Genomic DNA, 143,137 nt, shown 5'->3' on the forward strand with positions numbered 1-143,137 from the left:
AGAACCCATTACCTCTGACTCCCAGGCTCTATCCACTAGGCCACGTATCCTGCCGGAGTTGTTCTGCCGTGGAGAAAAATCTTCATTTCGAGGTGCTCGGGAAATAGCCAACCTTTTGGCTACCCTTGTGAAGGCAAAACTAATTCTGGATTAGTACCTAAGAAAGCAGGCCGAATGATAATTTTGACCTACCCAGATGATGTGGGGATTCTGAATTTTACTGTCTGTGAACTCACTGTGGCCAGGGAACATGTCCACCAACTCTAGAGAAGCAGCCTGGCTCAGTGGAAAGAGCCCGGGCTTGGGAGTCGGAGGTCATGGGTTCGAATTCCGGCTCTGCCACTAGTCAGCTGTGTGACTGTGGGCAAGTCACTTCACTTCTCTGTGCCTCAGTTACCTCATCTGTAAAATGGGGATGAAGACTGTGAGCCTCACGTGGGACAACCTGATTACCATGTATCTACCCCAGCGCGTAAAACAGTGCTGTGCACATAGTGAACGCTTAACAAATACCAACATTATTATTATTTCAGTTGGGTCATGTTTACGTTCTGGGCCTCTCACATCTGGCCGAGCAGTGTCTTAAGCGCTGGGGATCAATAATAATAATGATTATGATTTGCATTAAGTGCTTACTACGTGCCAGACACTGTTTGAAGCGCTGGGGTGATGATAACGATGGCATTTGTTAAGCGTTTACTCCGTGCTAAGCACTGTTCTAAGCGCTGGGGTAGATTCGAGGCAATCAGCCTGTCCCACGTGGGGCTCACAGTCTTAATCCCCATTTTACAGATGAAGTAACTTTCATTCATTGTCGTATTTATTGAGCACTGACCGTGGGCAGAGCACGGTACTCAGCGCTTGGAATGTATAATTCGGCAACAGGGAGACAATCCCTGCCCAACGACGGGCTCACAGTCTTAAAGGGGGAAACACAACAAAACAAAAGAAGTAGACAGGCATCAATACCATCAAAATAGATAAATAGAATCATAGATATACACATCATTAATAAAATAGAGTGATAAATATGTACAAAGGTACACAAGTACTGCGGGGAGGGAAAGGGGGTAGAGCAGAAGGCGGGAGAAGGGAATGGGGAGGGAAGGAGGAACAGAGGGAAAAGGGGGGCTCAGTCCGGGAAGGCCTCCTGGAGGAGGTGAACCCTCAGTAGCGCTTTGAAGAGGGGAAGAGAGTGAGTTTGGCGGATGTGAGGAGGGAGGGCATTTCAGGACAGCGGTAGGACGTGGGCCAGGGTTCGACGGCGGGACAGGCCCAGAAAAGTGAAGTGAATTGTCCAAGGTCACACAGCAGGTGAGAGGCAGAGCCGGAATTAGAACCCACATCTTCTGGCTGCCAAGCCCGGGCTCTAGGCCGGGGAAGAGGCCAGCTGAGATGTGCCACAGCCCCTGTCCCAGTGGCGCTCCGCGTCTCGGGTTCAGAGGGCAGGACCTTTTAGCTCCATTTGGCAGGTGAGCCAAGGAGGGCTGTGTGGCTCCCTTAATTCATCCTCCCCCGCCTCTCCCCAACCTCACTTACGCACATATCTGTAATTTTATATTATATTAATGTCTGTTCCCCCCCCAGACATTAAACTTGTCGTGAGTAGGGAATGTGTCTGTTTTGTTACATTTTACTCTCCCAAGCGCTTAGTACAGTGCTCTGCACACAGTAGGTGCTCCAAAAATACGACCGACAGATTTCCCCCGGTCTCGAGCAAGCTAGTGGTGGAGCTGGGTTTAAAGCCCGGGTCTCCTGGCTCCAGGTAATATTCATTCATTCAATAGTATTTATTGAGCGCTTACTATGTGCAGAGCACTGTACTAAGCGCTTCGAATGTACAATTCGGCAACAGATAGAGACAGTCCCTGCCCACTGACGGGCTCACAGTCTAAACGGGGAAGACAGACGGACAAAAGCAAGACAACTTAATCACGATAAATAGAATCAAGGGGATGTACACCTCATTAACAAAATAATTAGGGTAATAAAAATATATACAGTAATAATGATGATATTTGCTAAGCGCTCACTATGTGCCAAGTACTGTTCTAAGCGCTGGGGTAGATACAAGGTAATCAGGTGGGGCTCACAGGCTTAATCCCCGTTTTCCAGATGAGGTCACTGAGGCCCAGAGAAGTGAAGTGACTTGCTGAAAGTCACCCAGCTGACAAGCGGCGGAGGCGGGATTAGAACCCACGACCTCCGACTCCCAAGCCCGGGCTCTTGCCACCGAGCCAAGGTCCTCTGTGACGGTGAGATAAGGTTTATGACTCTGGGGCCTAGTGGAGGTTTAACTACTCCTGTTAGGCCCCCTAATTCCCCTTCTCACCACCACCACTGGACATTTCCAGGTATCCCACCGACACCCGATCATAAGCAGCGTGGCTCAGTGGAAAGATCCCGGGCTTGGAAATCAGAGGTCATGGATTCGAATCCCGGCTCTGCCACCTGTCAGCTGTGTGACTCCGGGCAAGTCACTTCACTTCTCTGTGCCCGTTACCTCATCTGTAAAATGGGGATTAAGACTGTGAGCCTCATGGGGGACAACCTGATTACCCTGGATCTAGCCCAGCGCTGAGAACAGTGCTCTGCACATAGTAAGCGCTTAACAGATACCAACATTATTGTTATTATCACCATCTCCAGCATCATAAATGGGGCATTTGTGGGCAAATGCGCCAGGCACTGGAGGAGAAGCTGTCCCACCTGAGAAGGGAGAACAGGTATTGAATTCCCATTTGACGGAGGCGGAAACGGAGGCCCAGAGAAGTGGAGTGACTTGCCCAAGGTTCATTCATTCATTCAATAGTATTTATTGAGCGCTTACTCTGTGCAGAGCACTGTACTAAGCACTTGGAATGTACAAATCGGCAACGGATACAGTCCCTGCCCTTTGATGGGCTTACGGTCTAATCGGGAGAGACGGGCAGGCGAGAACAATGGCAATAAGTGGAGTCGAGGGGAAGAACATCTCATTAAAACAATGGCAACTAAATAGAATCAGGGTGATGTACATCTCATTAAACAAACTAAATAGGGTGATGATGATATATACAGTGGAGCGGACGAGTACAGTGCTTAGGGGGTGGGAAGGGAGAGGGGGAGGAGCAGAGGGAGAGGGGGGAGAAGAGGGCTTAGCTGTGGAGAGGTGAAGGGGTGGGGTAGAGGGAAAGGTGTCATAGAGGGCAGGTGGCAGAGCTGAGATTAGAACCCAGGGCTTCAGACTCCCAGGCCCGGGCTCTTTCCACTTTCAGTCAATCAGTGGTATTTACTGAGCACTTACCGTGTGCAGAGCACCGTACTAAGCGCTTGAGGGAAGCGGCGTGGCTTAGTGGAAAGAGCACGGGCTTAGGAGTCAGAGGTCGTGGGTTCCAATCCCGCCTCTACCACTTGTCAGCTGTGAGACTTTGGGCAAGTCACTTAACTTCTCGGTGCCTCAGTTGCCTCATCGGGAAAATGGGGATCAAGACTGTGAGCCCCATGTGGGACAACCCGATTACCTTGTATCTACCCCAGTGCTTAGAACAGTGCTTGGCACGTAGTAAGGTTTAAGAAAAACCATCCCTATTATTATTATTATTATAAAATATAACAGAGTTGGTAGACACATTCCCTGCTCACAGTGCCGGCCACGCTGCTTCCCAAGCCCGTGTCTCTGTAAAAGTGACTTATGCAGTGCTTAGAACAGTGCCTGGCACATAGTAATCGCTTAACATATACCATCATCATTTTGCCTCCCAAACGCTCTCCTCCACCTGACTCTTCCATCACACTTGACGCCACCATCCTTCCTGTCTCTGAAGCCCGTCTCGTTCGGCCACCGTATTTAGTGTGTTGCTGAAAATGCCACTTCTTCCTCTTTAATCTGCCGAAACAAACACCACCCTGATCTTAGTAATATTGTGGTTTTTGTTAAGCGCTTACCCCTTGCCAAGCACTGTACTAAACCCAGGTCCCAGATGGGACTTGCCCTCTAAGTAGGGGGGAGAGCAGGCATTGAATCTCCATTTTACAGATAATAATAATAATGTTGGTATTTGTTAAGCGCTTACTATGTGCAGATCACTATTCTAAGCGCTGGGATAGACACAGGGGAATCAGGTTGTCCCACGTGGGGCTCACAGTCTTAATCCCCATTTTACAGATGAAGGAAGTGAGGCGCAGAGAAGCGAGATGACTGGCCCAAGGTCGCACAGCAGGCAAGTGGCAGAGCTGGGATTAGAACCCAGGTCCTCTGACTCCCGGGCCCGGGCTCTATCCACTGGGCCACGCTGCTTCCCTTGTCACCTCCCAGCTTGAATACTGCATTAGCCTCCCTGCCTCCATTCTCTCCCCTTTCCAGGCCACACCTCACTCTGCTGCCCGGTTTGTTTCCTAAAAATCATGTGGCTCCCACCTTCCCGCTATTCCAGAATCTTCAGCCATGTCCCATTCTCCCCAAATCAAGGAAAAATTCCTCCTGACCACTGGCTTCCAGGCGTCCATTCCATGCTCTCTCCCATCCACTCTCTTCCTCCACCTCCCACCGTCTGTTCCGCTGCGGCCGGCTTCTCCGCTCTCCCTCTCTCCCGCTACTGACGCTCCCGCCACCGTCCCCCTGTGTACTGAGCGCTTTACCCGGCCAGCGCACTGTGCTAAGCACTTGGGAGGTTCTTGTTGACGCCCTTCCTCCTGCCTGAAACTTCCTCATGAAACCTCCTAAAGCTCAGCTCTCACCATTCGCAATACACTTGTGATATCACTCGAAGCGGGGAACGTATCTGCTAGTTCTGTTGCATTTGTCGTCTCCGAAGTGCTTCGCACAGCGCTCCGTACACGGTAAATGCTCACTAAATGCGACCGATCACATTTCCTCCAGGAGGCCTGGTGTTTTTTCTCCTCTGCACCCACAGTCACCTGGAGCACTTTTGTACTTTTCCTTTTATTCAAGTGCTCCCTTGAAAATTTTTATAGTGTCTGACTTTCCCTTGTGGGTAAGAAGAGCGTCTGTCAACGCTGCTCCGTTGTAATAATAATGCTGGTATTTGTTAAGCGCTTACTATGTGCACAGCACTGTTCTAAGCGCTGAGGTAGATACAGGGTAATCAAGTCGTCCCACGTGAGGCTCACAGTTAATTCCCATCTTACAGATGAGGGAACTGAGGCCCAGAGAAGTTAAGTGACTTGCCCACAGTCACACAGCTGACAAGTGGCCCTTGCAAGCGCTTAGTGCAGTCCTCTGCACACGGTAAACGCTCAGTAAATACCATCGCTTCGATTGAGATTGGAAGCACGAAGATCCTGTCCGTTAATGCCTTTTTCCCTTCCCGGCATCGGCCCAGAGGAAGTACCCAGCGAATATTATGAATGGAGTGAGTTTGGGTCGGCATTTCACTGGATATTTGTTCATTTAGGGAAGCGGTGTGGCCTAGTGGGTAAAGCGAGGACTCGGGTCCTAGTCCCAGCCCTGCCTCTTGCCTGGCTTTGTGACCTTGGGCAAGTCATTTAACTTCTGTGCCTCAGTTTAGAGTGTGGGCCTGGGAGTCAGAAGGACATCGGTTCTAATCCCCCCTCTGCCCCTTGATGATGATGAGGGTATTTGTTAAGCTCTTACTAGGTGCCAAGCGCTGTTCTAAGCTCTGGGGTAGATACAGGGTCATCGGGTTGTCCCACATTGGGCTCACAATTGTCCCACATTGGGCTCACAGTCTTCATCCCCATTTTATAGATGAGGGAACTGAGGCCCGGAGAAGAAAAGTGAGTTACACGACTGATAAGTGGCAGAGTCGGGATTAGAACCCATGACCTCTGACTCCCAAGCCCGGGCTCTTGCCACTCAGCCGCGCTGCTCCACTTCTCTGCTGTGTGGCCTTGGGCAAGTCACTTGGATTCTCTGGGCCTCAGTTACTTCATCCGTAAATTGGGAATTAAGACTGCAAACCCTGTGTGGAACAGGGACTGTGTCCAACTTGTCCAACCTAATATGCCTGGCCCATGATAAGTGTTTAACAAATACCATTATATGAATAAAAAAACCCTGCAAAATGGGGATTCAATACCTTCCCTCCTAGTTAGACTGAGAGTCCCATATGGGACAGGGACTGTATCTGGATTGATTTAATTGATTTCTACCCAGCGCTTAGCATAGTGCTCGATGCATAGTAGGTACTTAAAGATTACCATGAGAAAGGTTGCAAGGTTGATTGGGGAGGTAGCGAGACCTCCGGCGGGGCGGCCCGTTCTGCTCCCAATTTTGCCACTGGCAGAGTTGAGAAGCAGCATGGCCTAGTGGCTAGAGCCCAGGCCCCGGAGTCAGAAGGATCTGGGTTCTAACCTGGCTCTGCCACCTGTCTGCTGCGTGACCTTGGCCAAGTCCCTTCTCTGAGCCTCAGTTCCCTCATCTAATAATAATAATGTTGGTATTTGTTAAGCGCTTCCTATGTGCAGAGCACTGTTCTAAGCTCTGGGGGAGACACGGGAATCAGGTTGTCCCACGTGGGGCTCACAGTCTTCATCCCCATTTTACAGATGAGGGAACTGAGGCACAGAGAAGTGCAGTGACTTGCCCACAGTCACCCAGCCGGCAAGTGGCAGAGCCGGGATTCGAACCGGGGACCTCTGACTCCAAAGCCGTGCTCTTTCCACTGAGCCACGCTGCTCATCTGTAAAATGGGGATGAAGACGGCGAGCCCCATATGGGTCAGCGAGTAGCTTGGGTCTGTCCCAGCGTTGAGAGCAGTGCTCGACACCTACTAAGCCATTAAGACACCTACTGAGCGCTTAAGAAATACCAATTTATTATCGTTATAGTTATATTTATTACTGGCCTGCTGGGTGACCTCGAGCCAAGTGAACTTCACCTCTCTGAGAGTCAGTCGTCTATAAAGCAAGGGTGAGCGATCTGTCCTTCCTGTCTCTTAGATTGTGAGCCCCTCGTGGGATAGAGAAGCAGCGTGGCTCAGTGGAAAGAGCCCGGGCTTGGGAGTCAGAGGTCATGGGTTCGAATCCCAGCTCTGCCACTTGTCAGCTGTGTGACTGTGGGCAAGGCACTTCACTTCTCTGGGCCTCAGTGACCCCCGTCTGTAAAACGGGGATTAAGACCGTGAGCCTCACAAGGGACAACCTGATGACCCTGTATCTACCCAAGCGCTTAGAACAGTGCTCTGCACATAGTAAGCGCTTAACAAATACCAACATTATTATTATTATCAGAAGTTAATCCCCTTTTTGCAGATGAAGTAACTGAGGTCCAGAGAAGGTGACTTGCTGAAGGCCACGCAGCGGACAAGTGGCAGTTGTATTGAGTGCTTACGGTGTGCAGAACACTGTGCTAGATCCTTAGAAGAGTTCAACGCAACAGAGCCATTCCCTGCCCAAAACGAGCTCACGGGGGGAGAACACAGTTTAGAACCCAGGTCTTTCGACTCCCAGGCCCGCGGTCTTTTCACTAGGCTGTGCCGCTTCCCGCAAAAGGGAAGTAAACCTTTTAGGGAGTGTTTGCAAATAGATATTAATCTGTACACGCAGTGCAAAAATGATTTAGCCTACTTCTTCAAACCCCATAGATAGCAGGCTTCTGCAGGCACGTGTTCTGTTGTGTCTCCGCTGCAGTCAGGTTCCAGGGGTCCTTGGTGGTGGTGGAAAGTTCTTGATGCCTTCAGAGAAGGAAGTGAAATATTTCAAGGCGACCTTCTTCGGAATAGTGGGGGACGGATGCAAAAGCAGCGTGGCTCAGTGGAAAGAGCATGGGCTTTAGAGTCAGAGGTCATGGGTTCGTATCCCGGCTAGGCCACTTGTCAGCTTTGTGACTTTGGGCAAGTCACTTAACTTCTCGGTGCCTCAGTTCCCTCATCTGTAAAATGGGGATTAAGACTGTGAGCCCCACGTGGGACGACCTGATTCCCCTGTGTCTACCCCAGTGCTTAGAACAGTGCTCGGCACATAGTAAGCGCTTAACAAATACCAACATTATAAGGAGATGCTTTTTGGAGCACCTTTTTTCAGTTCTTTCAGTGGGGTGGATCAGATTTCGTGTGTGTGTGTGTGTAAAATTCAATCTATTGTATTTGAGCACTTACTATGTGCAGAGCGCCGTACCAAGTGCTTGGGAGAGTCCAGTAGGGCAGAAATAGCAGACATATTCCGTACCCATAATGAGCTCACATTCTAGAGGTGGAGCTTACATCCTAGAGACGCAGCGTGGCTCAGTGGAAAGAGCCCGGGCTTGGGAGTCAGAGGTCGTGGTTTCGAATCCCGGCTCTGCCACCTGTCAGCTGGGTGACTGTGGGCGAGTCGCTTCACTTCTCTGGGCCTCAGTTCCCTCATCTGTAAAATGGGGATGAAGACCGTGAGCCTCACGTGGGACGACCTGACGACCCTGTATCTCCCCCAGCGCTTAGGACAGTGCTCTGCACATAGTAAGCGCTTAACAAATACCAACATTATTATTATTATGCCCAGACTGGCCACGGCCTCTGCTGGGATATTGGTGGACCTTCTCCTGGAGAAGTTCCGGCTCCACATCAAACAAAAAACTCCTCACCCTTGACTTTAAAGCCCTCAATCCCCTTGCCCCCTCCTACCTCACCACGCTACTCTCCCACTCCCACCCAGCCCGCACACTCCTTTCCTCTAATGCCAACCTTCCCACCGTACCTCCATCTCGTCTATCTCACCGCCGACCTCTCGCCCACATCCCACCTCTGGCCTGGAACGCCCTTCCTCTTCCTGTCGGTCAGATAATTGCTCTCCCCCACTTCAAAGCCTTATCGAACGCCCGTCTCCTCCAAGAAGCCTTCCCAGACTCAACCCTCCTCCCATTCCTTTCTGCGTCGCCCCCGTTTGCTCCCTTCATTCATCCTCCCTCCCAGCCCCACAGCACATATCCGTCATCACACGTGTATATTAACGCCTGTCTCCCCCTCTAGACTGTGAGCTCTTTGGAGGCGGATAACGTGTCTGTTGTTGTAATGTGCTCTCCCAAGTGCTTAGTACAGTGCTTTGCACACAGCAAGGGCTCAATAAATCCAATTGAATGAAAGGGGCTGGGCGGGTGGGTCTTGGGTGAGGGGAGAATCCTTCCCCTCTGCCCTCTTGCCCACCAAAGCACGTGGTTCTACTTCCTACTGCTCAGCCCGTGCGGACTGTAGAGAGCGATTCTCTTCACAGCTTGGGCCCTACTTCTCATACGGGTACAGCTTTTTCCGGTAGCATCTTAAATACACGGCAGCAGCCTAGGAACAGGATGGGCTTTTAGAAGTCCTCCCTGCCTGTATTCTCAGGGTAGGATATCAACAAAACCCCCTGAAACGTCTTAATTCATTTCGGCCCAACGTCCTTAAATCAGTATCGACCTTTAATTCTGTTATCGAGCAGATTTACTGAGCGCTCGCCGCGTGCAGAGCACCGCACGAAATGCTTGGGAGAGTATAATACAACAGAGTTGGCCGGCTCGTTCCCTACCCCCGACGGTATGCATATGTTCATTCAGTAGTATTTATTGAGTGCTTACTATGTGCGGAGCACTGTACTAAGCACTTGGAATGTACAAATCGGCAACAGATAGAGACAGTCCCTGCCCTTTGTATATTATACATAATGTAGTGAAGGGCTTGCTCTTGAATTTCTACGTTTTCGCTCTCGTCGTCTTGGCTTTCTGCAGGTAAAAGGAGGGAAATTAGGAGGGCAAGAGATGTAAATTCTCTTGTCACTGGGGTGGGTCAAGAGATGAGAGATGTTTTTACTTTTTACCCCCTTCTCCCTCCCTTTTATTTAAGCATCCCCGATTATAGCCTTGTACTAACTGGGGGAAATGCTCATGCTTCTAACATTGTTCTTAAATTTTTAATCGTTCCCATTCCCTTAAGACGTTCTCTCAAATTGTGGACAGCGAGGACCTCAGAAATGTTATCCCGTTATCCCCGGGCGTAGATTAAAGGGAACAGAGTTGCTGCCTAAGGGGCAGGTCCAAAACTTGTTGTAAAATTCGGTCTTGGACCTATTATTTGTTCCGCTCTGCAGTAGAACTCCCCAGCTTCGGGAAGCAAAGTCAAACCAGTGAGTTATGGATGATTTGGTCGATTCCAAATTCTTGCGGTTCTCTTTTCTGATGGGTTCTAATTCAGTTTGTGGTGCCTAAATAATAACGATAACGATGGTCTATTTGTGAAGTCCTTACTATGTGCCGAGCGCTGGGGTAGCCACAAGGTAATCGGGTTGCCCCACATGGGGCTCACAGTCTTAATCCCCATTTTACAGATGAGGTAACTGAGGCACAGCGATGTAAAGTGAGTTGCCCAAAGTCACACAGCTGGTTAGTGGCAGAGACGGGATTAGAACCCGTGACCTCTGACTCCCAAGCCCATGCTCTCTCCACTGAGCCACGCTGCCTCTTCCCCAGGATCATTCCATCACCATTTCCGAATTTCCTTAGATAGTGTAAGCTCATCGTGGGCAGGAAGCCTATCGAATTGCGTTGTATGGTGCTCTCCCAAGTGCTTAGGACAGCGCTCTGCACAAGCACCCAGTAAGTACCATTGCCGGATTGTACGTAGGAATCATTGTTCCCGCTTGGAAGACAGTCTGCGTGTAAAATGAACCAGTTGTGTAGTCAGTGCTGTTGTAACACGGGGGTTGTGTTCTCGTAGAACCTTTTTGTCACGGAAAGTAAACTTATTTCTCCTTCCGGGTCTTCCGTGCTGGATCCGGATAAGTGTGCGCCGTCAGAAGAGCGGTCCTTAGTTCCGCCAGTGCCTTCCCCCCGAAACACTTGGGGAGGACACTTGCTCTGCAAGAACCGACCGTCTTCACGTTTGTTAATGTTTCCTGTGGCTCCAGCAGAAAGCTGTTACAGCTTCTTTCCACGGTGTCCATTTTAAATAGGAAATAGACATCAAGGTTTTTGCCAGATGATTCATTATTTGGAAAGTCACAGCTCCTGGAACTGATAATAAATGACCGAAACGAAACCCCGAGGAGCTTGGAGCGATGATGATGCCAGTTTATTCATTATTGATTCAGTCCTGGAGAAGCAGCGTGGCTCAGTGGAAAGAGCACGGGCTTTGGAGTCAGGGCTCATGAGTTCGAATCCCAGCTCTGCCACTTGTCGGCTGTGTGACTGTAGGCAAGTCACTTAACTTCTCTGTGCCTCAGTTCCCTCATCTGTAAAATGGGGATTAAGACTGTGAGCCCCACGTGGGACAACCTGATTCCCCTATGTCTACCCCAGCGCTTAGAACAGTGCTCGGCACATAGTAAGCGCTTAACAAATACCAACATTATTATTATTGAGCGCTTACTATGTGCAGAGCACTGTACTAAGCGCTTGGAATACAGTTCGGCAACAGATAGAGACAATCCCTGCCCAACGACGGGCTCACGGTCTAAACGGGGGAGATAGCAAAACCAAGCGAGTAGTTTATGAGAAGCAGCGTGGCTTAGTGGAAAGAGCCCGGGCTTGGGAGTCAAAGGTCGTGGGTTCTAATCCCGACTCTGCCACTTGACAGCTGTGTGACTTTGGACAAGTCACTCGACTTCCCTGGGCCTCAGTTACCTCATCTGGAAAATGGGGATCAAGACGGTGAGCCCCAAGCGAGACAACCCGATGACCTTGTATCTATCCCAGCGCTTAGAATGGTGCTTGGCACATAGTAAGCGCTTAACAAATACCACCATTAATTTACTAGCCAGGTTTGCTATTTAATTATTTGGTGTAATAGAGGCGAACGTGTGATTTTGATTTTTTTTAATAGTGTTTTTTTTAGCGCTTACTATGTTTCAGGCCCTGTACTAAGCACTGGGGTGGATACAAGCTAATCAGGTTGGACACAGTCCTTGTCCCACCTGGGGCTCAGACTGTAAGGTGGTTGTGGGCAGAGAATGTCATTGTTGTATTGTACTTTCCCAAGCGCTTAGTACAGTGCTCTGCACACAGTATGTGCTTAGTAATTACGACTGAATGAATGAGTGAATGGAGTGCCCTCACCCAGAGGTACAAACTCACCGTCTACAGCGTCCCCTTCAAGCCGCTTTCAGGCTCTTGGGTGCATTGAAGCGGTAATGTAGTGGATGCCATTCTTGGCATTTCAGAATTAATACACATTTCTTAGATGGTTGACTTGATCCCAGGAATTTAGGCCCCGAAAGAGTCAGGGTTGATATTTAATTATTTGGGGTACTAGAAGGGAACACGTGAGTTCCATCCTCACCTTCTTTCTGGGGAGAGTTTTTCGCCAGCGTTGGACCTAATTCCAGTTGCGTGTCTTTTTAACTCTGTTGAAATGGCTCATTGTAGTCGCTTCCTGTGGGGGAGAAGATCATGAAATACATTATATGCTTCCCCTTAAAATCAGGAACTGCCATTTTCAAAATAGGAAGCTACTTTTATTGCTATTTTAATAGGGACTTAAAAGATCTAGAATTTAGTTCACGATATCAAATTGGCCACAGTCAACCTATCGGTGGTATTTATCGAACGCTAATTGGGTGCAGACCACTGTACTAGACAATACAAAAACGTTGGTGGACACGTTCCCTGACCACAGGGAGTAGCACGGTTTAGAGGAAAGAGCGCGTGTTCTTAGCTCAGCTCTGTCAGTTGCTTGCTGTGTGACTTTGGGCAAGTCACTTCACTTTTCTGTGCCTCAGTTCTCTCACCTGTAAAATGGGGATTAACTACCAGTTCTCCCCGCCCCGTTTAGAGTGCGAGCCTCATGCGGGATAGGGACTGTATTTGACCTAATTGACTGTTATTCATTCATTCAATAGTATTTATTGAGCGCTTACTATGTGCAGAGCACTGTACTAAGCGCTTGGAATGTACAATTCTACGCCAGCGCTTAATACGGCATTTGATATATAGTAAGAGCTTAACAATTGCCATTAAAAAAGGAGCTTAGAGTATAGAGGGGGAAACAGATATTAAACTATATTAAGGATATGGACATAAGTACTGTGGGGCTGAGGATGGGGTGAATAAAGGGTACAAATTCAAATGTATAGGAAATGCAGAAGGAAGAGGGAGTTGGGGAAATACCGGCTTAGTTGGGGAACTTCTTAGAGGAGTTGTGATTTTATTAGGGCTCTGGAGGTGGGGAGAGTTGGCCTGTCATATTTGAAGGGGGAGGGAGTCCCAGGGCAGTGGGAGGATGGGAACAAGGGCGAGAGGGACAGATGAGGGTGCCGCGAGTAAGCCGGCGTTGGAGGAGTGGAGCATCTGAACTGGGTTGTAGTAGGAGGTAATAATAATTGTGGCATTTGTAAGCGCGTACTCTGTGTCAAGCACTGTACTAAGTGCTGGGGCGGATAGAAGCAAATCAGGTGGGACGCGGTCCCTGTCCCACCTGGGGCTCATAGTCTCAATCCCCTTTTATTAATTTAAGGCTCCTAGGAGTGGGAGCCCTTAATGACATTAATAATGTTGGTATTTGTTAAGCACTTACTATGTGCGGAGCACTGTTCTGAGCGCTGGGGGAGATACAGGGTAATCGGGTTGTCCCACGTGAGGCTCACAGTTAATCCCCATTTTACAGATGAGGTAACTGTGGCACAGAGAAGTGAAGTGACTTGCCCACAGTCACACAGCTGACAAATGGCAGAGCTGGGATTCGAACCCATGACCTCTGACTCCCAAGCCCGGGCTCTTTCCACTGAGCCACGCTGCTTCTCTTAATTGGTTCCGGGCCTGACGGAGGCCTTTCCAGTGGCATCCCAGTGGGGAAGGGAGATGCCACTCCCTCCTCCTCCCAGTGAACTCACCACCGAGATGAAAGGGATTGTCTCTATCTGTTGCCGAATTGTCCATTCCAAGCGCTTAGTGCAGTGCCCTGCACATAGTAAGCGCTCAGTAAATACTATTGAATGAATCCCCAATTTACAGATGAAGTGACTGAGGCACAGAAAAGTGAAATGACTTGCCCAGGGTCACACAGCAGACGAGCGGCGGAGCTGGGATTAGAACCCATGATGGGCTGACTCCCAGGCCCGGGCTCTAGCCACTGTGCCATGACAGGGAAAGGGGGGACGCTTCTAAATTATTTACTTCAGCCACTGCAGACTTGGTGTAGAATAAGTAGAATGGGTAATAAGTATCTGAGAACAACTCATTACTTGGATCAGGTACTTATTTTCTGGAACTGTTTTTTTGGCATAGTTCCTCTTCACTGTGAGCTATACCCTTGTGTATTTGACATTACTCTCTTGCACTGTGTGTACTTTTCTTAGATGGCTACTATGAAAATTGTATAATCCAGAGCAGTTTTGTGGCTACTGTCATAAAATAATTCTTAAAGATAGCATTTACTACAACAGAAAATCAAACGTGGCCAAACCGACGTTGGGAGTCGTGGGGAAAAAAACCTCAGAAATTTTCTTTCTCCTAAGGAGGAGCCTGTCTTTTAGTGGCTCCAGTGAGCACAAAATAAATTCAGGAATTCCAAACTGTTTCTTTCCTTCTTGCAGTCTCTAATAGTGTGTGATCAGTTGGCTGACCGGCAAAGAGGCCACGTGCCAGTTTTCAAGATGCAGGATATTAAACATGGAAAATACTCCACTAACAGTGAAGACAGACTTTTATATATTTTTAAAAAAAGCATTCAGAGTGGGATTTGGAAATAATAAAAGCCCTTTCTGCTGACTTAATTGAATCTCAGTTAATGGGTCTTGCTTTGTTTCATATCAGCTTTTAGCGAGAAAATGCAAGTGATCCGGTGAGCAGGAACTAATTGTAATGAGGCCCATTTTAAGAAGTGGTTGCCTCCATTTCTGGGGGGCGGGGGGGTTGGGTGGGGGAGGAGCTGCAGCTGTGACGAAAGTCGAGTTGGGAATTTTTGCCCTAGTTGTTTTACACGGCGCTGGCTCGTCCTGAAGCTCGTGTTCTGGACGGGCTTTGCAGCTTTGTCGAAGTCTTTCCACAAGTCCGTTGGGGTTCTGCCGGCGTTTAATCCCATCTGTAAATTTTGTGACATCTGCTATTTGCAGATTTTTGCTGTCCAGTTCCCCTTCTGTCACACCTATGAATGGTAAATAAAACTGATCCTAAAATTGCAGACTTTCCTAGAAGAAAAGTTGTACACAGCATTGCAAATCAAAAACCAAAATACATTTTTTTTTTAGGAGGGAGAGGGAGACGCACCTTCATTCACTGTCGTATTTATTGAGCTCTTAGTGTGTGCAAAGCACTGTACCAAGTGCTTGGGAGAGTACAGTACAACAATTAACGGGCACACTCCCTGCCCACAGTGAGCTTATAGCCTGGAGGCGGGGAGACAGACATTAATATAAATAAATTATAGATAGGTACATAGGTGCTGCGGGGCTGGGAGGGGGGAGGAACAAAGGGAGCAAGTCAGGGCGATGCCAAAGGGAGTGGCAGAGGAGGAAAGGAGGGCTTAGAGAAGGCCCCTTGGAGGAGATGTACCTTCAATAAGGCTTTGAAGCCGGGGGAGTAATTGTCTGTCGGATTTGAGGAGGGGAGGGCGTTCCAGGCCAAAGGCCGGACGTGGGCGAGGAGTCGGTGGCCAAATAGACGAGATGGAAGCACAGTGAGAAGGTTAGCATTACAGGAGTGAAGTTTGCAGGCTGGTTGTAATAGAAGACTGGTGAGATAGGAGGGGGCAAGGTGATGGAGTGCTTTAAAGCCAAGGGTAAGGAGTTTTTGTTTGATATGGAGGTGGATAGGCAACCACTGGAGTTTTTTGAGCAGCGGGGAGACACGTCCTGAACGTTTTCAAAGAAAAATGATCCTCTCAGCAGAGTAAAGTATGGACTGGAGTGAGGAGGCTCTCTCATTCACCCCACACATCCAGTCTGTTACCAACACCTGCCAGTCTCACCTTCACAATATCGCCAAGATCTGCCTTTCCTCTCCATCTAAACTGCTATCGTGCTGGCACAAGCTCTCATAATATCCCAGCTGAATTATTGTGTCAGCCTCCTCTCGGATCTCCCTTCCTCCTGTCTCTCCCCACTCCAGTCTATTCTTCATTCCGCTGTCCGGATCATCTTCCTGCAGAAACGCTCTGGGCATGTCATTCCCCTCCTCAAAAACTTCCAGTGGTTGCCTATCAACCCTCGCACGAAACAAAAACTCCTCACCCTTGGCTACAAAGCTCTCCATCCCCTTGCCCCCTCCTACCTCACCTCCTTTCTCTCTTTCTACCGCCCACCCTGTACGCTCTGCTCCTCTGCCACTCACCTCCTCACGGTCTCCCGTTCGCACCTGTCCCGCCATCGACCCTTGGCCCACCTCCTCCCGCTGTCCTGGAATGCCCTCCCTCCTCACCTCTGCCAAACTAACTCTCTTCCCCTCTTCAAAGCCCTACTGAGAGCTCACCTCCTCCAAGAGGCCTTCCCAGACTGAGCCCCCCTTTCCCTCTGCTCCTCCTCCCCTCCCCGTTCCCCCCCTCCCACCCTCTGCTCTTCCCCCTTCCCCTCCCTTCAGCACTGTGTATATTTGTATATATTATTTATTATTCTATTTATTTTGTTAATGATGTGTATATCTCTATGATTCTATTTCTCTTGATGACATCTATGCCAGACTACTTGTTTTTTTTTTCTTTTCTGTTTTGCTTTGCTGTCTGTCTCCCCCGTTTAAACTGCACCCGTTATTGGGCGGGGATTGTCTCTATCTGTTGCTGAATTGTACATTCCAAGCGCTTAGTACAGTGCTCTGCACATAGTGCTCGGTAAATACTATTGAATGAATGAATGAGGCAGGTTAGAATCAGTGGTTGTATTAACATGTTAGCAGTTTGGATGGGGAGGAAAAGATGGATTTTAGCGATGTTGGGAAGGTGGGACCAACGGGATTCAGTGATGGATTGAATATGTGGGTTGAATGAGACAGAGGTGACAAGGATTAGCATCAAGATTGCAGGCTTGTGAGACAGGAAGGATGGTGGTGCTGTCTACAGTGATGGGAAAGTCATGGGGAGGACAGGCTTTGGGTGGGAAGATAAGGAGTTCTCTTTTTGACATGCTGAGCTTGATGTAACGGGAGGACATCCAGGCAGGGATGTCTTGAAGGCAAGAGGAAATGTAGAGAGGGAGAGTGATGAGGGTTGGAGATGTAGATTTGGATATCATCCACATAGACTTGGTAAATCATTTTTCACATGCCCTGTAAAACTGGGGAGAATGTCATTGCCCAAAATATATTTTGCCTATCTTTGTTTTTTCACCTAAATCTGTATTCTTCTCCTTTGTATTTTCTTTTCCTGTTTTCATATTTTTTACTTTGTTTACTTTGGTCGGCCTCCTGTTCAGCTTCAGTACTGTTCAGCTTTTGTTATATTGTTCTTTTGGACCAAATTCTGGGTGGTTTTTTTTTTTCCAGAGGTCTGATTGTGGGAGCTAGATATTGTATTTCTGCCTTGCTCCTGGTACAGTTCTCGCAACTGTAAGCACATTATGGACACGGAGCATATTTGCTAATTCTGTTGCATCGTACTCTCCCAAATGCTTAGTGCAGTGCTGTGCACATGGTAAGCACTCAGTGCCATTGATTAAGATCACTTGGCTTGGTAGTTCACTAATTAGGGGCGACTCTAAAGTGTCCCTTGACCCAGTGGTTGTGTCTTCATTAAAGAGTTGAAATCAGGTTGATGTACTTTTTTCATTTTATTTAGTGGGCCAGAGAGTTGGTTGTAAAGAGATGTGACTGCTTGTTCAACTTCTCGTCCTCTGTAACTCTTAGAGAGCCCTGGGAGGATGTAAGTGACAGCAGTAATCAACTGTTAGTAATTGGCAACAACATCCAGAGAAGCAGTGTGGCCTAGTGGATTCGGCCTGGGCGTCAGAGGATGTGGGTTCTAATCGCAGCTCTTCCACTTCTCTGCTGTGTGACCTTGGGCAAGTCGCTTCACTTCTGGGCCCGAGAGTTACCTCATCTGTAAAATGGGGATTAAGACTGTGAGCCCCATGTGGGACAAGGACTGCGTCTGCCGTGATTACCCCTGTGCTTACCCCTTAGCACAATGCCTGGGACATAATAAGTGCTTAACGAGTACCAGTGAAATAAAAGAAATACCCCCTCCCCATCCTTATATGATAGACCATTACTCCTCCCACCGTCAAAGCCTTATTAAATGATAGTTGTGGTATTTATTCAGCACTTACTAGGTGCCAGGCAACTGTGTGACTCTTTTTAAGGTCACATCTCATAAGAGTCGTTCTCTGACTAAGCTTTCATTTCCCCTATGCCCTCTCCTGTGTTCATCCCCTGCACTTGGATTCCCTAACCTTTAAACACGAGGTACATTCACCCCACTTCAAGCGCATCATCCCTAGCATGGCTCAGTGGAAAGAGCCTGGGCTTGGGAGTCAGAGACCATGGGTTCGAATCCCAGCTCTGCCACTTGTCAGCTGTGTGACTGGGCAAGTCACTTCACTTCTCTGTGCCTCAGTTACCTCATCTGTAAAATGGGGATTAACTGTGAGCCTTATGTGGGACAACCTGATGACCTTGTATCTACCCCAGCGCTTAGAATGGTGCTCTGCACATAGTAAGTGCTTAACAGATACCAACATTATTATCCCTTAGGTACACATCTGCAATATATTTTATTATATGTCTTCTCCTCTGGAGTCTAAGCTCCTTGTGGATAGGGAACCAGTCTGTCAAATCCTTTGCATTCTACTCCCAAGTGTTTAATACAGTAAGCGCTCTGTAAATGAGTTACCCAAGGTCACACAGGAGGCAAGTAGCAGAGTCGGAATTAGAATCCAGGTCCTCTGACTCCCGGGCCCGTGCTCCTTCCATGAGGCCACACTGCTTCCCGTTTTTCCCCCTCATCCTGCTCCCTTTTCGTCCTTCCCCTGCTCCAGGATTAAGGAAATTGGAAAAGAGGACCGGGATGGAAATCCGTGTGTGAGGAGGGCTGGATGTTAAAAGATTGAAAAGGTGCTTTAGAGCTGAACACAATGCATGAGGCCCCAATCCCACAATATTTTATGATTTTTTAAAAAACTTTTTAAAAAAGTATTTACGTGCAAATAGTCATTATCTGCAAATTTTTAGTGTTGAAGGTAACAATGATGGTATTTATTAAGTGCTTACTATGTGTCAAGCACTGTTCTAAGCACTGGGATGGATACAAGGTAATCAGTTGTCCCGCATGGGGCTCACAGTCTTTATCCCCATTTTACAGATGAGGGAACTGAGGCACAGAGAAGTTAAGTGACTTGCCCAAAGTCACACAGCTGACAAGTGGTGGAGCCACGATTAGAACCCATGACCCCCTTAGGCACTGTACTAAACACTGGGGTGGATACAAGCAAATCGGGTTGGATGCAGTCCCCTATGGGGCTCACAGTCTTGATCCCCATTTTACAGATGAGGGAATGAGGTATAGAAAAGTTAAGTGGCTTGCCCAGGGTCGCAGAGCAGACTGGTGCAGAGCTGGGATTAGAACCCACGTCTTCTGACTCCCAGGCCCGGGTTCTTGCCACTAGGCCATGCTGCTTCTCCAATCATTCCCCCCGTCCCCCACTCGAACCTCACCTCATTAATTTCTTACTCCAGCCCGGCCCACACCCTCCGCTCCTCTAGTGCCAGCTTACTCCCGGGGCCCCGATCTCGTCTGTCGCCGCCGACCCCTTTCCCATGGTCTCCCCATTCATTCATGCAGTCGTATTTATTGAGCACTTACTGTGTGTAGAGCGTATTAAGCGCTTGGAAAGTATAGTTCAGCAACAAAGAGAGGCAATCCCTGCCCACAGCGGGCTCACAGTCAGAAGGGGGGAGACAGACATCGAAACAAGTAACAGGCACCAATATAAATAAATAGAATTAGATATATATATATATATACCCACACATCAGAACAAGTAAATCAGGCATTAATATAAATAGAATTATAGATATGTGCATATATACACAACTGCTGTGGGAAGGGGGGGGAGTAGAACAAAGGGAGGGAGTAGGGGTGATGGGGAGGGGGAGCTGAGGAAAAGGGGGCTTAGTCTGGGAAGGCCTCCTGGAGGAGGTGGGCCTTCAGTAGGGCTTTGAAGGGGGGAGGTTTGATTGGCGAATTTGCGGAGGGAGGGCGTTCCCATATCCTGGAACTCCCTCCCCCTCCATAGATGCCAGACCGCCACTCTCAGTAAACCAGGATTTATTGAGCACTTACTATATGCAGAGCACCGTACTGAGCCCTTGGGAGAGTACACTACAACAGAATCAGCGGAGACGTTCCCTGCCCATAACAAACTTAGAGTCTAGAGGGAGAGACAGGGGTTCATTCGTATTTATTGAGCGCTTACTGTGTGCAGAACAGTGTACTAAGCACTTGGGATCATTCAGTATTAAGCAGACCCATTCCCTGCCCACAACAAGATTAGAGCCTAGAGGGGTAGATAGACATTAAATAAATAAATTACAGATATTGTCTTTAATTGTCCCCCCTCTGTGTCATCTGTGCACTCAGATCTGTGACCTTTGGACGCTTGATATTCACCCCACCCTCAGCCCCACAGCATTTGTGTACCTATCTATAAACCATATAAGTAATTAACGTATATTAATGTCTGTCTCCTCACTCGCGACTGTAAACTCGTTAGGGGCAGGGAACGTGTCTGCCGACTCTTGTATCGCACTCCTCTTGCGCTCAGTATAGTCCTCTGCACATAAGTGCCCAATAAATACCACCGTTGATTGATGATGGTGATTCGGGTGTGAAATGGGTTGACGTGAGGGGCTCGCTGCACCAAATGGAAATCCTTGTTAAAAATTGGAGCAGCGGCTGTGACCCGGAAGGTTTTTCCCGACGTCTTTTCTTTCCGTCTTTGCCGTCTAGCCCCTTACAATGTTCACGCCCTTTCCTGCCTTTGTAGACGAGGCCTGTTGAGGTTCTGAATTCTCCCCTTATTGCATTGGCTTAATTTTTTAAAATTCTTTTTAAGCATCTGAACTCCTAGTCCTTTTTCTTGCCCTCTCTTTCCCTTAGCTCCTTGTGGACAGCGAACCCATCTCCCAAGCCTGCTGTATTCTCCCAAGCTCTGCACATAGTAAGCCCTCAATAAATACAGTTGATTGATTTTGGGTGTCCTGATCCGGTAATCACTCCGAGCAGCCCTTAGAACCAGTCTTATCATCAACAGCAACAGCGGCGATGGGGGATGTACATTAATTGACTGAATTTAAATGGTACAAGAACGAATTCCTTGTCAACCTGTAAAAGTGGAAAATGCACGAGTAGTTGAGTTCTTCATTCACCTGGCCCAAAAGAGGCATTTTACATTTTATTACTTGAACGATCAGTCACTAGGAAGGTAAGTTTGGCTTCTTTAAAGAAGAGAATGAGCTCGTTATGGAATATAGTTTTGGAAAGGAAGTCGATGACTATCGAAAGGAAAAAAGCTTATTTTTCTTTCGGGGTTCTTTTCAACAGGAACAAAAATATCTGTTGAATAATAAATATCTAATGGCACGGTTCGAGCTTTTGTACGGTTTTAGTTCGAAATGATCCGGGAGGGGAAAAACCCAAACTGCTTGTGTTCTCTGCATATGTATCTGTGGATAGAGCTAGGTCGAGATACACTCATATCTATAGGAGTGTATATGGTGTTGTCCTTCGTATTTGAAGAAGACCTTAGTAATGGTGAAAGTCACTAAAGAATCCGGGTGTGACTAATGTGGAACCTACAGTTCTGGACACACAAAAATAGTCGTCATCGGTCAGTAATCACTGGTATTATGGTGCACTTACTGTGTGGGGAGCACTGTGCTACTCTCTTGGGGGTGTACAATGTAGTGGAATTGGTAAACAGGCTCCCTCCATATCTACCCACCCTCCTCAAATCTTCCAGGCAATGACTCTCCCCGCTTCAAAGCTTTACTGAAGGCCCGTGTCCTCCAAGAGGCCTTCCCAGACTAAGCCCCACTTTTCCTTATCTCCCACTCTCCCTTCTGCGTCTCCCTGACCTGCCCCCTTTGCTCTCCCCAGCCCCCACCACCCCACAGCACTTATATGTATGTCTGTAATTTTATTTATTTGTATTGTCTGTCTCCTCCCCTCTAGCCTGTGAGCTTGCTGTGGGCAAGGATTGTCACTTTTTATTGTTGTATTGTACTTTCCCAAACGCTCAGGACAGTGATCAAGCCCTTAATAAGTACGACTGAATGAATGAGAGGTCGATGCTTGCCGGGCCTGACGCTGAGCGTTTTTGCCTCTGTTTCTTGTTCTTTCTGAAACTTTTCCCCAAAAAGAGACACTCTTTTCCTGGTTGCAGTATGCCAGGCTGCTTTATATTGGGCAGTTGACTCCCAGAGTTCAGCTGGGAGGAAGCAGCTCGTTGTGGGCAGCCCACCGCTTAGTACAGTGCTCTGAACACAGCAACTACTCAATAAATACGGTTGATTGGCTTTTCTGCAGCTCTGTTTTTCAGTGTCTTGAGACCCCTTTCCCCGCCCTGCTTGACTTGAGTTTCATTTGTCCACACAGCAGCTGTTTGGGTATCCTGCCGTCTGCCGCTCCGATCTCCTGCCCAGAGTCTGCTGTGTTGAGGTGAGCACAGCCTCAATGCTAAGAGGCTGACTTTGTTCTAGAAGGTTCATTGTTTGTGGTCTGGTCTGGCCGGTCGATACGGAGCGTGGCCCTGTAAACTCTGATTAAAATGATCTCAAATAATTAACTTCTAAAAGTACAGGAACTGTACTGTTGTAATAAAATCCCCATTTCTGTTGTGCGTTCTTGGCTCCGGAAAGACTTTTACTGTGACCCATCTTAGTAGCTGAGAGGTAGAATGCTTTCCCCCTGAGTCACTGTGTACACAGTAACCATTTTTTCTTCCTCTAATTCCACGTTGTAGTTCCATTAGAACGCCGTGCTTTAATTCCATTAGTTCCGCGAAAATGAATGAAGAAAAGTATGAATCGTTTCTTTTGCTGAACTTCAAGGGACGCTTCTCCCCAGAGGAATAATTTGTTTAATGAGCAGAATCAGTGTGCTCAGAGGACCACATAGAATGTTGCCAAACCCCATTCACTGGTGCATTCTTTTATTTTTATTAGTCCTTTTAATGATTTTGTATTTGGTCAAGTGCTGCAAAATCAATCAACAACCTGGGGACAAGTTCTACCCTAGGGCAAGTCACGGTGTACAAGACTCATTTTTCTGTCCTTTAAAAGAATGAAGGGAAGGGCAGTCGCCTCCACCCACTATTGGTTTCTGTGTATTTGTTTTATGATATTTAAGTGCTTACTATGTGCCAAGCACTATACTAGTCACTGGGGTAGATACAAGGTAATCAGGTAGGACATAGTCCATGTCCCACATGGGGATCGCCGTCTGACTTGCCCAAGGTCATACGAATGACGGAGCCGGGATTAGAACCCAGGTCCTACTGACTCCCAGCCCTGTGCTCTTTCCACTAGGCCACACAGCTTCTCACCCTATATCTACCCCAGCGCTTAGAACAGTGCTCTGCATGGAGTAAGCGCTTAACAAATACCAACATTATTATTATTCTCACCGTCACTGTCTTCCTTTCCAGTAATAATGATAGCTGGTATTGCTCTGCCACTTTCACATCTATTCTGCTATTTCATTTCACATATCTTCACATATTTTCACATGCTGCTTCTTACATATGAGAAGCGGCGTGTCTTACTGGATAGAGCCCGGGTTTGGGAGTCAGAAGGTCGTGAGTTCTAATCCTGACTCTGCCTCTCGTCTGCAGTGTGAATCTGGGCAAGTCACTTCACTTCTCTGCGCCTCAGTTGCCTCATCTGTCAAATGGGGATTGAGACTGTGAGCCCCACGTGGGACAGGGACTGTGTCCAACTTGATTTGCTCGTATCCACCCCAGCGCTTAGTACAGTGCCTGGCACTTTGTAAGTACTTAACAAATACTGTAATTATTATTAATTATTATTATATCCCATTTTGTCTTCCCCACTCCTCTGGAAAGCAAGGAAAGGCAGGTCATATCCCCATTTTTTTTTTTTTGCAGAGGGGGAAATTGGGGCTTTACTCAAGACTCTCTTTCTACTGCCCACCCCGCACGCTTCGCTCCTCTGCCGCTCACCTCCTCACTGTCCCCTGTTCACCCCTATCCCGCCGTCGACCTCTGGCCCACGTCCTCCCGCTGTCGTGGAACGCCCTCCCTCCTCACCTCCGCCAAACTCATTCTCTTCCCCTCTTCAAGGCCCTACTGAGAGCTCACCTCCTCCAAGAGGCCTTCCCGGACTGAGCTTCCCCTTTTTCCTCTGCTCCCCCTCCGCCCTCTGCTCCCTCCCCCTCCACCCTTCACCTCCCTTCAGCTAAGCCCCCTTTCCCTCTGCTCCTCTCCCTTCCGGTTCCCTCAGCACTGTGCTCATTTGTCTATATTTTTGTTACCTTATTTATTTTGTTAATGAGGTGTCCATCTCCTTGAGTCTATTTATCATGATTGTGTTGTCTTGTTTTTTCCATCTGTCTCCCCCGATTTAGACCGTGAGCCCGTCATTGGGCAGGGATGGTCTCTATCTGTTGCCGAATTGTCCATTCCAAGTGCTCAGTGCTCTGCACCTAGTAAGCGCTCAATAAATACTATTGAATGAGTGAATGAATATTTAGCAAATTATCAGTAGAACCAGAACTAAAATGTGGATTCTTGCCCGTCAGTTTAGTAGTCCTTCGTAGTTGAAGGCGGCAATGTGTGCTCATGAGCCCGAAGAGGCGCCTGTTCGTTTCGTCAACACCCCTGCTCTCGACCCTTTGAGCCTCTGAGAGGAGAGTGTCTGGTGAAGGGGCGGGGGTTGGCTCAGCCACAGCTTTGGAGCCGCGGGTGACAATGGGGAGAGGAAGAAGAGGAGGAGGGAACGGAGGAGGGAGAGAGAAAGTAAAAGGGGAAGAAGGAGGAAGCAACTCCCTCTCCCCCGGCTCTCCTCTGGTCTCCAGTGGTTCGTCCTGCTTCACCCCCGGGCCCGATGCCCGTGGTCCAGAGCAGAGCCGACATCTCTGGGCTCGGGTCCCCGCACCCCCAGGCCAGGACCTGCCCGCCGGATGAAGCCGTGACGGCCGTTGCTGCGGCAGAAACGATTCCGTCCCAGCCCGGTCCGCGCATCCCGGTCTGGCAGCGTCCTGTACCTTCTGGCTGGGGCCCGTCCCTCCCGGACTCTGCTTTCACCCTGTGGGGACCGTTCCTCCCGCCCGGTATTCCACGGGCCCCGGCGGAAACAGAAATGTAGCCGCGATGTTCTCGCCGTCTCTCTCTTCCCATTGGCAAGAGACAAAGGTGAAGCCACCCTCCCCGCTCTGGTCCTCTCCGACCCCAAAGGGTGGGGCGGGCAGTAATCTGCGAAGCCGCCCCAACTCCCTCCCCGAGCCCCCCGACACATACCCAAAACTTCATAATAATAGTAGTGTTTGTTAAGCACTCACTATGTGCCAAGCACTGTTCTAAGCACTGAGGTAGATGGAAGGTAATGAGGTTGGCCCTCATGGGGCTCACAGTCTTAGTCCGCATTTTAAGGATGAGGTAACTGAGGCACAGATAAATCAAGCTGACAAGTGGCGGGGCCGGAATTAGAACCCACATCCTCTGACTCCCAGGCCCCTGCTCTTTCACTGAGCCACCCTGCTTCTCCGACAGAGCTCTTGTGGCCCAGGTGACCGTGAGGGCCTCAGAGCCTGGGAAGCAGCGTGGCTCAGTGGAAAGAGGCCGGGCTTGGGAGTCGGAGGTCATGGGTTCGAATCCCGGCTCTGCCTCTTGTCAGCTATGTGACTGTGGGCAAGTCACTTAACTTCTCTATGCCTCAGTTACCTCATCTGTAAAATGGGGATTAAGTCGGTGAGCCTCACATGGGACAATCTGATTACCCTGTGTCTCCCCCAGCGCTAAGAACAGTGCTCTGCACATAGTAAGTGCTAAACAAATGCCAACATTATTATTATTATTATGATTATTATTTCTGCACATTTGGAACGTGCAGAGATTTGCTAGTGCTGTCCTCCCTTGACAGACTTTCAGAGTCCAACTGAGAGGAGCAAAAGGTAGGGCGAGGCGTTGACCTGCCGCCCCAGGCCACTTAGAGTCCGCCAAGGTCATCCGTGGTGAACGTCTTCGATGAGTCAGTCCGGCGGACAGCCTGGGTGGGAGGCAGGAGAAAATAAAAGTGGCCCTTGGACATGTTTATCCTGGTCTTGGAGGAACTGCGTGACCTTATGAAAAAAGCACGGGCCTGGGAGTCCCAGGACCTGGGTGAGAATCCTGGCTCTCCCACTTCTCCACCTGTGTGACCCTGGGCAAGTCACTTCACTTCTGTGCCTCACTTATCTGTTCTCTGAAATGGGGATTAAGACCGGGAGCCCCATGTGGGGCGTGGACTGTGTCCAACCTCATTAGCTTGGATCTACCCCAGCGTTTAGTACAGTGCCTGGCGCATAGTAAACCCTTAACAGATAACATTAAAAAAAAAAAAAATGGGGTGACAGGACTAATACGAATTTCTCCCATTAAAAGGGACAGTCTTTGTCTTCATCATTCATTAAGTAATATTTATTGAGCGCTTACTCTGTGCAGACCACTGTACTAAGTGCTTGGAATGTACAATTTGGCAACAGGTAGAGACAATCCCTGCCCCATAACGGGTTCACCGTCTGAACGGGGGAGACAGCAATGCAAGACAGAACAAAACAAAACACCCTCCCCTAGCTGATAATAATTGTGGTATTTGTTAAGCGCTTACTATGTGCCAAGCACCGTTCTAAGCGCTGGAGTAGATACAAGGTTGCCCCTCGTGGGGCTCACAGTCTGTATCCCCATTTTACAGATGAGATAACTGAAGCACAGAGAAGTGAAGTGGCTTGCCCAGGGTCACACAGCAGACAAGTGGCGGAGCAGGGATTAGAACCCACGTCTCCTGATTGCCAAGCCCGGCCTCTTGCCACCGAGCCACGCTGCTTCTCGTTAATGATGAAAGCTTCTTGCCAGTTCCTTCGTCAAGTTTCTGAGCCACGGTGAAGGGTCGTGTCTGAAAGAGGCACCAGCTAGTCCTCCCGCCTAAAATAATCGGCACCATTTTTTACCTTGGAACTGTAATCACTGAAGTGACCCTATTTTGAAAGCGACCTGCGCAAGGTTCATAACGGTAGATGAAAAAAGCCATTCGTAGAAGGGGTTTGGCATCAGCAGTACCACCAGTGAAGGATTAGCAGTCGTTAAAGCAGCGCACCAGCAGTGAGTTACCGCTACCTCCTAGAGTGCCAAAATATTGCAGCCTCACGGAAAAAGCAGAGGCATCCTGGTTTGAATCCCGGCTCCGTCACCGGCCTGGCACGTGACCTCGGACAAACCTTCTAACCTTTCGGCTTTCTCATCTGAAGAATGAGGATAACAACCTGCTCTTCCTCCAACTTAGATTATCTTGTATTTACCCCGGTGTTCGGTCTCGGCAGATAGTAAGTGTTCAACAAATACCGCAGTTAGTCATTCGTTCAGTTGTGTTTCTCGAGCGCTCACTACGTGCAGAGCACGGCACTAAGTGCTTAGGAGAGTACAGTAGGACAATAAACAGGCACAATCCCTGCCCACAACGCATCTAGAGGGGGAGGCAGACATTATTATAAATAAATAAATGGCAGATGTGTACGTAAGTGCTGTGGGGCTGGAGGGGGGATGAATAAAGAGCAAGTCAGGGCGACGTAGAAGGGAATGGGAGAAGAGGAAAGGAGGACATAGGGAAGGCCTCTTGGAAGAGATCATTTTTATTATCACCCCAACACTTAAGCACAGTGCTTGGCACACATTAATGCCTAATAAATTCCAGCACCAACACGTCCTGCAAATTAATCTATCCCAACTCCATTTCTTTTGTGGAGGGAATTGCAAGTGCCCGCTTTGCTCCCTGCGTGCAGTTCCCCATGGAGGGTGAACTCTTTCAGACTCTTAAGAGGTGGTTCAGTACAGGTGATTTCAAACAGGTGCGTGAGAAGCCCGGGAAATTCTCCAGAGACTTTCGGAGTTAAGATTGTCATGAGCGGAGACGAGCTCCTATTTGCTTTTGAGCTGCTTTTGACTTTCTGCTTAGGTAAGAAGTCCAGAAAGTCCAGGAAAAAGCAGAGCAGCTCATCATCATCATCGATGGTTTTTGCTGAGCATTTACCGCAGGCGGAGCGCCGGACGAGGACAGTAGAAGAGAATTGTCAGGCACGGTCCCTGCCCACAGCGAGCCAACAGTTGAACTAGATCAGCCGAGGGGACAGACCCTGTGGTGTGGGAGGTTTTTGTGGGAGAGCTCTCCAATCGAACATTCTTGCCGGGAAGGTTAGGCCAAAGTAAACTCAACCGAGGAGATTTAATTTTAGGCTTTGGGAAGAAGCTGGAAAACATAATTTTAGAAAAAGGAACCTACTAGAAGCCTGGGGACTATTAAAAGACAACACGTTAGAAGCCCACAGGAAAAACAAGACAAAACAAAGAGGAAACACTTCATGCCAAAATGGTGGAGTAAGTCAGGCAATCTTCCCAAAGTTAGGTTAAGCAGGGAAAGCTCACCCAAGTGTCGAGAATCAAAAATGGCAGGGAGTGGCAGGGTCAGCTGCAGGCCAAATCAATCCCATATTGAGCGCTTACTGTGTGCAGTGCACTGTATTAAGCGCTCGGGAGAGTCCAACATAACATAACAGAGTTGGTAGACAAGTTCCCTCCCCAAATGAAAGTAAAGAGGGTCTTGCAACAGACACCGACGCTAATAATAAAAAATTCTTCCATTACATCGTAAGCAGGAAGCCGGCGAGCTAAGCAGTGGGACAAGTTGTTGATGCGATGGTATTTATTGAGCGCTCACTGTGCCTGGATCACTAAGTGCTTGGAAAAGTATAGTGCAGCAGAGTTGGTAGACATGAATCCCGCTACAAGGAACTTTCAGGAGGAGGCATTAAAATAAATTAGGGGAAATAGTCGTGTATAAGAATATTTACATATTGTGGGACTGGGGTGAGGATCAAAATGCTTAAGGGTACCAGGTTCATAATCGATGGGAGTAGGGATTGGTTGGGGAAATGAAGGGCTTAATGTGAGAAGGCCTCTTGGAGGAAATGTGATTTTTGGAGGGCTTTGAAGGTGGGGAGAGGGTTGGGCTGTCAGATATTCATTCATTCAGTAGTATTTATTGAGCGTTTACTATGTGCAGAGCAGTGTACTAAGCACTTGGAATGTAGAATTAGGCAACTGATAGAGACAATCTCTGCCCAACGATGGGCTCACACTCTAATCAGGGGAGACAGGTGGACAAGAACAGGACAACATAATCACGATAAATAGAATCAAGGGGATGTACACTTCATTAACTAAATAGGGTAATAAAAGTATATACAAATGAGGATAGTGCTGAGAGGAGGGGGAGGAACAGAGGGAAAGGGGGCTTAGCTGAGGGGAGGTAAAGGGGGGAAGGGGGAGGAGCGGAGGGAGAACAGAGGGAGCAGAGGGAAAAGGGGTAGCTCAGTCTGGGAAGGCCTCCTGGAGGAGGGGAGCTCTCAGTAGGGCCTTGAAGAGGGGAAGAGAGTTAGTTTGGCGGAGGTGAGGAGGGAGGGCATTCCAGGACGGCGGGAGGATGTGGCCCAGGGGGATAAGCGAGAACGGGGGACGGTGAGGCGGTGGGCGGCAGAGGAGTGGAGCTTGCGGGGTGGGCAGGAGAAAGAGAGAAGGGAAGTGAGGTAGGAGGGGGCAAGGGGATGGAGATCCTTGGAAGCCCAGAGTGAGGAGTTTTTTTGTGCGGAGGTCGATAGGCAGCCACTGGAGGATTTTAAGGAGGGGAGTGACATGCCCGGAGCGTTTCTGCAGGAAGATGAGCCGGGCAGAGAAGGCAGCGGAATGAAGAATAGACGGGAGTGGGGAGAGACCGGAGGAAGAGAGATCAGAGAGAAGGCTGACACAATAAAGGAGAGAGAGTTCCAGGCCCAAGGGAGAATGGGGGGAAGGGGTCGGTGACGGAATACACAAGCTGGAAATAGGGAGAGTACGTTGGTGTGTTAGAGTGGAGTGCATGGGTTGGGTTGTAGTTGAAAATCAGTAAGGTTAGGTAAGAAAGGGGTTCTTGGAGGAAATGGTGGTAGCCAAGAGGCCAAATTAATCAATCACGTATGTAATCACGTATGTATGCATTGTGGGCCCTGAACTAAGCACCTAAGCACCTGGGAGAGTGAAATACAATGGAGTTGGAAGACATGATCCCTGCCCTCTAGGGCAGAGACACCCTAAAGTAAATTACAGGAAAGCAACAAGGTAAATGGGAATTCTTTAATTCAGCCTTTACTCAGGAAGATGTTAGGCATTCCCATATCCCAGTTTTTTTGTGTATGTTAGAGTCTGGCGATGTTGGCAAGAGTAAGCCCATTATTGTGTTTTAGTCTCCAAGGAAAGAATGTAAATGCTGTACACACAGTAAGCGGTCAGTAAATAGCACTGATTGACTGACAAGTCGCGAACCCAGAGGACTGGTGGGTGGATTAGCCGGTGTGATCTCCCTCCGGAAGAAAGTTCTAAAAGTGATCCCGGGAATTCTAGACGAGCGAGTCTCACTTTTGGGAAACTGGACAAATCTATATTCGAGTTTAGTAATAATGGTGGTATTTGTTAAGTGCTTCCTATGTGCAAAGCACTGTTGTAAGCGCTGGGGAAGGGGATACAAGGTGATCAGGTGGTCCCACGTAGGGCTCACAGTTTTCATCCCCATTTTACAGTTGAGGAAACTGAGGTCCAAAGAAGCGAGGTGACTTGCCCAAAGTCACACAGCTGGCAAGCGGCAGAGGTGGGATTAGAACCCATGACCTCTGACTCCCAAGCCTGGGCTCTTTCCACTGAGCCGCGCTGCTTCTCATTAGTTTAGCATTAGTGAGCACCTGGAAGCAGCATGGCATAGTGGATAGAGCAGGGGCCTGGGAGTCAGAAGGTCATGGGTTTTAATCTCCGCTCTGCCATTTGTCTGCTGGGTGACCTTGGGCAAGTCGCTTCATTTCTCTGTGCCTCAGTTACTGCATCTGTAAAATGGGGATCGAGACTTTGAGCCCCACTGGGGACAGGGACCGTGTCCAACCCGATTAACTTGTATCCACCCCAGTGCATAGTACAGTGTCTGACATACAGTAAACACTTAATAAATGCCATAATAATTAATATTATAAAAGAACCTGTTAGAGAGATACACTGTGGTTGCAGTAATCTGCTGAGAACTAGCATGGCCTAGTGGAAAGAGCACTGGCCTGTGTGTCAGAGGACCTGGGTTCTAGTTCTGGCTTCACCACTTGTCTGCTGGGTGGCCTTGGGCAAGTCACGTCACTTCTATGCCTCAGGTACCTCATCTGTAAAATGGGGATTAATCAATGGTATTTGTTGAGCGCTTTCTGTGTACAGAGAGTCTAATAAGCACTTGGGAGAGTACAAAGATTGTGAGACAGGGACTGTGTCCAACCCGATTGTCTTGTATCTACCCCAGCGCACAGTACAGTGCCTGGCACAGAGTAAGTACTTCTCAAAACGCCATAAAATAAGTTTCAGGTGAATCGTACGTTTATAGATAGAAGGGAACCAGTGGGCATAAGCTTTTTAGGTTTTCATAAGGACTTTGACAGGATTCCAAACTGGAGGCGTTCTCAAAAAACAGGAATGTTATGGGATTGAAGAAACAATTCGTAATGAGTAGAAAATGATGAGCAGTTTGTCACCAAAGCGTAGAGGGGCCAACAGCCGGTTTGGAAAACTAAACCCTGGCGGTCTCTAAGGATTGTCATCACCGGCACTTATTGAACACTGCAGGGCCAGGACCAACTTTTCTTTAACGTTTTTGGAAGCGCTTGGAAGGGAGCAAAGACCAGGACCTCCTCCGGAGGTCCACCTGGAAGAGCATGAGATTCATAGGCCGGAGGAGATCCTGGTCTTTGGTCCCTTCCAAGCACTTCCAGGTGACGAGTGAAGCAAGATCCCGTTAAAACTGGCCAGCGAAAGGGTGAAAAGTGGCAAGGAGAGGTGGGAGCAAGTGCCAGGTAATTGCACTGAGGACAAGTAATGAATAACTTCCTCGAGCAGTGTGGGGCTCTAAGGATTGGACCCGCGGAATCGCTCCACCCTTATTTTTCAGGGGAATCGAAAACATTTTTATACCCCATAATCAAAGTGTAGTAATTCTGTAAGGAGTTAATTTTTTCAGACTGACTGGGAAAGAGGGTTGAGAAGATATCAGAGCAGGTGTAGGTAGGTGGCTGAAGATTCATTCCTTAGGAGTGAGGCCGGGAGAAGAAAGAAAGGGAAGCAGCGTGGCTCAGTGGAAAGAGCCCGGGCTTGGGAGTCAGAGATCATGGGTTCTAATCCCGGCTCTGCCACTCGGCAGCTGTGTGTCTGTGGGCGAGTCACTTCACTTCTATGTGCCTCAGTTCCCCCATCTGTAAAATGGGGATTAACTGCGAGCCTCACGTGGGACAACCTGATGACCCTGGATCTCCCCCAGCGCTTAGAACAGTGCTCTGCACATAGTAAGCGCTTAACAAATACAAACATTATTAAAGAAGGTTAAAAACTTGGTAATGCAGCGAGGGAGGAGGGGATTTAACTCTGTAGGGCCTTCTGGGGCCTTCAGGAAATGCTTATTGTTGGCAGCGTTTGGGAAAGTAAAGTAGAAATAAAGGACTCAAGTGCCTCCTTACTGTATTGCTCTTCTATTTTTTATTTATATTCCACCTCCCCCCACCAATTCTTTTATGACCCGATCGGCAGTTATGTGAGTAAATATCGCATTTTTCTTCTCTTGCCCACGTGACGTGGCTAGTTGAGTCTATCGCGCGCTTGTTTTTAATCCGTCTCCCGCAGCCTAGATTGCGAGCCCAGTTCGGCGCAGTGTCTGATCGACCCCAGTGTACTTAATATAGCCACTAATTAAATAGGGATGTTAGGCCTTATTCATTCAGTAGTATTTATTGAGCGCTAACTATGTGCAGAGCACTGTACTAAACGCGTGGAATCTACAATTCGGCAACGGATGGAGACCAGTGACGGGCTCACAGTCTCACGGGGGAGACAGACGGCAGAGCAAAAGAGAACAAAACAAAAAGACAACATTATCAAGATGAATAGAATCAAGGGGATGTACACCTCATTAACAAAATAAATAGGGTAATTATATATATATATATATATATATATATAAGCCTTATTAGCTTTGGGTCCGTTTTATGGTTTTGTTAGGCCACATTAGCCAGTTGGCTCATTGCTGTGTTAAAGACCCTTCTACTTAATTGAGACTGCAACGGGGAAAGAACTAGACTGGTGATCTAATACTCTTCCCCTCTTCAAATCCCTACTTAAAGCTCACCTCCTCCAAGAGGCCTTCCCAGACTGAGCTCCCCCCTTTTTCCCTCTGCTCCCTCTACCCCCCCTTCATCTCTCCGCAGCTAAACCCTCTCCTCCCCCCTTTCCCTCTCCTCCTCCCCCTCTCCTGTCCCACCCCCTCAGCACTGTACTCGTCCGCTCGACTGTATAAATCTTCATCACCCTATTTATTTTGTTTAATGAGATGTACATCACCCTGATTCTATTTAGTTGCCATCGGTTTTTATGAGATGTTCTTCCTCGCGACTCTATTTATTGCCGTTTTTCTCGTCTGCCCGTCTCCCCCGATTAGACCGTAAGCCCGTCAAAGGGCAGGGACTGTCTCTATCTGTTGCCGACTTGTCCATTCCAAGCGCTTAGTACAGTGCTCTGCACATAGTAAGCGCTCAATAAATACTATTGAATGAATGAATAGTGACTGCTATTGAGGAGAGCAATAAACTTAAAAGAAATGATGCCCCCCGGAGTTAGTACAGACCTGGAGTTCGAACTTTGTTTTGGAACCAAACCGAGAGGGTTGAAATTTTGATTCAGTGGTAGCTTCCACTATGGGACCTGACTAGTTCCAGACACCATTACCTCTTTGTTTTCCGTTGTATATTTAGCTGTCCCAGCCTCATCCATCAGAGACAATCGGGGGCTTGTTAGTGTTTGCATCTCGTTAGGGGTGAACAATGGGCTTGTTGGAAGAGTACAGTGTGTATTTTGGGCGGGCTCTTTGTTTCACCCACTTGTTTTTCCGTGAAATGGAGCAAAAAGTGATTCTTTGAAATGGACGCTGTATTTTGCGATCATGTGTTTAACTGAGAAAAGGATCTAGGTGAAGTTGGCAGGTGAAGGAAAATGTAAGATGTCTATGTAATTTCCTTTAAGGCCTTTCCTTCGGTTTAGTCTTCATGCCTTAATAATAATAATAATAATGTTGGTATTTGTTAAGTGCTTACTATGTACAGAGCACCGTTCTAAGCGCTGGGGTAGATAAAGGGTAATCAGATTGTCCCACGTGAGGCTCACAGTTAATCCCCATTTTACAGATGAGGTCACTGAGGCACAGAGAAGTGAAGTGACCTGCCCACAGCCACACAGCTGACAAGGGGCAGAGCCGGGATTCGAGCTCATGACCTCTGACTCCGAAGCCCGGGCTCTTTCCACTGAGCCACGCTGCTTCCCATAATGTTGGTATTTGTTAAACGCTTACTATGTGCAGAGCACCGTTCTAAGCCCTGGGGGAGATACAGGGTCATCAGGTTGTCCCACGTGGGGCTCACAGTCTTCATCCCCATTTTACAGATGAAGTCACTGAGGCCCAGAGAAGTGAAGTGACTTGCCCACAGTCACACAGCTGACAAGTGGCAGAGCCGGGATTCGAACCCATGACCTCTGACTCCCAAGCCCGGGCTCTTTCCACTGAACCACACTGCTTCTCTATTGCTAATCTAGTGAGAACCACACTGCTTCTCTATTCTCTTCTCTCTATGCCTTGAGCCTAGGAGTTTTTTTTTTTTTGAGGAGTGACCTAATGGATTGCTAGTCCTTTTCTTGAAATGCATAAAGAGGCATATAAATATCTTGTAAAAAGGCAAGAAAGGGAGAAGGTAAAATGTAGCTTATTTCAGGAAACATTTCTAATTTTTGGTTCTCATTATTCAGTATCGAACGCCTCATCTTCCATCCGAAACTTCAGCTCTTCCTCACTTTCCCATCACTGTTGACGCATAAAAATTGCAACCATGCTGTCACTTTAATTTTTAATATTATTTAGGCACTTACTGTGTGCCAGGCACTCTATTAAGTGCTGGTGTAGATAGTTAATCAGGTTGGAAACAGTTCATGACCCTCGTGGGGCTCACACCCTTAAACCCCAATTTACAGCTGAGGTAACCGAAGCCCTGAGAAGTGAAGTGACTTGTCCAAAGTCACACAGCAGAAAAAAGGCAGAGCTGAGATTCTGACCTCCCAACCTCCTGCCTCTCCCCACTTCGGTCTGTACTTTACTCCGCTGCCCAGATTATCTTTCTACATAATCGTTCAGGGCATGGCACCCCTCTCCTCAAAAATCTCCAGTCGTTGCCCATCAACCTCTGTATCCAAAAAAAACTCCTCACTATTGGCTTTAAAGCTGTCCATCCCCTTGCCCCTTCTTACTTCACCTCCCTTCTGTCCTTCTCCAGCCCAGCCCGCACACTCTGCTCCTCTGCCGCCGCTCACCTTCTCCCAGGGCCTCAGAGGTCATGGGTTCGAATCCCGGCTCTGCCACTTGTCAGCTGTGTGACTGTGGGCAAGTCACTTCACTTCTCTGTGCCTCAGTTACCTCATCTATAAAATGGGGATTAACTGTGAGCCTCACGTGGGACGACCTGATTACCCTGTATCTACCCCAGCGCTTAGAACAGCGCTCTGCATATAGTAAGCGCTTAAAAAATACCAACGAGAAGCAGCGTGGCTCAGTGGAAAGAGCCCGGGCTTTGGAGTCAGAGGTCATGGGTTCGAATCCCGGCTCTGCTACTTGTCAGCTGTGTGACTGGGCAAGTCACTTCACTGTGCCTCAGTTACCTCATCTGTCAAATGGGGATTAAGATTGTGAGCCTCACGTGGGGCAACCTGATTACCCTGTATCTACCCCAGCGCTTAGAACAGTGCTCTGCACATAGTAAGCGCTTAACAAATACCAACATTATTATTATTCTTGCCTGTCCCACCATCGACCCCTGGCCCACGTCCTACCTCTGGCCTGGAACGCCCACCCTCCTCAAATCTGCTAGGCACTCACTCTTCCTCCCTTCAAAGCCCTACTGAAGGCTCACCTCCTCCAAGAGGCCTTCCCAGACTAAGCCCCCTTTTCCTCAGCTCCTTCTCCCTTCCGCGTCACCTCGACTCGCTCCCTTTGCTCTCCCCGCCATGCTACAGCACTTATGTATGTATATCTATGTCTATAATTCTATTTATTTATATTGACGCCTGTTTACTTGTTTTGATGTCCCTCACCCTCCTTCTGGACTGTAAACCCGGTGCGGGCAGGGATTGTCTCTACTGCTGAATTGTACTTTCCAAGTGCTTAGTTCAGTGCTCTGCACACAGTAAGCGTTCAATAAATACGACTGAATGAATAAATGAACGAACCCAAGTCCTCCTGACTTCCAGGTCCAAATTGTACCCACAGGTCCACGCTGCTTCTCGTCATTTTTGACTTTACCCATTTAAGGTCCACCTTCACTGTGCCTCTAAATGTATCAAGAGTGTTCACTGTGTGCAGAGCACTGTACTCAGCTCTCGGGAAAGTACAGTCCAACAGAGTTGGAAGACATGATTGCCGCCCCCGAGGAGCTTTTAGCGTGCAGAGGAGCCTGCAGTCAAAAGGTTGCCCGATTTTCCTCTGTTCAGTGAATGAATCAGTGGTATTTATTGAGTGCACCCTGTATGCAGAACACAGTACCGAAAGCACGGGAGAGCGTGGCTCAGTGGAAAGAGCCTGGGCTTGGGAGTCAGAGGTCATGGATTCGAATCCCGTTCTGCCACTTGTCAGCTGTGTGACTGTGGGCAAGTCACTTCACTACTCTGTGCCTCAGTTACCTCATCTGTAAAATGGGGATGAAGACTCTGTGCCTCATGTGGGACAGCCTGATTACCCTGTATACCCCAGCGCCTAGAACAGTGCTCTGCACATAGTAAGCGCTTAACAAATACCAGCATTATTATTATTATTACAATAGAAGCAGCATGGCTGAGTGGAAAGAGCTCAGGCTTTGGAGTCAGAGGTCATGGGTTTTGACTCCTGGCTCTGCCACTTGTCAGCTGTGTGACTGTGGGCAAGTCATTTCACTTCTCTGTGCCTCAGTTCCCTCATCTGTAAAATGGGGATTAACTGTGAGCCTCACGTGGGACAACCTGATTACCCTGTGTCTACCCCAGTGCTTAGAGCAGTGCTTGGTACATAGTAAGCACTTGAAATGCCACCATTATTATTATTAGAGGCGTGAAGCTGGCAGGCTGGTGTGGAAGTGGGAGAGGAGAGCTCTAGACTGTGAGCTCGTGGACAGGAAATGTGTCGTTATATTATACTCTCTCGAGCGCTTAGTACAGTCCTCTGCAGACAGTAAGCGCTCAATAAATACCACTGAATGAATGAATGAGAGGAGACAGGTCAGAGGGTGACAGCTGATTGAGAGCCTGAAAGGGATGAGCACCTAACACATTCCCTGCGTGCAGGTACCGTGTAGGCTAATAGAAAAGAGACATAAGAGAATCGATGAACTGAGTAATCCAAAAATCAAAGCAGAGAATTGAGTATACAGTGGAATAAACACATGCACATGCATTATATATAATAATTAATACATGTGTTCGTATATAAATATGCTTATTAGTTAATGCATTAATATATTAATGCACTTATAAGTGCTGAGGAGAATGGGTAAATGTAATTGGTTAAGTGCCGGGACTGGCTGTTGGGTTTTATGCCTTGGATTGCTAGGAATGAATTGTGGAAGGCCTGCTAGAGGACTGAGCTTTCAGCTTTGACGATGCAGAGGGCCGGGAGGCCCGTCCGATTGAGGGAAGGAGTTCTAAAAAATGAATAATGATGATATTCGTTAAAGGCTTACTATGTGCCAAGCACCGTACTAAGCGCTGGGGGAGATGCAAGCTAATCAGGTGGGACCAGTCCCTGTCCCCTGTGGAGCTCACAGCATTAATCCCCATTCTCCAGATGAGGTAACTGAGGACCCGAGAAGGGAAGCGACTTGCCCAAAGTCACACAGCCGACAAGCGGCAGAGCCGGGATTAGAGTCAAACCGGGGTGGGGATTGAAGGTGAGCCGTTGAAAGGGACACCAAAACTGATGATAAAATAATAGGAGGTTCTTTAAATATATCACACGAGGAAGAGGACACTATAATGGGGCCACTAAACAGTCGGAGTATTAATAATAATGATTGTGGTATTTGTGTTTACTTTGTGCCAAACACTGTGCTATGCACTGGGGTGGATACAAGCAAATGGGTTGAACACAGTCCCTGTCCCACAGTCTCAAAATGGCCAGTCCCTGCTCCTCCTTGGCATTCAGTAGTTATTGAGCGCTTACTGCGGGCAAAGCACTTTACTAAGCACACTGCTCTGATTTACCGCCCCCCTCCAGCTTTTTGAATCTTTTCCGTCGGTTCCCTCTCACTCTGCTTCTCTCTGTCTCCTACACCCATCCCTGGGCGTCTTCGACATCCACATGAATATTCCCAACGAGTTTTCCGCGACCCGCTTCCTCCAACTCCAGCTCCACCGACCTCACCCTCTCCCCAACTTGGACACGCCCCGATCTCGCCGTCTCTACTCACCGTCTAATCTCCAACTTGACCAACTCTGAAACCCCACTCTGCTCACAGCCTCCCGGTCTGATTTCTCTCCCGCCTACCCCCTTCCTGCAGATCCGTCCTGTGCCCCTAAAGAGAACTGCCATCCTCTGATTCCCTCCCATTTTCTAAATTTATCTTGCCCTGTTTGGCCTTTAAAATCCAAACGCTTAGAAAAATTTTAAATAATTCATCATCTGGGCAAGTCATCGTGTAATACCTGCTTTGTTAAAACATCTTAAAAATTTGAAAAGGATCGGCATAAAAGTAAAACGTGCAAAATCGAAAAACCGTGACAAGATTATCTGATTAACATTATGCAGGTAATTACGGCAGCCTCCCTCCTCTCGTTACACAAGTCCCCTGTTCTCCACATCACCCTCTCGACTGAACTAAATTCCCTCACTCCCCTGTTCCTCTCCCAGTCTCGTATCCACAACCCACAGCCCCGGATCACCTCCGCGCTATGCTTCCTCTCTTCTCGTGTCCGAGCCGTGGAGCACTGCTGGCAGAAATCCAGACACCGGGGTGACCGTGTCCGTCTCAAATTAGTCCCCACCTGCTTTAATTCTTCCCCCTCCTCTGCTTGGCGGCAATAAATACTTCTCCATCCCTATTGACTCCCAAGCCCATTGCCCACGACAGCTGTTTCTGACTTCCGACTCCCCTCCTCGAACCCCCTACCCCTCCACGTCCCCTCGTCCTGCCCTTAATGACGTAGCTACCTAAAATTAAAACCACTAGGCCTGGTCTCCCGAAAATCTTTCCTTCCGCCTCCTGCCCCCTATTTGACTCCCCCGTCCTTCCCAGCAGTATCTCAAGAGGTAAACTCCTGCCTCTTCTCAGATTTTCTCTCCTTCACCTGTTCCTCTGACCTCAACCCTCCTCATCTTCTCAAAGCAATCGCCCCTTCCCTTCTTCCCTCCCTGACTGCCGTCCTCAACCTCTCACTTAGCAGTCGTTCCTTCTTCACCACTTTCAAGCCTGTCTGTGTATCCCATACCTTAAAAAAAAGCCCTCCATCAAACCCACGGCACCTTCCATTTATCACCCCATCTCCCTCCTTCCGTTCCTCTTCAAACTCCTTGAGCAAGTTGTCTACACTTTCGACTTCCACTTCCCCTCCTCCAGCTCCCTCCTTGGTCTCCCCGGCTTCCTCTCCCTTCACTCCACGGAAACTGTCCTCTCTGAGATCTCCAGTGACCTCTTTCTTGCCAAGTCCAGTGTCCTCTACTTCATTCACTCGTATTTACTGAGCGTTTACTGTGTGCAGAGCACTGTACTAAGCGCTTGGAAAGTACAGTTCGGCAATAAATTCCATTCTAACCCTTGACCTTTCTGCTGCCTTTCTGCTCCTGGAGGAAATGTGGACTCTGGCTTCTCTAGCAGTCTTCTCCTGGTTCTTTTATGTCTCTAACCACTTGGGCTCAGTCTCTTTCTGTGCTCCTCCTCGCCCCGCACCCTCTCTCTAGCTGTGACACGTTTCAAGGCTCACTTCTGGGTCCCCGTCTATTCTTCATCTCCACCTTCTCCCTTGGACTGCTTCCTTGTCCCGCACGGCTTCCACTGCCATCTCTCCTCGGATGACCCCCAAATCTACCTCTCCAGCTCTGCCCTCTCTCCTCCTCTGCGGTCTCATATTTCCTTCTACCTTCAGGACAGCTCTACTTGGATGTCCTGCCGACCCCTCAGACTTAAACATGTCCAGAACAGAACTCATCTCTTCCCCCCGCTCCGTTTCACGATCCTCCCCGTGTCTTTCCTATCACCGGCGCGGACGACACTGACTCACAGACCTGTCAGCTTGGCATTGTCCTCAACTCGTCCCTCTCATTCAACTCCCACATTCACTCTTTCGGGAAATCTCTGCCTTCTCATCACCTCTAGAACCCACCCTTTCCCCTCCATCCAGATTGCGACCCGGTTGATCCGAGCGCTTTCCTTTTTCTGCTTTGACTGCAGCGTCAGCCTCCCCGCTGACCTCCCTGCCTCCTATCTCTCCCTTCTTCAGTCCCTACTTCACTCCTCTGCCCAGGCCATTTTTTTTTTCTGAAAAATCGTTCAGTCCGTATCTCCTCACTCCTCAAAAAAGTTTCCAATGGTCACCCCTCCACCTGTGCATCAAACAGAAACTCCTTACCACCGACAGTAAGCGCTCAATAAATACAATTGATTGATTCGAACAACTGTCTCCCTCCTAACCTGACCTCGCGGGTGTCCTACCACGACCCAGCTCACACACTCTGCCCCCTTCACCAGCTCACTCTCCCTCGATCTCGTCTGTCTCGCTGCCGATCCCCTGCCTGTGCCCTCCTGCTGGTCTGGATCATCCTCCCTCTTCAGCTCTGACCACCGGCCACCTCTCTTGCCCCCTAAAACCCTCCTAAAATCACCATCTCCTCCCAGAGGCCTTCCCTGGCTAAGCCCTCGTTTCCCCTATCCGCCCGCCCCGTGCCTTGGGAACATACCACTTAAACGCTTCAGTAGTCACCCCGTAACCACAGCGCTTATGTAAATATCCTCTTTTTTCCCTATTTGTAATTTATTTTAATGTCCGTAAACTCCTTGCGGGCGGGGATCGAATCAACAAACTCGGTTTTGTTGTACTCTCCCAAACGCCCGTAGTAAGCAATAAATACCAGCGATGGTAAGCGAACTGGGGCAGGGAACGTGTCCTCCAATCTAATCGCGTTGTACTCTCCCAGGTGCTTAGCGTAGCACTCTGCACAAAGCAAGCGCTCAGTAAGTACCGGTGATGACGATTGATGTGACGCTGACGGACTCTGGAGTCACGATGGGAATTTCTTTAGCGCGTCAAGTCCACCTTGCAGCAGACACCTAAAAGGCCAGCAGAATAACGAGCGTCATCGGAAGCGGATAGAAAACACCAGAAGGTGTTGTTTTGCGTTCCTCCGAGCCAAGATTAGAACCCAGGCCCGTGCTCTATCCACTGGGGCATGCTGAGGCAGAAACGACAGGGGGCTCTTAAATCTATGTGCAGAGCATTGTACTAAGCGCTTGGAAGAAGCACCGTGGTGTAGAGGTTAGAGCCCGGGACTGGGAGGGAGAAGAACATGTGCCATTTGCTGTGTGTCCTTGGTCAAGTCACTTCACTTCTCGGGGCCTCAGTTCCCTCATCTGTAAAATGGGGATTAAGACTGGGAGCCCCATGCGACCCCATCTCCCTCTGCCCCTCCCCCTCTCCCTTCCCATCCCCTCAGCACTGTACTCGTCCGCTCGACTGTATATATTTCCATTACCCTATTTATTTTGTTAATGAAATGTACATCGCCTCGATTCTATTTAGTCGCCATTGTTTTTACGAGACGTTCTTCCCCTCGACTCTATTTATCGCCATCGTTCTCGTCCGTCCGTCTCCCCCGATTAGACCGTAAGCCCGTCAAAGGGCAGGGACTGTCTCTATCTGTTGCCGACTTGTTCATCCCAAGCGCTTAGTACAGTGCTCTGCACATAGTAAGCGCTCAATAAATATGAATGAATGAATGACAGGGACTGCGTCCAACCCTCCGGCGCTTAGTACGGTGTCTGGCACGTGGTGAGTGGTTAATACCACGATTATTATTATTACAACGCAGCAGAATCAGCAGACGTGTTCCCGGCCCATAATGAGAAGTCTAGAGGGAGGTAAAGGTAAAGGCTGAGGGGACCGACGTCGGCCGCCTGTCGGATTCGTCGACGAGGTGGACCGGGTAAACCCGCAACTGTTGATCTTCCCCGAGTCCCAGAATAACAGGATGAGGGGAGTCACCCATTGAAACGCAGAGGTGGCGGGTTCAAAACAGCCAAAAGGAAACACTATTTCACTCAATGGATGTAAGCGAATGTAATTTGTTACCACAGGAAGTCGTGCAGGCAGAAGAGTACGGGTCGGAACAGTCCGGGCGGAAAGTGTGAGGGGTAGAGGGAAAAGTAGGGATGTACGTGTGATGATGATATTTTGTATATCGCCATGATTCTATTCATCTGGATGATGCTGTCTTGTTTTGTTGTGCTTTGCTTTGCTGTCTCCCCCGTTTAGACCGCGAGCCAGTTATTGGGCCGGGATTGTCTCTATCTGTTGCCGAATTGTACATTCCAAGAGTTTAGTACAGTGCTCTGCACATAGTAAGCGCTCAGTAAATACTATTGAAAGAATGAATGAATATTTGTTAAGCGCTTACTGTCTGCCGAGCACTGTTCTAAGCGCTGGGGGAGATAGAAGGTAAAGAGCCTGTCCCACGTGGGGCTCACAAACAAGCTCAGCTAAGCCAAATCTGGTCCCTTAAATTCAAGCGAGGCAGTCGGCAAAAAATATTTCCTGGGGAATGGAAAAAATAAAAAATAAAACGCTTTTCCCGAGGAGGGAAGGTCTCTACAAGTCGCCCCAGGCTGTGCCCCACAGTGACAACGGGAAGCCGCGTGACCTAATGGACCGAGCCCGGGCCCGGGAATCACCGGGTCCGGGTTCTGATCCTGGCTCTGCCACATGCCTGCTGGGTGACCTCGGGCGAGTCGCTTCACTTCTCCGGGCCTCCGTTGCCTCATCTGTAAAATGGGGATTGAGACCGTGAGACGTGTGGAGTGAGAACTGTCTCCAACCCGATTTCACGTCTATCTGCTCCGGTGTTTAGTACAGTGCCATCCTGGTGGCCAGGATCGTGTCTACTATCTCTGTCGGATTGCACTCTCCCTAGTGTTTAGTACGGTGCTCTGCAGATAGCGCTTAATGAATAAGCACTTAGTACAGTGCTCTGCACATAATCAGCGCTCAATAAATAATAATAATAACGTTGGTATTTGTTAAGCGCTTACTATGTGCAGAGCACTGTTCTAAACACTGGGGTAGATACAGGGTAATCCGGTTGTCCCACGTGAGGCTCACAGTTAACCCCCATTTTCCAGATGAGGTAACTGAGGCACAGAGAAGTGAAGTGACTTGCCTACAGTCACACAGCTGACAAGTGGCAGAGCCGGAATTCGAACCCATGACCCCTGACTCCCAAGCCCAGGCTCTTTCCACTGAGCCACGCTGCTTCTCTGTCGGATTGCACTCTCCCTAGTGTTTAGTACAGCGCTCTGCAGCTAGCGCTCAATAAATAAGCACTTAGTATAGTGCTCTGCACATAATCAGCGCTCAATAAATAATGATAATAATGTTGGTATTAAGCGCTTACGATGTGCAGAGCAGTGTTCTAAGCGCTGGGGTAGATACAAGATAATCAGTTGTCCCACGTGAGGCTCACAGTTAATCCCCATTTTACAGATGAGGGAACTGAGGCACAGAGAAGTTAAGTGACTTGCCCCAAATAAGCACTTAGTACAGGGCTCTGCACACAGAAATGCTCATAAATGCGATTGAATGAATAATTATCACGGATTACCACACCATTAAAAAAAATAAACCCCAAAAACAACCAGGATGGTGTCGAATGGATGGACGAATGATCATCAAGGGTTCACCAAACCTGTCTAGTCTGAATGGATCCTTGGATCCTCCTTCCTCAAGTTTTTCAGAATCAAATCTACCACCACACTCGAGTAATAATAATAAAGATAATAATAAAAATAGTGGATTCATTAAGCACTTTCTGTGAGCTTAGCATAGCCCTACTGAGGGCTCACCTCCTTCAATAGTATTTATGGAGCCCTTACTACGTGCAGAGCACTGTACTAAGCGCTTGGAATGTACAAATCGGTAACAGATAAAAGGTAACGGACCTCCTCCAGGAGGCCTTCCCAGATTAAGCCCCCCTCTGCTCCCCCTCCTCTCCCTATCACCCCGACTCGCTCCCTTTGCTCTACCCCCTCCTCCCCACCCCACAACACTTTTATATATATGTACATATAATTCTGTTTATATTTATGCTTTGTACATATCTTTAATTCTATTTATATTGACGCTCTTAATGCCTGTTTAGTTGTTTTGATATCCGTCTCCCCCCTTCTAGTCTTTGAGCCCGTTGTGGGTAGGGATTGTCTCTGTTTGTTGCTGAATTGTACTTTCAAAATGCTTAGTACCGTGCTGTGCACGCAGTAAGCGCTCAATAAATACGATCGAATCAAGGAACGAATGAACGTGCCAAACACTATTTTAAGTGCTGGGGTAGATGCAAGGTAATCAGGTTGGCCACAGTCCCTGTCCCATGTGGAGCTCACACTCCCGATCCCCGTTTTACAGATGAGGGAACTGAGGCACAGAGAAGTGAGGTACCTTTCCCAGGGCCACACAGCAGACAAGTGGCGGGGCCGGGATTAGAACCCACGACCTCCGGCTCCCAAGCCCGGGCTCTCGCCCCTGGGCCCTGCTGCTCCTCCAGTGCCAACGCATTTCTTACGTATCAGTGCACGTTTGCGAGTTTTCGTGTCTTTTTGTGTTCTTCCAGGCTTCGGCGCGACCTCGGTGAATCATGTCTGATAACGGAGAGCTGGAAGACAAACCCCCGGCACCCCCTGTCCGAATGAGCAGCACCATCTTTAGCGCTGGGGGCAAAGACCCCTTGTCAGCAAACCACAGCCTGAAGCCTCTGCCCTCCGTTCCAGAGGAGAGAAAACCTCGGCACAAAATCATCTCCATTTTCTCAGGCAATGAGAAGGGTAAGTAGCCCTGCGGTGTGGCCGCGGGGATGCGCTTTGCTCTTTCGTCTTGGACCCGAACCCTACTCTCACGCTCTGGTTTTTGTGGGGAGGGTTTGGTAGTCTTCCAAAAAAAATTAGACTTATTGCACTACGGGGCCTCGTGTGAAACGCTCTTTCTTTTCAGACCTCGGCTGAGAGGGCCGATTTTTGCGGGATCACACATCCCGACCTGCTTCGGTTTTTCTCGCCGTTCAGTGGCGGGGACTGAATTCCTAGGCTTAGCGTCTCTTCGCTGCTCCTGCACGCTACCTTATACTTTGAATTTCCGTGACGTTTAAGGGCTCACGACGCGTCCCTGTACTAAGCGCCGGGTTAGATACGAGTGAGGTTGGACGGATTCCCCACGTGCGATACAGTCTAAGTAGGAGGGAGAACGGGTATCGTGCCCCCGTTTTACAGTTGAGGAGACTGAGGCCCGGGGAAGTGAAGTTTCTTGCCCACGGTCGTGCAGCAGGCAAGTGGCAGAACCGTGCCTAGGCGGGTAAGGGGCAGACGGTTTGGAAAGTCGTGCCGTCGTCAGCGGTAATGGAAGGCATTAGCCCAAGAATCCGCAGAAGACACAAGCGCTAGATTAAGACTTTGGGTGTGTTTGTACCCTTGACTGGCAGCAGTCAGCTGTCAATCAGTCGTCTGCAAAAATGATATTTTTTTATTTCGGCATCCTGTAATAATAATGTTGGTATTTGTTGAGCGCTTAGTATGTGCCGAGCACTGTTCTGAGCACTGGGGTAGATACAGGGTCATCAGGTCGTCCCACGTGAGGCTCACAGTTAATCCCCATTTTACAGATGAGGGAACCGAGGCGCAGAGAAGTGAAGCGACTTGCCCACAGTCAGCTGACCAGTGGCGGATCTGGGATACGAACCCATGACCTCTGAGTCCCAAGCCCGGGCTCTTTCCACTGAGCCACGCTGCTTCTCTAAATGGAGATGATTCTGTACCCCATGGGGGTTTGAATATGATATTCAGAAAGTGGGGTTTTGTCCAAGGGCCCTGCGCTTTACCCCGGAAAAGTGCGAAGTCCCAGCAGGTCAGGGCTACTTGAGCAGCCCGGTGATTCAGAAGGCAGCAGAACTCAAGAGTGCACCGGTTCTGGAATCGGCAGTTCGTGGCTTAGTGGAAAGAGCCCGGGCTTGGGAGTCAGAGGTCGTGGGTTCTAATCCCGGCTCCGCCACTGGTCGGCTGCGTGACCTTGGGCAAGTCGCTTCACTCCTCTGTGCCTCAGTGACCTCATCTGTAAAAGGGGGATTAGGACTGTGAGCCCCACGTGGGACAACCTGATCACCTTGCATCTCCCCCAGCGCTTAGAACGGTGCTTGGCGCGTAGTAAGCGCTTAACAAATACCGACATTATTATTATGATTAGTGCAGAGTCAGAAGCAGGGGGCGGACTGTAGATTCCGTAGGCCCTCGTAGGCTTTTCATTGTTCCCTTATCTCATTTTTTCTGGCTTATTTTGCGGGCTTTTCGTTACGGATGGTCATTTAGAAAAAAAAATTTATGGCAGAAGCGTGTTTGGGAAGACTGATTTTACAAGAGGGGAGAGAGGGTGAATTTGTGGTGCCTCTGACGTAAGAGTCAGGATGCGAGCAGATCTTTAAACACAGTTATTTAAAGGCCAAGGGAAAACGACAGAAGCGGTGAGGTCGGAGGAGGGGGCCGGAAATGGGATGGAAAATAGAGACGGGTCAAGATTTGGGAGAGGACCTTCACTGAATTGTATTGATAGCTCGGATGAGGCATGTAATCTTAAAAATTTTGGTATTAAGCGCTTCCTATGCGCCAGGCGCCGAACTCAGCGCCGGGGTAGATACAAGCGAATGGGGTTGGACACAGTCCCCGTCCCCCATGAGGCTCACTCTCAGTCCCCATTTGACAGATGTGGGAACTGAGGCCCAGAGAAGTGAAGTGACTTGCCCAAGGCCCCACAGCAGGCAAGCGGTGGAGTCGGGATAAGAACCCAGGTCCTTCTGACTTTCAAGCCTGTGCTCCATCCACCGGGCCATGCTGCTTCGCCTTCCCAGGCACGTGAGAGCTTAGCCACCTGGCCGTGTCGTTTTCAGGACGTGGGTTTTTTTTGATCTCTGCCCGTCAGCGGGAAGAGAGTCGGTCGTATTTATCGAGCACTTACTGTGTGCAGAGTACTGTACTAAGCGCTTGGGAAAGTACAATATGACAGACATGTTCCCTACCCTCACATCCCCTCTGAGAAGCAGCGTGGCTTAGTGGCAAGAGCCCGGGCTTGGGTGTGAGAGGTCGTGGGTTCTAATCCCGGCCCCGCCACTTATCAGCCGTGTGACTTGGGGCAAGTCACTTCACTGCTCTGGGCCTCAGTTCCCTCATCTGTAAAATGGGGGTGAAGACCGTGAGCCCCAGGTGGGACAGTCTGATTGCCCGGCACTTAGAATAGCGCTTTGCACATTCATTCGTTCAAGAGTATTTATTGAGCGCTTACTCTGTGCAGAGCACTGTACCAAGCGCTTGGAATGGACAATTCGGATGGTAAGCACTTAACAAATACCATTCTTATTGCCCACAGTGAGTTTGCCGTCTAGATTGACATGCAGGTAATCACCACCTGCTCACCAAGCCAAACGGGACGCAGTTTTGGGTGCCGATCTTACCCCTCCATTGACTGCCCTGCGTTCCATCTTTACTCTGGGGCACTTGGGGGCTTCTTTTCCTCCTGCCCAACCCGAAGTTGGTCTGGTAATGGTCACCGCTGAAATTTATTGAGCACTTAGAGCGCGTAAAGAACTGTACGCTTGGAAAAACTGTCGTCTTATGCCGTCGAGTCCTCTCCGCCCCGTAGCGACGCCAACACTTGGGAAAATACTATAAAGTAGACGCCATCCCTTCCCTCGAGGAACTTAGAATTGCTATTACCAACTCTGTTGTATTCGCCCAAGAGCTTAGTACAGTGCTCACATGGAGGGAGCGCTCGGTAAATACCAGCCTAAGCTTGTGGTGAGTGGGGAACGTGTCTACCAACTCGATAATAATAATAATAATAATAATGTTGGTATCTGTTAAGCGCTTACTATGTGCAGAGCACTGTTCTAAGCGCTGGGGTAGACACAAGGGAATCAGGTTGTCCCACGTGGGGCTCACAGTCTTAATCCCCATTTTCCAGATGAGGTAACTGAGGCACAGAGAAGTGAAGTGACTTGCCCACAGTCACACAGCAGACAAGCGACAGAGCCGGGATTCAAACCCATGACCTCTGACTCCAAAGCCCGTGCACTTTCCACTGAGCCTCGCTACTTCTCTCGAGTATATTGTACTCACCCGTGCGCTTAGTACAGTGCTCAGCCCTTGGTAAGCATGCAGTACAGTTACATCACCATGATTCTGTTTAGTTGCCATTGTTTTTATGAGACGTTCTTCCCCTCGACTCTATTTATTGCCATCGTTCTCGTCTGCCCGTCTCCCCCGATTAGACCGTAAGCCCGTCAAAGGGCAGGGACCGTCTCCATCTGTTGCCGACTTGTCCCTTCCAAGCGCTTAGTGCAGTGCTCTGCACATAGTAAGCACTCAATAAATACTATTGAATGAATGAATACAGTTGGTGGATTGAGTGATTGATTAGAAGCGAGCAGGAGAAACAGACGTATGATGCGTGGGGGAACCAAGTCTTATGACGGTATGGACTCATTCATTTATTCATTCAATAGTATCTATTGAGCGCTTACTATGTGCAGAGCACTGTACTAAGCGCTTGGAATGTACAATTCGACGACAGATAGAGACCGTCCCTGCCCGATGACGGACTCTCAGTCTAATCGGGGGAGACAGATGGGAGAGCAAAACGGAACGAAACAAAATCAAGACAGTGTTATCACGATAAATAAACTCAAATGCAGAGGTGAGGCAGCCAGGAGGGAAAATACGGTGGGGAGATGAACGATGAGTCGGGGAGGGCTCCCTGGAGACGATATATGGTCGGTAGTTTCGAAGTAGCGTGGTCTTGTGGATGGAGCCCGGGGCCTGGGAGTCAGAAGGGTCCTGGGTTCTCATCCTGGTCCCGTCCTTGTCTGCTGGGTGACCTCGGCCAAGTCGCGTCACTTCTCCGTCCCTCAGTTATCCCATCTGTAGAATGGGGATTAAGACCGTGAGCCTTCTGTGGGACAGGGACTGAGTCTGACCTGCTTAACTCGTAGCTTCCCCAACGCTTAGTACGGTGCCAGGCACACAGTGAGCGCTTAACAGCTTGGCTCAGTGTGAAGAGCCCGGGCTTGGGGGTCAGAGGTCATGGGTTCGAATCCCCGCTCTGCCGCTTGCCAGCTGTGCGACTTGGGGCAAGTCACTTAACTTCTCTGTGCCTCAGTTACCTCATCTGTAAAATGGGGATTAAAACTGTGAGTCCCACGTGGGACAACCTGATTACCTTGTATCCCCCCTGTGCTTAAAACAGGGCTTTGCACATAGTAAGCGCTTAACAAATACCACCATTATTATTATTATTTTTAAAAAAGGGTTGGGGAGAGCGGTAGCCTGCCAGATATAATAGTATTGGTATTTGTTAAGCGCTATGTGCAGAGCACTATTCTAAGCGCTGGGATAGATACAGGGTAATCAGCTTGTCCCACATGAGGCTCACAGTTAATCCCCATTTTACAGATGAGGTCACTGAGGCACAGAGAAGTGAAGCGACTCGCCCACAGTCACACACCTGACGAGTGGCAGAGCCGGGATTCGAACTCATGACCTCTGACTCCCAGGCCCAGGCCCTTCCCGGCGGCGGGGAGGGCACGAGCGAGGGGTCGGTAGCGAGAGAGAGGAGCAAGAAAGAGGCACGGCGAGTCGGAGGGCAGCTGGGATGAGTAGCGGGGAGGGAACTGACTGAGGGCCTCGAATCCGACGGAGCGGAGTTTCGGCAGAGTCGGATGGGCAGCCGTCGGAGGTTTCGAATGTACGCGGGAAAGTCGCGGGGAGGAACGAGTTTGGGCGGCAAGACGAGTTCAGCTCAGGGCACTGCCTGAAATAACCGACGAATTGCCGAACGAGTTAATAATACTGATAATTACGGCACTTAGGTGCTTACTGTTTGCCGAGCACTTTACTAAGCGTGGAAGTAGATGCACGATTTTCAGGTTGGACGGAGTCCCCCCGCCCATCAATCCGTCTGTCTTACTGAGCGCTTACCGTAGGCAGAGAACCGCACTGAGCACGTGGGAGAGCCCAACGGAACCGAGTCGTTGGACATTCATTCATTCATTCATTCAATAGTATTTATTGAGCGCTTACTATGTGCAGAGCACCGGACTGAGCGCTTGGAGTGGACAAGTCGGCAACAGATAGAGACGGTCCCTGCCCTTCGACGGGTTTACGGTCTAATCGGGGGAGACGGGCGGACGAGAACGATGGCGATGAATAGAATCGAGGGGATGAACAGCTCGTGAAAACAATGGCAAATAAATAGAATCAAGGTGATGTACATCTCATTAACAAAATAAATAGGGTGATGAAAATAGATACGGTCGAGCGGACGGGTACGGTGCCGAGGGGACGGGAAGGGGGAGGGGGAGGAGCAGAGGGAGAAGGGGGGAAAAGAGGGTGTGGAGAGGTGAAGGGGGGGCGGTAGAGGGAGTAGAGGGAGAAGGGGAGCTCAGTCTGGGAAGGCCTCTCGGAGGAGGTGAGTTTGGACATGTTCCCCGCCACGGTCTAGAGGGATCGCTGTCCCCCATGGGCCTCTCGGTCCAAGCTGGAGGGAGTAGGATTTAATCCCCATTTGGCAGATGAGGAGACCGAGGGCCCCAGAAGTGACGGGACTGGCCCAAGGTGACACGGCAGACAAGCGGCGGAGCCGGGATTAGAGACCAGGTCCTCTGACTCCCCGGCTCGAGTGCGTTCCGCCAACGGGAAGCGCTCAAGAAATAGAGAAGCCGCGTGGCTCAGTGGAAAGAGCCCGGGCTTGGGAGTCGCAGGTCATGGGTTCGAATCCCAGCTCCGCCGCTTGTCAACTGTGTGACTGTGGACAAGTCACTTCACTTCTCTGGGCCTCAGTTCCCTCCTCTGTAAAATGGGGATGAAGACTGTGAGCCTCACGTGGGACGACCTGATTACCCCGTATCTACCCCAGCGCTTAGAACGGTGCTTCACAAATACCGACGTTATTATTATTTATTACCACTGAGTTAGTGAGTGGTTCTGGATTTTCTGGGGCCTGGAGGGTGAAGAGGAAGGACTATTCTTTGACTTTCCCCTCATCAGCCTTGTGGTTAACTTGCATTACCTCAGCATTCATCTTAATTGGGAGACCAGGGTTGGTCAATAACAGATTTTTAGTGCGTCACTGTATTGGTGCCTTGGCAGATGTTATAGTTACCCAGACTTTGAGCCCCATCTACCTCATCTGCTTTTTTCGTTTTTTTAATGTGGTATTTGTCGAAGTGCGTATTATGTGCTAGGCCCCGAACTAAGCGCTCTGGTAGATACAGGCTCATCCATGTCCCATGTGGGGCTCACAGTCTGGATCCCCATTTGAGAGATGAGGTAACTGAGTCTCCGAGAATAATAATAATACTAATGTTCGTATTTGTTAAGCGCTTACTATGTGCCGAGCACCGTTCTAAGCGCTGGGGTAGATACAGGGTAATCAGGTTGTCCCCTGTGGGGCTCACAGTTAATCCCCATTTTACAGATGAGGGAACCGAGGCCCAGAGAAGTGAAGTGACTCGCCCACAGTCACACAGCTGACAAGCGGCCCAGCCGGGATTAGAACCTGGGTCCTCTGGACTCCAGGCCCGGGCTCTTCCCATTAGGCCATCTGGTTGTTCTTCTCTTAGAGAAGCAGCGTGGCTCAGTGGAAGGAGCACGGGTTTAGGAGTCAGAGGTCATGGGTTCTAATCCCGGCTCCGCCACCTGTCAGCTGTGTGACTGTGGGCGAGTCACTTCACTTCTCGGTGCCTCGGTGACCTCGTCTGGAAAATGGGGATGAAGACTGTGAGCCTCACGTGGGACGACCTGATCACCCTGTGTCGGAGAAGCAGCGTGGCTCAGTGGAAAGAGCACGGGCTTTGGAGTCGGAGGCCATGGGTTCGAATCCCGGCTCTGCCACTTGTCAGCTGTGTGACTGTGGCCTAGTCACTTAACTTCTCTGTGCCTCAGTTCCCTGATCTGTTAAATGGGGATGAAGACCGTGAGCCCCGCGTGGGACAACCTGATTCCCCCGTGTCTACCCCAGCGCTTAGAACAGTGCTCTGCACATAGTAAGCGCTTAACAAATACCAACATTATTATTATCATTACCCCGGCGCATAGTAAGCGCTTACAAATACCAACATTATTATTATTATTATTGTTCTCCGGCCCTCCACGTCCCCGAGCTAGCTTAGCCCCGGACAGGGTGGGAAGGCTTCTCAGAGAAGCTCGGTTTCCTGATCCTGCGTCCGTTGGCCAAAATGGAGATGAAGCACGCTGTTGGCGGTCTTCCCTCTGGCTTTGTCCGAGGATTCCTTGGTCAGGAGTGGGGAAGTGTGGGTGGGTGGATTTGTAGAAGAAAGAGAAAGCCCTCTCTGGCCCCGGGCCTAGGGTTGTTAGGCATCCGAAGAGAAGCGAGCAGGGTGAGTCCCCTCTCTGTTATTTCCTGGGCACCCAGACCACGCATGCCCACACATGCCGTGCCAGTGCGGGGAGGGAACGCTTTAGGTGTAGCTCTCCGTTGCTTTAGGCAGCTGCAGAAACCACAGGCCTGGCACCGAGTAAGCCCCGAACAGATAAGAGCCCGGGCTTGGGAGTCAGGGGTCATGGGTTCGAATCCCAGCTCTGCCACTTGTCAGCTGGGTGACCGCGGGCGAGTCACTTCCCTTCTCTGGGCCTCAGTTCCCTCATCGGTCAAATGGGGATTAACTGTGAGCCCCACGTGGGACGGACCTGATAGCTCTGTATCTACCCCAGCGCTTAGAACAGTGCTCGGCACAAAGTAAGCACTTAACAAATACCAACGTTATTATATTGCTTTACTAGGATCGGTGGGGTATTTTCTGTTGGCACAGAAAAGTAGCTGAAATTTGGGGAAGAAAAAGCTGGCTCATTCACTGATTTATCTCTTGGTTAAGCCTCCTGAAAGGGGGAGATGATAATAATGTTGGTATTTGTTAAGCGCTGGGGTAGATACAGGGTCATCAGTTTGTCCCACGTGAAGCTCACAGTCTTCATCCCCATTTTACAGATGAGGTAACTGAGGCACAGAAAAGTGACTTACCCGCAGTCCCACAGCTGACAAGCTGCGGAGCTGGGATTCGAACCCATGACCTCTGACTCCCAAGCCCTTGCTCTTTCCACTGAAGCAGCGTGATTCAGTTTCCTCATCTATAAAATGGGGATTAAGACGGTGAGCCCCACATGGGACTGTAATAATAATGATGGCATTTGTTAAGCGCCTACTATGTGCCAAGCACTGGGAAGGGGCACAAGGTAATCAGGTTGTCCCGCACGGGGCTCACGGTCTTAATCCCCATTTTACAGATCAGGTAACTCAGGCACGGACACAGCTGACAGGTGGCCGAGCCAGAATTAGAACCCATGACCTCTGACTTCCAAGCCCGGGCTCTTTCCACTGAGCCACGCTGCCTCTCACTCCCGATGTGCTTGTATCCACCCCAGCGCTTAGTACAGTGCCTGGCACATAGTAAGTGCTTAACAGATGCCACAATGATGTGTATGTGTATATAGATGGTTTTTCATTTATTTATAATTTTTATAAAATATGTGTATAGTTTTTTATTATCTAGATATAGTTTTTTTATTTATTTCAGTTCGTAAATTCGGCTCCAGCCTGTCAAAAGCTAGGGGATGTAGGCTGAATCCTTACTGTTTGCCAAGTGTAAATCCTGTGGCCCTTTTATAGAAATAACTTGGAATACTAAGGCACGAGCAGCTATGCCCCCGCGACGGAGTTCCTGACTCGCCTCTACGAGGCAGACGTCGGAATTCCAGGCATAATTTGAAAATTATTTTTTCTCCCAAGTAAACAGTGTGCACATTCCTGGCAGGAGTCTCCTCGATTAAGGACTAGCAACTCGAGGTATTTGCGATTCCCCGGCTCTTCTGAAATATCCGAAAAGCTTTGGCTCCGTTTCGGTCAGCCCGGCTTATGGCGACATCGGGCCAGGAAAAGGCCCCGTGGGTGTCGCGGAGCCGTCCGGGGATCCCCCGAGACTCAGGATCCCTCCTGGCTCCGGGGAACGACGCGCCGGCCGACTTCGGCTTTGGGAGGAACCTTCCGAGAGCCCTAAGGAAGCTCGGTTTGATCCGAGAGGTCGTCGTCTCTTCCCCCAGCCGGTTGCCCCGCCCTGGGATTCCTGAGACTCCACTTAACTTCCCCGAGGTTGTTTTCAGTCACCGTTTCGATGAGATGGCGAGGTCACGGAGTCACGGTCCGAGGACCCTCGGGCCTGCCTTTCGACCTTCGCCACGCCCTCCCGGGTCCTCGGCCCGTCTGGCCCGTTCGCTGGGAATCGGAGAGCCGGCGCTAAGCCCCGGACCGCCGGTTACCCGGTTGGAATCCTGGGACGGGCCCCTTAAATCGTTGGGATTGTTTTTCCCATCTGGGTTGGCATCGGTCCCGAGGTTTCTTCCCGAGCTGCCTGCCTCGCCGTAGAGGATCGGACGGTTACTCTCCCCCGCCTTCAAAGCCGTACTGAGATCCCGTCTCCTCCGAGGGGCCTTCCCTGACTGAGCCCCCCTTCTCCCTCTCCCTTCTTCATCACCCTGACTCGCTCTCTCCGTTCCTCCCCCCTCCCAGCCCCACAACATTTACGTATTTATCTGTAATTTATTTACATCAATGTCTATCTCCCCCGCCTAGACCGTGAGCTAGTTGCGGGCGGGGAACGTGTCCGTTGATTGCCGTGTTGTACCCTCCCAAGCACTTAGCACAGTGCTCTGCACACAGTAAGTGCTCAGTAAATACAGCTGAGTGAATGACCAGTAGTTTTCGAATTTTAATGTACTCGGGTTTTCAGTTTCTGCCAAAGCAGAGCAGTTTGGAGCTATTGGCAGTATCCAGATGTGTGATGGAGTTTGGTGAGAACCTCCTTCTCGCCACATCTGATGGCCTCTGCTCCACCCGAATCCTCCCAGCCCTCTCGGCCGCCTTGGACACCGTAGACCATCCCACCCCCTCCTCCTTGAAACGTCATCCAACCTTCGCCTCACCCTCTCATCTCTTGGTTCTCCTCTTAGATCTCCGACTTCTCGTCTCAGTCTCTTCTGCTGGCTCCCCCTCCGCCTCCCACCCTCTGACAGTAGTGGGTCCCTCAAGATCGAGTTCTGGGTCCCCCTCTATCTTCCCTCCAAACACCACTGCCTTGGAGAACTCATTCGCTCCCGTGGCTTCAGTTCCCGTCTCTACTTGGACGATTCCCAAATCTACATCTCCAGCCGGGATTTCTCTCCTTCCCTGCCATTTCACACTTCCTTCTGCCTTCAAAACTTATCTCCTTGGATGTCCCACCGACAGCTCCAATACTTGTGAAACCGAGCACCTCATCTTCCCACCCAAACCCCGTCTTCCCTCTCTGTCCCACCGCTGTAGACAACACCACATCTCATAAGCCAGTAACCTTGGTGCTGTCCTTTAATATCGGTATTTGTTAAGCGCTTACTCTGTGCAGAGCACTGTTCTAAGCGCTGGGGGAGACACCGGGTAATCAGGGCGTCCCACGTGAGGCTCACAGTTAATCCCCGTTTTACAGATGAGACAACGGAGGCACAGAGAAGCGAAGTGACTCGCCCACAGCCACACAGCTGACAAGGGGCAGAGCCGGGAGTCGAACCCACGACCTCTGACTCCGGAGCCCGGGCTCTTTCCACTGAGCCATGCTGCTTCCCTTGACTCCTTGACTCCCCTCTCTCATTTCACCCACGTATTCAATCTGTCACCAAATCCTGTCAGTTCTGCCTTCACAACATTGCTAAAATCTACCCTTTCCTCTCCATCCAAACTGCTGCCGTGCTGATCCAAGCACTTACAATAATAATAATAATTTCACTACTCATTAAGTTCCTACTCTGTGCCAGACACCGTACTAAGTGCTGGGATGAACACAAGCAAACCCGGTTGGACACAGTCCCTATCCCATGGTCATTCATTCATTCAGTCGTATTTATTGAGCGCTGACTGCATGCAGAGCACTGTACTGAGTGCTGGGAAAGTACAATTCAGCAACAGATCGGGACAGTCCCTACCCAACAACGAGCTCACAGTCCAGAAAGGGGAAGACGACATCTAAAGAAGTAACCGGGCATCGGTAGCTTCAATATAAATAAATAGAATTATAGATATGGACACATCCTTAATAAGATAGTGATGAATATGTGCACATATGCACAAGTGCCGTGGGGCTTGGGGTAGAGCAGAGGGAGGGAGTCGGGGCGATGGGGTGGGGAGGAGGAGCGGAGGAAAAAGGAGGGCTCAGTCTGGGAAGGCCTCCTGGAGGAGGGGAGCTCTCGGGAGGGCTTGGAAGGGGGGAAACGTGCAAGTTCGGTGGATGTGAGGAGGGAGGGCATTGCGGGCCGGAGGTGGGATGCGGGCCGGGGGTCGACGGCGGGACAGGCGAGACCTAGGCAGAGCGAGAAGGTGTGTGAAGGTGTGTGAGACTGTGGGGCTCACAGTCTCCATCCCCATTTTCCAGATGAGGGAACCGAGTCCCAGAGAAGTGAAGTGACTTAAGGTCACACAGCAGACCAGCGGCGGGGCTGGGATTAGAACCCCTGACCTCCTGGCTCCCAGGACTCTATCCCCTAAGCCACGCTGCTTCCTATCCCCCCGTGACTTCTGCACCTGCCTCCTCACTGACCTCCCAGCCTCCTGCCTTTCCCCACTCGGATCCATTCTTCGCTCTGCCGCACGAATCGCTTATCGACAGAAGCATTCGGTTCATCTCTCCCTACTCCTCGGGAACCTCCAGTGGCTTGCCCGTCCCCCTCGGCAGCGAACGGAAAGTCCTTACTGTTAAGACATCTGATTTTTGCCCCTCCCCTAACTCCAGAGCACTTGTGTACACATCTTTAAATTAGATATTCTAAATTATGTATTCACATATTAATGTTGGTATTTGTTAAGCGCTTACTATGGGCAGAGCACCGTTCTAAGCGCTGGGGGAGATGCAGGGTCCTCAGGTTGACCCACGTGAGGCTCACAGTCTTCATCCCCATTTTACAGATGAGGGAACTGAGGCACGGAGAAGTGAAGTGACTGGCCCACAGTCACCCAGCTGACGAGTGGCAGAGCCGGGATTCGAACCCATGACCTCTGACTCCCAAGCCCGGGCTCTTTCCACTGAGCCACGCCGCTTCTCTATTAATGTCATGTTAACGTCTGCCTCCCGCGCCCCTACACCGTAAGCTCGATATGGGTAGGGAACTTGGCAGCTAATTCTGTTGTATCGTACTCTCCCAAGCGCTCAGTACAGTGCTCCGCACCTTGTAAGCGCTCAGATACGGTGGGTTCTGTCTTTTCTTCCACCTATTCACTCGTAGTATCTACTGAGCCCCTACCGTGGGTGCAGAGCACTGTTCCAAGCACTGTGAGAAGCAGGGTTCATGGGTTCGAATCCCGGCTCGGCCACTAGTCAGCTGTGACTTCGGGCGAGTCACTTCACTTCTCGGTGCCTCAGTTCCCTCATCTGTAAAATGAGAATTAAGATCGTGAGCCCCATGTGCAGAGCACTATGTGCGGAGCACCGTTCTAAGTGCTTGGGGGAGGTACGGGGTCACCAGGTCGTCCCACGTGAGGCTTACAGTCTTAATCGCCGTTTTATAGATGAGGTAACTGAGGCACGGAGAAGTGAAGTGACTTGCCCACGGTCACACAGCTGTGACGCGATTCGAATCCGTGACCTCTGACTCCCAAACCCGTGCTCTTTCCGCCGAGCCACGCTGCTTCCCTCCGAAGCGCTTAGTACAGTGCTGTGCACCCAGTAAGCGCTCAATAAATATGAGTGAATGAATAATTATGGTATTTGTTAAGCATTTACTTTGCGGCAAGCACTGTCCAAAGCGCTGGGGTAGATACAGGGTAATCAGGTTGTCCCACGTGGGGCTCACAGTTTTTACAGATGAGTTAAGTGAGGCCCAGAGACGTTAAGTGACTCGCCCAAGGTCACGCAGCAGACAGGTGGCGGAGGCGGGATTAGAACCCACGTCCTCTGACTCCCGAGCCCGGGCTCTTCCCATTAAGCCGAGCTGTTGCGTGCCGGGCAGCGTACTAAGAGCAGGGGTGGATGCAAGCTAACGAAGTTGGGCACGGTCCGTGTCCCACGAGGAGCTCGCGGTCTTAATCCCCGTTTTCCAGACGAGGTAAATGAGGCCGCGAGAAGCGAAGCGACTGGCCCACGGTCACAGAGCGGACGACGGCGGAGCCGGAACTGGAACCCGGGTCCTCCCGCCTCTCCCTGTACCCTTTGCAGTAGTAGGAGGTTGTAGTTAATGTATAATTAGAGAAGCAGCGTGGCTCAGTGGAAAGAGCACGGGTTTTGGAGTCAGCGGTCATGGGTTCGAATGCCGGCTCTGCCGCTTGTCAGCTGGGCAAGTCACTTCACTTCTCTGGGCCTCGGTTACCTCGTCTGTCAAATGGGGATGAAGACTGTGAGCCCCACGTGGGACGACCCGATTCCCCCGTGTCTACCCCAGCGCTTGGAACGGCGCTCGGCACCTAGTAGGCGCTTACCCGATACCGACGTTATTATTATTATAATTAAGGAAGACCCAGCAGCAATGGATTGAGCCATTAAGCCGCAGAGTCGGTTCGCCCGGGCAGACACCGCTCAAGATGAGTGGAAAGATGAATCGTGGAGGCGAGAGGCCTTAGTCTGGTCCTTCTTTACCGACCGTCTCAGCTCAGGGAGCTTGAACTTTGATCTCTTAGGTGGAGGGCAGGGGCCAGGAAGAGTCGGGGAAAACCCATTCATTCATTCAATAGTATTTATTGAGCGCTCACTATGTGCACAGCACTGTACCAAGCGCTCGGGGTGTACAAATCGGCAACAGATAGAGACGGTCCCTGCCCTTTGACGGGCTCACGGTCGAATCGGGGGAGACGGACGGACGAGAACGATGGCGATAAATAGAATCGAGGGGATGAACAGCTCATTAAAACAGTAACCCGGAGGGGTGGCCGCTAGCCTGCCTGTCTGCCTTTACTTACCTCCCCCGAGACAGGGCAGCCTGGCCCAGTGGTTAGAGCCCGGGCCTGGGAGTCAGAAGGCCCTGGGTTCTCATCCTCAATCCGGCGCCTGTCTGCGGCGTGACCTCGGGCAAGTCGTTTCACTTCCCTGGGCCTCAGTTCCCTCGCCTGTAAAATGGGGATTGAGACTGTCGGCCCCACGGGGGGCCGAGCCCGATCTGCCTCTCTCCACCCCATTGCTTAGGACAGCGCCGGTCACGTAGAAAGTGCTTAACACATAGAGAAGCGGCGTGGCTCAGCGGAAAGAGGCCGGGCTTGGGAGTCGGAGGTCGTGGGTTCTAATCCCGGCTCCGCCACCTGGCAGCTGTGTGACTTTGGGCAAGTCACGTCACTTCTCCGGGCCTCAGTTACCTCATCTGTAAAATGGGGATGAATGATGATAATAATGTTGGTATTTGTTAAGCGCTCACTATGTGCAGAGCACTGTTCTAAGCGCTGGGGGAGATACGGGGTCATCAGGTTGTCCCACATGAGGCCCACAGTCTTCATCCCCGTTTTACAGATGAGGTAACTGAGGCACGGAGAAGTGAAGTGACCTGCCCACAGTCACACTGCTGATAAGCGGCAGAGCCGGGAGTCGAACCCATGACCTCTGACTCCCCAGCCCGGGCTCTTTCCACTGAGCCGCGCTGCTTCTCTGTGAGCCCCATGAGGGACAGCCTGATCACCTTGTATCCCCCCCAGCGCTTAGAACAGCGCTTTGCACATAGTAAGCGCTTAACAAATACCAACGTTATCATTAAATACCACAATTATGATGATGATGATTAGCGGCCACCCTGGTAGCCTGCCCCAGAGGGGTCAGTTGGCCCACCGGTCCACCTCGGTGCCAGGAGCTGGAGGACCGGCCTCAGCGGCCCAGCCAAGAAGCCCGTCGAGCCAGAGCCTCCTCCACCTGCCCGTCGGTCGAGCAGTCGATCGATCGTATCTATCGGGCGCTCGGCGGGTGCAGAGCACTGTACTGAGCGCTTGGGAGCGTGTAGCAGAACAGCAGAACAGTATAACAGATCCGTTCCCCCCCACGACGGGGTTACCGTCTAGAGCTTTCTGTGTCCGGAGAGAACTGTATCAAGCGCCTGGGGGAGCGCCACAGAGTTGATATGTATCGATGTCTGAGTCCCCCCGCCCCAGACGGCGGGCTCGTTGTGGGCAGGGCCAGTCTGTTCTCGTCACCGGCACCGTTTATTCTCGCGTGGTACCTTCCCGAGCGCTTAGAACAGTGCTCTGCCCCCAGGAAGCGCTCAGTAAATAGGACTGAGTGAATGAAAGAACGACAGGCGAGACCCCCAGCCCACGGAGGACCTCCAGCGTCCACAGGGAGACGTTGGAGGCAGCGGTCGGCCCGGCTCCCTCGCGCCGGCTGTGGGGCTGACCCGGGTCTGGTTTCCTCTTCCCGTAGTCGGTTTTCCTTCCTCCCTGCCCCCCGCCGGCCGCTCCCATCCCCGTGCACCGCTGAAGGGGGCCCCTTCCTCCTCCGCCGCGGTGACCCGGTGGGCTCCGGGGGGGCGGCAGCCCGGGCCCGATCTCCAGCCCGCGCCGCCCGTTCCGGGGGCGCCCGCCGACTAATCCGGAAGCTCCCCGGGGGAGGGGATGCCATCCGCCGTCCCCGCCGTGCCGTCCCCCCCCTTCCGCCCGTGACACGCGGGACCGGTTTTTTCTCTTCCTCCCCCACCCGCTCGTCCACACCCCCCGCCGCGAACCGAGCCATCCCCTTACCAACGTACATGTCCTTCGTGTGTGGCATTAGTAGGTTCAGCTGGATTTCAGCCCTCCGCCAGTCCAGAATGCTCACTGCACACTTTTCCCCACCTAGAACCCCCTACTTCATTCATTCATTCAATAGTCTTTATTGAGCGCTTACTATGCGCGGAGCACTGGACTAAGCGCTTGGAACGGACAGATCGGTAACGGACGGAGACGGTCCCTGCCCTTTGACGGGCTCACGGTCTAATCGGGGGAGCCGGACAGACGAGAACAATGGCGATAAATAGAATCGAGGGGAAGAACATCTCATTAAAATAATAGCAGATAGATAGAATCGAGGTGATGTGCATCTCATTAACAAAATAAATAGAGTAATGAAGATATGTACGGTACTGAAGCCCCAGGGGGAGAGTACAGTCGTTGAAGACAGGATCCCCGCTCTCCAAATGACCATTTTGTAGGCACTGAGATCGACTGCAGGTCGGAGGGAGCGGGAGAGTGTCAAGATGAGTACTCGAATGCTTAGGTGAAATTCATCCCCTCAGCCGTATTTAGCATTTGATTGGATACCTGATATTCACCCCACCCTTCTGCAAATCTACAAATTATATATTATGAAGTATGTATATTGCTGTCTCCCCCCCCCCCACCCCCCCCCGTCTAAACTGTGAGTTCGTTGTGGGTAATAATAATAAAAATGATGCTGGTATTTGTTAAGCGCTCACTATGTGCAAAGCGCTGTTCTAAGCGCTGGGGAGGATACAAGGTGATCAGGTTGTCCCCTGTGGAGCTCACAGTCTTAATCCCCATTTTGCAGATGGGGTAACTGAGGCCCAGAGAAGTGAAGTGACTTGCCCAAAGTCACACAGCTGAGAAGTGGCGGAGGCGGGACTTGAACCCATGACCTCTGACTCCCAAGCCCCGGCTCTTTCCACTGAGCCACGCTGCTTCTCTAAGAAACACCTTCTCTAAGGTGTTCCTCTAAGTCTTCTCTAAGGATAAGGAACACGTCTACCAATTCTGTGGTACTCTCCCAAGCGCTTAATACAGTGCTCTGCACATAGTAAGAGCTCAATAAGTGGTCATTGATTGATTGATTTGGATCGGTTGATCACCCCGGAAGAGCAGAGAGCTTAAAAGGAGGGAGAAACTAGCTTTTCCAAGGAATCAGAGTTGGAGGAAAAAATGGCAATATTTTAAATGGGGTCCTGGGCCCTTGCTCCTAAAATATACCTTGTATCTATGACAGTGCTTACAACGGTGCTTGGCACCTAGTAAGCGCTTAACAAATACCATTATTATTATTATTGTTGAGCGCTTATTGTGCGCAGAGCTCTGTACTAAGCTTTTGGAAAGTACCATTAGGCAACAAATAGAGATAATCCCTAGGCAACAACGGGCTCCCAGTCTAGAAGGCGGGAGACGGACAACGAAACAGAGTAGAGGAGCGTCAACAGCATCAATATAAATAAATAGAATTATAGGCCTCATTAATAAAATAAATAGAATAGTAAATATGTACATATAGACACAAGTGCCGTGGGGCAAGGAGGGGATAGAGCGGAGGGAGGGATTAGGGGCGACGGGGAGGAGGAGCAGAGGAAAAGGGGGGCTCAGTCTGGGAAATGCCGAAGGGGAGGATCGGGGAAGGCTTCCTGGAGGAGATGAGTTGTTTTTTAAGTAGGGCTCCGAAGATGGGAAGAGCCAGCGGTCTGTCGGACGTGAAGGGGGAGGGAGCTCCGGGCCAGAGACGATCGGGATGCGGAGAGGAAGCGCGGTGGGCGAGGAGCGAGGATGAGTGGGGCGAGTGCCCTCAGACCGGCAGCCCCGAGCTTGTGCTTGACGTGGAGAGGGCTCGGCCACCGTCGGGAGGGGCAACCGAGCCCGCTGGCTCGCGGCTTCTCGCTGCGGGGACCCGGTGACGAGGCGAGCGCTCCGCGGAGCCAGCCCCGAAAGCTCACGGGCCTACAACCCCTTGCCGCCTTTTGGCGGTCCGTTGTTGGGCGGGGATTATCTCTATCCAGTAATAATGATAATGTTGGTATTTGTTAAGCGCTTACTGTGTGCAGAGCACCGTTCCAAGCGCTGGGGTAGACACAAGGGAATCAGGTCGTCCCACGTGGGGCTCACGGTCTTAATCCCCATTTTACAGATGAGGTAACCGAGGCACAGAGAAGTAAAGCGACTCGCCCACAGTCACACAGCCGACAAGTGGCAGAGCGGGGATTCAGACTCATGATCCCTGACTCCAAAGCCCGGGCTCTTTCCACTGAGCCACGCTGCTTCTGTCTGTTACCGAATGGTACTTTCCAAGCACTTGGTACAGTGCCCTGCACGCGGTAAGCGCTCGATAAAAACGATTGAGTAAATGACTATTTATGGAGCACTTACCGTGTGCAGAGCACTGTACTAAGTGCTCGGGGGAGCACAGGACCACAATCAACGGTCACATTCTCTGCCCTCAACGAGCTTAGAGTCTAGAGGACTGTGATTTTCCTGCTGCGGTCGCTGGGAGCAAAACGTCTCCGGGTGCTCTGGGTTGGGCAACTTCCACCCTGGTCTCCTGGGCAGGGATAGTACGTTCCCAGCGCTCGGTACGGTGCCCTGCTCACCGCCAGCGCTCAGTAAATGCGATTGAGCCCCGCCCCCCCCCCCCCCCCCGCCTTTCTCCCGCCGCAGAGAGGCGTCCGGTGGCGGTCAGCCGGTCGTCTTTCGCGAGCGCTTCCTGTGTGCGGAGCACTGAACCGAGCGCCCGGGAAAGTGCGGTACGGCGGGCTCGGCGGCCCCGGGGAGAGAACGGTGCGACCCAGTTGGTAGGCTCGATTCCCGCCCACGACAGATAAAAGTCGGAAGGGAACCGAGGCCCGGGGAAGTTGAAGCGGCCGGCCCCCGGTCACCCCAGAGGAAGAGCCGGGATTAGAACCCGAGTCCCCGTGCCTCACAGAGCCCCCGCTCTTTCCGCTAGTCCACGCCGCTGCGTTCTGGGCGGGACCGGCTCGATTTCGGCTCTCCTTTCTGAACGGATAAGGCCAACGGCACGTCCCCGGTCTAAAACGGGAAACAGAAGGTCCCCGCGCGCTCGAGCTGTGGGGTGGGCATCGCCTGCCGTGTCGGCCGGCGTCTGTGTTCCAGTGGCCTAGTTAAATGGGCCCAACTCTACCTGCTGCGGCTGCCAACGCTTGAGTCGTCAGCCCCACCTCTTGGCCCGGGCCTCGATGTAAAATGCCTCGAGGGTTTCTCATCCCTCCGAGGGAGCGGCGGTTCTTCGAATCCGCCCCCCCCCCGCGGACTGATGAGACGGTCTTTCTTGACGGGAGAAGTCTGTCGAGCGCCTTAATTTCCTCCTCTCGGTCCCCCGGCGGCATTTTAGAACAGACCCCCCCCCCCCCGGGATCTGCCGTGCCGGGACGCGTGGGCTCCGAGATAACCGTCGAAGAGCAAAATGTGGGCCTGCAAAATGCCCGCGTGGCTTCGGAAGCGGCGAGAAAGTCCCTCGGACAACGAAGCCGGCGTCGCGTCCGCTTCAAAACGTCCCCGAGTCCGTCTGGTCCTTGGCTTCCAGGCCCGCGCGGCGGTGTTATTAAAGACATCCTGTTTATGTAGCAATAGCGTTCCAGGGCATTGTTCACTTTGGGGCACACTATAGAGATTTATAAATCTGTTTCCACTCTGCACATTATCCTGGCCCGCAGCTAGTTTTGGCAATCAGAAAGTCGTCAGATGATCCCAGAACACAGTCTCGTTTAGTTTTTTTGTGCTCCCCCCCCCCCCCACTCCATTTAGTTTGGAATAGTTGATTTTTGCACTGTCCTCGATTCCATCCTCAATCAATCGCCGAGCCCTTTGCTGTCAGTGGAAAGAGGCCGGGCTTGGGAGTCAGAGGTCGTGGGTTTGAATCCCGGCTCCGCCTCTTGTCAGCTGTGTGACTGTGGGCAAGTCACTTCACTTCTCTGCGCCTCAGTTCCCTCATCTGGAAAATGGGGATTGACTGTGAGCCTCACGTGGGACGACCTGATTACCCTGGATCTACCCCAGTGCTTAGAACAGTGCTCTGCACATAGTAAGTGCTTAACAAATACCAACATTATTGTTATTATTATTACTGAGTGCTTGGGTTTGCATGTAGTAAGCGCTTACCAGATACCAACATTATTATTATTACAAATACCATTATTATCATTATTATTACGGAGTGCTTGGGTTTGCACGTAGTAAGCGCTTACCAGATACCACCATTATTATTATTACAAATACCATTATTATTATTATTATTATTATTACTGAGTCCTTGGGTTTGCACATAGTAAGCGCTTAACAAATGCCATCTTTATTATTACAAGATAACAGACACATTCCCTGCCCACAGAGCGCTTACAGTCTCAACCCATCTCCTTTTATTATTTAGTTTTCCACTCCCTCACTGTTTCCGACTACTACTACTAATTGTGGTATTTGTATTTACTCCGTGCCAGACTCTGTCCTAAACACTGGGGTAGCGAGGCTCAGTGGAAAGAGCCCGGGCTTGGGAGTCAGAGGTCATGGGTTCAAATCCCGGCTCTGCCACTTGTCAGGTGTGACTGTGGGCAAGTCACTTCGCTTCAGCGTGCCTCAGTGGAAAGAGCCCGGGCCTGGGAGTCAGAGGTCGTGGGTTCTAATCCCGACTCCACCACTTGACTACTGTGTGACCTTGGGCAAGTCACTCAACTTCTCTGTGCCTCTGTCACCTCGTCTGTAAAAATGGGGATTAAAAAAAAAAAGTGAGCCCCACGTGGGACAATCTGAGTACCCTGTATCTACCCCAGCGCTTAGAACAGTGCTCGGCACATAGTAAGCGCTCAACTAATGCCATAGAGAAGCAGCGTGGCTAGAGAAAGCAGCGTGGCCCAGTAGAAGGAGCCCGGGCTTGGGAGTCAGAGATCATGGGTTCTAATCCCGGCTCCGCCACTTGTCAGCTGTGTGACTGTGGGCAAGCCACTTCACTTCTCTGGGCCTCAGTTCCCTCATCTGTAAAATGGGGATTAAAAACCGTGAGCCCCACCTGGGACGACCTGATGACCTTGTATCCCCCCAGCGCTTAGAACGGTGCTTTGCACATAGTGAGCGCTTAACAGATACCACCATTATTATTGTTATAATTATTATTGTTAACTTCTCTGTGCCTCAGTTACCTCATCTGTAAAATAGGGATGAAGACTGTGAGCCTCACGTGGGACAACCAGATTACCCTGTATCTACCCCAGCGCTTAGAACAGCGCTTACAAGTACCAACATTATTATTATTATACGAGATCATCAGGTCCCACGTGGGGCGTACAGCCTAAGTAGGAGGGAGAATCCCCACTTTGGCACTTACGGTCTGAGCGGGCGGGGAGAACCCCCAATTTGCCCACGAGGGAACCGAGGCCCAGAGAAGTTAAGCGACCTGCCCGAAAGTCACCCAGCGGGGAAAGGGCGGAGTCGGGATGAGAACCCGGGTCCTGGGACTCCGAGGCCCGCGCTCTTTCCACCGGGCCACGCCGCCTCTCTCCATCCACCCGTTCTGCAGAACCCCTTCCATTTGCCAAGACTTTGGTTAACGGAAGCGAGCGGTGGGTTCAGCGACGGTGTAGCCGCCGGCTCGGGTCACAGGAGGGCGAGGAGCCGGGCAAGCCAGGTGGCTTTTTTCTCTCTCGTCCTTTTTTTTCCTGCCCTGCCCCCCGGGACCGGCCCGGAAGGGAGGTTGCGGGAGTTGTGGCTCGGGTAACGTGGCCGGGCCCGTTCTTCACCCTCTCAGCACGTGCGGCCCCATTCCTCGACTCCTTCCCCCCTCCGCCTCCCCGACGGGGCTCCGTAGCCTAGCTAAGTATTCAGTCGTATTTACTGAGCGCTTACTCTGTGCAGTAATAAGGGCTAAGCGCTTAGTACAGCGCTCTGCACTCAGTAAGCACTCAGTAAATACGATTGAAAGTCGAATGCTCCGAGAAGCGGCAGGGTGGCCAGAGCACGGGCCTGGGAGTCAGAAGGTCATGGGTTCCAACCCCGGCTCCACCGCTGATCTGCCGTGCGACCTTGGACAAGCAGCGTGGCTCGGTGGAAAGAGCCCGGGCTTGGGAGTCAGAGGTCATGGGTTCGAATGCCGACTCCGCCACTTGTCTGCTGTGTGACCTTGGGCAAGTCATTTAACTTTTTTGGGCCTCATCTGTAAAACGGGGATGAAGACTGTGAGCCCCACCTGGGACAACCTGATCACCTTGTATCCCCCCAGCGCTTAGACCAGTGCTTCACAAATTGTACATCGCCTCGATTCTATTTAGTCGCCATTGTTTTTACGAGATGTTCTTCCCCTCGACTCTATTCATTGCCCTTGTTCTCGTCTGTCCGTCTCCCCCGATCAGACTGTAAGCCCGTCGAACGGCAGGGACCGTCTCTATCTGTTGCCGCCTTGTTCATCCCAAGCGCTTAGTACAGTGCTCTGCACATAGTAAGCGCTCAATAAATACCATTGAATGAGTATCTACCGCAGCGCTTTAAACAGGGCTCGGCACAGAGTAAGCGCTTAACAAATACCAACATTATTATTATTATTAGAACCCACGACCTCTGACTCCCAAGCCCGGGCTCTTTCCACTGAGCCACGCTGCTTCTCTACCCAGCGCTTAGTACGGTGCCCGGCAGATAGCGAGGGCTTAGCGAATACCGTCGTAATCGTTACGGAAACCACAGTGACAGTTTTAAGGTGCATAAAAAGGAAAGCCGCAGGGGCCGGAAGGCCGGGAGGGAGGAAGCTCACTCATTCATTCACTAGTATTTATTGAGCGCTTACTATGTGCAGAGCACTGTACTAAGCGCTTGGAATGAACGAGTCGGCAGCAGATAGAGACGGTCCCTGCCGTTGGACGGGCTCACGGTCTGATCGGGGGAGACGGACAGACGAGAACGATGGCGATAAATAGAGTCGAGGGGAAGGATATCTCGTGAAAACGATGGCGACTAAATAGAATCAAGGCGATGTGATAGGAAGCGGGCGGGCGGGCGTCACCTGACTCTGCGGCCCAAAGCCCACCTCCTGCGGCCCGCCAACTTTCAGCCGGGCCAGATTTCACCCTGCCCGGCCGAGACGGGAGAGCGACGAGGCGGGAGCCACGGCTCCAGGGGAGCGGCCTGACTACGGGGGGGAAGGACGAAGCCGTCCCTGCTTCCCGTCCCCCGTCATTCATTCAGTAGTATTTACTGAGCGCTTACTATGTGCAGAGCACTGGACTAAGCGCTTGGAATGTGCAAATCGGTAACAGATAGAGACGGTCCCTGCCCTCTGACGGACTTACGGTCTAATCGGGGGAGACGGGCAGACGAGAACAATGGCAGTAAATAGAATCGAGGGGAAGGACATCTCATTAAAACAATAGCTAATAAATAAAATCAAGGCGATGGACATCTCATGATGCGGAGCGGGGCTGGGGGAGCAGGCGGCGGTCAGTGAGGGGGTCACGGAGCAGACCGTCTCGTCCCGCTCCCCTGGAGGAGCGAGGGTTTCGTGATGCGCGTCACCTTGATTCTATTATTTTGTTAATGAGCCGTACCTCACCTTGATTCTGTTTATTTGCTATTGTTTCAATGAGATGTTCTTCCCCTCGATTCTATTTATTGCTATCGTTCTCGTCTGTCCGTCTCCCCCGATTGGGCCGTAAGCCCGTCAAAGGGCGGGGACTGTCTCTGTTATCGATTTGTACATCCCAAGCGCTTAGTCCAGTGCTCTGCACATAGGAAGCGCTCAATAAATACTATTGAATGAATGAATGATGCTCAGCCACCGACCAGCCCCACAGCCCGGAGCAATGAAAGATCTCTGAAGCGACGCGAAGCAGCGTGGCCTAGTCGGTCGGTCGTGTTTATCGAGTGTTTACCGTGCGTAGAGCCCGGTACCAAGCGCTTGGGAGAGGATAATAGAGGCAACAGACACATTCCCCGCCCACAACGAGTTTACAGTCTAGGTTCTATTTCCGCTCTACCACTTGTCTGCTGTGTGACTTCCTTTTTTTTTTTTTTTTTAAATGGCATTTCACTTCTTACTCTTTGCCAGGCACTGTACTCTTCATCCCCATTTTACAGACGAGGTAAATGAGGCCCAGCGAGGTGAAATGACTTGCCCAGGGTCACACAGCGGACGTGTGGCGGGGCCGGGATTGGAATCTAGGTCCTTCTGACTCCCGGACCCTCGCTCTATCCATTAAACCACGCTCTCAACATTCCCTGCCCATAACGGGCTTACAGTCTCCAGGCTCTTCTCCCACTCCCATTATTCACCCCTCCCTCAGCCCCACAGCGCTCGTGTCGTGGGAAGCATTTCATGTCGTGGCAAGCAGTGAGGCTCAGTGGAAAGAGCATGGGCTTGGGAGGCAGAGGTCATGGGTTCGAATCCCGGCCCTGCCACTTGTCGGCTGGGTGACCGTGTGCCTCAGGTACCTCATCTGTAAAATGGGGATTAAGACTGTGAGCCTGTCACGTGGGACAATCTGATTACCCTGTATCTACTCCAGCGCTTAGAACAGTGATCTGCACATACCAACATCATTATTATTATCTCCAAATCCATAATTTGTTTATTTCAATGTCCGTCATTTATATCAGTGTGCTGAATTGTACTTTCCAAGCGCTTAGTACAGTGCTCTTCACACCGCACTCAATAAATACGATCGAATGAATAAGTGCCGGGGGTAGATGTAAGCTAATCAGGTTGGATACGGTCCCTGTCCCACATGCGGCTCGTAGTCGTAATCCCCGTTTTACAGATGAGGTCACTGAGGCACGGACAAGTGACTTCCCCAAGGTTTTACAGCAGACAAGTGGTGGAGCTGAGATTAGAACTCAGCTCCTTCTGACTCCCACGCCTGTGCTCTATCCTCTAGGCCAGGCTGCTTCTCTTGGGCGAGTCAGTTCACTTCTCGCTGCCTCAGTTACCTCATTTGTAAAATGGGGGTTAAGATTGTGGATGCCGTGTTCGTTCGGTCATATTTATCGAACGCTTACAATGTGCAGAGCACTGTACTAAGCGCTTGGGAGAGTACAATACAACAGTAAATAGACACATTCCCTGCCCACAACGAGCTTACAGTATAGAGCAGGGGAGACAGACATCATATTGATTATCTTCTATCTACCCCAGCGCTTAGTACAGTACCTGGTACGTAGTGAGTCCTTAACAGATGCCATAAAAATAAAAAGTCAACTAGCTGCTGCCCATGGACTCCTGAATCTTTTTTTTCCCCCCACATATAGAAGGAATCAACTAATTTCATCATTTCAAAATCATTTAGGATTTCAGCTACGTAGTATAAATTTGTCTGTCTCACCAAATTTGGCCCAGGGGACCCTCCAGTACCGCAAACTATGAGTCTTAAATGCTGATCTCTTGTTGGAATTGATAAATTGGTGCCAGAAAAATTCAACACCGATGTTTTGAAAATTAGTTACTGCGGGTCGCCTTTACTGTGCTGGGGCTCATACTTGGCCTTTGTCTGGATCGTACGGTTTCTGTGATAGTTTTTCTTTCTTTTCTTTTTTTTTTTTCCTCTCCCTCCCTTTCCCCACCCCGCACCTCACCCCCAGTTGCCCAGGTTGGCTGAACTAGTAGCTGTGCTGGGTAATTGAGATTTTTACCCTGTTTCCAAATGTCGTCTTTTAGGAAATAAGAAAAAGGAGAAGGAGCGGCCAGAAATCTCTCCCCCGTCGGATTTTGAGCACACCATCCACGTGGGCTTTGATGCCGTTACCGGAGAATTCACTGTATGTATTCTTAGGCGGGATCTTCAGCTGATAGTTGATGAAAATGATTGACTTGTGAGGCGGGAAGGGCCTCCCTATTTCCTATTTTGCCCCGTCTTATTTCGCTGGCCTCGTGGTACCCTGGACTGTGGGCGGATTCAGGAGCTCCCCGTACCTTGGAGCTGCTCCGGCTCTCCCGGTTCTTGGAGGCCGGGAGCCAACTCTCGGTCTCATCCCAGGGACTGCCAAGGGATGAATTCCTCTCATTCATTCAGTTGTATTTATTGAGCGCTTACTGTGTGCAGAGCACTGTACTAAGCGTTTGGGGAAGTACAGTACAGCACTAAAGACAGACAATCCCTGCGCACAACGAGCTCACAGTCTAGAAGGAGACAGACATCAATACGAGTAAACAGACATCAATTTAAATAAATATATTTATTGATATATATTTATTGAGAAGCAGCATGGCTTAGTGACAAGAGCCCGGGCCTGGGAATCAGAGGTCAGGGTTCGAATCCCGGCTCTGCCGCCTGGCAGCTGGGCGACTTTGGGCAAGTCACTTAACTGCTCTGTGCCTCAGTTATCTGTAAAATGGGCATGAAGATTCTGAGCCCCACATGGGACAACCTGATTACCTTGTATCAACCCCAGCGCTTCGAACAGTGCTTTGCACACAGTAAGTGCTTAACAGATGCCCTAATTTATTATTATTATTATTATAGATAAAATTGCAGAGCTATCCGTAAGCGCTGTGGGGCAGGGAGGGGGAGAAGACCAAAGGGAGCGAGTCAGGGTGCCTAAAGGCCGGAGTGGGTCCCCTTGGAGAAAGTTAGGTGGGCCGTCCCTAACGGCGAGGGTCCGTGCCCGGGACCGCACTTCCCTCATCTCCCAGTTCTCTGGTTGCTCCTGTGTCGGAGGCCCGGGCCTGGCCGGAATGTCGTTTGGGCATCTCTTAGCGTCGCGGTCATAGCCCCGATCTAAACTTCACCGAAATCCAGGATCGCACGGTGGCCAACCTGGGTTCTGGGCACCGTCGCCCAGTTCTCCATCTTAGGGAGACTGCTCCTGGGGGGGACCCCGCAAGTTTTAGGCAGAAGGTTATGTGTTGTCGTAGTCCTGGAAGCAAGCTGATGCCAGGAGGTGAGATGGAGCAAAATGCCATTTCTCTTTTTAGACTAGAGTTCAAGCTCGGTCTATTTCCTTGGATAGGGTCTATGCATTCCAAATGTTTTGTTTTTTAATCACTTGGAGTTGGTTCCTAAAACCATCTTCTCTTTTCCAAATTCTGGGAATGATTTTAAGAGTAGCCTCATATATGGATTTAATAATAGGTCTTTGAAATAATCCATAGATGGAAAGAAAGGATGTTCTCTCGCCAACCTGGGCAAAATAGAATTTCAGAGCATCCGGTGATGTCCTTTCAGTCAGTCAATCCTTCGTGTTTATCGAGCTCTCAATATGATCAGAGACGTGTACTAAGCGCTTGGGAGAATACGACGCAACGGAGTTGGTAGCGCTTAGAACAGTGCTCGGCACATAATAAGCGCTTAAATACCGTAATTAGTATTATTATTATTAGACACGCCCTCCGATTTCTGGGATCCAGCGTACGTTGAGAAGGTACTTAACTTGGGGTATGATTATAGACCTAATTTCCTGTGGTGCCGTGGGCCGGCATCTGTCTCCCTAACTCGGTTTTATGTCGCCTCGGTAAGATTTCAAAACGTTCCCAATTTGCTCCGTTTCTGACTTCTAACTCTGATCTTAAAACCCTGGTCTCCGAATGTGATTTTCTTAGGGAATGCCAGAACAATGGGCTCGGTTGCTTCAGACTTCCAATATCACTAAACTCGAGCAGAAGAAGAATCCCCAAGCTGTGCTAGATGTTCTGAAGTTCTACGACTCCAACACAGTGAAGCAGAAATATCTGAGCTTCACTCCTCCGGGTAAGTCAGTCCTCTGTCTGCTCGGAAGAGGGATTCAGCGCCTCAGTGGCTGGGTGCCCTCTGGGCATTGGTACTTGCCTTGAAGAAATGAAACCAACTCGTGCCATTCGACTGAGCGAGGAAGACGGGCGTAAACTTGACTAAAGTCATCTGGCGGTAGAAGGGGATCCATCTGAACTAGGACGACCACCTGTTTGTAGCTTTACAGCAGTTGTTCGGGGACTTGGGCTATTATTGTGATCTCGTGCCTCAGTAAACTAAGTGCTCTACTGTGTAAATTAACTGAAGTGTCGCCTGTTAGGTTTGGTGGATAGATCAGAAGCGTAGGGGCATCTCACGTAATGATAATTATGGTATTTGTTGAGCGCTTACTATGTGCCAGGCACTGTACTTGTAACATCCACTAGAAGGTGGAATTTTTATCTAAACCAGTGTCTGCATAGGTATTTGATATTTACATACAGCTATCCATTAATTTTGGACCAGTCGTCGACATAATAATGGCACCAAAATATTTTATGAAATGACCACTTTGCCTGATATACCCTTAATTAGGAGCACTGTTCGGTTTTTCAGTGCTTCGTCATTATTTCATTCTGTTTCAACCCCGGTGTTTTCTCTTTTCAGAAAAAGATGGGTTCCCTTCAGGAACGCCCATGGTAAGTCTACGGTCTCTTATTTTCAAACTCTTCAAATGGCCCTTCTGATTTAGCTTCTCGGGGTCATTGTGGATTTTTTTTTTTTATCATGCAGAGTAAAATAAAGCGCAGGCTTTCCCCTGCCTCGGAAGTGGATGCGGGGCCGGGGGACGTCTAGTAGACACATCTTACCATCTGATTAGAAGTGGGTGTTGCACTACAGAACGAAGCTGCCCCATTGCTTTCGAGTGGTGGAGATAACTATAATTACTTTTATCACTTTGTCCTGTGTTTCACTTTAGTCCCTTTGGCTTTTCTCCTTCTGGCTTCTCTCCAGTTTTCTCTGGACATTAGATTGAGCACTCGAGTTGCTTGAAGCGTAAGCTGGTCTCTCAGGCTCTGGCAAAGCAACGCAGCTGCGTCGTGTTTAACGTGTTTTACTGTGGGATAACTGTACACATTTTGCATATTTGGTTTTTCCCCTGCAGTTGAACGCCAAAGGATCAGAGCCCTCGACCGTGGTGACGGAAGACGACGACGACGATGACGATGAAGAAGCCCCTCCTCCAGTCATCGCTCCCAGACCGGATCACACAAAATCGGTTTGCCTTTTTTTTTTTTTTGAGTCGATTTTCTCTAAACCCGTGTTTTTTATCAGCTCTCTAGTCCTGATGAAAGAAGGCTTCTATACCATACAAGTGTTTTGAAGTATTTTTTAAAGTTAGGTTCATTCATTTTGATGTGTTTTGAATAAATTCAGACTCTGATAGGAAAGAGCCCGGGCTTGGGAGTCAGAGGTCATGGGTTCCAATCCCGGCTCTGCCACTTGTCAGCTGTGTGGCTGTGGGCAAGTCACTTAACTTCTCTGTGCCTCAGTTACCTCATCTGTAAAATGGGAATAAAGACTGTGAGCCTCACGTGGGACAACCTGATTGCCCTGTAAATCAACCCAGCGCTTAGAACAGTGCTCTGCACATAGTAAGCGCTTAACAAATACCAACATTATTATTATTATTTCCTTGAGAAATATGAAAACTGGATTTACCCTTTTACATAAAACCAGTTCAACTGAATAGAGCTACAAGCTCATCAAGTGTCCGTCGACTGGGTTTTGTGCACCTGTTGCAAAATACTAGTAAAAGTTCTCCCTGAAAATTACAGTTGTTAAAAATTGCCTAAATAAACCTTCAACTCTTAAACCATTAGCCTAATTTTAAATCAGCGTGGTCACAGAAGTATGTCAGCTTCCTTAAGGGCCTCAGCCCCAAATGTTCTTTAGAGCCACAGATACGGCCGCTGAAGGAAATCGTGAAATTTGTGCATCTGTTGCACAAGAGTTAGTTTGCAAAAGAAAAATGAGGAAACGTGTAGACTCTTTTAATCCCTCCGTGGCCTCCCCTCCCCTTCTTGGGTTCTCGGAGGGTTTTCAGGCTCTCGTTTTCAGATGCGAACTTACGTAGCTCTACATTTACGAGCGGGGATGCCAACTTTTGATTTTGAACAGGAAGTGGGCGGGACTTTGAGAGAATGGGGAGGAAATGTTGGAGAGAAAGGGGAACCCAAGAGGAAGAAAGGAGCTAAGGAGCGGGGGAGGTAGCGGCAAGCAAGATATGGGCAAAGGTGAGCCGGATTGGCACGGGGAGGGAAGGAAGGGGAAGATCCAAATACCTTTCGTTTCCTCTGTGATGTTTTTCACCCTCACTGGGCTCTTGGGGACCCTCCAAATTGACTCAACTCACCGGGCCTAACCGATCCACCCGGACGAGCGGGCCGTTCTCTGGGTCCGGGCCAGGGGCTGCAGGCGCCGAGCCTCTTCACAGCCTGTCACCCGTCACAGCCATAAGACGTAAAAGATTTCCGTTTCATTCGTATGTTTACTTCCAAGAATCCTGATGAATATGGGAGGAACTGAACAAGGTCAGGGTTTTAGGGTTTCAAAATATCTTTGTTTTAAGGATTGATTTTAGAAAAGTGAAACAAACGTGCTCCGTTTTTCGCGTACGTAAAGTAAAAGCTAACGTAAGGGTTGTTAAGGTCGAAGGGATCTGAAAAAGTCACTCGAGTTCCCAGCGAGCCCGTTTCTCCCCGCAGATTTACACCCGCTCTGTGATCGACCCCATTCCCGCACCAGCCGGCGACTCGAACGTCGATGGCGCCGCCAAGTCTTCGGACAAACAGAAAAAGAAGACCAAGATGACGGACGAAGAGATCATGGAGAAACTAAGTACGGCAAACTGTCCCTTTCGATTTATTTCCAGAAAACCGGTTCATTTGCAATCCGTTCCATCCTCTCTTTGTCGAAATGCGTTTAGATTAGGTGAAACGTCAGCGTACCGTATGTGATGTGTAACAAAAGTCTACTGCCAAACTGGGCCTGCGTGAAAGCCGGCCCGGCGGGTGAGCGATAAGGCTGGGAAGGTGCTCGAACCGGTCCCTCGCTTGACTGGATTGGACGGATGCAGGACCTGTGGGCTGAGGCAACTGCAGGGTAGAGATCCCAAGGTTCAGAGCACTCTCATTTATCGCCTAAGCTCCAAGCCCTGAAAGCCAGGGGCCGGCCATTTGGGGCATTTTGGGAGTCTTTCTGGGACCAAGAACGTAGAAACCCGTAGCTGCCCGCTGGGGAAGAACAGAGATTTCTAAACCAATGGGCCCAAGTACCTCTGGCTCAGCTGTCTCGATGTGTTTGGCCCCTGGCTGTTGATGACCTTTTCTATTCCTATTAAAAGTTCAGGTGAGACATACAGTAGGCGGTCAAAACTGCCGACGCCTTTTAGGTTTGAAATTACGGGTGGATTGAATTCACGCACGCGATTACGGGTGGATTGAATTCACGCACGTCATCGCTTTCTTTGTAAACTTTGAAAAATCGAGTCGTTGGCATATCTGCTGATAGCCAGCCAGGTAATTGGCTGCCAGTGGGAATTTCGGGACGGAATGCCAGAAACTGTCAACAGCATCAAATTTTCCAAGCTTGCGCTCGGTCTCTTCCGTTTTTGGAACGGATGACCAAAATAGAGACGGGATGGTTAGTGCCGAGAGAGAGAGAGAGAGAGAGAGAGAGAGAGAGAGAGTGTGCACTCTTTCACCTTTTCCCTAGCCCTTCCCCCGCCTCGCCAAAAAGCAGTAAAGGAACAGTGAAGGAAGAATGATAGCATCCAGGTTGCCACGAAGAACCTTGCTGATGGCCCAGTTGGGATTCACTGGGAGCACTGGAGCAAGGGGATGAGGCATTTTTCCAGAATATTCATGAGTCTTATCTGACGCCATCTCTACCAGGTAGCAGTCAAGCCGTGAAACTGCAGCCTAGAAGATCTTAACTACGTGGCGTAGTGGATAGAGCGTGGGTCTGGGAATCAGAAGGTCATGGGTTCTAATCCCGGCTCTGCCATCCCGACTCTGCCACTTGTCAGCTGTGTGACCGTGGGCAAGTCACTTCACTTCTCTGTGCCTCAGTTCCCGCATCTGTAAAATGGGGATGAAGACTGTGAGCCTCACGTGGGACAGCCTGATTCCCCTGTATCTACCCCAGTGCTTAGAACAGTGCTCTGCACATAGTAAGCGCTTAACAAATACCAACATCACTTGCCTGTGGTGTGACCTTGGGTAAGTCACTTCACTTCGCCTCAGGTGCTTCACCTGTAAAATGGGGATTGAGACTGTGAGCCCCACGGGGGACAGGAACTGTGTCCAACCCAATTTGCTTGTATCCACCCTACCACTTAGTATTGCTTGGCACATAGTAAGCGCTTAACAAATACCATAATAATAATAACAATTATTATTATTAACTGGACTGTCACTGTAGGCAACACCACCGTCCTCCCCGTATCAAAAGACGGGCATTATCTCTAACACATCTCTCTTATTCAAACCCAGACATTCAACCATATCCTCTTTGTTCTACCTTGTATCCAAACACTTATTATATCCTGCCTTATCTGTTGCATAAACCTTCCTGCCTCCTGTCTCTTCCCCTCTTCTTGAACTCCCTCCTCGTTCATATCTGACAGACCACCACTCTCCCCATCTTCAAAACCTTACTAAAAGCCCTCCTCCAAATGGCCTTCCCTGACTGACTCCTCCTTTCCATACCTTATTCGCCCTCCCCTCCGTGTCGCCTGTGCTTTGGGCGTGTCCCCCTTAAATAAATCGATACTCAGCCCTACGGCACTTACGGTCATAACTGTGCTATTTGTTAAGTGCTTACTATCTGCCAAGTGCTATAGTAAACACAAGATAATCAGGCCTTACTTGGGGCTCACAGTCTAAGTAGGAAGCAGCATAGGTATTGGATCCCCATTTTTGCAGGTGGAGGGAACTGAAGCACAGTGAAGTGACTTACCCAAGGTCACCCAGCAGGTACGTGGCAGAGCTTAGTTTAGAACACAGGTCCTTTGACTCCCAAGCCCCATCTCTTTACACTAGGCCGTGCTGCACTTATGTCCACACATCCTTATACTCTGCCATTTCCCCTATCTGCAGCTATCCTCCTCCCACCGTAGACTGCAGATTCCTTGTCGGCAGGGATTGTGTCTGCCAACACTGTTGTTTTGTGCTCTCCCAAGCGCTTAGTACAGTGCTCTGCACACAGTAAGCGCTCAGTAAATGCCATCTGATTGATTGGGGAAAAAAGGGTAAAATGGCAAAAAGTGCTCAAATCTAGGCGTAGTTCACAAGGTGCACTGTGGCACCCCTCAACTTGGAAAGGAAGGATCTTCCCTAAAATCTTTCAAAGCTGACACGAGTCGGGCCTTTCAGACTGATCTCTGATACAAAAGGCTAGTATGGCTTAGTGGAAAACAGGAAGCTTTTTGGAGTCATGAAGCCCGCATTCTAGTCCCTAGCCTTCCTTGATCCCGTTGGCGGTTTCATACATTTTCGATCCTTCAGTTTCCTCATCTGTTAGATTGGACTTGTTGCGAACTTAAACCGAGGCTATTAATGTAACGAAGATTTTTTTTTGGAGGGGGGAAGTGTTATGCAGATGAAGTGGAGAGGAAATTCAAGGTATCATCGTCATGTGGAAATATTAATTTTTAAATTTTTAAGACCCACACCGCTCTCTCTAATACTGTCTTTCCACTAATTTTTTACTTCACGTTTCTTTTTTACATTCCCTTGAGGCTTTGCAAATCTTGGAGAACTGATTCTTCTGTTGTCAGAGATGGAACAGTGGCAAGAAATTATATTTGAAAATAATTTTGTATTTGGTCTCCAAATTTTTCTTTCCTTCTTTTTTTTTTTTTAAAACAGGAACTATAGTCAGCATAGGTGACCCCAAGAAAAAATACACCAGATATGAAAAAATTGGGCAGGGGTAAGTGTTCATGAAAATATTTGCCAAGACTGTTCAGGACATCTTCTGATCAATATGATTTACTGTGGTTTATCTCTTGTTATCATGCACACACTATTGATTAAGAAAGAAATACCAGGCTGCATTAGTGTAAACAGCAGTAACCAGATGCCGTGGATTTCAGATTGTGTTGGAATTCTCATAATTTCCTAGTGAGTGATGATTTTGCCTCATTGATTTTACCTGGTTGCCATATCCCCCCCTCCCGCCCACCCACAATTTTTGTCATGAGGGATAGTAAAGGAAGGATTGAAGCCTTCCAGATTAATATCTGTACATCCTTCCTCACGTGGAAAAATTCCTTTAATTCCTGGAGAGTGTTCCGATCAGTGAAAAATGACATTCGGTGGGTTGAAAGGCCACTCTACCCATCCTTGCATCTACGCCTTGTCAAGTGGTTGGCCTCGGCTCCGCTTCCGTGAATATGAGATTCGAAAGCGTGCCAGCACAACAAGGGACAGTCACGGTGCGGTGGGCCCCCTGACAGTCCCTGTCAGAGTTAACCTCCATGTCAACGACATCACACTCACATCCCCATTTTACAGACGAGGTGACACAGAGAAGTTGCGCCAGGCCCTGTACTAAGTGCTGGGGCAGAGCCAAGCTCATCGGGTTGGATACGGTCCGTGTCCCGCACGGGGCTCACGGTGTTAATCCCCATTTTACCGATGAGGTGACTCAGAGAAGTTAAGTGACTGGGCCGAGGTCAAACAGCAAACAAGTGGTGGAGCCAGGATTAGAACCCAGGTCCCATTTATGTACATGTCGGTATTCAATCGTATTTATTGAGCGCTTATTGTGTGCAGAGCGCTGTAGTAAGCACTTGGGAGAGTACAGTGTAACAGAGTTGGTAGACACATTCGCTGTCTATAAGGTAATTATATCAATGTCCGTCTCCCCCTCTAGACTCTAAGATCGTCGTGGGCAGGGAACATGTCTACCGGCTCTGTTGTACTTTCCCAAGCACCTAGTTCAGTGGTCTGCCCACAGTAAGCACTCAGTAAATACCAGCGATTGATCGATTGGTCGTCTTTGAATACAAAAGGCACCCATTTATAACATCCTGTGGGAAGAAAGTTGGCTCCAGTTGTTATTTTTCCCTTAAACCTTGTTACTATGTACCTTTTTTTACTCAGTCCTGACAGAATTGGAAATGATTTTCGCTCTATCTCTTTTCGCAACATAATCCTTGCCCCATAGAAAGATATCTGCACACCTAGGTCTCTTAAACCTAGGTATGTACATCATCATGTACGTAATGTAAAAAAAAATCCTGTAATTATGTACATAGCTGTAATTTATTAGTATTAATGTCTGTCTCCCCCTCTAGACTCTAAGCTCGTTGTGGGTCTGTTTATTGTTATATTGTCTTCTCCCAAGGGCTCAGTACAGTGCTCTGCACACAGAAAGCACTCAATAAATGCGATTGACTAGTCATAGAAAAATAATCTACCCCCGTGCTTTTTATTTCTGGCTTGTGGCAAGTTTTCATTCAAGCAGCTAGTGCCATAGAAAATTTAGGCCTCTTTAAAAAATCACATTCCCCTCTCTCTTTAATTTTTATCAGTTATGCTTTAGATTCCCTCGCTGAAGGGTGTTTCACTTCACGACCTTGAGCCTCAACGCTTGGGTATTTACTGAAAAGTAACTTAAATCTGGTCATGTCTTTCCATCCCGCAGGGCTTCAGGTACAGTTTTCACAGCCACCGATGTGGCATTAGGGCAAGAGGTAAGTCTTCCTTATAAATACTATATATTTAATTTTGGCAGTGATATCTTCGGCATTGTTCACTCCATCTCTTATCTTTACTCTGTCTTCTACCATTTTGTATTTTTATACACAGTTGCCTCGTGAAGATTTAAATACTTCCTCCCTCCCTCTCCCTCCAAAAAAACCCCCCCAAAACTCAAAACAACCCAGTGAGATTTGGCTTGCAAAGCTAACCAATTTAAAGGAACAGGTGATATAAATAGTATTCTTCACAAGCTCTAGGATTTGATAGGCTTGTCCCTTCGAATGGAGGGTCATTTTTACAGAGCTTTGCGGTCAGCCTATCTGTTCCCCTAAGGTAAATAGTTTTAGGAACCTTCGTTGATCAGTACATTGGCTGATTCAATTTTCAAAGTGAACACTTGGTTGGTGAACAGTTTGAGTGCCACAACTGTCTAACTTTAATGCCATAAAAGCTATTGCAACCAGTATAATGCCTTAAAGCCTTTGAGGGAATGCTAAATATTTAATTTATGTAAAGGTTATATTTTATTGTGCTTTTTTTTAATAGTACTTGATTGATTAAGTGCTTAATTTGTGCCATGAACTGTCTTAAGCCCTGGGGTATATGCAAGCTTTTCAGTTTGGGCACAGTCCATGTCCAACATGGAGCTCACAGTCATAATCCCCATTTTACAGACGAGGAAACTGAGGCACAGAGAAGCAAAGTGACTTTCCCAAGGTCACACAGCAGACAAGCGGCCGAACCAGGATTAGAGCCTAGGTCCTTCTAACTCCCAGGCCTGTGCTGTACCCATTAAGCCATGCTGCTTCTCTAAATTTATAAACTAGAACTATTTTTTTTAGTTTTATTTTTAAATGGTATATGTTAGACGCTTACTATGTGTCAAACACTGTTCTAAGCGCTGTGAATTAGGTTGGACACCGTCCCCGTTCCACGTGAGGCTCACAGTCTGAGTAGGAGGGAGAACAGAAGAACTGAGACACGGAGAAGTAAAGTGACCTGCCCAGGGTTACACAGAAAGCATTTGGCAGAGCCGGGATTAGAACCCAAGTCCTCTGTTTCCCAGGCCTGTGCTCTTTCCGCCCGGCTGTGCCGCTTCTCATTTATTTTTCTAATCCGTTATTTTTGACCCCTTGTTTTAGGTTGCTATCAAACAAATAAATTTGCAGAAGCAGCCTAAGAAAGAACTGATCATTAACGAAATTTTGGTGATGAAAGAATTGAAGAACCCCAACATTGTCAATTTCTTAGACAGGTAAATATGAAGGCTTCAGGGAATTTGGGGTGAAACTGAGGTAAGCTTAAAAAAGCGTGTGGCGGGTGTTCTTAGGTCACGAATGTCAGAATGACAGGTGGTTTTTACTTTTGAATGGGGTTAATATCACTGACTTATTTCTGTGCCTGGGGAAAATGGCCCCCTCACTGAGTAAAGTAAAATAAGTAAAGTAAAATACTTCGGCCCCCTCACTGAGTAAAGTAAAATAAGTAAAGTAAAATACTTCGGCCCCCTCACTGAGTAAAGTAAAATAAGTAAAGTAAAATACTTCGGCCCCCTCACTTAGTAAAGTAAAATAAGTAAAGTACTTGGGCCCATCCCCACTTGGCCTGCCGATCCCACTGTGAAGTAGCCGGGCCGCTTCTTCTCCGCCTCTGTTCCAGCGTTGGTTCGGGAGGGGAGGTTGCAAAAACCCACCAAAATCCACAAAAGAAATTTTCTCTTCAGGAGACCCAATTTAGCTAGTAGTGAGGTCAGCGCAAGTTTCCCAGGTGAAAGGCAGTGAGATGACTTTGTGAATCCGCTCGTAGTTACCTGGTGGGAGACGAGCTGTTCGTGGTGATGGAGTACCTGGCCGGAGGATCGCTGACCGACGTGGTAACGGAGACGTGCATGGATGAAGCCCAGATCGCCGCCGTGTGCCGAGAGGTGGGCTTGATCTCCTTTTCTCTTTGGGTGGTTCGCTTCGCCGCTAGATCGTAAGCTCCTTACGGGCGGGGGTCGTATCTGCGGTAGCGATTAGCCAGTCAGTGGTATTTAGTGAGCGCTTTCTGTGCGTATGACTGCTGATGTGTGCAGGGCACTGTCCTAAACACTTGGGAGGGTACGATATAATAGAGGTGGTAGGCCTGATCCCTTCTCAACGGGCTAGGCGGGGAGACGAGGAAATCAAATGTGGGAGAAAATGGCGGAGCAAGTCGCTTAACTTCTCTGTGCCTCAGTTCCCTCATCTGCAAAATGGGGATTAAGACTGTGAGCCCCACGTGGGACAACCTGATCACCTTGTATCCCCCCAGCGCTTAGAACAGTGCTTTGCACAAAGCGCTTTAACAAATGCCAACATTATAGAGAAGCAGCGTGGCTCAGTGGAAAGAGCCCGGGCTTGGGAGTCAGAGGTCATGGATTCTAATCCCGGCCCTACTGATTGCCATCTGTGTGACTTTGGGCAAGTCACCTAACTTCTCTGTGCCTCAGTTACCTCATCTGTAACATGGGGATTAAAAACTGAGCTCCGCGTATCCTCCCCCCCCAGCGCTTAGAACAGTGCTTTGCACATAGTAAGCACTTAACAAATGCCACCATTATGAGGATTGTACTCTCCCTAAGCACTTTGTGTAGCTTTCTGCTCAAGGCAAGTACTCAGTAAATTCCTCTGATTAGGAAGAGAAGAAAGAGAAATCTTTCTCCTCAACTACTTTATCATGTGAGCAAATTATCTAGAAAGTGGCGAGAAGTTCCCCTGTTTTTTCTAGCCATTTTTGGAAATGTAATAGATATTACTCATAGAAACGATGCAAAAAAAAAAAGCCATATTAGGGACCACTGCTACAGGTGAGGAAAGGAAAAATAAAAAATGTTTCTACATCCCATTATCAGTGGACCTGAAGAGGGGAGGAGTTCCAAGTCACCCAGGGTGTCACAAGTGCCATATTATAGAGAAGCAGTGTGGCTCAGTGGAGAGAGCCCGGGCTTGGGAGTCAGAGGTCGTGGGTTCTATCTCGCCTCTGCCACTGATCAACTGTGTGACTTGGGGCAAGTCACTTGACTTTGCTGTGCCTCAGTTCCCTCATCTGTAAAATGGGGATGACGACTGTGAGCCCCACGTGGAACAACCTGATTACCTTGTATCTACCCCAGCGCTTAGAACAGTGTTTAGACTGTGAGCCCGTCATTGGGTAGGGATTGTCTCTATCTGTGGCCGAATTGTCCATTCCAAGCACTTTAGTACAGTGCTCTGCACATAGTAAGCGTTCAGTAAATACTATTGAATGAATGAACAGTGCTCGGCACAAAGTAAATGCTTAACAAATGCCATCATCATCATCATCGCATTTTCAGAAATGTTCATTTAGAGATAGTTCAGTCATGCATTTTTAAATGGTACTTGTTAAGCGCTTACTATGCGCTAGGCACTGTGCTAAGTGCTGGGATGGATACAAACCTTGACCTTGGGCAAATCACTTCACTTCTCTGGGCCTCAGTTTCCTCAGTGCAAAGTATTCAATACCCGTCCTTCCACCTATTTAGCCTACGAGCCTCATGTGGGACAGGGATTGCATCCACCCCGATTATCTTGTATTTACCCCAGCGCTTAGAACAGTGCTCGACACATAGTAAGCCCTTAACAGATGCCATCGTCAGTGTTAACCACTGGTATCTGAGTGGAATTCCCCTAGATGAGAAGTACAGGAGAGAAGCAGCGTGGCTCAGTGGAAAGAGCGTGGGTTTAGGAGTCAGAGGTCGTGGGCCCCGCCGCCTGTCAGCTCTGTGACTTTGGGCAAGTCATTTCACTTCTCGGTGCCTCAGTTGCCTCAGCTGTAAAATGGGGGTTAAGACTGTGAGCCTCACGTGGGACAACCTGATTATCCTGTATCTATCCCGGCGCTTAGAACGGCGCTCGGCACATAGCGCTTAACAAATACCAACATTATTACAGTACATCACTTTACTTCACACACACATTACACACAGTAAGCACTCGATAAATACCACTGAATGAATGATGTGAAGCCGGAAAAGGAGTAGAACGCTTTCTTCGTGGACACGATGCGCAAGAGATCCTCATTCAAAGACTCGCACCCCTGGCTGCGCCGTCGACTTTGAACCGGACAGCTCTGCCTCCCGGGGGACCCCTGGCAGGGGCTTTTCCATCTTCCAAGAGATGTCAAAGGCATTTTCTCTCTCTTTACGCCGACAGTGTTTACAGGCCCTGGAATTTCTCCACGCCAATCAAGTGATCCACCGAGACATCAAGAGCGACAACGTGCTTTTGGGCATGGAGGGATCGGTTAAACTCAGTGAGTAGAGGGATTTGGTGGGTGCTCAACTTTCCTCTCGTAAAACCTGACCGCTCTTCGAGTGAGGCGTACACTCCGGTCATGGCAGAGTGCGCGAGGTACCCTTTCCAGATGCTAGTAAGAAAACGAAAGCAAAGACGGGAAATTACTTCCAAATGCCCTGATAAAAAACTATAATGTTAAGCTCCTGACTGGTAACGTTCGATACTGGTATCAATTTTTTGTTGCTGTGCCTTTTGAATTCGGTAGGTAAAAGTGAAGTTTGGTTCCTGCACTGAAAGGTGGTGTAGTAAGGTCTCGTCTATAAAAGAAGGATGTGGATTTGCTCTCTGATGAGTTCTTTTTTCACTTATTGGCAATGGAAACAAACAGAAATTGGGAAAAGTCAATACGAAAGTTTAGCGATTTGGGAATTTCTGGGAGCAGTTGTCATACTGTAGGAAATATGGAAATGTTGTTGAGTAAAAGATACGTTTTTCAGAAAAAAAACCTTTATGCTATGGGTGGTTAACTTATTTTTTCCATTCATTAATTAAACTATTAAGCCAGTTGATCGGGGTAGAATTGTTGGACTAAGCACTTTCATTTCTATTCTTCAATAGTCTTGGCTCTACTGGAGGCTGAGGCTATGCTAAATTAACGTGGTCATTCCTTCTCATTTTCTTCCTGGCTCTAAACAGCTCTTTTGAGTTGTCTACATGTGTTTTTTTCCACTGTAAATAGATACGACACTTAATAAAACTCACTAAAATCCTGATTGGAAAAACCTGCCAGCAGGGAACTGTTATTTAGTACCTGTACTTTTATACATCAGCGCCTTGTTTTCGTGCTAACTGCAGAGCGATCGGTTTTATTTTGGAAGAGGGAGAGGAAAAAGTAATTGACCAGACGAATAGAAAATGGGCAAAACAGGTCATCACTCACCCGTTTGTACTCATTATTTGCCCTCAAGGCGCTAGACTCTGCTGAACGGGGCATGTGTGATGAATTGGAACTAAGCCTGGCTTAGTGGAAAGAGGCCGGGCCTGGGTTCTAATCCTGGCTCTGCCAATTGCCTGCCGTGTGACCTTTGGCAAGTCACCTCACTTCTCTGTCCCTCAGTTTCCTCAACCGCCCAGTGTGGGGATCCACTACCTGTTCTCCCTCCTGCTTAGACCACAAACCTCCCCCCCCCCCCCCCCCCCGGCACAGAAGCTGCGTCCAACGTGATTAACCCGATTGACACATAGTAAGCACTTGAAAAATACCATAAACACCTCCCCACAAACGAGTTAATGTACCGGAGATGCATTAGTGTGAAAAGGAAGTGTAGTTGAACAAAAACTAATGTGGTCGCGATGACCTCGGAGCTACTTCCTCACCGTTACAACTCAGAAGTCGTACTGCTCCCTTCCACTTTTAAACCAATTCATAGTGAAGCGTCTGGCCTCTTCTTTTTCCGTGGTTGCCCCAGCCGTTTTCAGCTTAGGCTACAGACGGCTTCTTCTGGGCCGGAGCTCCTAAAAACCGCCATTTGGCAGGACGGTTGTGTCTCTGTAATGTCTCAAGTAGTGTCTTTTTGCCTCACTAATGGAGTCTGAAGGCCGCATCAGTCATTTGTAAGATGAGAAGAAATATTTCAGGGCCAACGATGGGGTTAATCTTACGAGGAGCATCTTTTATATTCATTCGGTCGTATTTATTGAGTGCTTACTATGTGCAGAGCACTGTACTAAGCGCTTGGAATGGACAGTTTGGCAACAGATAGAGACAATCCCTGCCCAAAGATGGGCTCACATTCTAAACGGGGGAGACGGACAGCAAAGCAAAACGGAACAAAACGGAACAAGACAACATCATCAAGATAAATAGAATCAAGGAGACATATACCTCATTAACAAAATAAATAGGGTAATAAATAATATATACAAATGAGACAGTGCTGAGGGGACTGGAAGGGGGAAGAGCAGAGGGTGGCGGGGAGGGGAGGAGGAGCAGAGGGAAAAGGGGGGAGGGGGCATTTTGAGTATTTACCAGTGTGTGCTCTAAGAGTACGTGCTCTAAAAGTAGTCGGTGTGAAGAAATGTTATTTACAAACCTTTTTTTTTTTTTTTAACTTAGTCTGCATTTTCCCTTCTCTTTTGGAATGGCTTTTTTTTTTTCTTCTTTAGAAGAGGTCAGTCGTAAACATTGAGCGTCTACTAGTGTGGTTTAGTGGCAAGAGCCTGGGCTTGGGAGTCAGAGGACATGAGTTATAATTCCGGTTCTGCCACTTGCCAGCTGTGTGACCTTGGGCAAGCCGCTTAACTTTTCTGTGCCTCAGTTACCTCATCTATAAAATGGGGATTAAAAGTGTGAGTCCCGCATGGGACAACCTGATTATCCTGTATCTACCCCAGCGCTTAGAACAGTGCTTAGCACTCAGTAAGCGCTTAACAAATACCATTATTATTATTAACGGTAGAAGTAAAAGGCGTAGTCCCTGTCCTCCAAGGCCTTACGGTCTAAAGGGGGAGATGGTCACACATTATTTAGGGAGTCAGAAGAACCCGGGTTCTAATCCTGGCTTTGCCATTTGCGTGCTGTGTGACCTCGGGCAAGTCACGTCACGTCTCTGTGCCACAGTTACCTCATCTGTAAAGCGGGGATAAAAACTGTGAGCTCGATGTGAGACAAAGACTGTGCCCACCATGGTTAGCTTATATCTACACCAGGGCTTGGTTCAGGGAGTGGCACATAGTAAACGCTCAACAAATTACATTAAAAAAAGATTGCAAACCATGGGAGCAGAACAATCAATAAACCATTACTGAATGCTTACCCTGTGCAGGACACTGTACTAAGAACTGCCTTAGGGGAATTTACACTCCTGGGGGAGAAAGACACTAAAATATATTGCAGGTAGGGGGAAACCATAGAGTTTAAAGGCATATGTACAAATGCTATGGAGGAGGTCATTCAGTCAATCGTATTTATGGAGCGCTTACTGTGTGCAGAGCACAGTACTAAGCCCTTGGGAGACTACAGTATAGTAATTATAATAATAATTTGGTATTTGTTAAGTGCTTAATATGTGCCAAGCACTGTTCTAAGTGCTGGGTAGATACAAGGTAATTAGGTTTTCCCACGTGGGGCTCACAGCCTTAATCCCCATTTTCCAGGTGAGGTCATTGAGGCACAGAGAGGTTAGGTGACTTGCCCAAAGTCACACAGCTGATAAGTGGCGGTGCCGGGGTCACAACCCACGACCTCTGACTCCCAAGCCTGGGTTCTTTCCACTGAGCCACGCTGCTTCTCATATAACACTAAGCAGACACATTCCCTGCCCACAACGTGCCTACAGTCTAGAAGGGGAGACAGACATTAATATACATAAATAAATGACAGATCTGTACATAGGTGCTGTGGGGCTGGGAGGGGGGATGAATAAAGGGAGCAAGTCAGGTGACACAGAAGGGAGCGGAAGAAAAGGAAAAGAGGGCTTAGTCAGGGAAGGCCTCATGGAGGAGATAATAATAATAATCATGTTGGTATTTGTTAAGCGCTTACTATGTGCAAAGCACTGTTCTAAGCGCTGGGGGGATACAAGGTGATCAGGTTGTCCCTCATGGGGCTCACAGTTTGTAATCCCCATTTTACAGATGAGGTAACTGAGGCACAGAGAAGTTAAGTGACTTGCCCAAAGTCACACAGCTGGCAAGCGGCGGAGCTGTGATGGGCCTTCAATAAGGCTATGCAGGCTGTGGGATATGAAGAGGGAGAACATTCCAGGCCAGAGGCAGGAAGTGGGCAAGAGGTCAGCGATGAGATAGACGAGATGGAGGTAACTGGGAGAAGGTTAGCATCAGAAGAGCAAAGTGTGTGGGCTGGATTGTAATAATAATAATAATGTTGGTATTTGTTAAGCGCTTACTATGTGGCGAGCACTGTTCTGAGCGCTGGGGCAGATACAGGGTAATCAGCTTGTCCCATGTGGAGCTCACAGTCTTCATCCCCAATTTACAGATGAAGTAACCGAGGCACAGAGAGGTTAGGTGATTTGCCCAAAGTCACAGAGCTGACAGGTGGCGGAGCCGAGATTAGAACCCATGACCCCCGACTCCTAAGTCTGGGCTCTTTCCACTGGGCCACGCTGCTTTAGGAGACTAGCGAAGTGAAGTAGGAGGGGGCAAGGGGATTAAGTGCTTTAAAGCCTACGGTGAGGAGTTTCTGTTCTGATGCGGTGGTGGATCGGCAACCGTTGAAAATTCTTGAGGAATGGGGAAGCAGAGCCTGAACATTTTTGTAGAAAAAATGATCTGAGCAGCAGAGTGAAGCAGGGACTGGAGTGGGGAAAGACAGGAGACAGCGAGGAGGCTGATCGGGCAATGGAGGTGGGATAGGATAAGTGCGAGGATTTACCCGGCAGCAGTTCGGTTGGAGAGGAAAGGGCACATTTTCAGTGATGATGTGAAGATCAAAACGACAGGATTTAGTGATGGATTGAATGCGTGGGTTGATTGAGAGGGAGGAGCCAAGGATAATACCAAGTTCATGGGCCTGTGAGACAGGAAGGATGGTGGTGCTGTCTACAGTGATGGGAAAGTCAGGGGAAGGCAAGATTTGGCTGGAAGGATGAGGAGTTGTATTTTAGTCATGTTCAGCTGGCGGTGGGACATCCAAGTGGAAACGTCTTGAAGGCAAGAGGAGATGCAAGATTGCAGAGAGGGCGAGAGATCAGGGTTGGATATGTAGATTTGGGAATCGTCCATATAGGGGTGGTAGTTGAAGCCAGGTGAACGAATGAGTTCTCCAATGGAGCGGGTGTAGATGGAGAATATAAAGGGACCCAGAACTGAACCTTGATGGATCCCCCCAGTTAGGAGGTGTGAAGCAGAGGAGGAGTCGGTCAAGGAGACTGAGAATGAGTGGCCAAAGAAATAGGAGGAGAACAAGGAGAGGACAGTGGCAGCGAGGCCGAGGTTAGATAATGTTTCCAGGAGAAAGGGGATGGTCGACAGCGTCGAGGGCAGCCGTGAGGTTGAGGAGGATTAGAATGGGGTAGAGGCCGTTGGATTTGGCAAGAAGGGGATCATTGGTGACCCGAGAGAGAGCTGTTTCTGAGGAGTGAAGGCGACAATCGATCGTATTTATTGAGTACTTACTGATGTGCGGACCATTGTACTGAGCACTGGGGAGAGTACAGTGTAACAATATAACCAACACATTCCCTGCTTTCTGTGAACTTAGAGTCCAGAAGACAGAAGATAGATTGGGTGGGGGGGTCAAAAAGAGAGAATCGAGGAGAGAAACTCGAGACAGCGGTCGTAGATAACTCACTTAAGGACTCTGAAGAGGAATAGTAGGCGGGAGATGGAGTAATAACTGGGAGGAGTTGTGGGGTCAAGGGAGGGGGTTATTTTAGGATAGTGGAGACGTGGCATGTTAGAAAGCGGTGGGGAAGAAGCCACTGGAGAGCGATCAGTTGAAGATGGCGGTTAGGGAAGGAAGAAGGGAGGGGGCACGTGCTTTAATAAGGCGCAGTGGAATGGTGTCAAAGGTGCGGTGGAGCGGGGTGGATTCCGAGAAAAGGCAGGAGATCTCCTCTTGAGATTCCGCTAGGAAAGATGGGAGAGTTGAAGAAGAGGCGGGAGGAGGGAGCGGGGGAGATTTTAGGAAGATCAAGCCTCAAGTTTTCAGTTTTCTCAGTAAAGTACATGGTCAGGTCAGTAGGGGCAAGAGATGGGGAGGCAGGGGGCCGGGGGTGTGAGGAGGGAATTAAACGACTGGAACAACCGGCGAGGGTGGTGGGCATGGGTGTCAGGATGGAGAAATAATTTTGCCGGCAGAGGAGAGAGGACAGAGTTAAAGCACTCAAGGATAAACTTGAAGTGTATGAGGTCGGCCTGATATCTAGATTAATGCCGGCAGCGCTCTGCGGCTGATGCGCAAGAGCGAAGGAGGCGGACGGTGAAGGCGATCCAGGGCTGCGGGTTAGTGGTACGAGATCGACGAAGGGGTAGGGGAGCGAGTGAGTTGAGTTCATTAGAGAGGGTGGTGTTGAGAGCATCTGTTTGGTCATCAAGGGAAGGTAGTTTGGGTATGGAGGCTAAATGGGCATGATGACTTGAGAAAACTGGATGGGGTCAAAAGATCGGAGTTGTCTGTGGGGGAACAGCGCACATTTGGAAGGAGGAGATGGGTGGGTGAGAGAGTTGTGGACTGATGGAGGGATCTCAGAGTTTGCGAGGGTAGAGATCTTGGAGTGGCTAGTGATGAAGAGGTCACCCGAGTGTTTAAGGTGGTAGGACTCAAGGGAATAGATGATGCAGGATGGAGTTGAGAGATGAGTCGGGGAAGGCTTCTCGAGGGATATGTGATTTTGGTAGGGCTTCAATCTGACAGCGGGATTTTTTGAGCGCTGTACGTCGTCCTTGGGAGAGTACAACACAAGTTGGTAGACACATTCCCTTCTCTTAGGCAAGACAGACATTAATATCAATAAAAAATTAGGGGTATTAGGGGTACATAAGTGCTGGGGGGGCCGAGTAAAGGTTTGCCTGGATGGGAAGCAGAAGGGAGTTCCAGATGGGAGGGTGTGAGCAAGAGTTCAGTGAGAGAGGTGAGTGTGAAGCGCGGCGAGTAGCTGGAAATCGGAGGAATGAAGAGTGTGGGTTGGGTAGCAGGAGTAGGGATGAGTAGTGCGGAGAAAGCAGATGGATTATCTCAAAGCCGGTGGTGAGGAATTCCTGCTTGGCACGGGGAGGGATGGGCAACCAGTGGAGGATTTTGAAAACTAAGGAGAAGTGGAAATAGCAAGAGTATAAATGAGTATATTGGTGTCTACGTTAGTGCTAAGCACTATCTATCTATCTATCTATCTATCTATCTATCTATCTATCTATCTATCTATCTATCTATCTATCTATCTGCTCTGGGTGGCTGAAGAAGAAGAAGCATCATGGCCTAGTGGATAGAGCATAGTGGATAGGGTCTGGCTATGCTCTGCCACTTGTCACCTGTGTGACCTTGGGCAAGTCACTGTAATAATGTTGGTATTTGTTAAGCACTTACTATGTGCAGAGCACTGTTCTAAGTGCTGGGGTAGATACAGGGTAATCACGTTGTCCCACGTGAGGCTCACAGTTAATCCCCATTTTACAGATGAGGTAACCGAGGCACAGAGAAGTTAAGCGACTTGCCCAAGGTCACACAGCCGACAAGTGGCAGTCTCTCTGCCTCGTTACCTCACTTGTGAAATGGGGATTGAGACTGTGAAGTCCCGTGTGGGACAGGGACCGTGTCCAATCTGATTAACTTTTATCTACCCCAGCACTTAGAGCAGTGTGGCTTAGTGGAAAGAGCACGGGCTTAGGAGTCAGCGGTCGCGGGTTCTAATCCCAGCTCTGCCGCTTGTCAGCTGTGTGACTTTGGGCAAGTCACTTAACTTCTCTGTGCCACAGTTACTTCATTTGTAAAATGGGGATTGAGACTGTGAGCTTCAGGTGTGACAACTTGAGTACCTCGTATCTACCCCAGCACTTAGAACAGTGCTTGGTACATAGTAAGCGCTTAACAAATACCATCATTATTAGCAGTGCCCGGCACACAGGAAGCGCATAACAAATACCCTAAAAAAGAATGTGTAACACTCTGTGGGATTTCTCGGGCCATTTCCGAATGACTAACTCCCGACCGTCTTTCTCTTCCTGCAGCCGACTTTGGTTTTTGTGCTCAGATCACCCCAGAGCAGAGTAAGCGAAGCACCATGGTCGGAACGCCTTATTGGATGGCACCCGAGGTGGTCACTCGGAAAGCTTACGGGCCCAAGGTGGACATTTGGTCACTCGGGATCATGGCGATTGAGATGGTGGAAGGAGAACCCCCGTACCTCAATGAAAACCCGCTGAGGGTGAGTTGGAATGTCAGTCATTTATCTGTAGGTCATGGGTGTGAATATAATGACGGAGTGGTGAGTTAGGACTGTTCAGTGATGAGTCAGTGGTTTCAGATCGCTCCGTTCGTAAGCCCAGGTCTGCGTTTGAAAGGCAAAAGTTCTCTTCTGACTCTAATTTATTAACTTCCTGGAGATGGCCTTTGTTCTAACAACTTGAAGAGTGAGAACCCTCAAACAAAGCATATTAAATGGGATTTTGAAATGAGATTACCCACGACGGGGTGCTCATTCTTGGGGCAGCTTCCGTGTCGCTCATTCAGCTTTTCCAAATGGGAGATAGAAACTATATTTATGATCCAGTAGTCTGAAGAATAAAGATGTCCAAAAAACCAGCGCTGAGACTGAACTCCTGCGTAAGTGTGCATTCCGCATTTTCAGTGTTTGCTTTGAGTTTTTTGGCAGGAGTAGATTCATTTTTGTTTTGGTAACTGCCCCAAATTCAAACTCATTGTTATGGTGAACCGTCACCGCTTCAGCTTTTTAGCATGTTCTCTACGTGATATGAGCCGGAAATTTCTTTTAACGGTCAAGTGGGTTCCGATAGTAGATATTGTTTTGACTAGAGCTATATTATTACATATTTTTCCAGAAGAAAAACTCTAGGAAAGAGGAAAATCTAAGCCTGTCGGAACGAAAAAAGTTCCAAATTTTGCTCCTTTTAATGGAGCAAAAATGACTTCATGGTCATGTTTTTTTGATGATTAATCCAGACCACGAGATACCCAAGCTAGAGTGCTCTGCCAACCCTTGAAACAAAAACATATTAAATGGGATTTTGAAATGAGATTACCCAAGACGAGGCTGCTCTCTTTTCAGGCCTTGTATTTGATAGCAACTAATGGAACCCCAGAACTTCAGAACCCAGAGAAACTCTCCCCGATATTTCGTGATTTCCTAAATCGGTGTTTGGAAATGGACGTGGAGAAGAGGGGTTCGGCCAAAGAACTGTTACAGGTGAGTTTGGATGTTTGGCGTCGTTAAAAACGAGAGCAACCTTTCGGAAGGATCCCTGCCGGACGGGATCACTGCTCTCTAGAGAGTTAAAGTCCAGAGTAGGAGGGTCTGCTACCCCTGGGCCTGTATCTCTTGTCGTATGCCGTCGAGTCGTCTCCGACCCATAGCGACACCGTGGTCGCATCTCTCCCCGAACGCCCCATCTCCGTTTTCAGTTGTTCTGGCAGTGTAGCCATAGAGTTTTTTGGTCAAAATCCCGGAAGTGGTTTACCATAGCCTCCTTCCGTGCACTAAACTTGAGTCTCCTCCCTTAACTCTGTCCCGTGACGCTGTTGCCCAGCATGGGCGAGTTTTGACTTGTAGCAGATTGCCTTCCAGGCAGGAAGTGGGTAAGCCTCTGCTTGACTCTCCCTCTCGTAGTCAAGGCTGGTAGAGGACTGGAAACTCCAGGTGCCACCCTGAGAGGGTCAGGGCTGCATTTCAGTAGGATGCAAATTTGAAAGTCGGGGCAGTTCAGGCCCCGTTGATCTCGATGACAGCTGAGAAGTGCCCCAGAGCCAGAACCTGTCAGCTTGGGACCACCTGCCCAGCCCACCTCCCCGTTGCACGGGAAGAACTATCTGTTCCCTTTGGGTGATCTCCATAGAGCCCTTTCCTCTCCTGGGAAATTCTGCCCCCTCTCCTGACCCGACGGCAACTAAGCCCTAGCTGCTCCTAATCTCGGGATCCCAAAGAGTACGCTCCAGTCCTGGCCACCAACTCCAGACTCTTCCTCACTGCTTCGTCTTGGCCATTTTCACCCCGCCCTCAGCCCCGCGGCTCTTCTGCACAGGTCCGTAATTCATTTTCACGTCTTTCTACCGCACCGAACTAAACGTTTGAGACGGTGCAATACAGCAGAGTTGGCTTACGAAGGATCGTACAGTCTAGAGGATGGAGTCAAGCATAGAGCAATAGCAGTGAGATTCATCCATTCAGTCCTATTTATTGAGCGCTTACTGTGTGCAGAGCACCTTACTAAGATCTAGAGAAAGTATAGTGCATCGATAAAAAGAGACAATCCCCGCCCACAATGAATTGACAGTCTAGAGGGGGCATTATCTGATTACCTTGTCACTACCCCCAGCGCTTAGAACAGTGCTTGGCACATAGTAGGCACTTAAATATCATAATTATTATTCAATAGTATTTATTGAGCACTTACTATGTGCAGAGCACTGTACTAAGCGCTTGGAATGAACAAGTCGGCAACAGATATAGTCTCTGCCGTTTGACGGGCTTACGGTCTAATCGGGGGAGACGGACAGACGAGAACAATGGCAATAAATAGAGTCAAGATGACAATAAATAGAGTCGTTATTATTACTATTAGGAGACAGGCCTCGAGTTCCTCACCACTCCAGACAAAAACTCTTGGTGATTTGGCTGTAGAACACAATAGCACAAGAAGAGGTATTCTTGACATGTTCATAGCAGCCTTGTCGAGAGAGCTCGGGCTTGAGAGTCAGAGGACTTGGGTTCTAATCCAGAGCTCTGCCATTTGTCTGCTGTATGGCCTTAGGCAAGTGACTTCTTTGTGTCTTGTTACCTCTTGTGTAAAATGGGGAATAAGACGGTGAGTCCCACATGGGGCTTTGTCCAACTTGATTAACTTGGATCTGTCCGTAGCTCAGTGCCACACATCCTATCCGTTACCAAGACCCGCCGGTCTCACCTTTATGATATCGGCAAGATCCGCCCTCTCCTCTCCACCCAGACGGCTACCTTACTGCTACGGGCTCTCGTTATATCCCGGCTAGACCACCGTGTCAGCCTTCTCTCCGATCTCCCTTCCTCCTCTCTCGCCCCGCTCCGGTCTATTCTTCACTCCGCTGCCCGGCTCATCTTCCCACAGAAACGATCTGGGCCTGTCACTCCCCTTCTTAAACACCTCCAGTGGTTGCCTATCGACCTCCGCACAAAACAAAAACTCCTCACTCTAGGCTTCAAGGCTTTACATCACCTCGCCCCTTCCTACCTCTCCTCCCTTCTCTCTTTCTACCGCCCACCCCGCACGCTCCGCTCCTCCGCCACCCACCTCCTCACCGTCCCTCGGTCTCACCTATCCCGCCGTCGACCCCCGGGTCACGTCCTCCCGTGGTCCCGGAACACCTTCCCTCCTCACCTCCGCCAGGCTAATTCTCTTCCCCTCTTCAAAACCCTACTTAAAACTCACCTCCTCCGAGAGGCCTTCCCAGACTGAGCTCCCTTCTCCCTCTACTCCCTCTACCGCCCTCCCTTCACCTCTCTGCAGCTTAACCCTCTTTTCCCCCCATCTCCCTCTGCTCCTCCCCCCTCCCTTCCCATCCCCTCGGCACTGTACTCATCTGCCCAACTGTATATATTTACATTACCCTATTTATTTTGTTAACGAAATGTACATCGCCTCGATTCTAATTAGTCGCCATTGTTTTTACGAGATGGTCTTCCCCTCGACTCTGTTTATTGCCATCGTTCTCGTCTGTCCGTCTCCCCCGATTAGACCGTGAGCCCGTCAAACGGCAGGGACCGTCTCTATCTGTTGCCGACTTGTTCATTCCAAGCGCTTAGTACAGTGCTCTGCACATAGTAAGCGCTCAATAAATACTATTGAATGAATTGAATGAAACACGTAACCATACCATTTTATATATAAGCATACACACATGCACAGACATATGTTCACATATGTATGTAGACATGTGTATGTAGTGGGCAGGACTGTGTCTTGAATCAGACTTTTCAGCCATACCAACCAGCTGTGTGACTCTGGGCAAGTCACTTAACGTCTCTGGGTCTCAGTTCCCTCATCTGTAAAATGGGGATTAAGACTGTGAGCCCCACGTGGGACAACCTGATTACCTTGTATCTACCCCAGTGCTTAGAACAGTGCTTGGCACATAGTAAGCGCTTAACAAATGTCATCATTATTATTATACCTGCAGCCCTAGTCGAATCCCGGCACTGCCACTTGGCAGCTGTGTGACTGTGGGCAAGTCACTTAACTTCTCTGTGCCTCAGTTACCTCATCTGTAAAATGGGGATGAAGACTGTGAGCCTCACGTGGGACAACCTAATTACCCCTGTATCTACCCCAGTGCTTAGAACAGTGCTCTGCACATAGTAAGCGCTTAACAAATACCAACATTATTATTATTATTTCCCCATTGTTAGCATCATCTTTGAATGCAGAGGGCAGCCCTGTACTGATATGTCCATGTGCGTCTCTTCGAGGACCCTTGAACTCTAGAAAGGTAGTGATTTTTACAGAGAGGTGAGGAGGTCTCTGAAATGACTATTCTTATAAGTGAATAATTTCATCCGTTTTGTTTTTTTCTTTCTGGCAGCATCCCTTCCTGAAATTGGCTAAACCTTTGTCTAGCTTGACGCCGCTGATCTTGGCAGCCAAAGAAGCAATGAAGAGTAATCGTTAACATCGTTGTCATGGCCTTCATCTTCCTTTTGTTTGAAAAGAATCTTTATAATATATTAAATTGATGCTCTTTTTAGGGTTTTGCAAGAAATTTTCTACAAAAATGGCAGGGGGTGGGGTGGGGGGTGGGGGCAGGGAAATGTCATCCAGAAAACATCAAGAGAAAATCAAGAAAAAGAAATGGACTCTTTTATAAACCCCCTTTTTGGGTCCAAAAGAATTGTGGACTGAATCGTTGACCTTTTTCGCCTTCCGGATGATGGCTCGGAAAGGTCGTTTCTCCGACCTGGGATTTGTATTTTCTTTTTGCTGACTTTGCTGTAGCAGATCCCATTCATTGTGCCTTTAGGGATACTTCGAGTACTTGAACGGAAGAGTCAAGCTTTTCGAGAAAGGCATTTGTGTGTTCTGCTAGTCTTCCTTCTCCTTCCGGCCTTCTTTCAACTATACCTGCCTCTTTTTGGATTGGTTTGAGGAACTTCTTCTTTTCTTTCTTCATATCTAACTTAAAGCCAAGTGTGATTAAGTAGTTCTGCGCCTCTCCAATAGTAGCAAAAGGGGCTTTTCATGGTTCAGCTTTGCAAAGAAACCCTGAACAGCTAACTTGAATAGCCATTTTCATTTAATAACGCATCTGGGTTAAGAATGCTATGAACTCTGTGGAAAGAGCTGATTTTTTCGGGGGGTGGTCTTCAAAATTATGTCTAAGTGGAAGGCGCTGGGAGAAACTAGTAAAATGAGGGTAGTTAAAAGAAAAGACAAAGGGCAATTTTTATTTATAAATCACTGGGGACGGGGAAGGCAAATTCCACTGCTTATTGAGTGCCTGCAAGGTTTACCTTCCTCTCCTCATGCAGCTTTGGTCTGCCACTGTTCTAAGGGATGTACTGATCTGTCAGGTTTCAGAAACCAAAAGACTGCAAGCTTGGCCGGTGCCTCTTTTGTCCTCGTTTTTCCTTTTTCAATTAAGTTTTTATGTATATGTTGTCATTTTGGTTTGTTCTGCCCCAAGGGCAAATAATGCAATAACCAAGGAAGTTCCAGGATCGAAGTATGAAATAGTTATTATTTTTTTTTCCATTTTGACCCGTGCTACACTTAAGCAGACGCAGATCATTCAACAGATTGGGAATGTTTTAAGATTCTAGAGACTTGAAAATAAACCGCCTTACAACCCACCGGCGGCAGAGACAGACTCACAGTCACGCGAGTGTACTTGGCGTGACCGGAGACAGGTCAACCCAGCGGCTTCCCAGGAATCGGTGCACGCAGAGGCTCTTGGCGAGAGTTGGGAGAACCTCCAGAAGTGGCCGAGTCTGTGTCTGGGCGAGCCCCCCGGGCCCTTTCTTTCCCCTCTCGGGTCCGGGTGAACGCCGGGCTCCGCCTCCGAGCTGCACGACTCCATGGTCGGAGCTGAGTCGCAGAGGGCGGGCGCGGGAAAACGTAAAATGGATGAACGGTCTGCCCCTCCACAAAGCTCTCAGGGTCTGAGGTGGCGTCGGTGAAGAGTGCTGCGGGGGACACTGTGGAAGAGCTCGCGCGTATTTGGACTCTTGAGTTTTTTAGGCGGTGGAGAGGCGAGCGGGATGTCGGTGGGTTCTCATGTTTCCAAAACGGTCCGAGGGTTTTGCGGGTAAAGAGGACGGAAGAGAAATGATAAGCGAAGAAGGACGGAGTTTGCTTGATGAAGTCAGCCAGGCCCTGCCCCGCCATAGCTCACGTTTCAAAGGAGCATTTTTTTTTTAACGTTTTTGCAGGGAAAAGATTGTGACCTGAACGAAAGCCTTTTATCCTTTATTGGGATATTTCCCTTTCCAACGTGCCAGGTTCATCAAGATTTTGCCATGGCAGTTCATACTTCAGAAAATCCAAACCTGGTCAGGGGCCTTGGGGAAGGATGTTTTAGAAATAGGGAAGGAAAGTGAACTGCGGCAGGATTATTTCACATCATCTCCACCATCCAGCCAGAGATGGAAGTCTGAATTTCCTCTCTTCGACTTCGATGTCAGGATATGGCTGTTGGAACGGAACCGACTGCCAGGAACCTATGGGATGGCAGATTTTCTTCAAAAGGAGCAAAATGAAACTTTCACATCTAGCACTTACTAGGATAGATTCTCTGCTTTCCAAGCTGGGTCTTGGTTTCATTTGCCTCCAGATTCCCAGTCTTCCCGCTGTAGGTTTCCATCTCCCAGTGATGACGCTGATGACTTGTAACAACTGATCCTTCGTCACCTTGCAGCGCCACGTTTCGCTCTTCACTGTGTACCAACCACTAGAAAGGGGCCTCTGGGGCGACTGAAGGAGGAAGATGCTACCGAAGGAACGGACAGACCACTAGTAGATCGAGCCCTGTGATTTTTATCGATTTCTCAAAAAAAAAGCCTTAACTTTGAGGGTGCGGAGCTTAGATGCGCTTACCTACGGTGAAGATGGAAGGCCAGAAAAACCTCAGCCGATGGACGCCGTGGCAACCTATCCAGCTTGTCGCACGGCTCGGCCCCCAGGGTGGGCGAGGTGGGGAAAAGGGGTGGTCTTGGATTATATTTAACTTTTCACTGCCGGTTCCCTGCACGTCCATTGCCGGCAACGGGCCTTGCGTCATGAAATCTGTTTCTTTGAATTGGAGATATACCTCCCTTTGTTCTTAATAAGAACATATTCATTGGAAGCGGGAAATATATCTTTGTCCGGGCCGAAAGTGGTAGTTTTGGAGCAGAAGACCTGAAGCGCGATACGGGATTGTGATTGAGTTCATTGTTCTCGCTGAAAATTTCCGTCAGATTTTGTGGAATGAGCGGCATTTATGCAAATCAGTATTCCTGTCATTTTAACAGTCGTTTTTGAAGTGTGGAGTTGTTGCTTTGAAATGAACTATCTCTTTTTAACCCAGGCCTTGCCCTAACAGTTATGTTGGATTTTTCAGGCCACCCTATCTAGCGCTACAGCGGTAGCTGTGACTAGGAGAGGTGAATATTGCCCTGCTTCCTCTTGCTCGGATTGCAGTCGTCGTAGGAGCCCGGAGCCAGCTAAGCCGCTAAATATTTCTGAAGGGACGAGGCGGGTGAGAGTGGAGTCCCTTGGATTACAAAGTGTTAAACCCCCCACCTCAAAGCGTGGCCCACCCAATCCTAAACAAAGCAGTGTGCCTTTGACGTGCGATTCAAAAAAAATACCGTGGTTTCTATGTCTCTCCGGACCACTTTTAAGAATTCTTGAACCTACCGGTTGATGCTGCACCCTAACCAGAAAGAATTTTAGCGTGTCTGAGAAACTAGCCCAACTGGGTTCTGATAGAGGTGATATCATTTTCTTGAGACCCACTCAGGTTCCCAAATCTCGACTCCCTATTTCCACCTTCGGAATGAATTGCCTAATCGACCTAATCACTTTGTACCTTAGTTCCAAACGTCCAGATGAATCCTTGGCAGCATCTGGTGTCTGGCAGTGCGATTCCATAGTTCGAGGGATAATACGAACCACCGCCACCAAACGTGCAAGGGGGTGTTTTTAAAGGCAGCCCTCCCATCTCCCCCAACTTTGTCCCCATAACGGAATCATTCAAGCAAACTTTTAGAATGTAGATATTTACTAGATGTGTTTATTTCTGACCGGAGAGGCTGTCGGCCATGTAGCTGTCAGAGAAATCGTGTCCTTAAATTTCAGTTTTGTAGTGAAAGGGGTGGAGGAGCTGTAGTTGGAACAGTCATCTCTGGTCAAATTTGTTGCTTTGTTTTTTCTCTCTCCCTTAATTTGACAGATGGAAATTGAAGTAGGTGCAAGTAGCTATCTCTGTTTTATTTTTTACTGTCTTCAAATTTTATGTTGCCTTTTGTTTAATTTAATCCCATTCTGTTATTTAATTGTTACTGCAACATTAACTACTGTATTTGATGAGTTTGATGGATAACTTTGTTCTTTCAGGGCTAGAAATAAATTTTTTTTAACGTTCTCTCCTTTCGGGTTTTTGCTGTCTGGGGATCAGGGTAGTGGAAGCAAACAAATCCAGTAGGCTACTTGGGTGGCATTCTTGGCATTCCCATTTTTTTTAAGAAACGGTTCCATAGGGAGCTTGCCTGATTTTGTAGGCTCCCACAGCCTGAACGGCCCCCTCTCCGTAAGGGTAGGTTCCTCACCCTGACGCTTTTGAAGCATCAGGTCATCACGTCTTTGATCTGGGGCAGAAAACAACAGATCCATGAGGGGACCGGCCATGTGACACCATTGCTCGTCCCCTAACTCCGTTTGTATCGAGACAAATGCCGAAGGTAGATTGGATTCCAACCTAGCAGCCAGCAAATATAGTTGGGGATGGGGCGGGGGGAATGAAAATCAAGCTAATCGAGCTGCCGATCTTGTTTTCGCCTCGCAGAATGAGGCTGGGTAATTAGTGTTTTTAATCAGTGTGACAGAATAAAGAGCGGGAGAGAAGGAAGCCCGATCCATGGTAGGGTGCAGTGATTATTATGTTGGTATTTGTTAAGCGCTTACTATGTGCCGAGCACTGTTCTAAGCGCTGGGGTAGATACAGGGTCATCAGGTTGTCCCACGTGGGGCTCACAGTCTTAATCCCCATTTTACAGATGAGGTAACTGAGGCACCGAGAAGTTAAGTGACCTGCCCAAAGTCACACAGCTGACAAGTGGCCGAGCCGGGATTTGAACCCATGACCTCTGACTCCAAAGCCCGTGCTCTTTCCACTGAGCCACGCTGCAGTGATGAGAGGGTGTGTTCTCGTGTTCGCTGCCCGGTGGACCCAGGATTACGTGCCCCTGCCGGCTGCCGCCATTTGCCGCGATGCGGGGCTGCCTTCGGGGATCGAAAGAGCGCAGGAGCTCCAGGGCAGCCGTGAGGGAGATGGACCCGTCTGCGGAGATGAGGTCGGGGCGTCGAAGATGTCAGGAGGCCCAGCTGCCGGGGGCCTGGGAAAGAGGAGTCAAAGGGATGAGGGGACCCTAGAAACCGCCGCTCCGGCCAGGAAAATCAGGCTCACGGCAGGCCGGCCGGGTCCACGTCTACCGGCTGGAGGGAGAGAAATACCGCCCTCTGCTTGACTTGTTCATTCGGTGGTATTTACTGAGTGCTTACTGTGTGTGAGACACTTTTCTAAGCGCTTAGGGAAGCAGCGTGGTTTAGTGGAAAGAGCCCAGGCTTGGGAGTCAGAGGTGGTGGCTCAGTGGAAAGAGCACGGGCTTTGGAGTCAGGGCTCATGAGTTCGAATCCCAGCTCTGCCACTTGTCGGCTGTGTGACTGTGGGCGAGTCACTTCACTTCTCTGCGCCTCAGTTCCCTCATCTGTAAAATGGGGATTAAGACTGTGAGCCCCACGTGGGCCAACCTGATTCCCCTATGTCCACCCCAGCGCTTAGAACAGTGCTCGGCACATAGTAAGCGCTTAACAAATACCAACATTATTATTAGGTGGTGGGTTCCAATCCCGATTCCGCCACTGGTCAGCGGTGTGACTTTGGGCAAGTCACTTCACTTCTCTGTGCCTCAGTTACCTCATCTAGAAAATGGGGATGAAGACTGGGGGCCCTACGGGGGACAACCTGATACCTTGTATCAACCCCAGGGCTTAGAACAGTGCTTGGCATATAAAAAACGTATAACAAATACCATCATCAGCGCTTAGAACAGTGTTTGGCACATAGTAAGCACTTAACAAATACCATCATTGTTATTATTATTACGATATAACGAACTCCTGCCTACCACGAGCTCACAATCTAGAGGAGGAGACAGACATTAATATAATAGAGAAGCAGCGTGGTTCAGTGGAAAGAGCATGGGCTTGGAAGTCAGAGGTTATGGGTTCGAATCCCACCTCTGCCACTTTGTCAGCTGTGTGACTGTGGGCAAGTCACTTCACTTCTCTGTGCCTCAGTTACCTCATCTGTAAAATGGGGAATTAAGACTGTGAGCCTCCCGTGGGACAACCTGATTACCCTGGATCTACCCCAGCGCTTAGAACAGTGCTCTGCACATAGTAAGCGCTTAACAAATACCAACATTATTATTATTATTATAAATAGATAAATTACAGCTATATACAGATATATCCATACGATACATCTCTACGTAATTGCAACACCTCATTTGTTGCTCCTACGGGGTCAAGTTCATCCGCAGTCTGAAACGGACACTTCACCTATCTGCCCTTGAGGTAAGTGGTTTCCTCGAGAGAGTGAGAAGCTGTTCTGGAATTGATTTTTCTGTCAATCAAATGTATTTATTGAGTGCCTACAGCGTGCGGCACACCGTACTGAGCACTCGTGAGAGAACTGAGTTGGTAGACACATTTCCTGCCCCATTTTATCCCAACACACACTTCTCTGGGCTGCAGCAGGACGGTCCCCTCCCTAAGAATGACAGTAGACCCCCCTCTAAGAACCACAGATCCCCTTCCAAACGTGCTTCCCCGTCTTTACCTCATGCCTGTTGATGATAATGGTATTTGTTAAGTGCCTACCATGTGCCGGGCACTGTACTAAGTGCTGGGGTGGGTACAAGCAAATAAGTCCCACAGGGGACTCACGGTCTCAATCCCCATTTTCCAGATGAGGTAAATGAGGCCCAGAGAAGTGCCCAAGTAGGGATTGAATGGGGATTAAGACTGTGAGCCCCAAGTGGGACAGGGACTGTATCTAAGCAAATTTGTATCCACCGTAGTGCTTACAGTGCTTGGCACATAGTGAGCCATGCTGCTGCTTGTGCTAATGAGCACACTATTCAATCGTATTTATTGAATATCGTATTTATTGAATGGAAATAGCACACAGTGGTAACAACCGCGTGGCCTAGGGTGTGGGTTATGGACCTGGGAATCAGGGGGACCTGGATTCTGAGACTGGCTCTGCCACTTGTCTGCTGCGTGACCTTGGGCAAGTCATCTATGATCCTATTTATTTATTTTGATGGTATTGATGCCTGGCTGCTTGTTTTGTTTTGCCGTCCGTCTCCCCCCTTCTAGACTGTGAACCCGTCGTTGGGCAGGGATTGTCTCTATCTGTTGCCGAATTGTAAATTCCAAGTGCTTAGTCCAGCGCTCTGCACAGAGTAAGCACTCAAGACATACAAGTCAATGAATGAATGAAGCGCTTAACACAAAGCACAGTTGTTATTATTACCATGAGTTTTCCTTCCCGCCGAGTTGGTCGAGAACGTTCCCCCCCTCGTTATAAGAGAACCGGAGGGTGTGTCGGGACGTAGCCAGACGTTTTCGGAAGTCATTGGGACCATATTGGAGATCCTCTTGGTGAATCCTTGGAGATGAGACAGGTATCTTGCGGCCCCACAGAGTTTACCCGTGCTCGGCTAGAGGGCGGGAGAGGAGAGTCAGTGGTATTTATCGAGCACTTACTGTGTGCAGAGCACTGTACTAAGCGCTTGGGAGAGTATGATGCAACAGAATTAGTAGACCCATTCCCTGCCCATTTTGAACTGACAGTCTAGAGGGGGAAGGAGTCCCTCTCCTGCCCCCTCAACCATCCTAAGTCTGCCTCTCCATTGGAGTCTATTTATAATAATAATAATTATGGTATTTGTTAAGCGCTTACTATGTGCAGAGCACTGTTCTAAGCACTGGGGTAGATACAGGGTAATCAGGTTGTCCCATGTGGGGCTCACATTATTTAATCCCCATTTTTACAGATGAGGTAACTGAGGCACAGAGAAGTTAAGTGACTTGCCCAAGGTCACACAGCAGCCAAGTGGCAGAGCGGGAGGACGGGGGCCAGGGGTCACGGGGTTTTTCCACTAGGCATGCCACCCAGCCTGCACATTTTACTCCTCTAGTGCCGACCTACTCAACGTACCTCGATCTTGTCCACCTCGCCGCCGACCACTTGGCCCACATCCTGCTCTGTCCCAGAATGCCCTCCCCCTACACATCCGACAGACAATCACTGTCTGTCCCCCCCACCGCTTCACAGCCTTATTGAAGGCACGTCTCTTCCAAGAAGCCTTCCTTAAACCCTCTTTTCCTTTTCTTCCACTCCCTTCTGCATCACTCTGACTCATCCTTTTATTCATCCTCTCTCCCATCCCTTCAGCACTTATGTAGAGAAGCAGCGTGGCTCAGTGGAAAGAGCCCGGGCTTGGGAGTCGAAGGTCAGGGGTTCTAATCCCGGCTCCGCCGCCTGTCAGCTGTGTGACTTTGGGCAAGTCACTTCTCTGTACCTCAGTTACCTCATTTGGAAAATGGGGATTAAGACTCTGAGCCCCACAGCCACTTGGGACAACCTGATAAACTTGTATCTCCCCCAGCCCTTAGAACAGTGCTTGGCACATAGTAAGCGCTTAACAAATGCCATTATTATTATCATGTGCGTATCTGTAATTCTATTTATTAATGTCTGTCTCCCCTCTCGACTCTAAGCTCTCTGTAGGCAGGGAACGTGGCTGTTGTAGTGTCATGTTGAACTCTCCCTAGTGCTTAAAACAGTGCTCTGCACTCAGTAAGCACTCAATAAATATGATTGATTCATTGGGAGGGCAAGAATCCGGATGTCATGGGAGGATGGGATACCCAGCCTTCGGGAGCTTGTGAAGATGGTGACCCTCCATTCCCTAGTGTTCTACCATCAGCTGTCCAACCTAACACAATCCATCAATCAGTGGTATTTATTGAATGCTCATTATTATTATTATTATTATTATTATGGTATTTGTTACATGCAGAGCACTGTACAAAGCACTTGGGAGAGCACAATACAACAGAATTATTCACTTTTTCTGCCCATAAGCTTCTAGTCTAGAGGGGGAGACGGACCTTAATATAAATACATAATTTATGACATATAATTTAAAGATCTGTTCATAAGTGCTGTGGGGGCAGGGGGTGGGTCACAGATCCAAGTGCTTAGAGGTTGCAGAAGGGAGAGGGAGTGGGGGGGGAAGAGGGCTTAATCAGGGAAGGGCTCTTGGAGGAGATGTGACCTTTATAATGCTTCGAAGATGGAGAGAGTGCTGGTCTGCTGTATACGGAATAATAATAATAATGTTGGTATCTGTTAAGCGCTTACTATGTGCAGAGCACTGTTCTAAGCGCTGGGGTAGATACGGAGTAATCAGGTCGTCCCACGTGAGGCTCACAGTTAATCCCCATTTTACAGATGAGGGAACTGAGGCCCAGAGAAGAGAAGTGACTTGCCCACCGTCACACAGCTGACAAGCGGCAGAGCCGGGAGTCGAACTCATGACCTCTGACTCCGAAGCCCAGGCTCTTTTCCACCGAGCCATACAGAAGGGGAGGGAGTTCTAGTCTATGGGGAGGATGTGGGAAAGCAGTTGGGAAAGAGCAGAGGGGGTTGAAATAATAGAAAAAGAGAATAAGGTATAGGTTGAGGTAGAGGCCTGGAAGGTGGCTAGGCCTGGGGCACTGAAGTAATAATAATAATAATAATAATGTTGGTATTTGTTAAGCGCTTACTATGTGCCGAGCACTGTTCTAAGCGCTGGGGTAGACATAGGGGAATCAGGTTGTCCCACGTGGGGCTCACAGTCTTAATCCCCATTTTACAGATGAGGGAACTGAGGCACAGAGAAGTTAAGTGATTTTCCCACAGTCACACAGCCGACAAGTGGCAGAGCTGGGATTCGAACTCATGAGCCCTGACTCCAAAGCCCGTGCTCTTTCCACTGAACCACGCTGCTTCTCCTAGTGAAAGGTCTGTCTAGGTCCCGTTTCTTGGGGGGAAATAGGGAGGTGGAGAAATAAGCCAACATCCTGCAACCCCTCTAGACTATAAGCTCATTGAGGGCAGGGAATGTCACTGTTTATTGTAACATACTTTCCCCAGTGCTTAGTACAGTGTTCCGCAAGCAGTAAGCGCTCAATGAATGCAGTTGAATGAATTGCATCTCTTACCACCTTTCCTCAACTTGGGTTTGAAGGCTTTTTCACTTTCCTCGAAAATATGACTATTGGATCTGTTTGTTTCTCCCTCTCCTCTTCCCATCCGCACTGGGACCTCGCTCAAGTCTGGGTAGCATGCCAGCTGCTTCTCTGGGCTGCCCCAAGTCGAGTGGAGGAGGAGGTCAGCCAAATTTTCAACCTTTATCCTAACGACTTGATCTTCAACTTGGTTGTCCCCAAAAGGAGGTTCTACCACGGACCTGTGGCCGACTCAGTTCCGGCCGCTGTCGGCGGCCTCTGGTTCCGCAGTTCTCCCAAGTCACTCCTGTCAGCGGTAGGAGTAGCAAGAGCTGCCCCGTCCCGAATTTAATTTCGGGGACAAGGATTTCTCCCTCCTAATAGGGCTATTTCATGACCAGAGTTGAAAAGTATATTTTGCCATAGGCAGAGAGAGATGACTTTTGATGCTATTTTGATGCTATTGATGCCTGCCTACTTGTTTTGCTTTTTTGGCTGTCTCCCCCCTTCTAGATTGTGAGCCCATTGTTGGGCAGGGATTGTCTCTATCTCTTGCCTCATTGTACTTTCCAAGTACTTCGAACAGTGCTCTGCACACAGTAAGCGCTCAATAAATACGAATGAATGAGTGAATGACTTCTCTCCCCACTCCCCAGCCAATTAATCAGTTATATTTACTGAGTGGTTAATGTGAATGGAGCACTGTCCTTTTCTAATCAGACGATGGCCGGCTTGGATAGCCCCATCTTCGTAAATCAAGGCTTCTATTTTTGCGAGCACTGTATCCATCATTTAAATTGTGAATAAGTCTGGCATCAGGTGAGTGAATCAGGGGCAGGGCCAAGTGAAGTGAGGGCTAATTTTTAACCTTTGAGGATTTTGCATTTAAAATTTAAAAATTTGAAGGTGCATTATTTGCTAAGAGGTTGCTTGGCTAGATCATCAATCTTTAGAGAAGTCTATACAGTTATGTGCTGTTAGCACTCATTTCTAAGAAATGCAAAAGAAGGATTATTTGTGTAGAACTGTGGGGCAGGACAGGGTTTGTGGCTTGAAAGTGCTGTCCATCAAAAAGAGTTGGCCAAACTATTCGAATGAGATCCACGCTCTGAGGGAGAGCAAGGAGAGGAAGATGAAGTTGCAGCAGACGCATAGTGAGTAAAAGGTAGGTGAAATATTTAATAAGTGTGGTATTTGTTAAGCACTTACTCTGTGCCAGGCACTGTCCTAAGCTCTGGGGTGGATACAAGATAATTGGGTTGGACACAGTTCCTGTCCCACGTGGGACTCACAGTCCTAATTCCCATTTTACAGATGAGGTAACTGAGGTCCAGTGAAGTGACTTGCCCGAGGTCACACAGCAGACAAGTGGCGGAGCTGGGATTAGAACCCATGACCTGCTGATTCCAGGCCCGGGCTCTATCCACTTCTTGGTTTTGTGTACGTGAAAGGTTTCTTGGGCATTGGAAGCCCAGTGAATAGAGGACTGGGGTTGCCTTGTGCCAGGATTAAATAACCAGGGCAGGAACAGGGTGGGAATCGAGTCAAAAGTATATTTTAATAACCTCTGCCAACGGGGCTGCTGTTTTGTCACCATTCTCCCGGGAGGTCAAGGGAGGAGGGCACCTCGCAGGCGGTATTGTTACACACAGGTAGCCCTCGAGAGGCAGAAAGCTGGGCCCGGTTGATCCCGCTCAGCTTGGGCAGACTTTAGTTACGTGAGTCAACACCCCCTGGAGTCTTTGCCCACTTCTCATCCGTGCCGGTCAGTGACCCGCCTGTTCTAAGGGGTTCGGAGTCAGTCAGTTGTATTTATTGAGCACTTACTGTGTGCAGAGCGCTGTAATAATAATAATAGTAATCATTCATTCAATAGTATTTAATGAGCGCTTACTATGTGCAGAGCACTGTACTAAGCGCTTGGAATGGACAATTCGGCAACAGATAGAGACAATCCCTGCCCAGTGACGGGCTCACAGTCTAATCGTCTAATCTAATGGTATTTGTTAAGCGCTTTCTATGTGCCGGGCACCGTACTAAGCACTGGGGTGGACACAGTCTCTGTCCCACATGAGGCTCATTCATTCATTCATTCAATAGTATTTATTGAGCGCTTACTATGTGCAGAGCACTGTACTAAGCGCTTGGGATGAACAAGTCGGCAACAGATAGAGACAGTCCCTGCCGTTTGACGGGCTCACGGTCTAATCGGGGGAGACGGACAGACGAGAACGATGGCAATAAATACAGTCGAGGGGAAGAACATCTCGTAAAAACCGATGGCAACTAAATAGAATCGAGGCGATGTACAATTCATTAACAAAATAAATAGGGTAACGAAAATATATACGGTCGAGCGGACGAGTACAGTGCCGTGGGGATGGGAAGGGAGAGGTGGAGGAGCAGAGGGAAAAGAGGAAAAAGAGGGTTTAGCTGCGGAGAGGTAAAGGGGGGATGGCAGAGGGAGTAGAGGGAGAAGAGGAGCTCAGTCTGGGAACGCCTCTTGGAGGAGGTGAGTTTTAAGTAGGGTCCTGAAGAGGGAAAGAGAATCAGTTTGGCGGAGGTGAGGGAGGACGTTCCGGGACCGCGGGAGGACGTGACCTGGGGGTCGACGGCGGGATAGTCGAGACCGAGGAACGGTGAGGTGGGCGGCAGAGGAGCGGAGTGTGCGGGGTGGGTGGTAGGAAGAGAGAAGGGAGGAGAGGTAGGAAGGGGCAAGGTGATGGAGAGCCTTGAAGCCTAGAGTGAGGAGTTTTTGTTTGGAGCGGAGGTTGATAGGCAACCACCGGAGTTGTTTAAGAAGGGGAGTGACATGCCCAGATCGTTTCTCAACCCCCATTTGACAGAGGAGGCAACCCATTCATTCATTCAATAGTATTTATTGAGCACTTACTATGTGCAGAGCACTGTACTAAGCGCTTGGAATGTTCAAATCGGTAACAGGTAGAGGCGGTCCCTGCCCTTTGACGGGCTTACAGTTTAATCGGGCCCAAGCCCAGAGAAGGGAAATGACTTGCCCCAGGCCACAGAGTAGACAAGTGACAGAGTTGGGATTAGAACCCATGACCTTCTGACTCCCAAGCCCGTGCTCTATCCACTACACCATACGTACTAAGCACTTGGGAGAGTATACTGTAACATTATAACAGATACATTCGCTGCCCACAATAAGCTTGGAGGAGAACAGGCGGTGGCGGGGCCGGGAGAGGCTGGAGTCCAAGGCCTGGCACACAAGAAGCAGTGTAGCTTCGTGGAAAGAGCACGGGCTGGGGAGTCAGAGGTCATGGGTTCTAATCCCCGCTCCGCCACTTGTCCGCTTTGTGACCTGGGGCAAGTCACTTAACTTCTCTGTGCCTCAGTTCCCTCGTCTGTAAAATGGGAATTAAGATTGTGAGCCCCACGTGGAACGACCTGATTACCTTGTATCTACTTCAGCACTTAGAACGGTGATTGGCACATAGTAGGTGCTTAACAAATACCATTATTATTATTATTACTAAGCACCCAGCTTCTGGCTGAGGAGAGGTCACTGGAGTTGCAGCCATTTGGCCGGGAACTGAAACTGCTCGTGGGCTGGGGGTCCAAGGTCCCAGCTGAAAAGCATTTTTGTTACGCATTCACAGAGAGCAGGAAATCTCCAAGTTTGCGGGGCAGTTCACGTCGGAGGAGACTGGGCCCACCAGCCCACGCTTGCCAAGTCCCCTGTCTCCGGCTCCGTGGACTCCACGCCCCGTTCTTCGGGTGGTGTGAATTCTGCCAACACACGGGTCGGATTCGTCCGGCCGCGGGCGGGACTGGTAGCCGGCCCCGAGTCTCTGCCGAGCGAACGCCCCTCAGACCCTCAGCGGCCCCCGACGGCACCGGGCCCTCCCGACTCCTCCGACCCCGAGGGCGGCCCGTACCGGCTCCGGGCCTCCGGCTCGTCCTCGGCAGGGCCCCGGGCTGGGCCCGAGGGAACGCGTCGAAACCCCAAAGTCTCTCGGAGACCGTCTGGGCTGCGGAGACAGGGCGCCTGGTAGCCCGGCTCTCTTCTGATGTCCGTAATTATTTAAGCGTTTACAGCGTCCAACGGCACTCTGACTGCCGGGGTGGATACGAGGTAATCAGGTCTCACGGGCCCAGTCCCTCCTGGTGCTCATGATATGAGAGCGGGTTTCTCATCCCTATTTCGGATGAGGAAACCGAGGCCCTTCATGGATTCCTAGTCTGGAAGTCACTAAGTGGAAGTCAGCTCCCGAGTTTGGATCGGCTTCGGCTTCAGGGTCCGATTTGATCTGGGAGCCCTCCGGCCTGCTTGGCTTGTTCTTGGAGCGAACCGGCAGTGAGCACTTACTTCCCAGAGATTCATTCATTCACTTGTACTTATTGAGCGCTTACTATGTGCAGAGCACTGTACTAAGTGCTTGGAATGTACAATCCTTGGGCTGGCAGCAGCTTTCCTAGGGTTTTTTGTGTCCTCCTGACAGAAATCTCGGCATATCACTGTTCACAAATTCTCCCATTCTAGTACTTCACAGAGTTGGATGATTGGGAAATGTATTCCATAAGAATACACCTAGCAGAGTCTCACCCCATTTTATTATTATCATCATCATCATCATCATCATTATTATTATTCACAGGTAAGTAGCTGGATTAAAATAAAAATTATATATCTATACATATATATATATATGTACACACACACGTGTATACACATATACATGCGTATATACATGTGTATGTATGTGTGCGCGCACATGTACACTTACATACATGCATATACATACGTAAATGCACATGTGTATATATGTGTATATACGTGTGTGAATATATAGATGTATATTTAACATATATATTTATATATATATTTGAAACCCTGCTTGTTCTGAGTGCCCTGCAAGGATGAGTTAGGGCTTGTTCAGGGAATTCATGAATACATAAATTAATGCTTTTTTTTTTTTTCCAAACCTCAGAGAAGAGATTCCACATTTGACACAGTCAAGTTCACAAATATTGTTTGAGCTCTGAAAACTGAAGAGAAAGTTAATTTGGACCTCATTTAGAAGGAATTACATTTGGAGGCAGGAAAGATGGTTGTTGGAGTAGAAGGAATGCACATCTGGTAACAATGCTATAATTTGCCTTTGTTTTAGGAGTGTGTAATTATTTTTCATTGGTTTCAGCTGACCCTCACTAACACCACCCTATTTCAACCTCCCTGCTGTGTGAAGAGACCGCATATACCAGGTCCATTCTACTCTCCCAAGCGCTCAGTACAGTGCTCTGCACTCAGTAAGCGCTCCATAAGTACTGTTAGGTGCTGAATTCCATCACCTTGTTGTATAGAGCCAGCTCTCAAGGATTTTAAGGATTGATTATCTGGTTTCTACATTGTCCATTTCTCCAACGTCTCCTGCTCTTTTGGATATATCACTTTTTGCTAAAGAGTGGACAGAGAGAGGAAATCCTTGCGGGCGGCTCTCGTTAAAGGGATGGTGAGGACTATCTTGAAACTAATATCTGAATGATAGCACTTCTGCAGTCCTGCCATCCCCAGGTGCTATCCAGAAAGACCTCCTCCTTATCATCAATGATATTTATTGAGCACTTATTGTGTGCAGAACACTGTACTAAGCGCTTGGGAGAGTACAATGCAGCAGAGTTGGCAGACACGGTCCCTGCCCAAATAATAATAATGATGATGGTATTTAGATGGTATTAGAGAAGCAGCGTGGCTTAGTGGAAAGAGCATGGGCTTGGGAGTCAGAGGTCATGGGTTCTAATCCCAGCACCGCCGCTTGTCAGCTGTGTGACCTTGGGCAAGTCACTTCACTTCTCTGTGCCTCAGTTTCCTCATCTGTAAAAATGAGGTTGAAGACTGTGAGCCCTATGTGGGACAAGCTGATTACCTTGTATCTCCCCCAGTGCTTAGAACAGTGCTTGGCACACAGTAAGCACTTAACAAATACCAACATTATTTGTTAAGCACTTTACTATGTGCCAGGCACTGTACTAAGCATGAGGGTGGATGCAAGCAAATCGAGTTGGACAAACCCCCTGTCCCATAGTCTCAATCCCCATTTTACAGATGACATAACTGAGGCACAGAGAAGTAAAAGGACTTGTCCAAGGTCACCCAGCCGATGAGTGGCGGAGCCGGGATTAGAACCCATGATCTTCTGACTCCCAGGCCTGAGCTCTAGCCACTACCCCATATCCAGCTTGGAAGACAAACTCGTCCCTTCCCTCTCTTCCCTCCAACCCGGCTCCCCAGAAAGTTTGGGGACATTTCGGGTGGAGGATAGTTCCTCTGCCATTGGTGGAAAAACTCCACCCACTGCGGGCAGGGGCAGGTTCTCCCTAGGACAGAGGGAAGGGAAGTCAGGTAGGTGGTGCTTCTCGAAGCTTTAACCTTTTTCCCCTGCCTGGTCTCCTGACACCCACTAGAAGAGGAGTTTCTTGTGATCATTTTATTTCTCTCTCCTTAAGCTCTACCTTGGGTATAGTAATAATAATAATGATGGCATTTGTTAAGCGCTTACTATGTGCCAAGCACTGTTCTAAGCGCCGGGGAGGATACAAGGTGATCAGGTTGTCCCACGTGGGGCTCCCGGTCTTAATCTTCATTTTAGAGATGAGGTCACTGAGGCACAGAGAAGTGAAGTGACTTGTCCAAAGTCACACAGCTGACAAGCGGCTGAATGGGGATTTGAACCCATGACCTCTGACTTCCAAGCTCATGCTCTTTCCACTGAGTCACGCTGCTTCTCTAAAGGAAGCCAGGGAGGCAGTTTGGCCTAGAGGAAGGATCATGAGACTGGAGATGTCTATATATAGATCTATAATTCAATTTATTTATATTTCTGGCTGTTTGCTTGTTTCAGTATCTGTCTCCCTCCGCTGGACTGTCAGCTCAGTGTGGGCAGGGATTGTCTCTCTTTATTGGCGTATTGTACTTTCCAAATGCTTACTACAGAGCTCTGCACACAGTAAGGACTCAATAAGACAGAAGCAGCATGGCTTGGTGGAAAGAGCCCGGGCTTGGGAGTCAGAGGTCGTGGGTTCTAATCCCAGCTCTGCCACTTATCAGCTGTGTGACTTTGGTCAAGTCACTTCACTTCTCTGGGTCTCAGTGACCTCATCTGTAAAATGGGAATTAATAATAATAATAATTTTTGTAGTTGTTAAGCGCTTACTATGTGCGGAGCAGTGTTCTAAGCACTGGGGTAGATTTACAGGATAATCAGGTTGTCCCACATGAGGCTCACAATCTTCAATCCCAGTTTACAATTAAGACTGTGAACCCCACGTGGGACAACCTGATGACCCTGTATCTACCCCGGCGCTTAGAACAGTGCTCGGCACATAGTAAGCGCTTAACAAATGCCATCATTATTAATAAATGCGATTGAATGAATGAATGAGACCTGGGTTCTAGTTCCACCTCTGCCAATCAATCAATCAGTCGTATTTATTGAGGATTTGTTGTGTGCAGAATATTGTACTTAAGCGCTTGGGAGAGGACTGTATAAAAGAGTTGGTAGACCCATTCCCTCACGGATGGAGACAGTGGTAACCCCCTCCATATTTTGACCAAGAAAATTTTTCCAGAACGATTGCAGATGGAGGTGGGGGGCGTTTTGGGAGAGATGTGTCCGTAGAGTCGCTATGGGTCCGGGACGACTCGACGACATAAGACAAGATACGTTCCCTGCCCACAGTGAGCTTTCAGTCTAGAGGAGTGCTGCTCTCCAGGAACTTCCAATTTAGCTCCAATAAATAACAGGAGAAAGTAAGAGTGTATAAATATTTGTACATGCATGCTTCAAAGGGTGAGGATTATTTCAGTCCTTAGGTGGTGCAGAAGTGCTGAAGTGACAGGGATTGAAGAGGGAGGGATGAGAAAGTAATCAGGGAAGGCCTCCTGGAGGAGAAGGTATAATTTCTGGAGAACTTTGAAGTTGAGGAGAGCAGTGTGGTCTGTCAGAAGAGGAGGAGTCTGTCAGATGGAAGCAGAACAGCCTAATACAAAGAACTGTCGTCTAGTGGAAAAAAACACAGTCCTGGAATAACAATGATGATAATTATGGTGTTTGTTAAGCACTCACTATGTGCCAAGCACTGCTCTAAGCAGTGAGGTAGATACAGGGTAATGAGGTTGTCCCACAAGTGGCTCACAGTCTTAATCCCCATTTTACAGATGAGGTAACTGAGGCCCGTGCTCTTTTCACTAAGCCATGCTTTTTCAGATTCTAATCCCTGCTTTACCAGTTGTTTGTTGTGTGACCTTGGGCAAGTCACTTAACTTCTCTGTACCTCAGTTTCCTCAACTGTAAAATGGGGATTCAATACCTGTTCTCCCACCAACTCAGACTGTAAAACCCCATATGGGACAGGGACTGTGTCCTACCTGATTAACTTGTTCATTAATTCATTCAATAGTATTCATTGAGCTCTTACTATGTGCAGAGCACTGTACTAAGCACTTGGAATGAACGAGTCGGCAACAGATAGAGACGGTCCCTGCCGTTTGACGGGCATACGGTCTAATCGGGGGAGACGGACGGACGAGAACGATGGCGATAAATAGAGTCGAGGGGAAGAACGTCTCGTAAAAACAATGGCGACTAAATAGAATCGAGGCGATGTACATTTCATTAACAAAATATATAGGGTAATGTGAATATATACAGTTGAGCAGACGAGTACGGTGCTGAGGGGATGGGAAGGGAGAGGGGGAGGAGCAGAGGGAGATGGGGGGAAAAGAGGGTTAAGCTGCGGAGAGGTGAAGGGGGGATGGTAGAGGGAGTAGAGGGAGAAGGGGAGTAACTTGTGTCTACCCCAGTTCTTAGGACCATGCTTGACTTTTAGTATAGAGAAGGAGCGTAGCTTAGTGGAAAGAGCCTGGGTTTGGGAATCAGAGGTCGTGAGTTCTAATCCTGGCTCCGCCACTCGTCAGCTGTGTGACTTTGGGCAAGTCACTTAACTTCTCTGGGCCTCAGTTACCTCATCTGTAAAATGGGGATTAAGACCGTGAGCCCCACGTGGGACAACCTGATGACCTTGCATCTACCCCAGCGTTTAGAACAGTGTTTTGCACATAGTAAACGCTTAACAAATACCATTAAAAAAAATGATAGAGGTTCAGGCCTGTGGGAGGGCAAGACCAATAAATTCCATGGTTGGATAGATGAGAATAAGGCACAAGGTGTAAATTGGCTTGAGAGGAATGAAGAGTGAGAGCTGGGGTGGAGAGGGAGAAGAGAGCGGATAAGGAGGAGGGAGAGAGAGTTGAATGAGTGCCTTGAAGCCAGTTGGGTGGATGCCCAGTTGAGAGTGCTTTGCACACACAGTAAGTGCTCAATAGCTATGATTGAATGAATGATTGAATGAATTTGAGGTTTTTTGAGAAGCAGGGTGACATCTCTTTCGAAAGCCTAGAGGAAGGGTGACTCACAAACTTGCTCGTCTTCACAGGAAGACTCTAAAGCCGGTGATGAAACCCAGTACCGGGCCCTGTTGGTCAGAGGTATTTATTGAGTGTTGGTACTTGAGGGGGCCAAGCCATTACCCCAGAGGACTGACAGAAGAAGAAAGACAAGGAACCGTGATCCAAGTCAAAATAATGTGGTTTTTTTTCCTTAAAAGGGACTCCATTTGTACAATGAGGCTGACCCATGTGCTTTTTTGGGCGGGGGCAGGGAGGTGCATGTGTGTGTTTCACTAGCTAGGTGGAAAATAGTTGCTTATCAAAGGAAAAGAAATGCAAAAAATAGTTTGTTTTGATAGTATTTAACCAAAAGTTAAATATTTAATAGTATTTAACCAATTGAAAAGGTCTCAATCTATCACTTATTTCTTGTAGTTCCTGAATGGTACGACCATCCTTCCGTCTCTCAAGCCCGCAACCTTGGTGTCATCCTTGACTCGGCTCTCTCATTCACCCCGCACATCCAATCCGTCACCAAGGCCTGCCGGTCTCACCTTTACAATATCGCCAAGATCCGCTCTTTCCTCTCCGTCCAAACGGCTCTTTTACTGTTACAGGCTCTCGTAATATCCCGGCCGGATGATCGTGTCAGTCTTCTCTCTGATCTCCCTTCCTCCTCTCTCTCCCCGCTCCAGTCTATTCTTCACTCCGCTGCCCGGCTCACCTTCCTGCAGAAACACTCTGGGCATGTCACTCCCCTCCTTAAAAACCTCCAGTGGTTGCCTATTGACCTCCGCACAAAGCAAAAACTTCTCACTCTAGGCTGCTAGGCTCTCAATCCCCTCGCCCCCTCCTACCTCTCCTCCCTTCTCTCTTTCTAATGCCCACCCCGCACCCTCCTCTCCTCTGCCGCCCACCTCCTCACCGTCCCTGTTCCCTCCTATCCCGCCATTGACCCCTGGCCCACGTCCTCCCACTGTCCCGGAATGCCCTCCCTCCTCATCTCTACCAAACTAACTCTCATCCCCTCTTCAAAGCCCTACTTAGAGCTCACCTCCTCCAGGAGACCTTCCCAGACTGAGCTTCCCCTTTTCCCTCTGCTCCCTCTCTGCTCCTCCTTCACCTCCCCTCAGCTAAGCCCCCTTTCCCTCTGCTCCTCCCCCTCTCCCTTCCCCTCCCCTCCCCTCAGCACTGTGCTCATTTGTATATATTAATTACCCTATTTATTTTAATGAGGTGTACATCCCCTTGATTCTATATATCGTGATTAAGTTGTCTTGTTTTTGTACGTCTCTCTCCCCCAATTAGACTGTAAGCCCATCAATGGGCAGGGACTGTCTCTATCTGTTGCCGAATTGTACATTCCAAGCACTTAGTCCAGTGCTCTGCACATAGTAAGCGCTCAGTAAATACTATTGAATGAATGAATGCTGGAAGGAACACCCAGCCTTACATTTAGCGAAACAGGTGTCTTAGCCAAAGTAGCTTGCTTTCTTTCCACAGATGAATATAAGAGGGGTGGGGAAGGAGCCAGGCATTGGGGCCGGGAGGAAATATAGGTCCCTTTTCTCCTTACACTGGAGGGTTTGTGGGAGTGCTGGGGGAAAAGCCCTTCAGAACTGTAATCTAGAGTGGCCAAATTAGTTCAGAGCCCATATTTCTTGGAAACAGATTTTCCAGAAAATAAATGACTGAAAAATGGAAATGGAATTTTGTTTCTAAAGCGGAAAGCCGGCCCAGGGCACCAACCCTGTGAGCTCATGGTGGGCGGGAATGTGTCTGTTTGTTGTTATATTGTACTCTCCCAAGCACTTAGTACAGTGCTTTTCACATAGTAAGTGCTCAATAAATATGATTGAATGAATGAATGAATGATGGAGGTAGTCCTGGAAATGTCAAAGCCTCAAACCCAGGGGTGGCAATATTCAAGCTGGGTTTCCTGAGGTGTCATGAGTGATTAGAGCAGTTTCTGTAGGTAGGATGGGGTTGGACTCCCTGCTCCTTGAAAGGCATGTCAAAGAGTCTGCCTGGTCATATAATAATAATAATCGTATTTTTAAATGCTTACTATGTGCCAGACACTATACTAAGTGCTGGAGTGGATGAAATCAGAGTCACACACAGTTCCTGTCCCTCGCAGGGTTCAGAGTTTTAATCCCCATTTTACAGTTGTGGTGCCTGAGCCACAGAGGCAAAATGACTTGCTCATACAAGTGGTGGAGCTGGGATTAGAACCCTTGACCTTCTGATTCCCCGGCCTGTGCTCTATCCACTGCACCAAACGGCTTTCCCATAATGTGTTCGGAGACCACAAGAGGGGCCAATGCCCCGAAAGGATTTTGAAAATGTCCACCCCCCGCCTTAGAGAAGCAGTGCGGCTTAGTGGAAGGAGCATGGGCCTGGGAATTAGAAGGACCTTGGTTCTAATGCCGCCTCTGCCGCTTGTCTGCTGTGGACCTTGGGCACATCATGTCACTTCTCTGGGCCTCAGTTATCTCATCTGCAAAATGGGGGTTAAGCTTCAGAGCCCTTTGGGGATATTGGCTTTGTCCAATCTGATTAGTTTATAACTACCTCAGTGCTTAGTACAGTCCCTGGCACACACTAAGCCCTTAGAAATTCCACTAAAAACAATAAAGAATAAAAAATCTGCAGTGGTGCTGCTGGGAAGGTTTGAACTGGGCTGGGCTGCCTGGCCTCAGCCATTAGCCAGGGAAACCAAAGGTTAAGCGTCCCAAGTCCCAGGAGCTTCCAGGGACCCCTGTGTGGAGTGGAGGATGGGGAGTGGTCAACTGTGGGAGTTGCGAGCAGTGTTATCTCTTTCAGACTGCTAAGGAACCTGGTTATAAAAAGGTGATATTTGTTGAACGCTCACTCTGTGCCAGGGACTGTACCAAGTGCTGGGCTGGATACTTGCAAATCGGGTTGGGCACAGTCCTTGTCCCCTGGGACTCACAGTCTTAATTCCTATTTTACAGATGAGATAAATGAGACCCAGAGAAGTGAAGTGACCTTGGGCTTCACTTCTTGAAAGGCATGTCAGAGTCTGCCTGGTCATATAATAATAATAATCATATTTTTAAATGCTTACTATGTGCCGGGCACTATACTAAGTGCTGGGGTGGATAAAATCAAATAGAGTCAGACACAGTCCCTGTCCCTCGCAGGGCTCAAAGTTTACAGTTGCGGTGCCTGAGCCACAGAGAAGCAAAATGACTTGCTCATACAAGTGGTGGATCCGAGATTAGAACCCATGACCTTTGACGTGCCTTTCAAGTGAAGAAGTGAAGCCCAAGGTCACGCAACACGCAAGTGGCGGATCCGGGATTAGAACTCAGGTCTTTCTGACTCCCAAGCCTGTGCTCTATCCCTTAGGTCATGCTGCTTCTCCCCGGTGTCTGAAAAGGGATTAGCTTCTCCCTCAACTGCACTGATTGATCAGAGCCCTGTGACACTCTTACTCGCTCCTTCATTCAGCCTCCCTTCCAGCCCCACAGCACACAAGGATACATCTGAATATAGCTGTAATTTATTCATTTATTTATCTCGTCTTATCTCGTTGAGTTGTTTCCCACCCATAGTGACACCACGGACACATCTCTCCCAGAACGCTCCGCTCTCCATCTGCAATCGTTCTGGTAGTGGATCCAGAGAGTTTTCTTGGTCAAAATCTGGAAGTGGTTTACCATTGTCTCCTTCCACGCAATAAACTCGAGTCTCTGCCCTCAACGGTCTCCCATGACGCTGCTGCCCGGCACGGGTGAGTTTTGATTCGTAGCAGACGGCCTTCCACTCGCTAGCCACCGGCCAAGCAAGAAATGGAATGGACAGGCCTCTGTTTGACTCTCCCTCCCGTAGCTGAGAGTGGTAGAGTCCTGGAAACTCTCCAGGTGTGACCCTGAGAGGGGAATTTTTTAATCTATTTATATGTCTGTCTCCCCCTCTACACTGAGAGTTTGTCATGGGCAGGAATCTGCCTATTTATTGTAATATTATACTCTCCCAAGTGCTTAGTACAGTGTTTTGTACACAGTAAGCGCTCAATAAATACGATTGAATGAATGAATGAATGATGGGGAGCCTGCCAGCGGATGATAGGCGTGAAAGACAGGGTGCCTGCCCTCCGGAAGCTTTACGTCGTGGAGAATCGAGGAGAGTGGACCATGTTGGGATTTGACGACCTGTTGTCTCTCACTAGTTTGCCTTTTATGCCTTGGCTTCACTTGGCTGTAAGTCGTAGCACAGGGCCGAGGCTGGAGGCCTCTCTTTAATGGTAATAATAATAATAATGGTGATGGTTAAGCACTTACTATGTGCCAAGCACTGTTCTAAGCTCTGGGGTAGATACAGGGTAATCAGATTGTCTCAAGTGGGGCTCACAGTCTTAATCCCCATTTTACAGATGAGGGAACTGAGGCCCAATGAAGTGACTTGCCCAAAGTCACACAACTGACAAATGGCAGAGACAGGATTAGGATCCATGACCTCTGACTCTCAAGCCCAAGCTCTTTCCACTGAGCCACGCTGCTTCTCACCCGCTGTGCTCTGCCGGGAAGGAGTTTTCCATCTCCCCTTCCCCCATCCTTCCGGTGAGCCCCTCCCCGCCGGCCTGCCGGTGGTCACGGTGGGCTAGACGGCGGCCAAATGGTGATCGCTGTTGTTCGTTCATTCATTCATTCAATCGTATTTATTAAGCGCTGACTGTGTGCAGAGCACTGGACTTAGCGCTTGGGAAAGTAGAATACAACAATAAGTGACAATCCCCGCCCACAACCGGCTCACAACCTAGAGGGGGGACTGTTGACTCCTGGGGTGCCTAATCTGGGAGAGGTTGGGGTCCTCTGCTGGGCTTGAACCATCATGGGACTTACCACCTTGGGCCCGGAAGACACTTCCTTTCTACTTCCACAGAGGTGGCTTGGGGAAGACCCGCTCAGCCATCTCAAAAAAGACGCGATCGCCAATGGCCCCTTGCTGTCTGACTGATAAAAAAATAATGATGATGATGGGGACGGTATTTATTAAGTAAATACTCTGTGCGAGGCACTGTACTAAACGGTGGGGCAGATACAAGGAAACTGGGTTGGACACAGTCTCCTGTCCCACGTGGGGTTCACAGTCTCAATCCCCATTTTACAGATGAGGGAACTGAGACCCAGAGAAGTAAAGTATTTTGTTAATGAATTGTACTTCGCCTTGATTCTATTTAGTTGCCATTGTTTTTACGAGATGTTCTTCCCCTTGACTCTATTTATTGCCCTTGTTCTCGTCTGTCCGTCTCCCCCGATTAGACCGTAAGCCCGTCAAACGGCAGGGACTGTCTCTATCTGTTGCCGACTTGTTCATCCCAAGCGCTTAGTACAGTGCTCTTCACATAGTAAGCGCTCAATAAATAAATACTATTGAATAAAGTGACTCTCCCAAGGTCACACAGCAGGCACGTGGCAGAGCCGGGATTAGAACCCGTGTCCTTATGACTCCCGGGCCCGCGCCGTGGCCTGACGGGGCGTCGGAGTCAGTCGGCCCTCTGAACGACGCCAACTAGCTCTGCAAGTTGGAGCTGTCGCCGTTCCTGCCGGGATCCTGGGAACGTGGGACTGGCGGACGGGGATGAAAGAACTCTCTTACCGGAGACTATTATTATCATTATTATTAGCATTAGCACCCTCTCTCATCACCTGCTCTAAGAACCGCTGCCCCGCCCTGGGCGTGGAGAGCGTGCAGGAAGGGACAGCTTGTTGGAGCCTGGGCAGGAGAGAGAGAGAGATGCTATCGCCGGTGACTCAAACCAGGATTGGCCGGGAGACGCGAGCCGCCGGTCTCTCCCCGCCGGGGCTGGCCGAGGGGCTCCGGCCTGGGAACCGTCGAGGGAGCGGAGCCGGCCGGACGCGCGTTCGTGGTTCGGCGGGGCCGAAGATCAGCGGGCCGGGCCGTCGTGCTCCGGCTCCTTTCCGCGGCCTCCGCACGTGGGGATTTTCCCACCGGTCTCCTTGAGCCGGTGCCCTGCGTCGCTGTCGGTTTCTGCCACGTTGACTTAACCCGGCCTCCGGGAGGAAAGGCGGGGCGGGCCGGCTGGCTCTCTCGCCTGGCTACCCCGGCCCAGCTCCTGCTCCAAGATGGCCGGCTTGAACGTGTCCCTGTCCTTCTTTTTCATCGTGGTGGCCGTCTGCGAGGCGGCCAGGAGGCTCTCCAAGAGGTCCCTCCCGGCCCCGGTGTACGGCAACCTGGCCAGAGAACTGATCGGCGCCTTCCAGCTGGGGGCCTGCTGCCTGGAGCTCCGCATGCTGGTGGTCATCGGCCCGTGGGGGGGCGGCTACGGCCCCGACGTCATCCTCACCCTCCTCTTTCTCCTCTTCCTGGTCCACGGCCTGACTTGGGACGGAGCCTCGGCCAACCCGATCACCTCCCTCCGGGAGTTCCTGACGGCGGAGGCTTCGGCACCGGTGGCGGCGGTCCGGGCCGCGGCTCACTTGGCGGGGACGTACGCCGGCGACGCCCTGACCCGGCTCTACTGGTCCTGGGAGCTGACGGACTTCCACCTGATCCAGAACCTGATGGGCCGGGAGTGCAGCTCCGCCCTGCAGACGGCCGTGGCCTGGGGGGTCCTGGTGGAAGCCACCTGTGCCTTCTTCTACCACCTGACCCTCCTCTGCTTCCAACACAGCCGTCCCCTCTACAGGGCCCCGGCCGTGGCCCTGATCGTCACCCTCTTGGCTTACACAGGTAAAAGACGCTGACGACCTTCTCCCCTTGGGCTTTCTGGGCTCTGGTGGTGCTGACTAGTGCCTGGCACATTCACTCATCCATTCAATCGTGTTTTTCGAGCGCTTACTGTGTGCAGAGCACTGTACGAAGCGCTTGGAGAGTGCACTCGGGCAAGAGATAGAGACAATCTCTACCCGACAATGGGCTCACAGTCTAGAAGAAGCACTTAACAAATAGTACCAATATGATTATTATTCATTCATTCATTCAATCGATCGTATTTATTGAGAGCCTACTATATGCAGAGCACTGTACTAATCGCTTGGAAAGGGCACTCGGGCAAGAGATAGAGACAATCTCTACCCAACAACGGGCTCACAGTCTAGAAGAAGCACTTAACAGATACTACCATTATCATTATTATTCATTCATTCAGTCAGCCAATCGTATTTATTGAGAGCTTACTATGTGCAGAGCACTGTACTAAGCACTTGGAAAGTGAACTTCGGCAAGAGATAGAGACAATCTCTATCCAACAACGGGCTCATAGTCTAGAAGAAGCACTTAACAAATACTAGGATAATTATGATTATTATTGCAGCAGCTCACTGTGGGCAGGGAATGTGTCTGATCTACTGTTCTAGTGTACTTTCCCAAGCACTTAGTACAGTGCTCTGCACACAGTAAGTGCTTAGCAAATACAATTGACTGACTGACAACCCCGTGGGCCCAGAGAGGGGTCTTAGCTCTGCCTCTCCCTTCTAGACCAAGCTCTGCCATGTGGATTCATGGGAATTGGGGGTGTGAGAGGAGGAAGAAGGGGCTCCAAGGGCTGGGGTTGGGGGACGGGAGTGCCTGGGAAGAGGTTGGGATAATAATAATTATAATAATGATGGTATTTGTTAAGCGCTTTCTATGTGCCAAGCACTTGTTCTGAGTGCTGGAGTAGATATAAGGTGATCAGGTTGTCTCACGTGGGGCTCACAGTCTTAATCCCCGTTTTACAGATGAGGTAACTGAGGCACAGAGAAGTTAAATGACTTGCCCAAAGTCACACAGCTGACAAGTGGAGCCCGAATTAGATGGGGAGGGCTGTCAGTCAATCATATTTATTGAGCACTTACTGTGTGCAGAACACTGTACTAAGCACTTGAGAGAGTACAGTGTAACAATACAACAGACACGTTCCCCGCTCACAGTGAGCTTACAGTCTAGAGGAGGAGACAAGCATTAATATACTAAATAAAATTAGAGGTATGTACATAAGTGCTGTGGGGCTCGGAGGGAGGATAAATGAAGGGAGAGATGCAGAAAGGAGTGGGAGAAGATGAAAGGAGGGCTTAGTCAGGGAAGGCCTCTTGGAGGAGATGGGCCTTCCATAAGGCTTTGAAAGGGGGGAGAGTCACTGTCTGTTGGATATGAAGGGGGAGGGCATATCGGGCCAGAAGCAGGATGTGCGGGAGAGGTCATTGGCAAGATAGAGGAGATGGAGGTACAGTAGGTTGCCGTTAGAGGAGCGGAGTGTGCGGGCCGGGCTGGAGAAGGAGAGAAGGAAGGTGAGGTAGGAGCGGGCAAGGGGACGGACAGCTTTAAAGCCAATAGGGAGGAGTTTCTGTTCGATGTGGAGGTGGATGGGCAACCACTGGAGGTTTTTAGACTGTGAGCCCGTTGTTGGGCGGGGACTGGCTCTATCTGTTGCCAAATTATACATTCCAAGTGCTTAGTACAGTGCTCTGCACACAGTAAGCGCTCAATAAATACGATTGAATGAATGGAGGCTCTGCTGCAAACTCTCTCTCTACTTGCATCCGGGCGTTGGGAAGAGCAGTAGGAAAAGGTGGGGTGCGCATAGATTCCTAAGGGTGCTCGGGCAAGTGCAGTCAAACTAGTAGAATCGTGGCCATCTCTAACTCATTGTGGGCAGGGAACATGTCCAGCAACTCTGTTATTTTGTATTCTCCCGACCGCTTAGTACAGTGCTCTGCACACAGTAAGCATTTAGTAAGTACCATTGGTTGATTGATTATAAGCGATTTTCAAGGCTGCTGCCACGCGAGAAATAAATGAGCTATTTTTTGAGCACTCGGCTGGTCACTGTACTAAACGCTGGGGGACATTCAGATCAGATACAGTCTCTGTCCCACGTGGGGCTCACAGTCTAAGGAGGAGGGAGAACAGGCAGCAGGGAATGTGCCTGCTTTGTATTGCACTCTCCTAAGCGCTTAGTACAGTACTTCAAACACAGTGAACACTCAATAAAAACGATTGAATTAATATTTTACAGATGAGAAAACCAGGGTACAGTGAAGTGACTTCTCCAAGGTCACAGAACAGGCCAGTGGAGGAATAATGAGAGCTCCCCTCCTCCAAGAGGCCTTCCCAGACTGAGCTTCCCCTTTTCCCTCTGCTGCTTCTCTGCTCCCCCTCCTCCCTCTGCTCCCTCCCCCATCCCTCCTTCACCCCCCCCTCAGCTAAGCCCCCTTTCCCTCTGCTCCTCCCCCTCTCCCTTCCCCTCCCTTCAGCACTGGGCTCATTTGTATATATTTCTATTTCCCTATTTATTTTGTTAATGAGGTGTCCATCCCCTCGATTCTATTTATCGTGATTATGCTGTCTCGTTTCTGTCCGTCTGTCTCCCCCGATTAGACTGAGAGCCCGTCACTGGGCGGGGATCGTCTCTATCTGTTGCCGAATTGTCCATTCTAAGCGCTTAGTACAGTGCTCTGCACATAGTCAGTGCTCGATAAATACTATTGAATGAATGAACCCAGATCCTCTGACTCCCAGGCCTGTACTCCTTCCACTGGGGTTCACTGCTTCCTGTGTTGGGAAGTGAGACCTCTCCTCTGACCAGATTTAATAATAATAATGATAATGTTGGTATTTGTTAAGCGCTTACTATGTGCAGAGCACTGTTCTAAGCACTGGGGTAGACAGAGGGGAATCAGGTTGTCCCACCTGGGGCTCACAGTCTTAATCCCCATTTTACAGATGAGGTAACTGAGGCACAGAGAATTTAAGTGACTCGCCCACAGTCACACAGCTGACAAGTGGCAGAGCTGGGATTCGAACTCACGATCTCTGACTCCAAAGCCCGGGCTCTTTCCACTGAGCCACGTTGCTTCTCTGGAAAATCTGATTTTCCAGGGCCAACCAGGCCCTTCCTGGATCTTCCTCAGGCTGATCCCGTCTGGCAATGCAAAATCCGGGATCCAGCCTCAGTTAAAAGAGAAAATTGCCCTCACGGCCACCTGGTCCCTTCAAGGTGCCGAGGAGCCCCGGCTGAACCGGGAGGAGGCCGGAGGGTAGGGCTCAAAATGGCAACAGGATTCAAGCCGCCCTCGGTCTCCTCCCTTTCTAACTTGGACCTGGAAAATCAGATTTTCGAGTGTGTCTCCTCTACCTGGTGCCAAGCCTTTGGGCATCGCGGTTCTGGACTTGGGGAGAACCGGGTCTTTCTCCCAATACCCCCGTTGCCCCCGGGGATCTGACGCAAGTCACTGCTCTTCTGCCGACCTCTGTTTCCCCATCTGTGAAGTGGGAATGAATCTCACCTGTCCCTTCCTAAAGATTTTTACATTTGTCTTCCCTGTTAGTGTGGCAGCGCCTTGTGGGCTGGGGACAAGCCTTGGGCATCGATAATAATAATAATAATGTTGGTATTTGTTAAGCACTTACTATGTGCCGAGCACTGTTCTAAGCGCTGAGGTAGACACAGGGGAATCAGGTTGTCCCATGTGGGGCTCACAGTCTTAACTTCTCGTTGCCTCAGTTACCTCATCTGTAAAATGGGGATTAAGTGACTTGCCCAAAGTCACACAGCTGACAAGTGGCAGAGCTGGGATTCGAACTCATGACCTCTGACTCCAAAGCCCATGCTCTTTCCACTGAGCCACGCTGCTTCTCATTAATAATATTAATTAACATTAATACTAATGTTGGTATTTGTTAAGTGCTAACTATGTGCAGAGCACTGCTGTAAGCACTGGGGTAGATACAGAGTAATCAGATTGTCCCACGTGAGGCTCACAGTCTTCATTACCTTTTTACAGATGAGGTGACTGAGCCCCAGAGAAGTTAAGTGACTTGCCCACAGTCACACAGCTGACAAGTGGCAGAGGTCGGATTCGAACCCATGACCTCTAACTCCCAAGCCCGGGCTCTTTCCACTGAGCCATGCTGCTTCCCTGTCGATGGCACTCCCCCAGCTGACCAATAGTATTTATTGAGTGTTTACTGTGTGCAAAGCACTCTGTCTGCTCATTCTGTGGTACTGTACTTTCCCGAGCGCTTAGTTCAGTGCTCTGCACATAGTAAGCACTCAATAAGTAGCATTGATTGATAGGAAGAGTGTAACACCACAGACTTAATAGAGAGTTTACAGATTAGTGAGAAAGGCAGACGTTTAAAAGAAATTGGAGAAGGGTGGAATAGCAGGATATACGATTCATTCACTCATTCATTCATTCAATAGTAGTTATTGAGCGCTTACTATGTGCAGAGCACTGTACTAAGCGCTTGAAAAGTACAATTCGGCAACAGAGACGATCCCTGCCACTCCTACTTACTGAGTGCTTCCTATGTGCCGAGCAGTGTACTAAATGCTTGGGAGAAGCCACATGGTTTAATGGAAAGAGCATGGGCCTGGAAGTCAGAGGTCATGGGTTCTGATCCCGTCTCCGCCACTTGTCTGCTGTGTGACCTTAGGCAAGTCACTTCACTTCTCTGTGCCTCTATTACCTCATCTGTATATTGGGGATCAAGACTGTGAGCCCCATGAGGGACAGGGACTGTGTCCAAACTGATTACACTGTATCTACCCCAGCACTTAGAACAGTGCTTGGCACATAGTAAGCGCTTAACATATATTATTATTATTATTGGGAGAGTACAATATAATGATAAAAAGACATATTCCTTGCCCACACGGATCTGTACATAAATTCTGTGGGCCTGGGGGTGTGGTGAATATCAAGTGTTTAAAACAAGTACTCAGTCCAGTGCTCTGCACTCAGGTGGTGTTCAGTAAGCACCACTGGTATTATGACCGCTACTAATAATTCTGGGATTTATTAAATGCTTGCCATGTGCCAGGCACCATATTAAGCGCTAGGGTGGATACAAGCAAATCGGGCTGTATACAGTCCCTGTCCCACAAGGGGCTCACAGTCTCAATCCCCATTTTAGAATGAGGTAACTGAGGCACAGAGAAGTGAAATGACTTGCCCGAGGTCACACAGCAGACAAGTGGCGGAGCCAGGATTAGAACCCATGACCTCTGACTCTCCGGCCCGGGCCGTAGCCACTAAACCACGCCGCTTCCTTTTGCCGCTCACAGAGATGATCGGTGGAGGGCAAACCTGATGGAGATGCGGCGAGGGGTCAGGTAGCTCTCGGGGGAAATGACGCTTCTGAGATATTCTAGGATGGGCGAACCGGCCCTTTCACCGGCGAGACTCATCGGTAGAAGCTGAAGTGATGTTCCGTGCCTGGGGTTTGGGCGGATCCTTGGCACGGCCCAGCACCCGTTTGTGGCCTCCCGCGGGGCTTGGGCACAGCTGGGGGCTGCAGGCTGAGTCTACACCCTGGGAGTGAAGCGGGGGAGGCCGGGAGCTTGGGAGAAGGGATGGAGGGAGCGGAAGGGAGCGGAGTGGGATAATAATAATAATAATAATGGTATTTGTTAAGCTCTTACTATGTGCCAAGCACTGTTCTAAACTCTGGGGCAGATGCAGGATAATCAGTTTGTCCCTCACAGTTTAAATCCCCATTTTACACAGATGAAGTAACTGAGGCACCGAGTGGTTAAGTGAGTTGCCCAAGGTCACACAGCAGACAAGCGGCAGAGCCGGGATTAGAACCCACATCCTCTGACTCCCAAGCCCTCGCTCTTTCCACTAAGCCATGCTGCTTCTCGCTGGGATCCCAGCTGCGTCCGATCTAATAATAATGGTAATGATAATAAGGGTGGTATTTGTTAAGGCTTACTATGTGCCAGGAACTGTACTAAGCGCTTGGGTGGGTACAAGATAATTGGGTTGGACACAGCTCCTGTCTCACATAGGCTTCACAGTCCCTGCTCTGCCACTTGTCAGCTGTGAGACTGTGGGCAAGTCACTTAACTTCTCTGTGCCTCAGTTCCCTCATCTGTAAAATGGGATTAAGACTGTGAGCCTCATGTGGGACAACCTGATGACCCTGTATCTACCCCAGCGCTTACAACAGTGCTCTGCACATAGTAGGCGCTTAACAGATACCAACATTATTATTAATTCCCTTTTTAGAGATGAGGGAACTGAGGCACAAAGAAGTGAAGTGACTTGCCCAAAGTCACACAGACGACAAGTGGTGGAGCAGGGATTAAGCCAAGCGCTTAGTACAGTGCTCTGCACACAGTAAGTGCTCAATAAATATGATTGAATGAAGGATTAGAACTCGGGTCGTCTGACTCCCAGGCTCGTGTCTTTCCACTAGGCCACGCTGCTTCTCTCATAACTTGGCTTCTACCCTGGCACCTAGCACACAGTCAGTGCTTAATAAATGCCATCAAGCATCGTATTTATTCATTCAATCGTATTAATTAAGCACTTACTATGTGCAGAGCACTGTACTAAGCGCTGGGAATGTACAATTCGGCAACAGATAGAGACAATTCCTGCCCACTAACGGGCTTACAGTCTAATTGATTACTGCATGCAGAGAGCTGTACTAAGCATGGGGGAGAATACAGTATAAAAGAGTTGGAAGACCTAGTTCCTACCCACAAGGAGCTTATAGTCTAGAGCGGGAGACAGACATTTAAATAAAAAATTAATAAAGCCAAGGTCTCGGAGTCAAAAGGACCTGGATTCTAATCCCGGCTCTGCCACTTGTCTGCCCTGGGACCTTGGGCAAGTAAGTTACTTCTCCGGGCCTCAGTTACCCCATCTGTAAAATGGGAATTCCCTTCCCCTCAGCACTGTGCTCGTTCGCTCAATTGTATATATTTTCATTACCCTATTTATTTTGTTAATGAGATGTACATCACCTTGATTCTATTTATTGCTGTTGTTTTAATGAGATGTTCACCCCCTCGATTCTATTTATTGCTATTGTTTTTGTCTGTCCATCTCCCCCGATTAGACTATAAGCCCGTCAGTGGGCAGGGACCGTCTCTATCTGTTGCCGATTTGTACATTCCAAGCGCTTAGTACAGTGCTCTGCACATAGTAAGCGCTCAATAAATACTATTGAATGAATGAATGAAGACCGTGAGCCCCATGGGAGACAGGGAAAGGGGGAAAATAGAGTAGAAGGATGTGTACATTCTAGACTGTGAGCCAGTTGTTGGGTAGGGATTGTCTCTGTTGCTGAATTGTACTTTCCAAGAGCTTAGTGAAGTGTTCCGCGCATAGTAAGCGCTCAGTAAATAAGATTGAATGAATGAATGAAAGAAAAAGTGCCGTGGGGCTAGGATGAGTATCAAAGCGCTTCAGGGATTCACAGTCAAATGCAGAGTTTACACAAAGGGGAGAGTGGATAGAGGAAATGAAGATATAGTCAGGGAAGACCTCTTGGAGGAGGTGTCATTTTAGGCGGGTTTTAGTGGTGGTCTGTTGTACATGAAGGGGGAGGGAGTCCCGGCCTAAAAGAAGATGTAAGCGAGGGGTCGGTAATACGATAGAAGAGGTACAATGAGTCAAGTTGGCATTAGTGTGCGGTGTCACCATGGGCGAGTCACTTCACTTCTCTGTGCCTCAGTTCCCTCATCTGTAAAATGGGGATTGAGATTGTGAGCCCCAAGTGGGACAGGAACTGTGTCCAACCCGATTTGCTTGTAATAATAATAATAATAATGTTGGTATTTGTTAAGCGCTTACTATGTGCCGAGCACTGTTCTAAGCGCTGGGGTAGACGTAGGGGAATCAGGTTGTCCCACGTGGGGCTCACAGTCTTAATCCCCATTTTACAGATGAGGGAACTGAGGCCCAGAGAAGTTAAGTGACTCGCCCACAGTCACACAGCCGACAAGTGGCAGAGCTGGGATTCGAACTCATGAGCCCTGACTCCAAAGCCCGTGCTCTTTCCACTGAGCCACGCTGCTTCTCCAATCCACCCCAGCGCTTAGGACAGTGCCTGGCACATTGTAAGCGCCTAACAAATGCCATGGTTATTATTATTATCAATAGTAGCAGGAAATCCGGGTGGTGAGATCAGAAAGGGCAAGGTGATTGACTCCCACCATCCTCCGGCCCCGCCTCCTGCCTCCCGGCCCTGGCCCCCAGTGTCCTACCTGGGAGCGGATGGTAAGGAGTGTCTGTTTGATGTGGTGGTGGACGGGCAACCGCTGGACGTTTTTATTCGAGCCTATTTCAAATGAGGCTGGCTCCGGACCTCTTGTCCAGGCTTCAGAAATAGTCCTAGCCCTCTAGGCACTTTGATATTCATCCCCCCCCCTCAGCCACAAAGTAGCCTGCTGTAATGATAATGATGGCACTTGTTAAGCGCTTACTATGTGCAAAGCCCTGTTCTAAGCACTGGGGAGGACGCAAGGTGATCAGGTTGTCCCACTTGGGGCTCACAGTCTTCGTCCCCATTTTACAGAGGAGGTCACTGAGGCCCAGTGAAGTGACTTGCCCAAAGTCACACAGCTGACAAGCGGCGGAGCCGGGATTAGAACCCATGACCTCTGACTCCCAAGCCCGGGCTCATGCCACTAAGCCACGTTGAACGTTTACTGTGTGCAGAGTACTTAGTACTTTGTACTAAGTAACTGAGGGCCAGAGAAGTGAAGTAACTCACTCAAGGTCCCAGAGCAGACAAGGGGCAGAGCCGGGGTTAGAATTCAGTACCTTCTGACTCCCAGACCTGTGCTCCATCCAGTGTGATTATCCCGCACCCAGCCCAGCCTTCAGCACAGTGCATGGCACTCGGCACTTAATTACTGCTATTTTGGGGTTGATTGCTCCATCGCCCTTCAGAAAGCAGGAGACTTTGGAAAGCCAGGCTCGGTGTGGGTGGTTTAACCTGAAGCAGAGGAGCCTGCCAGTCATTCCCAGACTAATAATAATAATAATAATAATGTTGGTATTTGTTAAGCGCTTACTATGTGCCGAGCACTGTTCTAAGCGCTGGGGTAGACATAGGGGAATCAGGTTGTCCCACGTGGGGCTCACAGTCTTAATCCCCATTTTACAGATGAGGGAACTGAGGCCCAGAGAAGTTAAGTGACTCGCCCACAGTCGCACAGCCAAGTGGCAGAGCTGGGATTCGAACTCATGAGCCCTGACTCCAAAGCCCATGGTCTTTCCACGGAGCCACGCTGCTTCTCTGACCCCACTTTTCCTCATCTCCCACTCCCTTCTGTGTTGCTTTGACTTGTTCCCTTTGATCTTCCCCCCTCGCAGCCCACAGCACTTATGAACTTATCTCTAACTTTATTTATGTGTTTTGAGGTCTGTCTCCTCACTTTTAGACTGTGCAGGCAGGGATTGTCACTGTTGATTGTTGTACTTTCCCAAGCATTTAGTTCAGTGCCCTGCACAAAGTAAGAGTTTAATAAATACGAATGAATGAATGAATTGGTGGTGAATTGCCAGGAAAACAGTTGGTGGTTAGGGCGGGTGGAGCAGACGTTTAGCATCTATTTGCCCTGAACCCCGGAAATAACAATGATAATAATTGTGATATTTGTTAAGTGCGTACCATGTGTCAGGAACCGTACTAAGTGCCGGGGTGGATACAAGCAAATCAGGTTGGCCACAATCCCTGTCCCTCGTGGGACTCACAGTCTCAATGCCCATTTTACAGATGAGGTAACTGAGTCACAGAGATACAAGATAATCAGGTTGGATGCAGTCCCTGTCCTTCGAGGGGCTCCTAGCCTCAATCCCCATTTTACAGATGAGATAACTGAGGCACAGAGCAGCTAAATTCATTCATTCATTCAATGGTATTTATTGAGCGCTTACTATGTGCAGAGCACTGTACTAAGCGCTAGGGATGTACAAATCGGCAACAGATAGAGACAGTCCCTGCTCACTGACGGGCTTACAGTCTAATCGGGGGAGACAGACAGACAAATGACTTGCCCAAGGTCACGCAACAGACATGTGGCAGAGGTGGGCTTAGAACCCTGGTCCTTCTGACTCTCAGGCCCAGGCTCTAACCACTTGGCCGGCTCAGCCCTGGCCAGGCCTCCGCCAGCCCACCAGATCCTTTCCTGCCTGAGGCTGCTCGGGGGGAGAGGGGTGGGGGCGGCAGCGGTTCCGGTGGGGGGGTCCGGTCAGCGGTCGCTCTCCCGTCTCTTCCAGCCGGCCCCTTCACCTCGGCCTTCTTCAATCCCGCCCTGGCGTCCGCCGTCACTTTCCACTGCTCCGGAAACACCCTGCTTGAGTACGTCCAGGTCTATTGGCTCGGGCCCGCCGCAGGTAAGGGGGGCTCCAGGGGGCTGCCCGGCCCGGCCCCGGGGGCGGGGGGGCGGGAGGTGGGCTCTGCCCAGTCCCGAGCACCACCACGGGCGAATGGCTCCCGGTGGGTTTCTGGAAGACGGCCTCCACCTGAGACCTGCCTGGGCCAGGTAAGAGATGGGAGGAAGAAGAGCACCTCCCCTCTCCGCCTGGCCCCCGTCTCCCACCCTCCCGCCCCTGCCCCTGGAATTCCACCCCCCCGGCCTTGGCTCCTGGGTCTCCTGCCCAGGTCCGGTAGCAGGTCTGTCTCCTCATCAAGGGCTGGAAGTTTTGGTGGGGGTGGGAGTGAGGGCAGTGCCCTGGACCGTGAAGTTCAGGCCACCCTTACCGCCTGAGGCACATCATTTTTGGGGCCCTTGACTTCTGGGGAATCTGCGTGAAGAAGCAGCATGGTGTAGTGGATAGAGCACAGGCCCGGGAGTCTGTGTGCCCGTGTTTTAAGCTCTAGGGTAGGTACAAATGAATTAGGCTGGACACAGTCCCTGTCCCGCATGGGGCTCGCAGTTGGAGGGAAAACAGGTATCCCTGTTTTACAGTTGAGGAAACTGAGGCCTAGATAATTTAAGTGATTTGCCCAAGGTCACACAGCAAGCAATTGGTGGAGCCAGGATTAGAACCCAGGTCCTACTGATTCTCAGGCCCCAAAAGACCTCTTTCCTCTAGGCCACCCTAAGCCCATGGCTTTGCCCACGGTAGGTGCCAGGCTCCATCCATAAGGGCTGTGGATTGATTGGACCGATGGCTCCTACGTCATCTCGCCGGTGGCTTTGCCCTGGATTCTCTCCCGGCCACGAACAAGCGTGCATCGGCTCCAGGCTCTCAGGAGGCTCCGCGTTTTGGGTCTTTCTCTGCAGTCGGAGAGGGTCTGCTCGGACCCGACCTCACTCCGATCCTTTTCCAATCCGATCTGTTAGCCGGAGGTGGGGGTGGTTACTGAGGAAGAGACGTGGCTGGTTTTAACCGTAAGGAAGAGCTGAGCGGGGCCGATGCAAGGATTTGGGCCTTTTGGCCAGGTTTGGATGAATTTCTTGTCTTCCTGAAAATCAAAGCTTGGGGAGGAAAAAAAATATGCATTAATTCATTTATTCTTTCAGTCATTTTTAGTGCTTACTGTGTGTCTGGGGTCCAGGGTAGTGGGAACCAGGGACTCCAACCCTAAAATTCCATGTCAGCAGCAGTGACCTCTGCAGCGTAGGTCTCCCCTGGCTCTGAAGGTGGGGACAGTGGGAAGGTGGGGTCCAGGCACCCCTCCACCCCCACTGTACCCTGCCCCTGGACTCTGCTAACTCCAGTGCCAACCCCTAATTGGGCTGGGCAGGGCCAGACTTGCCGGGCCTTAGCGCCCGGGAGACGTCACGGCTTCACAACCCGGCTTCCACCCGGGCCGGCGATGAGCACAGCATCCATTTTCCTGGAGCAGTAAACCTGGGATCCCTTTATGAGGGGCAGGGGAGAGTGTGTGGGGAGGCAGTGTGGCCTAGTGAAAAGAGTACGGCCTCAGAGTCGTGAGACCCGGCTCTAGACCCAGCAATGCCACTGGGCCTCCGGGTGACCTTGGCCCGGTCACTTGTCATCATTCAATCGTATTTATTGAGTGCTTACTGTGAGCAAAGCACTGTACTGAGCGCTTGGGAGAGTACAGTACAACAATAAACAGGCTCATTCCCTGCCTACAAGGAGCTCACAGCCGAGAGGGACCTTAGTTTCCTCATCTGCAAGTGGGGACTGGGATACCTGACTAACTTGTATCTGCCCCAGAGCTTAGTACATAATAATAAAATAATAATAATTATGATGATGATACTTGTTAAGCTCTATGTGCCAAGCACTGTTCTAAGCGCTGGGGTAGATACAAGTTAGGTTGGCCAAATCCCTGTCCCTTACTCTCCCCCACTTTCAAAGCCTTATTGAAGGCCCATCTCCTCCAAGAGGCCTTCCCAGACTAAACCCCACTTTTCCTCATCTCCCACTCCCTTCTGCGTTGCTCCCTTTGCTCTTCTCCCCCCTTTGCAGTCCCACAGCACTTGTGCATATATCTGTAATTTTATTTATTTGTATTCATGTCTGTCTCCCCCTGTCTAGACTGTGAGCTCGTCGTGGGCAGGGAATGTCACTTTTTCTTCTTGTATTGTACTTTCCCAAGAGGAAAGTTTATTAATAAAAGTTTATTAACTTAGTAAGTGCCTAATACAATCGAATGAACAAATGAATGGGGTTCACACTCTTAATCCCCACTTTACAGATGAGGTAACTGAGGCCCAGAGAACTGAAGCAAGTTGCCCAAGGTCCCAGAGCAGACAAGTGGCAGAGCCAGGACTAGAACCCAGGTCCTATTGACTTCCAGGCCTGTGCTCTCCCAGGTGGGTTAGCGGGCACAGGGCTAACTGCTCTGGGGAGTCCAAAAACCTCTGGTAAATCCGTGCTTTTAGCCTCCACCCCAGAAAATCTTAAAGCTGAACTGCTGCAAGGGTGATAATAAGAGCTAAGTACAGTATTCTCTCTGCACACAATAAACACTCAGTAAATACCAGTGATGGGTCGAGAGCAGGGGATGATCAATTCAATCAGATCAGCCCCAGCCCCAGTCCTCCCGACATTCTTGAAAGAAGCTGTGTGGTCTAGTGGGTAGAAGCCAGGCCCGGGTGTCAGAAAGACCTGGGTTGAATCCCAGCTCCCCCAGTTGTCTGCTCTGTAACCTGGGGTGAGTCTCGTCACTTCTCTGTGCCTCAGTTTCCTTATCTGGAAAATGGGGATGAAGGCTGCGAACCCCATGTGGAACGTGGACTGTGTCCAATCTGATTAGCTTGTAACTACCCCAGCGCTTAGTACAGTGGCTGGCACAGAGTAAGCGCTTACAGCGTGGCTTGGTGGAAAGAGCCCGGGCTTTGGAGTCAGAGGTCATGGGTTCGAATCCCGGCTCTGCCACTTGTCAGCTGTGTGACTGTGGGCAAGTCACTTCACTTCTCGGTGCCTCAGTTCCCTCATCTGTAAAATGGGGATTAAGACTGTGAGCCCCACGTGGGACAACCTGATTACCCTGTGTCTACCCCAGCGCTTAGAACAGTGCTCTGCACATAGTAAGCGCTGAACAAATACCAACATTATTAAATAGCATAAAAGAAGGGATTGGTCCCCTGCGGTGCCTCCTGGGAGTGGGGCAGAAGCAGGAGGGAAGGGGTGGTGCGGGGCAGAACCGGCTTCGGGTGGAAGCTGCGATGCTAGGCTGAGAGGTCGACCCGGAGGCCAGCCGGCTGGACTTGGCACATGGCTCAGCCCGGCAGCCGGGGCTCCGTGAGGCTCTGAGAGGCCCTGGGGTGGGTGGGCAGGCGGCCGGGTGGGCGGTAAGCAGGGACGACCCCTCCGGCTCACGGACGCTTCTCTTTCAGGGATGGTCACGGCCCTCCTGCTGCACCAGGGCAACATCCCTCGACTCTTCCGGAGGAACCTCCTCTACTCTCAGAGGAGCAAGTACCGCGCCCCCAAGGCCAAGCTGGGCCCGAGCCCGGGCCCCCAGCCCGCTGGGAAGCAGGAGAAAACCAGGAAGAAGAGGGCCGGCGGAGAGCCGGGCCTCAGAGCCCAGTGATGAGGTTTGGCCCCCAGCCATCGGGGCCTTCACCGCTGGCTTGCCCTCCCTGGTCAGACAGTTGAACGGAGGCCGTCCTGGCTCTGGGCAGCGGGGCGGAGGCAACCCGGAGCGTGGACGAGCTTCCTCTGCCCGGGAGCGAGCAGAAATCCCAGAGGCCCTCGGGGACCACCCTCTGCCCTCCGTCCTCCCCCACTCCCACCCTCAAATGGACCGGCTTCTGGGGAGCAATCCCGGGGCGAACCTGCTATTAAATCACATGGAGGGAATGTGCGGCTTCTCTGATAATAATAATCGTAATAATGATGGTATTTCTTAAGCGCTTACTATGTGCCAAACGCTCTTCCAAGCGCTGGGGTAGATACAAGGTCATCACGTGGTCCCACGTGGGGCTCCCAGTCTTCATCCCTATTTTCCAGATGAGGTAACTGAGGCCCAGAGAAAGGAAGTTGATTTGCCCAAAGTCACACAGGTGACAAGTGGTAGAGCCGGGATCAGGACCCACGATCTCTGACTCCCAAGCCCGGGCTCTTTCCACTGAGCCACATTGCTTCTCTGATTCCTCTGGGGCTTGGCGGAGGTGTCCGGCCTCACGGAAGAGTGGGCGGGGGCTGGGTCCTGAGGGGCCGGTGGTCTCCAGAACAAGATCCGACTGCCCCAGGCTTTGAGACCTGACCGGCTTGTTTCAGTCAGCTGGCTGGGCCGGGCAGCCGGTTCCACTGAGGGGGCCTGGCTCCGGGCTCCCCAGATCACCTGGAGGAGGCCTCGGCCCTACTCGCCTTGGGGGCTGGAGGAAGGGGGTGGGGGAGTGCTGAGGTGTCACTTTTGAGGTCCCGAGTGAGGTCCCGTGCTCAGATATGGTGGGAGCAGTTATGGTGGGAGCCCTCCTGGCCTCTGAGTGGCAAGAACTATCCTTCCCATGTCCTCTGTAGGATGGTCCGGGTGGGTCACGTGGAAGGGCCGTGCAGGGGGCCTGGCACTCTTGAGAAAAGCAGTGTGGTCTAGTGGGTAGAGGCCAGGCCTGGGTGGCTGAAAGACCTGGGTTGCAATCCCAGCACCCCCAGTTGTCTGCTATGTAACCTGGGGTGAGTCTCGTCACTTCTCTGTGCCTCAGTTTCCTTATCTGGAAAATAGGGATGAAGATGGAGAACTCCATGTGGAACGTGGACTGAGTCCAATCTGATTAGCTTGTAACCACCCCGGCACTTAGTACAGTGGCAGGGTGCAGATGGACCCTGTGGGCAGCCCAGGCGAGGGCTGACTGGGAGGCCTCACGTTTCTTTTCGAAAGGGCCGGCCAGGATGGTGCCCTATTAGTCCTGACAGGACGAGGATGACAACCAGGTGGAGGAGACGGGGTTTGCTGAGCGTTTACTGAGGGAAAGTTCAGGGAAACAAAGCATGCATTCTTCCTTGCCCAGGAGGCATTCAGGGTCTGGTGGGAGATGGGTGTCTGTGGGGGATGGTGGCCATCAGAGGTCAGTCTGTCCCCAGGTTCATACTCTGCTTTGGAGCCTCCCTTGCGGGGGTCCCAAGGTCTCCCTGCCCCCTGACGGGAATCCCCACAGCTCGGGCTGGAGCGGTCAGTCTGGAGTGTGGGGCGGCAGCCACGTGGCGCTCGGGGCCGGACTCTCCCCGTCACAGGACGCGGTGTTGGGGTGTCCCGGGCGGCAGCCAGCTCCGCCTTCTGGGCTCGGTTATGGAGTGAGTGAAGCGAGTGCCGTTACACCAGACCGGACGGTCGGCCGGCCACCGGGTTAGAGGAAACTCGGCGGTGGAAGCGGAAATCCCGAGGCAGGAAACTGAAACTGGATCATCAGATCTGTTTTTCAGGGGGAGGTCTAGCGCTGCAAGGAAAGGCCGCTGGGAAATCTTGCGGTTCCCTAGTTAACTGCCATATTCACTCCAGACTCTTGGGAGAATAGAGCAGCTAACCCAGGCCCCTGGCAGGTACCCCCTTAGCTTCGGCCTGGGGCAGAGTGCTGCCCAGTTCTTGGCCTGGGCACCACTCGCAGGCTGGTGAAACTTTGCAGGCATGTGTCCGGGTTTTGGACTTATTGGCATGGCAGGCCCGGTCCTTGCCAATCTCTGCTAAAGAATTCATGCACCTGGACAGACACGGAGGGAGTAGTAAGTTTATGTGCTTACTTCTCTCCTCTGAATCAACACCTTGCTGTTCATTCAATAGTATTTATTGAGCACTTACTACATGCAGAGCACTGTACAATTCGAATGTACAATTCGGCAACAGGTAGAGACAATCCCTGTCCAATAAACGGCAGGAGAGTTTGTATACTCCAGTGAGGCCTAGAGCTATGCCATTGAGAGATTCTCTCACCAGGGTTATCCACAGTGGAAAGGTCTAAGCTGAAGTGACAGACAAAGTTGATTCAGATGTACTTAGCAGCAGTGGATTTGCTTGTAACCGACCCAGCGCTTAGTATAGTGCCTGGCACATAGCGCTTAACAAATATCGTAATAATAATAATAGGAAAGAGTCAAAGGTGGATGATCAAGGGATCAAAATGTTGATCGAAGAAAACGGAAGACTTAAGTTTTTACCACGTAGGAAAAGGCAATGGTAAACCACTTCTGTGTTATTGTTTTTACTAAGAAAACTCCTGGATACATGTCCACAAAGTCGCTATAAATCGGAAATGACTCAACTGCATTTGAAGAAGAATCTTACTGTGTGCAGAGCACTGTCCTGATTGCTGGGAAAGTATGAAGTGGATGTTGGACACAGACCCTGTCGCTTCAGGGATTCACGATCGATGAATACAGGTTGGGAGGAGCCTGGAGATGGATTCTTCACAGGGCAGTGAAACAATAAAACATTAAGATAGCAGGAGAGGCAAGGATAAGTACACAATACACAAAATAAAAGCAAAGTTAATACGGAACTGTGGCTAGAGGAGCAGAATTTCAGGATCCTCATGATTTAGAGTCCACAGCATGTTTATAGCCACAATCACTAGCCTTCCCAAGATTGTATGAGGCCTCCTCATGCTGCAGGTTTTGTTTTCCTTCCCTCTGGGATGGTGGAAGGCAGGATGGATGGGGGGACTTCTTAATGGTGGGGAGGGGTGTGGAAGGCATCATGGCAGGAGCACAGAGCATGGTGGTGCCGGAGGGAGGGCCAGGCAGAGAGTTCCTCAACTGGGGTGGTCGGGGCAGACTGAGGGGGTAAAGGGAGGGAGAGGCTGCAGTTACCAGAAGTTTTGCTCCGCTGGAGGTGAAAGGAAGGAAGAAAGGAAGTAGGAAGGGAGGGAGGGGTCCTCGAAGGACACCTTTGGATTTGCCTACTGGGAAGGGCAGCTCATTCATTCAATCATTCATTCTTTCAATAGTATTTATTCAGCGCTTACTATGTGCAGAGCACTGTAATAAACACCGGAATGTACAATTTGGCAACAGATAGAGACAATCCCTGCCCAATGACGGGCTCATAGTCCAATCCGAGGAGGCAGACGGCAGAGCAAAACAGAACAAAACAAAAACAAGACAAGACAACATTATGTGGGATTGAGCTGTCTGTCCTTTTCCCAGTCCCTGTTTCTACTAGAAGCAGCGTGGCCAATCGAAGGAGCGCAGGCCTGGGAGATGGGAGTCTTCAATTCTAATCCTGGCTCTTCCATTTCATTCTCAACATCATCAATGGCACATATTGAGCGTTTCCAGTATGTAGAACACTGTACTAAGAGGTTGGGAGAGTGCAATACTGCTGTGCCTCAATTTCCTCCTTTGTAAAAATCAGGGATAAGATACCTCTTTATCCTCCCTCTTAGCCTGGGAGCCGCAGGGATCGGACTCCAATAGGATCTTGCATCTAAACTGTAAGCTCATTGCGGGCAGGGAATTTTTCTATTGTTATATTGTACTCTCCCAAGCACTTAGTACATTGCTTTGCACACAGTAAGTGCTCAATAAATATGATTGAATGAATTAATACCTACCCCAGTGCTTAGCCCAGTGCTTGGCACATAGTAAGCACTTAACAAATAGCACAATAATTATCATTATCTATCCTTAAAGGAGAGATCCCAGTGAAAGTTAGGCACAAGTCAATGACCAGGGCTGTACATATTATATGTTAAAAATAATTTATTCATGTTAACGTGTCTCCACCTCTAGACTGTAAGCTTACTGTGGGCAGGGGTCGTGTCTGCCAACTCCGTTGTATTCTCCTAAGTGCCTAGTACAGTGCTCTGCACAGCTCAGTAAGTTCCACCGATCGATGGATTCTTCAGCAGAACTTTCCAGAGTGATGGATGCCTATCTTCAGAGGAGAGTACGCTCTCTTTTAACAGGTAGGTGTGTGGAGTAGCCTTTTCCTTCTCTGCAGCCTCTCTGGGACTGTCTGACTTTCTTTCGGTCATTTCACTGCTCTATATCCCTTCGCCGAAAGATAGGTAAGTAGGTAGTAATAATAATAATGATAGTCTTCGTTAAGCGCTTACCGTGTGTGAAGCACTGTTCTAAGTGCTGGGGGGATACAAGATGATCAGGTTGTCCCACGTGGGGCTCACAGTCTTAATCCTCATTTTAGAGATGAGGTAACTGAGGCACAGAGAGATTAAGTGACTTGACCAAAGTCACCCAGGTGACAAGTGGCGGAGTGGGGATACGAACCCATGACCTCTGACTCCCAAGCCCGGGCTCTTTCCACTGAGCCACGCTGCTTCTCTAAGAAGGTAAGTGATAGGTAGTTAGATACAGGCCACCCAGGAAGAGCATGAGATTGGGAGTCAGAAAGACCTACGTTCTAATCCTGCCTCTGCCTCATTTCTGCTGTGTGACCTTTGGTTAGTCACTTAACTTCTCTGGACCTCTGTTACCTCATCTGTAAAACGGAGATTAAAACTGTGAGCCCCACGTGGTACGGGGACTATGTGCAACCTGATTGACTTATTCAATCATATTTATTGAGCATTTACTGAGTGCGGAACACTGTACTTTGCGCTTGGAAAGTACAATTTGGCAATAAATAGAGAAAATTCCTACCCAACAAAGGTCTGGCAATCTAGAAGAGGGGAGACAGACAACAAAACCAAACCAAACAAGTAAACAGGCAACAATACCATCAATATAAATAAATGGAATTATAGAGATATGCACATCAGTAGTAAAATAATAGAATAATAAATATGTACACATATACACAAGTGCTGTGGGGCACCTATATCTATCCCAGTGCTTAGAACTGTACTTGGCATGTAGTAAGAGCTTAACAAATACCATCATTATTATTATTATTATTACTACCATCACCACCAGAGTGCCTTGTTACTCCAGTGCAATCGTTGCTGACCACGAAACACAACTCTACTGTCTCTTGTAGCTCCCAGTAACCATCATGAGACCTGCCTCAGCATTTTGTAAATGCTGCTGTCATTTTTATCGTCCAAGAAACTCTCTGCCAATATACCTTGTAGTTCAATAATTCAGTCAATCCATGGTATTTATTAATAAAAACAATAATAATAATACTGGAATTTATTAAGCCCTAACTATGTTCCCAGCACTGTTCTAAGCACTGGGGTAGATACAAGGGCATCGTGTTGTCCCACGTGGGGCTCACAATCTTCATCCCCATTTTATAGATGAGGGAACTGAGGCCCAGAGAAGTGAAGTGACTTGCCCAAAGTCACACAGCTGACAAGTGGCAGAGGTGGGATTAGAACTCATGACCTCTGACTCCTAAACTCAGGCTCTTTCCACTAAACCTCGCTGCTTGCGCTTACCATGTGCACAGCACTCTACTAAGCACTTGCGACATAGTCTAGTGGATAGAGCACACACCTGGGAGTCAGAAGGACCTGGGTTCTAATCCTGGCTCTGTCACCGAATAACAATAATAATAATTATGGTATTTGTTAAGCGCTTACTATGTGTCAGGGCTGTACTAAGAGCTGGGGTG

The 143,137-nt window shown here is 49.5% G+C and overlaps 2 protein-coding genes across 2 annotated transcripts; both read left to right on the top strand.

The window, feature by feature from the left end:
- The first annotated feature begins 22,424 nt into the window (after positions 1–22,424).
- On the top strand, positions 22,425–101,146 carry PAK2 (p21 (RAC1) activated kinase 2). The gene is made up of 15 exons (XM_029060764.2): positions 22,425–22,487; positions 45,011–45,221; positions 70,820–70,920; positions 72,701–72,848; positions 73,476–73,507; positions 73,975–74,088; positions 75,578–75,710; positions 78,743–78,806; positions 80,526–80,574; positions 81,724–81,836; positions 82,388–82,505; positions 84,775–84,874; positions 92,548–92,744; positions 93,606–93,743; positions 97,109–101,146. Exons 2-15 carry the CDS (start codon positions 45,035–45,037, stop codon positions 97,193–97,195), a joined length of 1,581 nt encoding a protein of 526 aa, XP_028916597.1. The 5' UTR covers positions 22,425–22,487; positions 45,011–45,034; the 3' UTR covers positions 97,196–101,146.
- A 21,337-nt stretch (positions 101,147–122,483) lies between these two features.
- LOC114809079 (aquaporin-12-like) lies at positions 122,484–137,470 on the top strand. The gene is made up of 3 exons (XM_029057926.2): positions 122,484–123,205; positions 133,480–133,596; positions 137,022–137,470. The coding sequence occupies exons 1-3, from the start codon at positions 122,599–122,601 to the stop codon at positions 137,216–137,218; spliced, it is 921 nt and encodes a 306-aa protein (XP_028913759.1). The 5' UTR covers positions 122,484–122,598; the 3' UTR covers positions 137,219–137,470.
- The last annotated feature ends 5,667 nt before the right edge of the window (positions 137,471–143,137 follow it).

The sequence above is a fragment of the Ornithorhynchus anatinus genome, chromosome 1, assembly GCF_004115215.2.
Source record: "Ornithorhynchus anatinus isolate Pmale09 chromosome 1, mOrnAna1.pri.v4, whole genome shotgun sequence".
Lineage (NCBI taxonomy): Eukaryota > Metazoa > Chordata > Mammalia > Monotremata > Ornithorhynchidae > Ornithorhynchus > Ornithorhynchus anatinus.

Bases quoted from the DNA above. Each gene is read 5' to 3' on its own strand.
- LOC114809079 (XM_029057926.2), top strand. From the start codon at position 122,599: ATGGCCGGCTTGAACGTGTCCCTGTCCTTCTTTTTCATCGTGGTGGCC. The intron at 123,206-133,479 runs GTAAAAGACGCT...CGTCTCTTCCAG, and splicing joins CACCCTCTTGGCTTACACAG to CCGGCCCCTTCACCTCGGCC. The intron at 133,597-137,021 runs GTAAGGGGGGCT...CTTCTCTTTCAG, and splicing joins TTGGCTCGGGCCCGCCGCAG to GGATGGTCACGGCCCTCCTG.
- PAK2 (XM_029060764.2), top strand. From the start codon at position 45,035: ATGTCTGATAACGGAGAGCTGGAAGACAAACCCCCGGCACCCCCTGTC. The intron at 72,849-73,475 runs GTAAGTCAGTCC...TTCTCTTTTCAG, and splicing joins TCTGAGCTTCACTCCTCCGG to AAAAAGATGGGTTCCCTTCA. The intron at 84,875-92,547 runs GTGAGTAGAGGG...CTCTTCCTGCAG, and splicing joins GGAGGGATCGGTTAAACTCA to CCGACTTTGGTTTTTGTGCT.